Source organism: Polyodon spathula, chromosome 8 (assembly GCF_017654505.1).
Source record: "Polyodon spathula isolate WHYD16114869_AA chromosome 8, ASM1765450v1, whole genome shotgun sequence".
Classification (NCBI taxonomy): domain Eukaryota; kingdom Metazoa; phylum Chordata; class Actinopteri; order Acipenseriformes; family Polyodontidae; genus Polyodon; species Polyodon spathula.
In genome coordinates, this window is record NC_054541.1 from 47424080 (window position 1) to 47545163 (window position 121084).

The 121084-nt window shown below is 40.5% G+C and overlaps 3 protein-coding genes across 6 annotated transcripts in view; all 3 read left to right on the top strand.

Moving 5' to 3' along the window:
• Nucleotides 1-1296, top strand: part of LOC121320064 (tetraspanin-8-like) — a 9769-nt gene extending 8473 nt beyond the window's left edge. The window contains exons 8-9 of the mRNA XM_041258220.1: nt 71-154; nt 988-1296. Of these exons, the coding sequence (XP_041114154.1) occupies nt 71-154; nt 988-1107 (204 nt within the window). The 3' untranslated portion in view covers nt 1108-1296. The remainder of the gene's footprint in view (nt 1-70; nt 155-987) is intronic.
• Nucleotides 1297-13126: 11830 nt separating this feature from the next.
• On the top strand, nt 13127-63967 carry LOC121320066 (receptor-type tyrosine-protein phosphatase R-like). Of its 3 annotated transcripts, none has more exons than XM_041258225.1 (14): nt 13127-13504; nt 16370-16665; nt 26832-26945; nt 27142-27297; nt 30878-30988; nt 34416-34678; nt 47475-47661; nt 48576-48660; nt 53408-53487; nt 56668-56805; nt 57878-57988; nt 58517-58671; nt 59268-59381; nt 61141-63967. In XM_041258225.1, exons 1-14 carry the CDS (start codon nt 13444-13446, stop codon nt 61232-61234), a joined length of 1965 nt encoding a protein of 654 aa, XP_041114159.1. In that variant the 5' UTR covers nt 13127-13443; the 3' UTR covers nt 61235-63967. The 3 variants fall into 3 exon arrangements, with proteins under 3 accessions (XP_041114159.1, XP_041114158.1, XP_041114160.1); XM_041258224.1 differs by having other exon boundaries at nt 13142-13504; nt 58514-58671; XM_041258226.1 differs by lacking the exons at nt 13127-13504; nt 16370-16665; nt 26832-26945; nt 27142-27297 and adding an exon at nt 30619-30755 and having other exon boundaries at nt 58514-58671.
• A 231-nt stretch (nt 63968-64198) lies between these two features.
• LOC121320065 (receptor-type tyrosine-protein phosphatase beta-like) lies at nt 64199-113209 on the top strand. Of its 2 annotated transcripts, XM_041258221.1 has the most exons (34): nt 64199-64679; nt 65579-65980; nt 68597-71112; nt 73871-74147; nt 78898-79173; nt 80063-80320; nt 81966-82229; nt 82491-82763; nt 83354-83614; nt 84241-84507; nt 85031-85294; nt 85937-86200; nt 86669-86932; nt 87312-87575; nt 88213-88482; nt 89276-89539; nt 90131-90397; nt 90720-91004; nt 91564-91842; nt 96762-96911; nt 97478-97721; nt 98251-98357; nt 103351-103456; nt 103925-104002; nt 105132-105149; nt 105254-105335; nt 105456-105546; nt 106479-106555; nt 106660-106794; nt 106981-107103; nt 107408-107571; nt 108104-108239; nt 109151-109271; nt 111848-113209. In XM_041258221.1, the coding sequence occupies exons 1-34, from the start codon at nt 64625-64627 to the stop codon at nt 111868-111870; spliced, it is 8925 nt and encodes a 2974-aa protein (XP_041114155.1). In that variant the 5' UTR covers nt 64199-64624; the 3' UTR covers nt 111871-113209. The 2 variants fall into 2 exon arrangements, with proteins under 2 accessions (XP_041114155.1, XP_041114156.1); XM_041258222.1 differs by lacking the exons at nt 64199-64679; nt 65579-65980; nt 68597-71112 and adding an exon at nt 73186-73422.
• The last annotated feature ends 7875 nt before the right edge of the window (nt 113210-121084 follow it).

Sequence of the window (121084 nt, forward strand, 5' to 3'; positions counted from 1 at the left end):
ATTTTAGTAAAATAAATAATACGACTATTTAATTTGTTTTGTGTTTTTTTTTTTTATTTTATTTCTGCAGCCTTGTATGTACGTGGTGTTTGAAATATTGGAGCTTGCTTTTAAATTGTTTCTTGGATTCACCTTTGGATTCGCAGTCATTGCGGTAAGAATGAATACTGGTTTAGAACCGTACACCATGTTTTATATAACTCCCTTCACGCCATGGCACCCAGAGACAAAAACAAAACAGAAGCACATTCACAGCATTATGTTTTCAATTGAGGTGAGCTAACCTTACCACACATGTGATTAGATCATTCTGAATTACCACGTCCGTTTCCGTTACAATAAAGACACATCTCCGTAAACAAGAATGAAACACACAGACTTTAACATCATGCTGTGTGCTGTATAGTGTATGGCTGAATTTCACAGGAGAACAGTACAATTTGACAGGGCCATTTGCAATTTTGTTTTATATTCAATTGCAGCATTAAGATGTTAGAGTTTTCGATAAATCATTTAAAAATAAGCATGGGCGGCCTGACAGAATGCACAACACCTACAGCAAATGCAATATGGGAGAGCCATGCAAATGTAAGAGATTAATCTGTAAAAAGCAATTTGGTGTAAAAGCAAATATTGATCTGCTATTGAATTCTGTTTGGAATGGAATGAGGAATCAGAAGACAAAGGGGCGAGTGGGGTTTAAAGCTCCTTGTGAGTGACAGTCGAATTCAGATAATTACGCTCTTGGGATAGTAAGATTCTGTCGCTGGATTTGAATTTAACACGTGTTTTGAATATTGTATTTGAAGGTAGGCCTACTGCTAATATGGGAAATGACTTGGGAAGTCAAAGCTGTAGTACAGATCTCCCTGGCCTTTCGCCATTTTGGCTTGAATAGGAAGGGTCATACTGAAATACATGTTCATTTTCATGACTGTCGTCTAAGTTACTGTGTTTTCATTAACTATTGCTTTGTCTCTTTTTCAGTTGATTGGTATGATCCTGTCAATGACAATGTACTGCCAGGTGAGAAAGAAAAGCAACTACAGTAATGGAAATCTACCACCACAATACTCTGAGATTATTAAAAATGCAGGATACTACTAGCGTCGCCTATTGCTTTATTGATGGATCATTATTCAAGTGGAATTTTAATAATGTGCTGTTTCGTGCTTTAATAACTTTGCTTCATGCTTTCTCGTTAGCTTCTTTGGTAATGGTTTAAACGTCACATTGCTATGTGCTTTGTCTGTTAGAGGAAGACTTCAGTCAGTAAATATTAAAGAGCTACTAGTGTACCTGAAAGCTGTTGTGCTGTTTTTGTTTTTTCTTGATTTCTTGTGTCTGAGAGGCCCTGTCTCTATATCAGGACCATCTGAACTGTCACTTTGTGAATACTATCAGGTGCAAATATAGTGTTGCCTATAAATACCTTTATTATTAGTATTATTAGGGTTATTTCTTAGCACACACTAAGAGGGAGTGAGCAGAGGACAGGGTATGGAATGGGAAGGAGGCGAGGTAGGGAAGAGTTTACCTTTATACACATAGGTAAAACAACAAGCACATGTGCCCTGCTTTTCCATTCCAATAACATCTCCCTGCATTAGCCTATGAAGTGTGTTCTCTTAGCCTAGAGTTTAAGCTATTTTATATCTTATCTGCAATCTGGTCTGCAGAAGCTGTGCATGTACAGGTCCAGACTCCATGCTATTACAGAATAAAAAAACAAAACAATAGTTATTGAATGCTGTATAAAAGATAAAAGAAAGCTACACAAGGCTGTTGCACTTGGCTTGGTTTTAATGACATAAATAAGCCCTTAGGTGAAGAAATGCACACTGAAGCCTGAGTACTGATATTCTTCAAATCTACATTGAAGAGTCTTGATAGTCCTGAACTAGTTAATAAGCATTGTATATAATGGGCTAATAGAGCATAATACAGAACACAGATACATAAAGTATTACACCAGGTAGCACATTAAACACGGTGTGACAGAAGAGACCTGTGCTGGCTATTGGGCTCATGCATGATCCTGCAGAGGGGGCAGCAAAAAGGAATATCCACTAGAAAGTGTCCTAAGGGCATCAGATGAATCGAGGGCATTTGCCATTTACTCCCACCTTTCACTTCCAGAGCTCACAGCTCTACAAAATCAATCCACGTGACCCTAACCCAACCTCAACTCTAACCTTAAGCAACCCCAGCCCTGAAAAACCTAACCCTAACCCAATACCTGACCCTAAACCTAACCAGTAAGAATCATCTGATGCATTGAAGACAGTTTCTAGTGGATATTCCTTTGTGATGCCAGCGGGGCACCCGTCTGTCAATCATGGCTGAGCACGGGTGTGTTGCTCGGACCTCTTTGACTGGTTAGGGGCGGGTCTTGGAGGGACGGTCGTTCCCATAAAATTGACACTTGCATATTCCTCTGGTAGTCCTGACTGGATACAATCTGGCAGAAGCCCTGGCCAGAGAATCAGAATAGAACAGAGAACAAGGGTATACAGGAGTACAAATTAAGTGTGTCTGTGCTTGGGACAGCAACAGGTGGAATTGGAAGGCAGCTGTAGAATGTAGAATGTAGACGACCGCTGAATTTACTTTTATACCTGTCCTGGGATGTTGTGTAAGTTCATCAGGGCAACCCCATAGTCCATAGTGAGGAATAGGGGACGTCATTAACAAATCACACCCCGCAGACATGCAGGGTATCGAGACCCTGCGTAAAGCAGTATTTGTTTTGTACTTTCACCTTTGTTTTTCTCACTTTGGTGTTTATTTAACTGGCACCTGCATGTGCTGAAAGGACTGTGACAAAAGCACAACAAAACACAGAAATAAAATAGCTGGTAACCAAAATAAAAGCGGCATCTCAAATAAACATCTCTGGCTCCAGGTGCATCAGTGACTCCCCCAAACACCCCCTATCACACACGGATATTTTATATTTTCCACAATTTCAATGTTTGTGTTTTTTTTTGGTTTGTTTTGGTTCTGAATGCTGCAAGTCCAGTCTTTCTAGCACTAGAAATTGCATTAACACCAAATGCACTGTGATTCTGGTGTGTATTAGTGAATCCAGATCAGTGTTTTTAAATGAGCTAGAAATGCATTAAACTAAAGTGTTGTAATGGCCGGGGTCGCAATATCTGAACTTTTTTTTTTAAGAATGATAGACAGACAAGTGGTGCAGGTGCAACGCTCCGTGAAGCTTTTTATTGCCCTTCGTGACACGTTAAGGGTCCCTGTTCAGGCCAGAACCACACCACCAAAACAATAAAGCCCACGATAAACCCTCGATCCTGTATCCTTCTCTCTGTTCTTGTCAGTAACCTAACCCTTTTTCATACCTTACCCACAGGCAGTCCCACAGCTACCCGATAGGTCTCACACGATTCTCAGTAAATCAGCACCAGTCTTTCTCTATCACTCTCGTACAGCACACACCCCCCAATCACTCCCTCCTCCCAATACAGACCTCTGCTCCTGCCCCACTAGCTCCCTCCCACCAATCACTGTGCTTCGCTGGACCTCCAGACCTTCCCACCCCAAGCACCCACTGACACCCACGCTCACACAACCCCCTCTGCGGCTCTCACACCTCGTTACTCACCCTGAATCTCCCCATAGCTAACTACCACCCCACACCCCCTAGAACAGGGGTCTCCAACCCTGGTCCTGGAGAGCTACTGTGGCTGCTGCTTTTCGTTTCAATCAATCTCTCAGTTACTTAATTGAACCAGTTATTGGCTTAAATAGTCAGGATGAGCAGGTGTTCCAGATCTTTAGCCACTGCTGATGTAAAGACACCTAGAAAACCTGCTGGAGAGGGGCTCTCCAGGACCAGGCTTGTAGAGTCCTTGCCTGATGTACCCTGTGCACCTTACAATAACAGCAATGCAACAGCAATAACAAAGTCCCTCTGGAGCGCGAGTGCACTGTGCCGAGACCTCCAGATGGGTCGTTACAGAATTAAAAGCTCTTAAAAGTGTTTTAAAACAGGATTGCAAGTAACCCAGGAGAAATCTTGGGGTGGCTGTAAATGATTTCAGTACTGCATTAGTACAATATATTATTATTATTATTATTATTATTATTATTATTATTATTATTATTATTATTATTATTAATAATAAAACACTTTTTACCTGTGTCAAATCAAATTCTTTCACAGATATTAAAGACTTGTGCGCCATCTAGCCCTGGCCCTGTGTAATGTTTCAATCACTATTTCCCTAAAGATGTATAGGGCTTTATAACGTAACAATGTGCAGAATATTACCACCTTGGTTCAAGATACAGTGAAAACAGAAGACTCCCTAATAGTGATAAGAATAAACGTGGCACAGCTGGATATTTAATATTAGAACGACCACAAATACTCTCAATAGGCAGAAAGCGAGACCTGTGCATTTGTAATGACTTTGTTGTTGTGGTTTCCTTGATGCTTGGTTAATGTTTCTATGGTTAAATCCTTGGTAACTAAAGAGCCAGCAAACTTGTACCAGGTATATATTCAACTAATAAAGACCCCAAGCTGCGTGACATCATTTCATATGAAAGCAGATTCTATATAAATAGTACCATTTGGATGCACAGCACTAAGTGATGTTCAAACATGTGATGTAATCAGCTCATTAAACTAAAAGACTATAGAGCACTAATAGATCAGAATTTGATAAATGGGCTTTAGTCTGTCCTAGGGGGCTTGTATAATAAACTTATCTGAATTATTTTAGAAGCAAACAGCACAGACATAAACCCAGGTGGCGTTTGGGTCACACTTTACAGTATCAAGGTATTTTTTCCAGTATTGATTCTATTTACCCAAGGAAATGTAGTGCATTAAGGGAAGAGATGCAATGTCATCACAATCATGAGGTTTAAATGGATCATTCATTTTTTATCTAGTGCAGAGTAATTTAATGTGGGCTATAAGTTGCTGCACTCTTAAACGCCTAGGCTCAGAAAAGGCAAGCTTGGAAAAAAATGAGAGTTTATTTTAAATGAGGATTTGGTGTTAAAATATTTCAAATAGCAAAGAAGCTAATTCATGTGGCTGTATTATTCCTTATACAAGTTTCCTATAGCAATGCAAAGTGTAACAAAGTATAGTGAAGGCATGGTAAAGCATTGTAAAGCCCAGAGAGGTATGGTAAAGGAGGGACTGGCATGCAATGGCAACACTTAAGAACATAAGAACATAAGAAAATTTACAAATGAGAGGAGGCCATTCGGCCCATCTTGCTCGTTTGGTTGTTAGTAGCTTATTGATCCCAGAATCTCATCAAGCAGCTTCTTGAAGGATCCCAGGGTGTCAGCTTCAACAACATTACTGGGGAGTTGATTCCAGACCCTCACAATTCTCTGTGTAAAAAAGTGCCTCCTATTTTCTGTTCTGAATGCCCCTTTGTCTAATCTCCATTTGTGACCCCTGGTCCTTGTTTCTTTTTTCAGGCTGCAAAAGTCCCTTGGGTCGACACTGTCAATACCTTTTAGAATTTTGAATGCTTGAATTAGGTCGCCACGTAGTCTTCTTTGTTCAAGACTGAACAGATTCAATTCTTTTAGCCTGTCTGCATATGACATGCCTTTTAAGCCCGGAATAATTCTGGTTGCTCTTCTTTGCACTCTTTCTAGAGCAGCAATATTTTTTTTATAGCGAGGTGACCAGAACTGCACACAATATTCAAGATGAGGTCTTACTAGTGCATTGTACAGTTTTAATATTACTTCCCTTGATTTAAATTCAACACTTTTCACAATGTATCCGAGCATCTTGTTAGCCTTTTTTATAGCTTCCCCACATTGTCTAGATGAAGACATTTCTGAGTCAACAAAAACTCCTAGGTCTTTTTCATAGATTCCTTCTCCAATTTCAGTATCTCCCATATGATATTTATAATGTACATTTTTATTTCCTGCGTGCAGTACCTTACACTTTTCTCTATTAAATGTCATTTGCCATGTGTCTGCCCAGTTCTGAATCTTGTCTAGATCATTTTGAATGACCTTTGCTGCTGCAACAGTGTTTGCCACTCCTCCTACTTTTGTGTCGTCTGCAAATTTAACAAGTTTGCTTACTATACCAGAATCTAAATCATTAATGTAGATTAGGAATACCAGAGGACCTAATACTGATCCCTGTGGTACACCACTGGTTACCACACTCCATTCTGAGGTTTTTCCTCTAATCAGTACTTTCTGTTTTCTACATGTTAACCACTCCCTAATCCATGTACATGTGTTTCCTTGAATCCCAACTGCGTTCAGTTTGAGAATTAATCTTTTGTGCAGGACTTTGTCAAAAGCTTTCTGGAAATCTAAATAAACCATGTCATATGCTTTGCAATTATCCATTATCGATGTTGCATCCTCAAAAAAATCAAGCAAGTTAGTTAGACACGATCTCCCTTTCCTAAAACCATGTTGACTGTCTCCCAGGACCCTGTTACCATATAGGTAATTTTCCATTTTGGATCTTATTATAGTTTCCATAAGTTTGCATATAATAGAAGTCAGGCTTACTGGTCTGTAGTTACCTGGTTCAGTTTTGTTTCCCTTTTTGTGGATCGGTATTACGTTTGCAATTTTCCAGTCTGTCGGTACCACCCCTGTGTCAAGAGACTGCTGCATGATCTTGGTTAGCGGTTTGTAAATTACTTCTTTCATTTCTTTGAGTACTACTGGGAGGATCTCATCTGGCCCAGGGGATTTGTTTATTTTAAGAGCTCCTAGTCCCTTTAACACTTCTGCCTCAGTTATGCTAAAGTTATTTAAAACTGGATAGGAACTGGATGACATGTAAAAACTTGTGAAAAGTAATCATTTAATATATTTGCTATTTTTTTTTCTTCATCTACGATTTTGCCATTTGTATCTCTTAAACATTTAATCTCCTCTTTGAATGTTCGCTTGCTGTTGTAATATTGGAAAAACATTTTGGAATTGGTTTTAGCTCCCTTAGCAATGTTCATTTCTACTTCTCTCTCGGCCTTTCTAACTTCCTTTTTGACTTGCGTTTGCAGTTCTGTGTACTCTTTCTGCGTACTTTCTTTTTGGTCCTTTTTTAATGCTCTGTAAAGTGCCTTTTTTCGCTGAATATTTTTTTTAATTGATCTATTAAACCATTTTGGCAATTTAGTTTTACATTTAGATTTGTTTACTTTAGGGATGTAATTGTTTTGCGCCTCTAGTACTACATTTTTGAAGAACAACCATCCTTCTTCTGTGGGTGTTTTCTCTATTTTACTCCAATCTACTTCTGTTAGTCTCTGTTTCATACCTTCATAGTTTGCTTTTCTAAAATTGTAAACCTTAGCTTTAGTCATTACTTTTGGGGTTTTAAAAAACACTTCAAATGAGACCATGTTGTGGTCTGAGTTTGCCAGTGGTTCTCTGACCTCTGTTTTAGTTATTCTATCTTCGTTATTTGAAAAGACTAAATCAAGGCATGCCTCCCCTCTAGTCGGTGCCTTGACAAATTGTGTTAGGAAGCAGTCATTTGTCATTTCCACCATTTCTATTTCATCCTTCATGCTACCCATCGGGTTTTCCCATTTTATTTGGGGGAAGTTGAAATCCCCCATTAGTATGGCTTCTCCTTTGCTACACGCATTTCTAATGTCATTGTATAACAGATTATTTTGCTCACCGTCTAAATCTGGCGGTCTATAGCATGCTCCTATTATTATGCCCTTTGAATTTTTGTCCGTTATTCTGACCCATATTGATTCTGTTTTATTTTCTTTGTCCAGGTTTAATACCTGGGCTTCAAGACTGTTTCTTATGTATAGCGCTACCCCTCCTCCTCTTCTGTCCTGCCTGTCTTTCCTATACAGTGTATACCCACAAATATTATATTCGTCCTCATCACTCTCAGACAACCACGTTTCTGTAACACCTATCACATCATAGTTACCTGTTAGTGCAGTAGCTTCAAGTTCTAGAATTTTGTTTCTGATACTTCTAGCATTTAGATAAATACATTTAATGGTTGTCCTACCTGAGTTGTTGTTCTTGTTTTGATGCGGTCTCCCTTTGTTTTTTTGTTGATTTCTCTTCACTTCATGCTATGTGAGAGCTGCAGCTGAAAGTAGGTCAAAAACATCTTGCCTAGCAGCCAGGAAAGAGTGGAATGCCTGTGAAATCCATTAGTTATTTTTCTATCGGTTCTATTTATGCTTCTAAACCTTTACAAATCCATTCATTGCATTTTAAAGGTTCTGAGTGCAGCTGTTTCTGGGACCACACGAAAGCTGGGCTTATCCACTTGTTAAGTGGGATGAGTCTTACTCATTTGTCTGTTTATTTCAAGCTGTACTGCCCCACTGTTACAGCAGGTTTGCATTGTCAATGGAGTGCATTATATTCCTTATCTTTTTTAAATATTTTTGTCAACCAGAGTACAGTGCCATTTACATTTAGTCCTCCAACTTTATTTAACAATCAAATATATGGTTTTCATACTTACTTGATAAACCTTCATAACTTAATCCATTCATTTATATCAATGCAAACAGGCCAAGCAATGAAGTGATTTCTGATGCTTTGCAGTGGCGTAAGGTTTATGAATTACAGTAAACATAGAATTAACTACTTTGTTGCACTGTAAGGATGACAGCAGACCATGTTTCAAATCTTAACAATGTTTACTACTTGTTAGTTCCAAATACCAAACATTACATTCTACACTGAATGTTGTTTAGATACAATATGTGGCACTTGTATTAAAAGAAATCGGCAATTGATCGGATTACCTCCATGTCTGGAGAGAGCCCTCAGACGATACACCGGTGGTTCACGATGATCCTGGAGGCACTGGGAGTTTCTCTGTCTGTGTCGCCTCTATGCCTGATATTTATAGGCTCAGAGGCTACGTGACTACAGTTTGCTTCTGTTATCTTACTAAATATAATAAACATTAGTTATTCAGATGTTACCCCACTCAGGTGCAACTAACCACTATGTCATGAATGAACCTAAAACCTTTCTTCCCTTGTATGTGCGATCACCTTTTTTGAGTGAAAGGTGTATATGGCAGAGATACATGTCTCTTTGATAGAAACAGTTTAATTTATTTGAAATTTGCCCAGTGATGATGGGAATGAGAATGTGTCTTAGGAACCCTGCTAACAAGATTGAAGTTTTTTGCAGGTATCAGGATTTTAAAGACACACCTGTGGTGGCTTTGACAGACTCACTGAGAGCAGAAACTGACCCAACACTGTCACAGCTATTGGAAACAGGCTGATCTTTGGGATGCAAATTGAACATTTGTGAAACTGCATGTGTGTTAAAATGTTGCAAAAACTGTACTGTGTTTTAAAGAATATAAAACCAACAGAAATACTAAACAAATTGTTAAAACACACTGTCCATACAAAAAGTTATAATATGCTCTGTATTAACCTATAGTTATGTTAGAGTATTCTATATTCTTATTTATTCTGTTACAACAGTAAAAAATATTATTGGATCTTTGCAAGTCTGAGTAAAAAGAGAGCTGGGTTGGGGTCACGCTGACCAAAAAACACCTGTGAAATGAGCTAAGCTTGTCTTAGTTTGAGCTACTGGTGCCAAGGCTTATGACCTTGAGGAGAAAGGCAGACACGAGCATCAAGTTTTTTATTTAGAGAAGTAAGCTTGATCTGAAAATAGTCTTTAAGCTAAACACAGGTATTCTAGAATAATTCAAACAGAATATAAGTGTAAATGTTTTATTATAACAAGAACTGTTAAGTTGGAAAATAATAGAATATAGTGCAGAAATTAGCTTAAAGTAAAAACTTCAATCAAAGCATAATGGTGCCAGTCTGTGTAAGGAATGTAGTAGGATCTGTCAAAGAGAATGTAATTAGTTTGTTAACCTTGTCTTTGCTTGAAATGGAACAGTACCAGATGGGGGCTAACTGGAGATAATAACTCTTGGCAATTGAATCTAGACTTACTGGTCAGCAGTTTAAAATCAAAGGTTTCTATGGTGATTGATCTTTTTTTAAAAATACCTTCTGGTACATGAAGGGGAGTATATGGCGAACTGTCTACGGCTTCATTAAATCATAGAAATTAATGAAGACCTAGTATAACAAATGAGAGGGAGTCATAGCATAGGCCCATATTATGCCATACATCTGAGAAAATGCTTACAGAAGAGTCTTCTATTAGTGATGGATGACCTCGACAGAGAAGCAGGTGGTTCGGAACTTGTCTGAACAGGATTTTTATAAAAACAGAGGGAGGTCAAGTTTAGTTGAAAGCATCAAATAGCTAAAATTGGACTGTTATATTTTGACTATGTTCTTGATAGACTGGATTTAAGTGAAAATAATTGGCTCTATAATTGCAGGCTTAGGAGTTTGCTATGAACCTTCTAGCAGCCTCTATCCAATATGTTTCAGTTAATTGTTAAACCACATCTATACATATAGTAAAACGAACTTACTAAGGAGGGTGTCTTTTGATGTTAAAAGGGAAATATAGTTTTCACCCAATACTAATACTATTCTGATTCATTAAAACTTTGAATCGAATGAGTCTGTGTGAGCTTCTTGATTATTCTTGATTATTCTTGAAAGTCATCTTGAAACATTGCAAGCCCAGTGCACGAACGATCCACTTACAGGAGTCTGAAACATCTCTGTGCCCTCCTGAATGTCTCCACTGAGTTTAAGAGTATATATATATATATATATATATATATATATATATATATATATATATATATATATATATATATATATATATATATATATATATATATATATATATATATATATATATATATATATATATATATATATATATATATATATATATATATATATATATATTATATATATATATATATATATATATATATATATATATATATATATATATATTCAGAGTATGTGCGAATCTGACAACTAACTACTCTCTTATTCAAGGTTACTGTGGTTAATGGTTTACCACAGATCTCCTTGCACATACATTCCTGTGCATGCCTTTTTATTCAATCATTCTAAGCCTAAGGCCAAGTGGTGTTGCCTTAAAAACTTTACTTATGGCAATGTCACCTCCAGTAAACGGGCTTAACATTAACACATTTTCTTTCATATGATTACCAACACATATTCACTCTGCAGTGGTGTGTTTAGGCAGGAGGGATCCTCACTAGTCTGAAAGTTTGATTGAGAGGTTTAATGATTGAATGTGCCCTCTAAGTCTCTTCATGAACTGAAAAAAGGGTTGCACCTGTTGCAGTAGAAGCTTGCATTGGGAACAAAACAGAAATATGGTATTTTAACAAAAAAATGAACTGCTCAAAAGAGGTCAGTACTTCTACATTAATATTTAGCTGCATAAAGTAACCAGTATAAGGCAATTATTTGTGGCTATTGTATCTACCAGCACCACAGGAAGATGCGTGAACCTTTGCTAATAGCTACTCTGAGCTGCAACCTTTCAGACACTCCTTTTAGAGGCTGCACCATAAATGACAGCAGGAATTGGATGGGATGATAACACAGGGAAATACATATACAACAACAGATTCCAATGAAATTCAAACATTTTTTTAATGGCAGGTAATCATTGCGCAGAAGCTCACAGTAATATATTCAATGAAAGTGTGACGTGACTAACAGCGTCACAGGTAGTACTTTGCAAATACAGATTGTGTGTGTATATGGGAAGTTGTGTAAAGTGGAGACGCAACTTCATAGGGGCGATTTTAATTCCATAAATCATACTTCTCGTGCAGCTCCATTCATTCATTTGTTCACTCTGAGGTACAGTATATATTTGTTTTGTTTAAATATGATTAGTTAATTGTTAAGTTAGTTAATCCTTGTAATGCTTTCTTTCGTTCTTTCTTTCTTTCTTTCTTTCTTTCTTTCTTTCTTTCTTTCTTTCTTTCTTTCTGGTCAGAACAATGAGCAGTGCTAGGAAAGCCCTTGATTAAAGTGAATGAATGTGTGACCTTATGGTTATATCCTCTGGCCCCTGTGCTGTGGTCCTGCCTCTCTTGCTGTAAAAGTGCATCACACCGCTGCTTATCCTCTCCCAGGGAAGTCACAAAGCAGGCAAGGTTCATCATCAGCTGTTCCACTCAAATTCCGGATTTGTAAGTAACAATGGATGTCAAGACAGTATTGCACAAACCAGTCACTCCCTGTCAAAACTATCTACTTGCTCCTTTCAGATAGTCATGTTACTGTACATGGTGCCCCATTGGAAATAGAACATTATAATTAATATTATACAGGGAAGTCAATACGGTTCCTGTTGCATAGCAGTTTGATCCTGTCCAGGTTTTATTACGAGATTGCACAAAGAAAGAAAATCCACCACTTCAGCACTATCACTTTGTTCATAGGGGTAGTTTATTTCCTACATCTCTTAATCAATTAATTGCACTCTATTAAACCTGCGAAGGAACAAAACACCAGTTAGGGACCCAAGCCAAAGACCGCCGTTCCTTTCACACAGTTTGAGCCGCGCTGTGGAGAGGCTTCACTGCTGTTACGTGAGACGTTGTCCCACAGCAGCAACAGTGCAAAGCGAGGCCAAGTAACGGGACCCACGCTCTGTTAATTACAGCACTTAACTTATAGGTGTTTAATCGATCTATTTTAATTGCTGTGTTCTGCATCAGAATCCCATAATAACTTTAATATCTAGTCGCGTTCCTGAGTTCAAATCAAACAATTATGTTCAGCCCAACTCGTGAGCTGTAAATTAGGCAGGGGTCGACACTATTCAGTCAGCCGTGACTTATCGGGGCAATTAATGGGTTACATGGATTTTTGTAATCAAGTAACCTAATGAAAAGCATTAACATAACCATATAGTTCAAACCTTAAGCCAACCGTTATGCCATACAACGAATTAAAGTGTGTGTGTGTGTGTGTGTGTGTGTGTGTGTGTGTGTGTGTGTGTGTGTGTGTGTGTGTGTGTATGTATATATATATATATATATATATATATATATATATATATATATATATATATATATATATATATATATATACACACACACACACACCATGTTACCAGTGCAGGACGGGGATCAATGTGAGCAGTTTTATTTATTGAAAAAAAAAAAAAAAAAAAACATCCTACATGCGATTTGAGTTGTGTGTGTATCTTTCAATAGTAGCGCTATCCCATATTAATTATGCACCAGCACTGCCTATCCTCGGTGACTCTCAGTTATATACGAGCTGCGCCAGCATCACCCAGACACAGTAAATTGGTATGATTGATGCAAGGCAGAATCGCCATTGCAAAAACAACATCGCTGGATTCTCTGTAGGGTGTCTGGGATTATAATCGCATCGGCAGCTGCACAAATAAAAGAATAAAAAGAAGAAGAAAACGCGAGCCGTTCAGAAATCCGCTCTTAATGCGAATGTTTAAGGACGCATCATCCACACACTGACCGTCGGCATCATGCAAGGGGGACGCGGCTTCATGGTGGTTGTGGGTGTGTTGTTCCGATTGAAGATTGTAGGTAAGGGTTGCATTTATTTGGGGAAGGTGAAAACGACTTTGCATTTTGTGACTGATGGCGACCTTAAAACGATTTCTGGGTGTTTTTGTTTCGATCTCGGGGAATGGTTTACTCTCTATAAAAATAAAAATAAAAAACATATCACGGAAAAAGTGCTCGTCCGATATTATTAATGTTATAAAATGGCAGATACTTCCAATTTAAAATCAATTACCTCAGTTGGTGAAACCTGATAGCATTCGGCAAATTGCTACATGTTCTATTTCTAGCATGTTTTTATGACACAAGTCATTGCCCACCCAGGTTTAACATATATTTCAGATGTATCTTCTTGGTGAGTGTATATTCGTCTAGGAGTTTCTGTTAGGTAAGGATAATTCGTGCATCAAGTGTTTTATGTACGTTCTTGTTTTTAAATATCTATTCGTTAAGTAATAATGCATTGTTTAAAAAAAAGAGAGAAAGAAAAAAGCAGGACATTGGTAGCAATAAAAAGTCCAACCCAACAGCCACTGTCAGGTAACTTTTTAGCTATTTTTATGATCAGGAATGGTCATTCCGTTGCCAATCAAAGCCTCTCTCCAATCGGTGGGGGTCTGGCTGCTGGAAGCAGGCGTTTCAGAACCACGGACAGCAGCTTACTCGTACTCTCCATTGGCATTTCCATGGCTTTGCTAGAATGAAATTTTGACACTGTCCTCAACATGTCTGGTGAGCAATTGGGCAATTTGTAGGAAAAGCAACTACGCTGCTAAGTAATAATAATAATAATAATAATAATAATAATAATAATAATAATAATAATCAATAGAACAAAAGCCATAAACATATATTTTTTGTTTAATCATCATGTTTAAAACAAGTCAACATTGAGATAATCACTCACCACAATATTGTAGTGATCTTATGAACAGGGTACCAGGCTCCAGGATACATTCCAATAGATTTGTAGTTGAAAATCCTGGCATCTGTGGAATTTCTCACCTCCAGGACTACCCCAATTACAAGAAACAAATCATACTTATTCTTCATTTCTATGATTGCCCATCATACACTTATGTTGCGGTTACATTCAAACAAAAGCCAGTAACTCAATGGTAGTTTGAACCATACATGTTGAAGCATCATATTCTAAATGATGCATCTTGTAGAACCATATACAAGGTGGCTGACAGTAGGTGTTCGGTTGGCAGGTGTTTACATACCCAAGAGTACACAATGCCCTGTTGCTGCAAAGCTTTGATGGCATGGGTCTTCAGAAGAATAGATGCTTATTTCTATCCTTCAACATTCCTGCATGAATTACATATACATATGCATAGGTTGAAACACTATGCAGACAAGCCACATTAAGTTAGCACAGTCCTAGTTACCCATGGTGTTCCTACACCCTATTGATCGCATGAGGCTGGCCTCCTCTATGCTGCACAGGCTGTGCTTCTTTATGGAGTGCTGCATGCAACAATGTTTGTGCCCAGCTTAATACTTGTAAGTATGCAGTGAGAGTCTTGTTTCTAAGAATCAATCCTACTCTTTGAAGCATTTGGGAATGTTTGTCTCTTTATACAATCAGAGCTCACTTTCCACATTTGTCATTGCATTTTAGTATTCAGTCTTTGACTTGCAGGCTGTGGAAAGTGAAAATTGTCTCCCCTTTGCTTTGATCTTGCTTTTGAAGCCATATGATGCTGGGTAAAAGACCATGGATGTGACTGGTGGGGCTTATGTAGGTCAGGAAACTATCTGTTCATTGGCTCAGGTGCTGCAAGCCTGGTCCTGCATACTGAATAGAGTGAACAGTGGCACATACTGCACGTTGTAAAGGAACGCTATCACTAGATTCTACAGTGGCATTGGCTCAGCTGATGCCCTGGCTTCTTCACTAGGTGTTCAGGTTTGTTGTTCATGTTGTATAACCTTTGAAAGTGCGCTTATGAAACAGGTTTTAGGAAAATCCTGTGTAATTATGCTGAGACCTGGGTTAATGCCTTTCATTTTACAAAGCACGCCTTTAAAAGGATGTCAGGTCATTTCATTATACAGACGCTGACACTGGTTAATGAAAAAAAATATCATGACAAATAACAAGCTCTTAGATGCAGTATCTTGTTTACAGAAACATACTGATGCTAACAGCAGCAGGCTGCAGAGATTGCTTACAGATAATGCTGGCTTAGAGCACAGTATTAAAACACTGTTCAGTAACACAGAGACAGCATAACAAGGTATTCTGACCTCAAGTAAAACTCAGCGATCCAGACTTATTTAGCTTTCTCCACACTGTAAACCCTGAATAAATACTGTATGGAATGACAGCTGATTGTCTCCTTTCCTGGTGTATGCTGATGTCGTACTTTAGCAACTAAATCTACAATGCAATCAAATTTTAAGAAGGAAGAAATAAAAAAGGAATCTTTTACCCAAGTACTTTCTAATGCTGATTATATTGCTATTAACATAACACCTCAATAGAGCTCATTCAATGAAAATCGTTTTGACTTGAAGTCTTTTTCAATGTCTTCAATGTTAAAATGAGGTTTGGTTCACATACTTATATCACTGATTGATGTGGTCTCCACCCCTATGTGATAAAGTTTGAAGGATTTCTTAATGGTGGCAGATCCTTCAAAACTGAACACATGATGGGAGTGAGTGCACATCACACCAGAATGTAAAGCACAACTGATTCCAACACTGAGGACATTGAGAAACAGTTCAAAGTTCAGAAAAAGTCAAAACGCTTTTCAATATTTTTTTTGTTTTTTGTAAAATTGTTAAAAGGAAACCAATCCCAATAATTTCTATTCAATATTTTGATAAAGAAGATAATGAAGAGTGTGTTTAAATTTTGTTCATGCATTTCAGGCTGCTTTTCTGGAGACCAGGACGACTTCTTCATGATACACCAACAAAGGTCAGAAAGGCCTCTTGTCTTCTATCCGCCCGCAGAGGAGGGGATTGAGAAGAGTGTGGAGCTGGATGGTCAGAGAAACCTTTTCCATTCCCTTTCACACGCCAGGATCAGCAAACTGCGACCTGCAATGATCGTCAAATCCACCTTTCCGCAAGCATCCCACGACCAGAGCATCAGTCTGCTCGCCACAATTGATCAAGACCTGGAGATTGAAAACAAACCTGGATCTGATGAACACTTGATTGTGGTGAGTGTCTCTTTGTTTTAAACTATTTGTTTTTCACCTACTTGCGATTTTATGATGTTTATCGTTTCTCTTTTCTAACTGCCGAATGCAGAACAGATTTCCTTATTGCATTCAAATTTTGCGACTAAACTGTCTTTGAACTTGGCTGATCTCTGCTTGGAAGTTACAGTTCTCCAGAGAAGCGTTAATCAAGTTCAAAGCAAGGTAAAAACAGATATCAAGACACATTCTGACAATATCCCACATTCTCAGGGATCAAAATAATTGCATAGCAGTTTGACCTATTCCAGGTTTTACTACAAGCTTGATTAGTGTGTATCTTACTAAACTCATAGTAAAGCCATGAATGGATCAAATCTCTACGCAATGCAAGTCTTATCTCCATCCCTGTAACTGAATATTGGGCTATCGGGTCCCAAAACACTATATGAACATTAAAAAAAGACAAGGCTGGGAAATGTGTAAATAGAATGACATTTCAAGCTGCTCTTTAAAATAAGATAGCTGTGTGCACTAATGTTGCATTTTCTTGTATGGGATGCTTGTTTGTTTTAGAATACATGGATTAATTTGAAAATGTGTATACAACTTCATAATGGTGGGGGGACAAAACTTGCACAATTTCAAATTGTTATAATGAAGCATTCCCCCAAAACAACCACCCACTGGTTTTAAACCCCTCTGTGAGCACAATCCTCGGGTAAAAAAAAGAGATTTTGATAATCTGTTTCAGTATCAATGTTTGTCACACATATATCTTTACATGTAACTAGAGAACTGCTTATTATCAGGATTTGGCCATATGTGAAAGGGCCTGTGAATCTGTATGTATGAGTGTCATGCTTGTACTTAAACTCAAGCTGTCTAACAAACAGTGTTGTTTAAATCTGCCTTCCACATGAAGCTGAGAAGTGTACAGCATTGGAATCAGACACAAATGATCTATTTATCCTTACCTTTTCCCATTCCAACAGCTTTTATGGATTTCCTAAGCCCTTTTTGATCACTAGCCTACTTTTAAACACACTAAACTACGAGTGGAGCAAACAACATTTAGCAGTCACAACTACAGATTTCAGCAGTGCTAATTTCTGATATATTTTGGGTAATTACTGCCTTCAAGCATTTGTACCGGTGTGGGTGTGAAGTGTAAGAGCTGATAATCTTGGCTATAAGACCGGGCTGCTCAGGTGTATTGTGCACTTCAGCTGTCTAGTGCAAAGGGTTCATCCGAGGATCTTCAGTTCCCAGAGTAGAGATTTCCTCTGCAGTGCGACGATTATAAACACTGCCTTTAAGAAAACTCTCTGAGTCATAATAAATCATCTCCATGAAAATGCAGCCTCTGTTTGTTATGAGACAGACCAATCCTCCTCACTGTCCCCTAAGGGAGCCCTGCTCAGCTGCATATTGACTAATGGAAGCTGAGTGCATTGCAAATTGAAGGTGGATTTGCTTAAGAAGCACATGGAAACTGGCACAAGCCCCAGTATTTACTTTGCATTCTTTAATGTTTATCACTTAGCTGCAGTCCTTTGAGAGGATAGTAGAATGAACCCATGTGTTTGTGGAGTTTGGGGTGTATTTGGAAACACTGAAAGACACTTCCAAAGACAAACGCTTCGACTAGACAGTAAAAAGTCTTCTCAATGTTTGTTATTCAAAGCTTCTTTTAGTATTGTTTGCTTTATTGAGTGCTTTACAGTTTTGGTTGGTGTTGCGATGCTTAATTCTGAAGTATATACCCAACAGTAAAGGTAAGAACCACCTGTGCTTACCTTTAATGTGGGGCACACTAAAACAAAAAAACAATCAAACTCAATCATACCCGTTTTTTAATAACTTCCTGTATAGGTCACATGACCAGCTTGTAGATGGACCAATAGAATAAAACTGAGCTACAGAACCAGAAGTGAGTCCCTTCCAGGAAGCAGGAGACACTTTTAAATTAGTAGAGTTGTCTTTGAATTCTGTGGATGCAAAAATAAATGGGGGAGGTGGTGGGTTGCAAATGAACAAAGGTTGGCAGAATCCCGGTGCTCCCAGCAGCCCGCTGCTGATGCCATGCCCTGCTTCCTCCTGTTCGATCCAGTTGGTGTTGCGATAATTGCTGTTGCCGCAGCCAGCCACTAGATGTCTCACTTGTCAAACTTTAATCAGGAACAATCCTTTTTCCAGGAAAAACCCTGTACAAAACTGCTGACACTGAACCAGGAATACCTGTTAGATTGACATATATAAATGGAAAACATAGAGGGCTGGAAAGGGCTAGATGTGTTTCCATCATTCCTTTATTACAGCTCGAAGAGACTTTAGGAACTCTATTTCAACTCACACTCTATGAATAGCCAAATAGCCTACCTGCCGTTTGTCTGTGATAAGCTCATATCAAAGTTATGATGGACGTGTTTGGCAGTGCAAGCCCCGACTATGTAGATAATCTGAATAAACAGGGCAGCCTCTTTACTGGTTAAAGGATGCTTCATGCTCATTTCCCTGGCTGTTTGCAATTGCTTCTTGTAAATATTTATATGTATTAAGTGTTCCCTTTTATGTGCTATAAAAAGCTTAAGCAAATGTCATGGATTGGGAATACATTTTTAATATGTTTTTCTACATTATAAAGCACTGCATCAAAGCAATAAATCTCCCTTGATGGTTTCCTACAGCCTATTTAGCTGCTCAGAATAAAGAAGTTTAAATAAGATGAAAGTGATTGATCGCTGCTCTCTGATTAGTCAAACTGTGTGGGATGCCTTTTTCTAAATTAATTGTCATGCTAATTGGCTTTCTGTAAATTGTGTGTTTCCTGGGTTCATTGGAGAACATTGTTCTGTGCCCAAAATAGACTTTTTTAATATGAAAAGCCTTTATACCTTTTGTAGGTGGTATAGTTCCCCAGGATTAAAAATCAATTTCCTCATCATTTCCATTTTCAAGTTCCGCTCGTCACTTCTGAGTCAGCCTTTTCACTGCAGATACATTTTATTCCAAGTGTCAGTTTAGTTTACTCTTAATTTCTATGCTTTTGCATACTTTTCATTTCTAGCGGCCTGTGTGAAAAGCATTACTCTGGAGCATATTTTAATATGATTACAGAACTTTAGGAGTACTGTCTGTTGCTGTTGAAAACCAGCAGGAGTTTTTGGGGGAAAATGTTGGGACATCAGGAAAAGGGGATGGTCCTGGACAAACCAGGAGGTCTGGTCACCTTATAGCTGGGATCAGTCAGAACCAAAGAAAGCGATTCGACCCATCAGTGCTCGTCTGAGTCCTTATACCATATTGATTTTTGTTGGGTTAAAAATGCTGTTCAAAGATTACTCATGGCACTGCTCGACGTGGTATTCATGTGGGTTATTTTTAGTGAAACATGGTAGAAGGTTACATAAATAATAAATGACAGGAAATAAGGACCCAAGGGTGCAAGTTGTTTTGAAATTTGGTTTTTAGTGATAAACGGCATTAGACACAATCGTGTGCTGTATATTTATATGTATAATCGCTTATATATAATACATAAATTGCAATATTAAGAAATCAAAGACAGCAGGCCTGAGTAGCCCAAACGTTCAACATATTAACGAAACAAGAGCTCATGAATTCAGCTACACTCGATAGTCAGAAGGAAAGCTGGGCACATTGTTGATGAATTGTATTGTTGGATTAGATTTACAATTAGCTGCAACAACTGATCTGGTTTTAACATAAATCCGTGATTATATGCATCTATTCAAACCATGGAAATATGTTTAACTTCTGCGGTAAAATGAAGAGGCCTGTGAATATGAAACATGATTTGTTAAAGTTTGAAAACAGTAAAATGCATTTATCGTTACCTGTTCAGTCACTATTGCCCACAAACCCTTGCTGATTTAATTGATATCTGGGTAAAAGTGCACTGTGAAGACATGTTTGCGACCAATTTCTGCAGTTAATCTTCCCACACGACACAAACCTTCTCTCCTGTGTATGATGATGAGTCTGGGGGCTCATGTGAGTAGTTCAGAACCAGTGAGAAGCTATCAGTATCTATGGTTGCTAAGGAGTTAAAAAAAAAAGTCTGCTGGTGCCAGAATTTAATGTTGTTGGCATTATATGCGGTACCCTGGCGCTAGAATCTAGTGCCCTAGCTCAATGTTGCACCCCTGGAAGGACCCTCTCCTGTTAATCCTGGAAGCTGAACACACAACGCACTACCTGAATAGCTTCTCTTTTACCAAAACACAAGTGTGTTATTTCAGAGAGAAACAGCTTTGTATGTAAACATAATACCGCACTGATATTGCTGGAAATGAAAACGAACAGGGTTCCGCTGTCATGCCAAGTACTGTCTCTGCCAAATAGTCTCCTGGCCTTGTCCCTCCAGCACAATTTTAATAATAAATTAATAATGTGCAATATATTGTGTAACTGTACTGAGTAGACAGGCAAATGAATTTGCATGCGCGCTGAATGCAAATGAGACTATTTTCTTCCAAAGACAGTATTTGGCATAACACCGGACACTTTTACAGTATCAAAAGGCCAGGCTTTGCCAAATAAAATTAACTTTTTATGGTTTGGACAGATAATTACTGATTTGTGATGCATATGGCGCCTACTATACTGAATCATGGAGTTTTTAAAGGATACTGCTAGCAGGTTTTGGTTTGCTTTCTGGTTGCTATGCAAGGAGGCAGTTCACCGGTTCAAATCCCACCTCTACCATTGACTGACTCACTGCGTGACCCTGAGCAAGTCACTTAACCTCCTTGTGCTCCATCCTGCAGATGAGATGTTAAATCAATGTCTTATTATAAGTGACTCTGCATATAATGCACAGTTCACAGCGCTTTGTGATGGTGGTCCATTATGAAAGGCACTATATAAAAATAAACATTATTATTATTATTATTATTATTATTATTATTATTATTATTATTATTATTATTATTATTATTATTATTGTGTTATACATTATAGCTCTGAACACTTTTTGAACTGATTCCAAATGTAATAAAACCTTGCCTATTTTTATCGTGGCACATTTGCAGTTTGCCCTGTTTTTCTATAGTCTAATATGCATTCACCTGTTACAACTAAAAATGTGTTCTTGACCAGCTTGTCTTATAATTACATTTTAGAAAGAACTAGTACATTTCCAGGAACCTGTTTCTGTTGATCCTATTTTTCAATAACCTCTTAATAATTTAACACTAAAACAACTATGTTTTTCCACTCTTTATATAATGAAATCTAAAACACAATGCCCCTGGAACAAACTGGTCTGTGATTGCATAGTGACTTGTAATTGACAGCTCAGCCTTGAATTGAACGAGAAGGCAAAGGCTGGACGGGAATTATACAGTTCAAAGACGAGTGACTTGCCATTCAACTAAACAGCAAGCTCTGCTGTCCAGAGGTGAGCACATGTCTTATGTTGCTGTCAAACTCATCAGCCGCTAGGAGGAGATTCATTACAAACTGATGAGGCTGTTTTGAGGTTCTGGTAAGTCTCAGCCTGAACAGGTATGAAGTTTGAAAATTGAACTACTAAAAAAAACAATTATAAAAAAATGGTATCAGACTGGAGAACAGGGTGGGTTTTAATATTGAAAAATAGCACTGCGATATTCAAATTGCTGAATATAGCAAAAACTTGTTAGAGTATCCAACAGCTAAAGTCAAATATTAAACCCTCCATTGGAATGACTCAGCAATTCATCAAGAAACCTTTTCTTTCTTTCTTTTACATCATTCTTAAGCACATTTCAGGAATTAAGTACATATACCTAAATATATCTAACAGCAGGTTTGCAACATGTATAAAACAGTATTAACTCCATTAAATCAATCACTGTTGCAGCCACTATCGCTTTGTGCTTAACATAACATGTGTATTTATTTGCTCATTTATTATCTTCACAGCAAATTACAGGTTTTAAAATGTGATGAATTAAACTACTGCTCCTATTATCACACCTAGACTAAAACCTGAAGCGAGGTTACATTAACCTGCCAACAAACATTCCACGCGTCTGTGCGTTTCGATATACTGTACAAAGGGATGCTGAGTCTTTGAGTATGGACTGTTTTCCAATCCTAAGGGGCAGAGCCAGTGCCTGATCTGTTTGTTTACAGCCAGGTGGTGTTACAGTGATGGACGTCCATGGCTTGACACCCCCCCTCCTCCCCCATTCATAATTGCTTTCATAGAGCATGCTCTTTGGTGTTTTGCTGTTCCTTTTTGCCCAGGGAGAGTAATTGAACTAAATCAGATTCTCTTTAATGTTAACATCACCAGCAGAGAAGTAACAGCCACACTGTGATTCAATTAGGTTGAATTTCTTCTCTAAAAGGTTCTTAAAAGCTAATTGAGGCAGAGCGCTTTTTGGCTTGCTATTTCAATGGTTGAGCATTAATCAGAAGGGGGACAGGCATCAGTGCTGTGCAAAAAGGAAATGCATTTAATTACAGCCCCGGATTTATCTGAAGGACTTTGTCTCAAAGACAACACATGCTGCCTTCACTGTGGAATTGGGCTATGTCTGTACAGTGTCCACCCAGGGAGGGCTCAACTGAGACCAGCACATGCCTTTCACTTGTGATCAAAGTTGGATGTGAATCGAGGTCTGTAGAGGTAAAAGGTTGCGCCTTCACATATGTGCCACCTTGTCTTCTCTCCACCAGTGGTGGTGGACCCTGAGAGGATCAAAGGAAATAATTTTCTAAACAGGACGCTGATGTGAAATTTGCACTCCGAATGAATTCGCCTCCACCTGGAAGTGTGTGTACTCTTCAGCCTGGCAGCAGGACTTTAGCCTGTTGCTGTTGCAAGCAGAAATGTTAGATACTGTGGAATCTTTCAAGTGACCTTCCCCCATTTCTGGGTCAAATAATCATTTACAATCGCATGGGTTTGAAAACATCTCACTACATGTAGGTGGTGCACCATTAATCTGTCTTACTTATATATTTCTTCCCTGCACCAAGGGAAGAGTGTTGCAGGGGGACAGGTTAATGGGTACACTCTGGTATACCAGCTGTACTTATGGAGAAGACATGTTTGAGCGCTGGATTGAGCCATAGAGGAATCATATATTTTTAGCATGCATTCTGAAAATCAGTTAACATATTGATTAATCTTGTGCAAAGATAGAAAGATTCATGCACATTAGTTTGTATCTGCTGAAAAGAGATAGATGATGTTGCACTCATGAGCTAATTTGGTAGACCCTACATCCTTTGGAAACCCAGCAGGTAAAAGTTGCTAGGCAGCGGGCATATCCCTGATCAGATTTGCTTTAATAACCTCCCTCCCTCCCCATGCTCTCTCACACAATCAGAATTTATTATGGAACAAACATATATGTTTTATATATGGTAGAAAAGTATGATCCTTATATTTTTCATATATCGAAATTGGCCCCTTTTTTTATATATTTAGAATATATGGGAAATATTTAAAATATATATTTAGTCTGTAATCCATATATTTATTTTATATGGATTATATACTTATGAAAATATATGATGCACCATATATTTTCAACATATAAAATAAATAGATGGATTACAGACTAAAATATATTTTAAATATATCCCGTATATTTTAAATATATAAAAGAAGGGCCAATTTTTATATATGAAAAATGTAAGGATCATACTTTTCTACTCTATCGTTGTGTGGGCGCTTGAAACTAGATACTGCATGTCACACTGAAAATGTCTGCAAATATCAGGAACAGGACAGAATGTTATGTTTTGTAAATTAAGCTTCTCAGCGCAGACCGTAATGCAGCTCTGTATATGGCATGAAGCTTTAGTCCTGTGTGTTAAGCCCAGGTGCAGCGGTGGGTTGGTCAGGTCAGAGTTGCTCAAGCAGTTCTTCATTGCAGCCCATTATGCAGTTCCATATTGTATAAGGGTTTTTTTTTTTTTTTTTTCAGAAAGGAGAAACGCACTCAATAAAGTTACCAGAAATAAACAACTCAACATATTTTCATGAATTATGTTTGCATGAATTCTGAATGATTCTAATAGCTTTTCTTTTTTTAATATATACTTTTTAATAAACTAGTACCTTATCAGCTCACGCTGAGACATCGTTTCCTCTCAATCTGCTTTCAATTAGCGGCTTTTAATATGTTAATGGAATACAGTGTCTTTTTAAAAATGAGCTTGCTAATGAAATGATAAATACCTGGTCTTTGCCAATCACTGTCGGTCCGCGCTTTCATTCACTGCGGGAGCTGGACAGACCTGCCTCATTAACCCAGTTAAGAGCTGCTGCGTGCTGATTTACTGCCTCCTGATCACTCTGAGTCTGAGGGAAGGGTGATTAGCACCCGGACTGGGGTCCATGTCCTGCAGTGTCTCAGAATGTCAATCCCTGTATGCCTCATGCAGGCCATTCCAGTGGGACCATATATATCACCATCCTTTAAAGGGATATGCTATTGTTTAGTTGGTAAATCTGCAACAAAAAAAAAAACACAAATTAGGCCACAAGATATGTTGATTTATTTAAATTTTCTTTGAGGATTTCAGGGTTCATTCTAGCCCTTTCCTCAAAATCCTAAACAGATCTGCCTTGCGTTGTGTTTGCATCTTTTTAAAACCGTGCTTGCTTTTCCTAGGCCTACTCCATACAGTAGATTAGTCTGCACTTGAAACGCTTCCTTATTCGAGGTGCAACGACTGTAGTATGCTCGTGAGGTTTTGTCTTGGACTCTCTCGCATGCCTTGCTGCTTTACTGAATGTTATTTTCTCTCTGCTTGTTATTCCCCATGCAATGTGCTTGCTTTCTCTCCCATCCGATGGGAAGGCACAGGTACTGAGTGTGTCTCCCAGAGGAGCCTCTCACAGAATACAGGGACCAGCTCTATCTAAAACAAGCAGGCTCTTTCCAGAAGAGCAACTTACTAGACCTTTCTAGCACTGTGAAAGCAGACCCAGGAGCAGTGAGTCTGGAATGGGTTGCTTATCAATCTGAGCTAACAAATTTTATCCTAGATGCTTTACCTTAAATCTGTTCTATTTTGGACTATTTCACAACTTTTTAAGAGACATGTAAAACATTATGGTAACACTTTACACAGTGTGTCTCTAATAACTGTGTGTTTACATAGTAGTTACTTAGTAAATGCATGTGTAGTTACACATAATTACAATGGTATTCATAGTTACAATGCACTTAATGTGTAAATCTTTTTGCACGGTATATGTTAGTGCACAATTGTATCTGAAAAGAGTTTAGAGTTAGGGACAGGGTTTGGGTTCTATCATGCAACAAACTGTACACATTAAGTGCATTGTCACTGTGCATAATAACATTGTAATTATGTATAAGTACACATGTAACTGCTATGTAAATACACAGTAATTAGAGACACTTACTGTAAACTGTTACTTTAATTGTACACCCTTTGACTTTGATCATACAGTTTTGTGGTAATGAAGTAATTTGTTCAGCATCCAGGACTGTCCTGAAGGGTACAACACTAGGGAGGAGCCCTCTCCCCTGTGAAAGTATTGAACCACTCTTTTGAGTGATGAAGACGTGGCCCTGCTCTTAAACATTTACTTGCTGCAGGTGTGGAACATTGCAGTTGATATTGCATCTTAATGATTAGGTTCACTGTGTTCTCTTTCCATTAGCACATCCTTTATAAGCACCACTGTGACCTCAATATATATTCTCCAAGTACAGCTGGTACACCAAAGTGTAACATTGAACCTATCCCCCTGCAACAATCATTAAATACCATTTTACATCCACTGGGGAAAGAATGTTGCAGTGGGACCGGTGTATCTGTTGTTAGAATGGACCTAATGACACTGACATTATAAACTGAACTGACTATTTTGCAGTTACATATGATGTATGTGCATATTAGGAGATATACTGTAATATAGTAAGTATAGTAAAGTAATGAGCTGAAGTGATTTATGAGGACACTGCATTCGTATAGCTCTTAGCTAAAAAGATCAATTTCCGTGAAGTCATTGGCTCTGCACAGAGGAATCAGTTTAATAAATAAAATAAAAGAAATCATTAATAATTCAGAAACCTTTGTTTTGAAGGTCATGAATCATGGAAGTAAGATCTCTTCTGAGACTTTGGCTAATGGGTTTAGTTTACAGGAGCAAAAACTCACTTTTTTTTTCCCTCTTGTTGTAGACGCTGCAAATGGACATACACAAACTGAACAATACTCTGCTGCAGACTTTCCGGAGAGGGGTGGCTGCAGCCTTGGACATCTCTCCTCAGCAAGTGCATATCAACCGTCTTAATGTAAGATCCTGCAGTCTTTTCACAAAACTAGATGGGTTTACTGTTATGCACTGGGAAATTGAAGGTGTACAAAGTTTAGGATTAGTTTAGAAAAGTTGCCTTTTCTCAATGGTAACCTTGTACTCTGTGATGTTTACTGATGTTTATGTGGCAAAAAAAATAATCTTTGGGAAAACATCTGTGTTCTTTCTCACAGGAAAAGGAGAACTGTATAGAGCTGAGAGTGTCTCCTCCTCCTGTCAAACCGGGCACCATGGAGAAACTGTCCTCTGAGGAAGTGGTACATTCCCTCAGCATGAACATCCTTCACAAGAGCCTGTCTCAGTTTGGCATTACAGAGATCACCCCAGAGGTACGTCCCGATGAACTGAGAATAGGAGGCAAGCTACAGCAAAACTGATTTTAAATCAGGAAGGAGTCTCTAATCTAGCAGCTTTTGAAAGTCTCTGGTTGGGATATAGGACCAGGGGAACTAAATCCGACCTGGAATAGACTTTTGTTATTCAACCTGCAGTCCGATCTATGCAAGCAAGATAGTTCAGTTTTTTCTTAAAAATATTTCCCAACGTAAAACCAATGTCAATTTACAATAATTGATTTTGAGTTTAAGTGTTTTAAAATACAATATCAAACAGAACGAAATTTCAATGTATCATTTGTAATACAGTAATATGAAAATTGTGGTCAGGGGTCTGAATACTTTTGCAAGGCACTGTATATATATATATATATATACTCTACTCTGATGCATTATGAGCATCAACAATTTACTCAAAGCCTCCACTAGTGTTTCTACTATTATAACAACCTTGACTTGCATAAAGAAGGAAACACATTGAGTGAAATAGCTTGCATCACTCAATTTTCAAGGTGTGGTATCCAAAGCATAATCAACAAGTACAGAGAAACATCATCTGTAATTGACAAACCCAGGACTGGAAGACCCAAAAAGCTGTTTAACAAGGATGAGCAATACTTGCTTAAGGAATAGAAAGAAGACAAGCACTGAGTTGACAACAGAACTGGCAGAAGACACAGGTGTCATTGTCCATCAAATCAACAGTACGAAGGTCACTCTTGAAATCAGGACTTAAAGGATGTGTTGCAGTAAGAATACCTCTGTTAAGAAAGGAGAACAAGACTAAAAAGCTAAAATATGCACAAGAACACAGAAATTGGACTATGGAACAAAGGTCAAAGGTGCTTTGGACTGTTGATGGATGTTCTTTATGCAAGTCAAGGTTGTTATAATAGTAGAAAACACTAGTGGAGTCTTTGAGTGAATAGTTGATGCTCATAATGCATCAGAGTAGAAAAATGCAACATATCTAAGACTTTTGCACAGCAGTGTGTGTGTGTGTGTGTGTTATGTTGTTCAGTGAGTCACCCAGTGCAGAAGAAAAAGATATTCAGAGTTGCCTCTGGCCTATTTGCGGGTCACCTGAATTGAAAAGCTAAAGGAAGTGCAGGCAGCTGAACTAAAGCTCTTCTATTTGTTTTGACTGAGTGCACAGTTTAAATGGATCTTCTTGCGGATGCTGTGCGGTGGGTTTTAAGTAAAGCAGGTGTGCTGTCCGCAGGGCGTTTCTGTGGTGGAGAGGGTTTGTTTGTGTTATAAAAGTATTGTTTCTGACAACTGGGATTTCCAAGCTGGGAGTTGTATTGTTGTAGTGGTTTAACAAAAGTATTAAATGCTGGCTACACATCTTATTACTCATTTATAGAAGAGGGGGCACAAAAGCAGTGCTTGTCTGATAAGTGAATCAGCACAACAGAGTGTATCAACTGTAACACAGCACGACACTGGCATTGCACAGTTTTTACTAGAACCCTTGTAAAGGGAGCATGTATGTTTTTGTAAATATGCTGGCGACGCTTCTTCAGTTACTCAAATCTCTCAAACTGTTTGAGATGCTGGCTTCATGTTTTAAATATTCTGGAAACTGCTCATGCAAAATGTACCATAATAGCATATTCGGCACCTGATACCTAATATGGCTGCCATTCTGAGGTCATTCTGTTAGAGAGATGGCACACTTTGAAATATTGTCTTTATATACAGTACAGCTGCACTCTTGGATTTCTCTGTGAATGTTTTCTAATAACTGTTGTTTTAACGTCTGGCCATATCAGCAATACGCACTGCATGCTTTGAGACAGGGTCTTGGTACACAAAGCATTTGAGCTTGCAGGAAAGACAATGTAAAAGCTGGGGGTAGCTGCTATAGAAGGACTTTCTACTTTCATATAGTGAATGGATAAAGCGCAGCACAAGTATAGTCTCGATTACAGTCTCTCGTGAAATCTTCTGAAGTTCAATAGGGAGCCATGTTCTCGAGATCACAAACAGGCATCTTATTTATTTAGTAATAAAGTGTACAGCATTTACTGTTGCTATGTCAATACTGATCTAATCGGAAAGCAAATGTTTCAGGTGCATGAATGATTCGGTAGGTCTGGTAATTGGACTAGAAGTTATCACTGCACGCAATCAGTATATGGCATGTATTCCTTAAAATGAATAAACATTGAGCAGAAAGGCAAACAGTTATGACTCATTACCAGCAGAGAGTGGAACTGTCATGTTCCTTATTCCGGTATCAGGCTAGGGCAGTCTCAACCTGCCCAGTGTACTGAATGACACTGATACTGTTTGACTGAACAGCAGCTGCAGGCTTGTGTGAGCCTGCAGCAATATTGTAGATTGTGTACAATACGCGTGTGATGCAAGTGGCCTCGGTCAGTATTTATGACATCTACCTTGGTCTACACATTTCTTGTCAGTACTAGAAGTTGTTGCAAAACATTTTGACCACAACTATAATTGTGAGGCGATGGGTGAAAAACGGTGGTTTGATTTAAGGTAGTACAGGATTTGGTAGTAAGGATATTTCCTTAAGTTTATTGCCATTTTTTACTCACCAATTGTCATTAGACAGCGATGCTATTGTGTTTGAAAAAGCGGACACGAGCCGGAAAGCAACCCAACTTAATCTGCTTGAGCTTCATTACGTTTCTGTTTGCAAGGCAAAACTAATGTCTGATTTAATATGTGAGGTTGCAAACCTTTTACCAGAATATTGAAAGAATCTGCTAATAGGTTTGCAGCCGTGCGTTTAAAATCCCCTTTTCCTGCCTCAAATTTTGTGCCTTAAAAATATCTTGTATGGTTTTTACAGTACTGTATACTTTAACTCGGTTCTTTGAAACTAACCAGGTTGGGTTGCACTCTTGAGCTGTAATGATATAAAATGAACTGAGCCTATCTACTGAACACTGAGATAGAGGAGGTGTGCAAAGACAGTCGACAGGGAATTCCCTGTTCTGAGTGCCTTTCGTAAGCAGATCAAACCAGCACGGCGGGCTGCTGCGCTATATATGGCGACAGCTAAATAACAATTGATTGCTGCCTTCATGCGTAGATGAGGGCTCTATTCCTGGCCAGAAATGAAAGAGCTTTCTCAGATAAGAGGCACATGCCCTTTTCATGGATTGCCTTCACCTTTTGTGACACCCAGTGCTGCAGGGAGGGGGAGAGAGTGGAGAGAGTGGCGTGTGTCTGTGTGGGAGGGCACAGGGACAGCTAGAGCACAAGCAATCTTGAAGAGGTGTATCCCTCCTTGGCACATGCAGTGCACAGAGCCTCCCCACACTACCTAACATGCTCTGTTTACACAGCTCCAGGCTAGGCCATTAAGAATATTGTTTTTTAAAGAAAAAATGTAATTGCCAGTTGCCTGAGAATAGGGAGTGCACGGCAGTTGTCGGACTGGTTTGCTTGGTTTGGGATTAGCAGTTACAGATGGGTAGGTAGGTAGGCAGGAATGAATCGGTCACAATGTGTGCTTGTTTTCTGCACTTTTTTTTTTTGTAAGGTTACTGTTGTTTACCAATGTGTCATTCTCTCTTGTTGTTTTCTTTCTTTCTTTTAGAAAAATGTGCTGCAAGGACAACATGAGAGAGATAAAGTGTGGACCAAAGAGGGATTTTATGCTGTGGCTATTTTTCTCACTATCTTTGTAATTATTATCACATGTTTAATGGTAAGTTTGTACTTATTTAATCGTGGATGGATTTTTCGGATTGCTTCGCTAGTCTCCAAGGCTTGTAATCTGTTTCCGTTACTTCAGGTGCCTCATTGGCGCTTCACTGAGAATTGTAATCTTAGATTAAGAGCCTGTACTGCAGGCAGGGAAAGCTGTCACTTAAGGACACAAGGTACATGTTCTGATTGAACTTTTTCATTCAATGTGGGGTTTTATTTTATAATTTTAAAATAAATTGTATTTAGCAAATTTTCATTGAGGCACTGCTATGCTTTTAATGATATCTTTAACTATGATTAATATAATTGATGGGGCCCCTTGCCATGTGTGTGTGTGTGTGTGTATATATATATAAAAAATACAAACAAAACTATGATTAATATAATTGATGCCCTTGCCATGTGTGTGTGTGTGTGTGTGTGTGTGTGTGTGTGTGTGTGTGTGTGTGTGTGTGTGTGTGTGTGTGTGTGTGTCTGCTTACAAACACCTTCATGGCCTCATTGGCTTTCACTGAGAAATGGCTCAGTGAGCATGCTAGCAGCGATCGTGATTATGGGTCTGCTATACCGTAACACGGTGCATATATTTAGATTGCTATTATCATTTTTGACTAATTAGAAAAAGGGATTGTATGTATTCTTTCTAACAATAGGAAGATGGAATCCTTGTATGACACTACACTGCATATTATTATTATTATTATTATTATTATTATTATTATTATTATTATTCATTACTCATTATTATCACAACATCCATACAACCAAGATACTTATTATTGATTTCCTCTCCGGCTTACAAACATAATGGCTCAGTGAAGCATGCAGCAGCAGCGGCGCAGTCTAACACTGAACAGCACTAATGTTATTGGCTGTACAGTCATAAGCAAAGAGCCACTGGCAGGCAAATGCAACTTTTTGCTATGGGAATTGTAAACAGGGAGACAAACAGAAAGGCATGGGGCTGCTCATTGGGACTCAGTGGAGTGGAGGAGGTGGTGGAGTGCTGCTGGTGTTTATCACACTCATTGGGACTCAGTGGAGGGAGGAGGAGGTGGAGTGCTGCTGGTGTTTATCACACTCATTGGGACTCAGTGGAGGGAGGAGGAGGTGGAGTGCTGCTGGTGTTTATCACACTCATTGGGACTCAGTGGAGGGAGGAGGAGGTGGAGTGCTGCTGGTGTTTATCACACTCATTGGGACTCAGTGGAGGGAGGAGGAGGTGGAGTGCTGCTGGTGTTTATCACACTCATTAGGACTCAGTGGAGGGAGGAGGAGGTGGAGTGCTGCTGGTGTTTATCACACTCATTGGGACTCAGTGGAGGGAGGAGGAGGTGGAGTGCTGCTGGTGTTTATCACACTCATTGGGACTCAGTGGAGGGAGGAGGAGGTGGAGTGCTGCTGGTGTTTATCACACTCATTGGGACTCAGTGGAGGGGAGGGAGGTGGAGTGCTGCTGGTGTTTATCACACTCATTAGGACTCAGTGGATGGAGGAGGAGGTGGAGTGCTGCTGGTGTTTATCACACTCATTAGGACTCAGTGGAGTGGAGGAGGAGGTGGAGTGCTGCTGGTGTTTATCACACTCATTGGGACTCAGTGGAGGGAGGAGGAGGTGGAGTGCTGCTGGTGTTTATCACACTCATTGGGACTCAGTGGAGGGAGGAGGAGGTGGAGTGCTGCTGGTGTTTATCACACTCATTGGGACTCAGTGGAGGGAGGAGGAGGTGGAGTGCTGCTGGTGTTTATCACACTCATTGGGACTCAGTGGAGGGAGGAGGAGGTGGAGTGCTGCTGGTGTTTATCACACTCATTGGGACTCAGTGGAGGGAGGAGGAGGTGGAGTGCTGCTGGTGTTTATCACACTCATTGGGACTCAGTGGAGCTGGAGGAGGAGGTGGAGTGCTGCTGGTGTTTATCACACTCATTGGGACTCAGTGGAGGGAGGAGGAGGTGGAGTGCTGCTGGTGTTTATCACACTCATTGGGACTCAGTGGAGGGGAGGAGGAGGTGGAGTGCTGCTGGTGTTTATCACACTCATTGGGGCTCAGTGGAGGGGAGGATGAGGTGGAGTGCTGCTGGTGTTTATCACACTCATTGGGACTCAGTGGAGGGAGGAGGAGGTGGAGTGCTGCTGGTGTTTATCACACTCATTGGGACTCAGTGGAGGGAGGAGGAGGTGGAGTGCTGCTGGTGTTTATCACACTCATTGGGACTCAGTGGAGGGGAGGAGGAGGTGGAGTGCTGCTGGTGTTTATCACACTCATTGGGACTCAGTGGAGGGAGGAGGAGGTGGAGTGCTGCTGGTGTTTATCACACTCATTGGGACTCAATAGTTGTGGATGGAGGAGGAGGTGGAGTGCTGCTGGTGTTTATCACACTCATTGGGACTCAGTGGATGGAGGAGGAGGTGGAGTGCTGCTGGTGTTTATCACACTCATTGGGACTCAGTGGAGGGGAGGAGGAGGTGGAGTGCTGCTGGTGTTTATCACACTTATTGGGAATCAGTGGAGTGAAGGAGGAGGTGGAGTGCTGCTGGTGTTTATCACACTCATTGGGACTCAGTGGAGGGAGGAGGAGGTGGAGTGCTGCTGGTGTTTATCACACTCATTGGGACTCAATAGTTGTGGAGTGGAGGAGGAGGTGGAGTGCTGCTGGTGTTTATCACACTCATTGGGACTCAGTGGAGGGGAGGAGGAGGTGGAGTGCTGCTGGTGTTTATCACACTCATTGGGACTCAGTGGAGGGAGGAGGAGGTGGAGTGCTGCTGGTGTTTATCACACTCATTGGGACTCAGTGGAGTGCTGCTGGTGGGAGGAGGAGGTGGAGTGCTGCTGGTGTTTATCACACTCATTGGGACTCAGTGGAGGGGAGGAGGAGGTGGAGTGCTGCTGGTGTTTATCACACTCATTGCTCTCTGGCGCTCTTGCTGAAGGTTAATGAAAGGCTTTGAAGTGCCCTGATAAGTCCCGGATGTCCGACTCGTGACAAGCCCAGGATTAATGTGATGATGGGTCTATCCTGATGTACACAGGTTTGATCATCTTACCAGTAGCCTGATATGGATTATGACAATCATTGCATGTGGATGGACTGGCCCACGTGCATACCAGTGTGCTTATTTGTAGAGGTCAGAAGTTGAGCAGGGCTAGTAGTTTGGACTAAACTACTAGCTATTCCTATAAAGTTGAAAACCCCCTCTGGTCACACTGTTCTGGACAATACAGCTTCACCGCCTGCATTTTGTGTTAAGGTTATTGTCAGTACTGATTTGCACCTTTTCAGATGTCGCCATGGTCGCCTTCTTGAAGCCTCTCTCTCTCTCTCTCTCTCTCTCTCTCTCTCTCTCTCTCTCTCTCTCTCTCTCTCTCTCTCTCTCTCTCTCTCTCTCTCTCTCTCTCTCTCTCTCTCTCTCTCTGCATGTAGGTCCTGTACCGGCTGAAGGAGAAAACTGAGTTCCCTGATCAGCAATACAAGGAGCAGAGCCGGGAGATCCACCTGGCCCCCATCCCCCTGCCCACGAAGAAACCCGAGGTGCAGATCTTCAACAGCATGGTGCAGCCCGAGCCGGTGCCCAGAGCTGAGAGCATCGGTGCCAGCCCCCAGAGCCAGTCTGCGCCTGAGATGAAACCCTGCCTGTCCTCCAGCCCCTCGCCCTTCAGAATGAAATCTGCCGGCCTCCAGGAGAGGTAAAGGCAAACCATTAAACATGCTCTTTATGCAGCCAGGAGAGGAGGGACAGATCAATGCTCATATCATTTTTGATAAATCTGCCCCCAGGGTGTTTAGATGTCTATTTTTCTGTGTTTTGTTCCAATCTGTCTTTTGAAACCCCAAATGAAGAATGAGTGGATACAGGTCAGCATACAAGTACATGGCCTACACTGTACTACACTGTATCCATACTGTATCTACACTATACTACATATACACACTATATATATATATATATATATATATATATATATATATATATATATATATACTGTACTACACTGTACTACACTATATCTACACTGTACTACACTGTATCTATACTGTATCTACACTGTATCTACTCTGTGCTACACTGTATCTACTCTGTGCTACACTGTATCCATACCGTGTCTACACTGTATCTACACTGTACTCATGGGCGGATCCAAGGGATGGTCCTGTGTGTCCGGGACACCCTCTTCATTAAAAATGTCAAAGTATTGTTTACTTTGTATCAGGTATCTCCCCTTCATGACAGTCTTGCCCCCCCCCCCCCCCCCCCCCCCCCCCCCCCCCCCCCTTCATGAAAGTCTGGATCCGCCCCTATGTACTACACTGTACTACACTGTATCTACACTATCTACACTGTATCTACACTATCTACTCTTTTTCTACTCTGTATCTACTCTGTATCTACACTATCTACACTTTATCTGCTCTATAACTACACTGTATCTACTCTGTATCTACACTATCTACTCTTTATCTACACTGTATCTACTCTGTATCTACACTATCTACTCTTTATCTACTCTGTATCTACACTGTATCTACACTATCTGTTCTTTATCTACTCTGTATCTACACTAGCTATTCTTTATCTACACTGTATCTACACTATCTACTCTTTATCTACTCTGTATCTACACTATCTACTATTTATCTACTCTGTATCTACTCTGTATCTACACTATCTACTCTTTATCTACTCTGTATCTACACTGTATCTACACTATCTACTATTTATCTACTCTGTATCTACACTATCTACTCTGTACTACACTGTACCTACACTGTATCTACATTATCTAGTCTTTACTCTGTATCTACACTACTCTGTACTACACTGTATCTACTCTGTATCTAAACTGTATCTACACTATCTATTCTGTACCACACTGTATCTACACTATCTACTCTGTATCTACACTGTACTACACTGTACTAAATTGTATCTACACTGTATCCACACTGTACTACACTATCTACACTGTATCTACACTGTACTACACTATCTACACTGTATCTACACTGTACTACACGGCGTCTACACTTTACTACGCTGTATCTACACTGTATCGACTCCGTACTACACTGTATCTACACTGTATCTACTCTGTACTACACTGTATCTACTCTGTACTACAGATTGTGTTGCATTAGTTAGTTGCATTAACAACAAAGTAATATGCTTTCCTGAAGATAATATCTGGAGTGAATCACTGGGTACAGTACAGCAAATCGGCAGCCTCTTTCAAACTGCAGTTTATATGGCTAATCCAGCCTCTCAAAGGTAAACAGCTTGAGCAATAGGCTTGTTATCTCTCTGTACTGTGCATGTCTGTTAAACCTGCCAGGCATGAAGCTGTTTGCTTTGCTAGAGGGAAAGACTCTCCTAGGATCATGTTGAGTTGTTTTGTAAAGAGCTGTACAAGGAGTTCAAGTTGCTCCAGGGGATTGAAGGGTAAACTGTGAACTAGAATTGAAAAATGCAGCTATCCTGAGGCCAGGCCCCTGCTCTGAGTGCTGACCGACTCTAACAGACTCAAAGCAACAAACAGAAAGCTTGCACTGCAGTGCTTTCCAGGGTGTACATATTGCCTGATCATATTGTAGTGCTGTGGGTTTCTAATATTCTGTGAACAGGTTTACTGAATGTAGTCCTCAGAAGGGTTCAGTGGTTCAATAAACTGTTGGGCTGATTGTCAGTCCTGTCCTTTTTATAAGTTCCAGTGTCTAAAAAATTGTGAAGCTGCCCTTTGCTGTGCCCCAGGCATCTTTATTATGTATTTATTTATTTGACTTGCAATAGGGAATCTTATTGTTCTCAATCTTGTTTAGTCTAATTACTATAATATTGTACCTGTGTTGTAGGTTCAACAATGACCCCGAAGCATCAGTTCAATGTCTGGACCCTATAATATGTCAGACCGCTGAACAAACGTGCAGCCTTGTTGCACAGCCTTTTTGCATAGCTTTGTTGCTCAATACATGGATGCTCTAGGGACAATCCCGACTGCAATTGAACTTCTAACAGACCATGGTTACAGAGCCCCAACCCATCCTTTTTAGGATACAGTACTAGCATGCTTCCAAATCTCTATGGACTTAAGGGAGTGCACTGCCACCTTCTGTTTGCACAACAAACTGCACGCCTTATCACAATTTGGTTAGCTGGGCCAATCAATATTTAATCTGTAAAACAAAAATAGAAAAGAACAAGATATTATGGATGATTGTTATACTGAACAGTGCTCAGTAAAGGGTTAATGTAATGTTCTTGCCCTGATGCCTTCAATTGGTTTCTGCTGTGCATCCACACTAGCTGTTCCTATACACTTTAGAAGAGCTTGGTCTGTGGTTTGAAGCTGCTGTTCCTCTAAGGGTTGTATTGTTGTAATGTATTCCATCTGATGGAAGAGAAAGAAACAGTGACATCTAGATGAGAGTTGAAGCAGTTACATTTATTTAGTTATGTATTTATTTTATTTTAAAAAATGCTTATGTTAGAATTAAACAGATTCCATTGAAATCCACCCTTTTTTAAATTAACATTCTCACATTAGTTTTTAAAAGTGGTGGGAGTGTACAATATGCCCGCGCGAAATGAAATCTAAAACCTTGCAGACAGCCGCAGATAGCAGGTTTCTTCATATTATTTTGAGATTTCCTTTCGAGTCCTTTTTGATGATGGTGATATGAATGGATTACCCATTGTAAGTCCTCTTAATATTTACTTTTGTTCAAAAGTCAATACCTGCGTTGCAAGACCATTGAAGTCAAACAGGGACGAGAGCAGCGACAGGTTCAGTATTTCTATTCAGAGGATGTGTCTGCTGAATGGATGTAATGTTACATTTAACCCAGACTGAATGGCAACCAGACCCAGACACACATACCTTTACTGCTCGTCAGGTAACACTATAGCAGTTGTAGTTTGGCAGGTTTATCCCTGCTTCTGTCTCACAAGGTTTTCTACCAGCAACATAACCAGTGTGGCGGATGGCATTAATTTACAATAAGATGTGCTCATTAGCTGTAGTTTGTCTGATTACTTTGTCATGGTGTAATAGATATGTGATTATTTTTTTAATGTACATATAATTTTAATTAAAGCAAGTATAGTTAATTGTCATAGACAACAACAAGGTACAGTTGGACTGCAGTTTAAATCAATGACTGTGTTTTTACTTATAATACTGTAAAACAAGGAAATTTCGCAAGCAAGAAATGTTTGCTAATTTTGCGTTTATTAAAAATCCGCAAAATTAATGTGCTGTGAAATTCATACATGTCCTGTACATTAAAAGAAAAAGAAGAGCTAATGTTTATTGCAGTGAAAATGTACCTTGAAGGCCATTAGCAAAATTAAGTTGCTGTAAAAATATCCTGTTTTCCAGTACCCCAAAAGGAATGCGCATATCAATAGAACAATTTATCCAATGGGATCATTTTCTATTTTAGTTATCACTCCTGCTGTCTTTTTTTATATATAACAGGAATTTTAAACTCCCCTGTGACATCAATAGAGCTCTTAGAATCATATCTGGCCACCAAGAACATCTGGTGCACCACAGTGTAACCATAAACCAGTCCCCCTGCAACACTGCTTCTCGTAGAAATGCATCAGTAACAAATATTGCATAGAATACATGTAATATTTATTATGTCCACAGAGTATTGCAGGGGGACAGGTTAATGGTTACACTCTGGTGTACCTAGTGTACTTGGAGGTCTATTGAAGCCACATGGGTGCTTTAAACTGTTTTTTATTTACTTGGGTATGATGACTTAAACAGAAAATAATACAAGGTGAATCTAAACAACTATTAGAATACATTAGTTAAGATCATTTATTATGTTAAGATAATATATTATATTAATATAAACATGGGCTGGATTTCCAGCCTGGCTGTCTGCTTCTTCTTGAGGGTTGTTGTCCGTGTTACCCAAGCTGGACCCGATCCGCTCCAGTGACAAGTCAGATTGTACCTCACAGAGGAACCTGATTATTGTTGTGTGGGAATGGAAAAGCCTTGAAGACCCCCTTAATGATGCTGTGATGCTGTCATAAAAGCTGTGCTTGAATAGTGCATGACTGGGATGGAAATAAGACTCCCATTGCATAGCAGTTTGATCCACATCTGAGCTTGTTACCTGTACACTGGGGCTAATCAACCTCATAGTAAAACCTGGAATGGGTTATTTCCATCCCTGTATGATGACATTCATTTCTTTGGAGTAGAACCTCAAAGGTACGAACACATTGAGAATGGAGAGCATTCATTGGACTAAGTTTCAGTTCATGGATCAACTCTGAAATCAGCTACATGCTGTAACTGCATTCGAGTTTGTTGACTTGTCCTTTTAAAACATTTATAAATTACTTCGATAAATGTTTCTCCTACTGGTAAAGAAGCTCTGGTTTAACCACGATAGTACCAAGAGGAACAGACTGTGCCTTATAAAAGCTGCATGGATAAGCATTGTGCTTCCTGAAAGTGTAAGTCCAGTGTCCATCTTCTTTTTCCTTTAGGTTGATTTGATGGATGTCAGAGCCTTCATTAAAGACTCGTTGTCCTGTCACATTAAACAGCAGTGGTGAGAAGGCAGGAAAGGGATAGGTGAACTCTCATTAAGAGGGCCCTTCTGGAGCGCACGCCAGAGAATAAAACAGAAAAGCCGTCCATCGCCAATGGCAACCCTCTCCTTCATTCCTGCTCTGCTGATTCGAACCGCCAAGGTCACTGCCAGTTTTAGCTTCCCAGGAAATTGCAATTGTCAATCAGGCCGGTTCCCATGGTGACAGGAAGCCCTGGTTGCTGGGCTGTTGATTGTGCTTGTCTCCTCCGCCCCTTCCCATCACACGCTCTTCCGTTTTGGCTGAACATGAGAAGAAGTGATTTGAGCACTCTTACAGCGTGTCTACTCCATGTGTCATTGTGTAACCAGATAGCAGTGCTCTGGCTCTGGCCATTCTTTTTAGGCACACCTATTTCTGTAACGTCAGATACCATATTGTTTCTTTTACCCCCTGGGGTTCAATGTTTTATGATGTTTCCAAATTTAGAAAAGATGCCTATAGCATGTTGGTATTCAGTGTTTGGCAGTGGCACCCTGTCCTAATGTTTTAATTGACACAGACATTACTGCTTATTATAAACATACAAAAACAAATGTGTACAGTGTATCATTCCATTTTTATATGAGTTTTCACTGAATGGGTTTTTGAGATTCTCAAAATCTGACTGGGATCTATGGTAGAATAATTAAGTTTGGGTACAGGGTGGGGTAATGTATGTGTTTCACTTGATAGGAATGTACTCCTTCCTTTCCTATCTTCCAGTCTACTGGCAGTAGCTGCTTCACTACTTTGACTGAATCTGAGTCTCTAAACATTTATTCTAGTTCAACCATGTTTGCTGTAAAGTGAAAACCCTGCTGAGAAGGCTCTTAAAGGAACATACTTGGTTGTTTGTTGAAGGTTTTGTAACACTGGCATTGTGTTTTTATTTTTATAAAACTACAGATTTTAACATTGCTATGCAGCATGTGAATCATCTCATTGTTTCCTGTTTCGCTGCTTGCAAAGTCGAAACCCAGACCATACCGAATTTGGTGTTTTATCCTCCAAAGAGAGGATGGAGCAAACAGTGGTTTGCATGAGTTATTAGCTTATAATTTTTGGAAATATGGGTGTGCTTTAGTAACACCCAAATCAAATGTTATGTTAACTGCTTTGCAAATGAATTGCAAATAGTATTTCTGTGTGCCTGTGTGAGTGTGTATGCTTGAATGTGTGTTGTTTTTTAAATCTGAAATTTCAAAAGTCAAATAGTAATCTTTTGTTAGATTTGGGATTTAAAAAAAAAGCATTGTCTTGTTTACTCTGTACGTTGTAGGCATTGCTGACTATTGAAATCCTTTATTAGGAGTTACGTGTTACCCAGAGTCTGCAACCTTATTGCGTGCAGAACGATGAGTGCACAAGAACGATCCCATTCTTGGACAGGAAAAGTGAGAAAGAAGTTTATTAGGAATGTGCTGAAAAGACATGGCGACACTGTTAAGGAAATCATAATTCACTGGACATGCCAAGTGAGGAAATAAACATCGCTTCCATAAAAAAATAATGATTTAACCACATCAGCTTTCATAGTATAGCTTGTCCCGAACTGCACTGTACATTTAAAGAGCAGTTTCAGATCATTTGAATTTCCTTCATTACTTTATGGTGGTTGCAATCATTTTGAGCGGCTCTGGGTTTTATGTGTGTATGTGTATAGAGAGATACATAGATAGATAGAAAGATGGGTGGATGGATGCAGGTATAGATATATGTAGTATGGGGGGCAGAGCAGAGCACCAGGGCCTTCGTTGTTGCTATGAAACCAGTATCACCCAGAGCTCTTCACTGCAGATATATTTATTCTGTTTGTTTGTGATGGATGTTGTTATTAAGACCACAGTGTTGAGCAAACTCGGTTTAGCCAATGGCTAGTTTACATTGTTGACTGAGGAAACCAATGCTGCATGCAGAACTCGATAACATAAACAGGTTGCTAACTTGTAAAACTTTGTTATTACTGGATCCAATGATGTGTCTATTACAGTTTGTCTCCCATACGTGTTTCCATTACCAGTAATACATTAAAAATAGGTGGTGGTTTCCTTGAATTCCTGCAACCTGACTCCTGTTTATCTTTGGGAACAGTATTTCTTTTTTTTACCATATAGGGAAATCATGCCGTATTCCCAGCTTGCTTGCTGTTGCACAATCACATGTCAACAAGAAATGAGCCACCTCAGTAGGGTGGGGCAGGAATGAGTTATATGGGACTTGGACTATTTGAAAAAAACAGCAGTCTGCACAGCAGCTGCAGTGTGAAAAAAAAGCCGTATTTTTACGGTAAATTTACCTTAATGTTGACACGTTTTTTCTTTTTTTTTTTTATTTAGATAAAAGTTGTTCAGTATTAGTGTAAAATACTTTTAAAAAACGATGTGCCTTTAATACAAATACAATGTTATGAAGTCAATATTAAGGTAAATGTATGTTAAGAATACAGTATTTATTTAGAGTGTGCAGTTGTAATCCAGCTGTAGTTCTCAAACATAAGAACATTGAATGAAAGAAGACCTTTGATCCTGAAACGTCCTCCAGTCATTTCTTAAAGGATCCCCAGATTCAGCAGCAACAATGGCAGACCATTCCACACACTCACCGATATCTGTGTAAAAAAACAAACTGTCTCCTATCTGGCCTAAGTCTTTCTCAACTCTACTTCTAACTGTGTCCTTCAGTCTCTTGTCAAACCTATTGGCTAGGTTTAACTTTTCTTTCTTCTTGGCTAAATACTGTAGCTTCAGTTCCCTCAGCCTGTCTCTTATGGGTTCTTCAAAATTTACATTTACTTCTGGGATGAGTCTGGTTGCTTTTTGCTGGACTCTGTCCAGATCCATGAAGTCCTTTCTGTGGTGCAGGGACTGGAATTAAGTGCATTATACAACCTGATCATAACCTTTTTCTTGTTTTTATAATTCAAAATATATCTTTAGCATAACCTGTGAATGCATTGTTTGCCACAACCATTAATCGTTTGTGTGTGTGTGTGTGTTCTTGTGGGTTTGTGTGTTCTTGTGTGTGTGTGTGTGTGTGTGTGTGTGTGTGTGTGTGTGTGTGTGTGTGTGTGTGTGTGTGTTCTTGTTTGTGTGTGTGATTGTGTGTGTTCTTGTGGGTTTGTGTGTTCTTGTGTGTGTGTCTTCTTGTTTTTGTGTGTGTATGTGTGTGTGTCATTTTTCATCCAAAACCGCACCATGGCGTGCTAAAAATGAGTTTGAGCGGGGGAATAATCGACAGGTTGGGTTTGTGCTTTCTTTCAGATGTACTGTACTGGCTTATCACGGGCACTGCAGAGCCATTGGCAGTACATTAGAAAGCGTGATTAAAAGGGAAAAGCTGAAATGTCTCTTATGTCAGCTGGTTTCCTCCACAGGATACTGGGTGGTTCCTGTCCCCACTAGATACTTATTGCTTAAAGGCTAATGCAGAAGTGCTTGTCAAAGCGACTTCCTCAGCCCAGTCTGACCTGCTGAGGTTGGAATGCCTTTGTTATTCTTTACACCAAGAGCTGGGCTCCATATTGCTGCTTGTTATTACTATATCGTGTGCTGATTTTAGATGAGATTGTTGTTTTTTTAAAACAGCGTGTTGTTGTGTCACACAAAGTTTAGGTTTGTTAACGGACAGCGCTGACGGTGTGATTTACTGTATGAAGGTGTTAGCAGTGTGTTTGACCTGAGTTTAACAGAGGAATTAATTTTGTAGCTTATTTTTTATAGACATGGTACTACTTGTTTGAGAAGCTCACAAAATTTATTTTTTAAGTACTTAAAGTGATTTTTTTCTTTTTTGTAGTAGTTTTTGTTTTTCCATTTTTAAATTATCAATCTTGAATTGAACAAACAGATTTAGGGTTAGGTAATCCGGTACATAATTACCCATACTGCCCAGCAAACATGCCCTTTATATTTAAAGTTCTAATATGTTTTTCTTTTTCTTTTTATAACAAAATAAACAATTTTAGGGATTATGTGGAGTGCGCAGTTATTTGTGTTTAACTTAGCCCTGCTTGGACTGGGCTTGGCTCGGCTCATTGTCTTTTGGCAATGGCAGAGTTGATTAGCTGTTTGTAGTGTGGATTTGATCTTGGAGATGAGACATGGCTCCCAAGCCCGTTGTCCCAGCCAGCACTGTTCTCTTCCAGTTAATGAATGTCTTCCTTTCACCTGCGAGGGTCGGTCAGAGCTTGCAGCTCTGCAGATAGCCCAGAGCAGCCTGCAGACCCAGGCTGGGGGAGCAGGGATGAAGTGCACAGAAGGAAACAACTCCCTCATCCGTGCTGCCAAGGGGAAAGGGCAACGACTCTCCAGCTTTAGTGAAATCCCAGCCCATTAAATTAAAAAAGACAGAGGATCAGGGATCTGGGCGTTCCGCTCTGAATAAACATTGGCGAGAGTATTTAAAGAACTGATTGCGATTTAAGTAAACAATTGGAAAATCTCTTGGTTTTTTTTTTCAGCACGACGAGCCCAAGAGTAATTTTAGGACAAACTCAGTCCTGGAACGAAGCCAGCTAATGCTGGTGTCCTGTAATGGACAGGCGAAATTTCCTTTTGAAGGATGATAAACCTTTTATGTGTTGCTCTTATGCAACACCCCCTCCCGACAAATTTTACAAGAACTTTTTCACATACTTTTAATATTGAGCTTGTCAATTCAGACACATCATAAACAACCCACCATATGACAACATTACAGAACATCAAACTGTGCTCCTCCATTGGCTTGGTACATGGTGGTTCTTTGAATCCAGTTAGCTAAGCCAAGAGTGTCGGGTGTGATTTTAGTTAATTTTTGTTGCATATTCTGTTCAGGTTTTTCCTTGTAATTCATCAATGTTCCTGGGTTTTTAAATGTACTTACTTCAGGGTATGTGGCCCTGCAAGACATAATCCCCGGGTGTCTTGTTCTGTGAGCAGGGAGGCCACTCCACAGGGCCATTCAAAAGCCTGGGCCTCTGCTTTCTAATGTCATTGTTCAAACAGACCAAAAAAAATCCCCATTGTATGCAAAAAAAGATCCACTCAGAACGCACTGCAGACTCTAACTCTCTGTGCTAGATTAATGAGTTTAATAGTATATTGAAGAGTCTGACCGCATTGTTGATGGAACCTGGCTTTTTTTAGCGCAACAGGCAGAGAGCTGGTTTCAGAACCTGGAGACTGGTCAGCCTCTGCCTCTACCATTTATAATGCGTAAAGGTACCATTTATAATGCATAAACCAGTAAAGGTATTACAAATGAGTCTTCTTGATTTAATAAGCATTACAAATTAGCACATCATATGACAGTGGTGCAAAGGAGTGGTGAGACCAAGATGCTGTCCAGAAGACCTAGAAGCTGTTTATTTGTTGGCTATAAAATATTTAGTTTGAGTCTGAATAGAGGCATTCATCCATAATTGTAAACGGTCACTCAGGATATTCAGTGATACAAACAAATAACTTGGTTATAAAAATATGACACATTTTTGGTCGTTTGCCACTGTGCTGCTACTGTCTTTAAGGACAAGTACAGAAAGACCAGTACAGATCAGTTGTTTTAATGTGTCTATTGGCACATTCTTATTTTTCCCCCCATGTTTATAAAATTCTATGTAGGTCTTGTTATGCAATTATATTAATTTAAAGGGGATTTTTCCTACTTTCCATAGGTTTTTTAAAGTTTCACAAGTGTACCTACATAGGATTCCATCCGCATGGGATATACAGTGGCTTGCGAAAGTATTGACCCCCCCCCCTTGGCATTTTTCCTATTTTGTTGCCTTACAACCTGGAATTAAAATGGATTTTTTGGGGGTTTGTATCATTTGATTTACATAACATGCCTACCACTTTGAAGATGCAAAATATTTTTTATTGTGAAACAAACAAGAAACAAGACAAAAAAACAGAAAACTTGAGCGTGCATAAGTATTCACCCCCCCAAAGTCAATACTTTGTAGAGCCACCTTTTGCAGCAATTACAGCTGCAAGTCTCTTGGGGTATGTATCTATAAGCTTGGCACATCTAGCCACTGGGATTTTTGCCCATTCTTCAAGGCAAAACTGCTCCAGCTCCTTCAAGTTGGATGGGTTCCGCTGGTGTACAGCAATCTTTAAGTCATACCACAGATTCTCAATTGGATTGAGGTCTGGGCTTTGACTAGGCCATTCCAAGACATTTAAATGTTTCCCCTTAAACCACTCAAGTGTTGCTTTAGCAGAATGCTTAGGGTCATTGTCCTTCTGGAAGGCGAACCTCTGTCCCAGTCTCAAATCTCTGGAAGACTGAAACAGGTTTCCCTCAAGAATTTCCCTGTATTTAGCGCCATCCATCATTCCTTCAATTCTGACCAGTTTCCCAGTCCCTGCCGATGAAAAACATCCCCACAACATGATGCTGCCACCACCATGCTTCACTGTGGGGACAGTGTTCTCGGGGTGATGAGAGGTGTTGGGTTTGCGCCAGACATAACGTTTTCCTTGATGGCCAAAAAGGTCAATTTTAGTCTCATCTGACCAGAGTATCTTCTTCCATATGTTTGGGGAGTCTCCCACATGCCTTTTGGCGAACACCAAATGTGTTTGCTTATTTTTTTCTTTAAGCAATGGCTTTTTTTCTGGCCACTCTTCTGTAAAGCCCAGCTCTGTGGAGTGTACGTCTTAAAGTGGTCCTATGGACAGATACTCCAATCTCTGCTATGGAGCTTTGCAGCTCCTTCAGGGTTATCTTTGGTCTCTTTGTTGCCTCTCTGATTAATGCCCTCCTTGCCTGGTCCGTGAGTTTTGGTGGGCGGCCCTCTCTTGTCAGGTTTGTTGTGGTGCCATATTCTTTCCATTTTTTAATAATGGCTTTAATGGTGCTCCGTGGGATGTTCAAAGCTTCGGATATTTTTTTATAACCCAACCCTGATCTGTACTTCTCCACAACTTTGTCCCTAACCTGTTTGGAGAGCTCCTTGGTCTTCATGGTGCTGCTTGCTTGGTGGTGCCCCTTGCTTAGTGGTGTTGCAGACTCTGGGGCCTTTCAGAACAGGTGTATATATACTGAGATCATGTGACACTTAGATTACACACAGGTGGACTTTATTGAACTAATTATGTGACTTCTGAAGGTAATTGGTTGCACCAGATCTTATTTAGAGGCTTAATAGCAAAGGGGGTGAATACATATGCACGCTCCACTTTTCGGTTATTTATTTTTTAGAATTTTTTGAAACAAGTTATTTTTTTTATTTCACTTCACTAATTTGGACTATTTTGTGTATGCCCATTACATGAAATCCAAATAAAAATCAATTTTAATTCCAGGTTGTAAGGCAACAAAATATGAAAAATGCCAAGGGGGGGGTCAATACTTTCGCAAGCCACTGTATTAAAAAGTGGCAATAGACAAGTTAATTACTGCAAATATACCATTAAAGGGGAATTTACTTCCATAGCAAATATTTAATTTTTAGCCTTTAGTTAAAGGTAAATTAGCAGTTTATCAGATTGTACCCACATGCAGTGCTAAAAGTCTCCAGAAAAGCCTTTACACGTTATTTCATTAACTCCTATTTTTTTTTAAAGAGAAAAAAATAAGGGTAATGTTAGAAAGTTAAAAACAAAATACATTGAAAGCACTTAAAGGTGACTTGAAATACTGTATATAACTTGATTATTTGGTTCTAGTTTTGTAAAATTAACAGGTGTTTTACCTCTTTAAAAAAAAAAAAATAGGAGTAAACTAAAGACTGGCCCTTTGAAAATGTGGCCCTAGGAGTCTGATAAAAGTATGGATAAAATTCAAGAGAGTTATAGTAAGAATACTAAGCCCTGTTTACATCTCAGATATGGGCTCCTGGATTGTGAGCAGCTGCTAATGAAAGGCGTATGTGTGCTAACCGTTGTTGCTTCCTGCAGGCGGGGCTCCAATGTATCTCTCAGCTTGGATATGAGTGTCTTGGGCAGCGTGGATCCCTTCAGCGCCGCGCCTGCCCCGCGGGAGAGGGTTGCCATGGAGTACCTGCAGTCTGCACACCGGGCCCTGAGCAGACAGCAGCTCCGCGAGGCTACGCTCCACACCCAGCAGCTGCATGCAGAGTTCGCGGTAATGCTCGTCACCCACTCACGTCATACATGGATATATATTTAGTGGGCCGCAGTTGTGATTGGAGATATCTTTCAACACAGTATTAAGGACTTGGAAAGAGCTGAGACTTCTGCACTTTACAGCTTTGGCCAAAGGTTTTGCATCACCATATAGAATTAACTAATTTTGTCGAATGAAAGTCAGATGAAACCTGATGAATAATATTACGCTGACATATTGAATTACATACCGCTTTGTGGTTTTCCATATACTTGACGAAAAACTGTTAAAAGTAAAAATGTGACACTTTGAAATCTAACATGAAATACTGTGCTACTGTTATGGCTTCAGGTAGACACTTGCAATATCATTTTGCTGTTTCTTTGATTACATAATATTAAATAAAAATCTAAATTATGTTCATATAGGTGTTTTCTTTATTTTTATTATGTCTCAATTCTAAAATTCTAGGTGATGCAAAACTTTTGGCCATAGCTGTATACACAACTTCAGGAGTCAGTCTCTCGTCTTGAGTGGAGATATCTTTCCTAGACTGCAGCAGTGGGGTGCTTTCTCTATTATATGGTTTTGAATCACACATGATCACATGTTCATGATGGTCAGACAAGTAAGTTGCCAGCTTTGGCAACAACCTCCCTTTATCCGCATGTTGTAATTCCAGGTGTGCTCTTCCTGTCCTGCCATGGATGCTTCTGCTGTTACAGCTTGCTGAACACCTTGTTTTTGGGTGTTTGAAAATGTGTTGGTATCTTTTATATCCTTACCAAGATACAGTGAAGTATTTATGTAGTATCATGCAGTGTCCTGATCATAGTAAGGCCATTGTGACTCTGTAATACAGTTTTACTGCAGTACATTGAACGACTGCTGTTTACCGAAGTTTCACGTAATATTTGCTTTTGTTCTTGTAGGAAATTCCAATGAATTTTGTGGACCCCAAAGAACTGGACATTCCCAGTCACGGAACCAAAAACCGATACAAGACCATTTTGCCAAGTAAGATGTGTAGAGATCCGTGTTGGGTCATTCTAGCTTGCTGTTGTTGAAAAGTTCTTGATACAAACTTTAAAATTATACTAACTTTATTTGTCTAGGTCATCTCCCATATTGAAAAACAAGTTAAAGAGACAATTCTCCCTGTTTCAATTTTCTTTACATATTCTCAGTCCAAGCACACACAATGACACACACACACACACACACACACACACACACACAGATATACAGTGCCTTGCAAAAGTATTCAGACCCCTGACCAATTCTCTCATATTACTGAATTACAAATGGTACATTGAAATTTCGTTCTGTTCGATATTTTATTTTAAAACACTTAAACTCAAAATCAATTATTGTAAGATGACATTGGTTTTATGTTGGGAAATATTTTTAAGAAAAATAAAAAACTGAAATATCTTGCTTGCATAAGTATTCAACCCCCACACATTAATATTTGGTAGAGCCACCTTTCGCTGCAATAACAGTTTTAAGTCTTTTGGGGTAAGTATGTACCAGCTTTGCACACAGTGTCAGAGTGATTTTGGCTCATTCTTCTTGGCAGATTTGCTCCAGGTTGTTCAGGTTGGTTGGACGATACTTGTGGACCGCAATTTTCAAATAGTGCCACAGATTCTCAATGGGATTGAGATCAGGACTTTGACTGGGCCACTGTAGGACATTCACCTTTTTGTTCTTGACCCAATCCAATGTTGCTTTGGCCTTGTGTTCAGGATCATTGTCCTGCTGAAAGGTGAATTTCCTCCCAAGCTTCAGTTTTTTAGCGGACTGAAGCAGATTCTCTTGCAGCATTTTCCTGTATTTTGCTCAATCCATTCTTCCTTCAATTGTAACAAGATGCCCAGTCCCTGCTGATGAGAAGCATCCCCACAGCATGATGCTGCCACCACCATACTTCACTGTAGGGATGGTGTGTCTTGAGGCATGGGCAGTGTTAGGTTTGCACCACACATAGCGCTTTGAGTTTTGGCCAAAAAGCTCTATTTTGGTCTCATCTGACCACAAAACCTTTTCCCACATCGCAGCTGGGTCACTCTCATGCTTTCTGGCAAACTCCAGACGTGCTTTCAGATGGTACTTTTTGAGTAACGGCTTCTTTCTTGCCACCCTCCCATACAGGCCAGTGTTATGCAGAGCTCTTGATATGGTTGACTGGTGCACCATTACTCCACTCCCAGCCACTGAACTCTGTAGCTCCTTCAAAGTGATTGTTGGCCTCTCTGTGGCTTCTCTCACAAGTCTCCTTCTTGTTTGAGCGCTGAGTTTTGAGGGACGGCCTTTTCTTGGCAGTGCCTGGGTGGTGTGATGCAGCTTCCACTTCCTGATTATTGATCCAACTGTGCTCACTGGGATATCCAAACACTTGGATATTATTTTGTACCCTTTCCCTAATCTATGCATTTGTATTACTTTATCTCTAACTTCTGTAGAATGCTCTTTGGTCTTCATTTTCCTTCAGATTCACAGCCTTACCAATGATCCTTCAACAGTGGGGTTTTTATCCAGAAAATGTGACAGCAACTTTAATGGTTCACAGGTGGAGGCCAATGGTAAGGTAATTGTGTCCTTGTTAGGGCAATTTCTTTCATCGGTGCAAACTGGGAGCTTCCACAGCACAGGGGTTGAATACTTATGCAAGCAAGATATTTCAGTTTTTTTTTTATTTTTCTTAAAAATATTTCCCAACATAAAACCAATGTCACCTTACAATAATTGATTTTGAGTTTCAGTGTTTAAAAATAAAATATCAAACAGAACGAAATTTCAATGTACCATTTGTAATTCAGTAATATGAGAGAATTGGTCAGGGGTCTGAATACTTTTGCAAGGCACTGTATATATATATATATATATATATATATATATTATATATATATATATATATATATATATATATATATATATATATATATAATTAAACTATCTTTCTGGGTGATGCATTTTAATATCATGATCTAGTATTAATATAGCGCTATCGATTTGATACAATGGGTCTGGTGCCGTAAACAGCCTACATAGCAAAGAAAACCAACTATGAGTGTGCTCCTGGAAATGTGCTCTGCTGCATGTGATTGAGAGACATTCACATCTCAAGCGCTGGCAAGGGCTTCCTATCTGCAGGCACGCTTCAACAGTGCGACTCGAGCTATTCTGGTAGACGGGTTCCCTTTTAAAAAGGGTTTGAGATTTACTAGGGCAGTGCTGTGGGCTAGCAGACTGTATACAGCTATCTGACTTACTCAGAAAGCCAATGTCAAGTGTGCGGTTTGCAGTTAGCTGCAGTTGCAGTTGCAATCCATGGCGTACAAATTACATTTTAGAATAAGAATAAGTGTTTGTTTTTTTTGTTTTTTTATTTCCAAGCAGATTTAAAATATAGTGCACATCAAAGTGTTACAAACTGTACGTACACAAATGGCATAACAGACATTATCAAATACATGTATATGTGTTTTTTTTAAGTGGCTACTAGTGAATTACCTTGACTATTAAACTCTGGCAAATGAGTAGTCATTCTGCCCCAATGTATATTAACAATTATACCTACTGCAAGTTGCATGGCTGTTCTGGGACGCCCTGTGTATATTCAAAGCTAGGGCTCTAGGAGAGAAAGCCAGTGTGCTGGTGACCAGCAGCTCTCGGTTTGCCTTTCTAAACCCTAACGATACCTTCACTCTAAAGGTCACTAAAAGAATGTATCTTGAAATTGACTTTGAAAAAGGTCATGGTGCTGGACAGGGTGTTTTTTTCAAGGTCGCTTGGCCTTGGCTGCCTGGGGAAACCGTTAATTATTGCTATGCATTGTGAAGGAAGGGGAGGTTTCCTGTCCTTTTACATTGCTAAGATTGTGAACTGTTCCAGATTGCAGGGGCCCCAAAGACAAGGAGGAACAGCTTTATTGTGCTCACCACAAGCCTCTAGTTCAAGGTTAATGTGTGTGAAATGAGCTGTTCTTTCCATTGGCTTTGACAAGCAGAAAGAATAATACAATTAGGTACTGTAGCTCTGCAATACTGGCTATCCTTGCTGTCTGATCCGTTTTTGAGCTGGACCCAGTTATTGAACTGTTATCGTCTTCCGCTTGGGCCCCAGCGTTTCCCGTACAGCGAAAGGGAAATTCAGTTATCAGTAGCTGCTCAGCGCTGTTCCTCCTTTTATTAAATTTACTGCGAGGAACACCAAGCCTCGACAGGAACCCTGCTCTTTCAGTAGCCAGGGCTAAAGCACTTTGTAACATAAACAAGAAGGACCAAGATAAGCAAAGTTGAACAGGCCTCCTTTTCATAAACAAGCATTCTGGCCCTATTGTTTACTGGGTGACACCATGACAACAATCTGGTGCATGCCTGTCTATCTGTGTGGAGTTTCTTGTTAAGGAATTGGTAGATCTTTAGAATATAGATGTTATGGATTGACATGTTAACACGTAAATGTACAAGATATGTTATAAAGTCTTGACATATTGCAGTATGCATTGAGTGTGCTTTCAACCACACAAGATAGAAGCACAGAGAGAGAAACCAGTGGTAAGAGAAGCGCTTCAGCAAACAGATTACAGTTTACCCTGGTGAAGGCACAGCTATCAAGCTGCATGTATTCCATCATTTTTTTTCTGACACAATTAATATAAGACATTTTAACTTCAAGTCCACAGAGGACCACACCTCCACACACAACATGGAGAAGCAGGGTGGCTATTTTCTTCTGTGGTGCAATGCTTTCATACTCATGGCAAGCCCAAGGTGTTTAGGGTGATGAGTCATGGTCCTTTCAGCAGTTTGTAGTTATGTTAAAAGATGCACACTGTTGCAGATTACTGTGCTTTGACCTTGGCAATGTGCAATGACAAATTGTCTAAAACGGTGTATTATCAAATCATTATAGACCTGTATACTTGAACGAGCAGTATTATCTACCTTTGTGCCAGCATCTTCAGCATCATGAACAGTGCCCAGGGTAATGGAGAGCAATAGTAGTTATTTTAGTCCTGGAAGCAATATCCACAAAGGGCGAAGCCCTATGGCTGTTACAATATATTGTTTGTAAAACCGATCAGGAAATGGAAGGAGACAGCAAGAGAACTACTGGCAAGAAAGAGGTCGTTTGAAGAACAGTATCCAAAATAGAAAAAAATATCTATTTATATTGCAGTTCAAGCAAATCTATGAAAATGTACTGTATCATAAAGCTATCCTTTTTGGAATTGCAGTGAACCTCATAAAAAGGGACCATAAACAATACTGTCAAGTTTTTCAAAAGAAAATTTAGTGCTTGCCCTTCCTCTCACTGTCACCTTGATACATGTAAAAGACTATACTGCTGTACTGTCCATAAACACTCTATTATGCTATAATATACTATAGTATATACTGCAATGTATTATAAGACACTGTCAGGGAGAGGGTTTTTTATATGTATTCAGAGCATAGTGGGCCCTATTCACAGTACCTTCAGGGCTATTTGAAGGAACATTTTGTTAAAAACCCATTTCTCTTAATTAACCCTTTCAGACCTGAATTATTTTTATGGAGCTGAAGAATGCAAAACTAAGTTATATAATTAAAAAAGGAACTCCTTTCAGGACTGAAAGGGTTAAATCCAGTTTTTCGCATATGAAACCTTATGCATCTGTTTAGGGAGGATTAGCAGTGTCGTATTTTGTGACTTGGATCCTAGATGTGGTTCAATTGTAGATAACACTTTATTTTATATTTTTCATATCATGAAGACCCACATTCCAGAGTGTGTCTAAAGACCAAGAGCATATATGATCCACTCAGCTCTTACATCAATGCTAACTACATCAGGGTAAGTAAAGTCATTTCTGTGTTGCAACATGCACTTCTGTTACGTGACCAAGCTTGCTGCTGTTAACTTAGTTGTGTTCAGTTTGTGATGCTGTTGGACTCTCACACACTCCCAGAGGTGCGTCTGCTAAAGCCCTGCTATGTGTTGTACAGGGTGAGTCATACAATCCAGAGAGCGCAGGTTTCCATCCTGGCAGTGCAAAGTTGACGGTCTTCACTGAGGATTCTACAGGGAGCTTTGCATTGACGCTTCTGTGGGTTGAGGAGGCAAAATCAGCTTGGATGTTTTTTTTGTAGTTTTTAATATCAACTAATATTATAAACTAACTAACACAATAAAAAACTTTTTGTTTTTTGTTTTATTCCGTAAACTCGCTTTTAACAGATTTTTTTTTTTTAAATTGCCTCTAAAGTGCCTCTATAAAGTGTGATCATGATTTCAGATTTTTTTTGTTTTTGTTTTATTAGTTTTGAGTGTTTTGATTAGAGTATGTTTAGAAACCAGTTTACATGTGATACTGGAATACAGTGGAAAACCATAATGGAAGTCATCAGAGCAAGTATACAGTATGTTTATCTCAATGTATATTGTCTTTTAAGAGACTTGAACCGGAGGATTGAAGCTGCATGTGTCAAAGTACCAGAACTTGAATAAGCATTGTTTTAATGAGATGACCTTGAATACAGGTTGACTAGTGAAGGGTTCAGTCCGATCCTGCTGTATTGTTTATCTGGCTTTCACTTGTTTTATAAAATGAGTTGTTTTAGTTACAATACCTGGGAGGAAAACGCACTTCCAGGATTAGGAAGCTCCGGGGCAGCTGCTTATTGTCTGCTGTAATCAGTCCATTACATAACAATAAGCATGTTCCCATCTATGAAAGCTTTGCTGGTTTTTATGTTCGGGTGCAGTGTGAAACCTGTGTGTAATTTGAACAGACTGCTCCTGTCATACACTGCCCAAGGGGAATAATCTGTGCTGTGTTTATTTGGCCTGCTTGAGAAAAATGACAATATCATTCCCGTAAGATGTTTAGATTTGTTTTGTTTTTTTGTGTGTTGTTATCGTGTGCATGGAAGGTGAGCACTGATACAGCAATGCTGTTCACTGTGCTTCCCCAGAAAGCATTGCTGATGCACCTCAATAATCCTGATCTGAATAACAAACAACCCCTGTCATTCTGTCCTGGGATGGCCCCAAGCTGAGAGGGACACTGTGTTTGCTGGTTTTGTTATGTTGATTACTGTCAACTGGGGACTGTTAATGAGGGATAACCACCTGTAGGATGGTGACCATTGTTCTCTACAAGCATTCCTTAATTGTGAATAATGCTGAATAAATAATGAACACCATTTCTTGTTACATAAGAACATAAGAACATAAGAAAGTTTACAAACGAGAGGAGGCCATTTGGCCCATCTTGCTCGTTTGGTTGTTAGTAGCTTATTGATCCCAAAATCTCATCAAGCAGCTTCTTGAAGGATCCCAGGGTGTCAGCTTCAACAACATTACTGGGGAGTTGATTCCAGACCCTCACAATTCTCTGTGTAAAAAAGTGCCTCCTGTTTTCTGTTCTGAATGCCCCTTTGTCTAAACTCCATTGGTGACCCCTGGTCCTCATTTCTTTTTTCAGGCTGAAAAAGTCCCTTGGGTTGACACTGTCAATACCTTTTAGAATTTCGAATGCTTGAATTAGGTAGCCACGTAGTCTTCTTTGTTCAAGACTGAAGAGATTCAATTATTTTAGCCTGTCTGCATATGACATGCCTTTTAAGCCCAGAATAATTCTGGTCGCTCTTCTTTGCACTCTTTCTAGAGCAGCAATATCTTTTTTATAGCGAGGTGACCAGAACTGCACACAATATTCAAGATGAGGTCTTACTAGTGCATTGTACAGTTTTAATATTACTTCCCTTGATTTAAATTCAACACTTTTCACAATGTATCTGAGCATCTTGTTAGCCTTTTTTATAGCTTCCCCACATTGTCTAGATGAAGACATTTCTGAGTCAACAAAAACTCCTAGGTCTTTTTCATAGATTCCTTCTCCAATTTCAGTATCTCCCATATGATATTTATAATGTACATTTTTATTTCCTGTGTGCAGTACCTTACACTTTTCTCTATTAAATGTCATTTGCCATGTGTCTGCCCAGTTCTGAATCTTGTCTAGATCATTTTGAATGACCTTTGCTGCTGCAACAGTGTTTGCCACTCCTCCTACTTTTGTGTCGTCTGCAAATTTAACAAGTTTGCTTACTATACCAGAATCTAAATCATTAATGTAGATTAGGAATAGCAGAGGACCTAATACTGATCCCTGTGGTACACCGCTGGTTACCACACTCCATTCTGAGGTTTTTCCTCTAATCAGTACTTTCTGTTTTCTACATGTTAACCACTCCCTAATCCATGTACATGTGTTTCCTTGAATCCCAACTGCGTTCAGTTTGAGAATTAATCTTTTGTGCGGGACTTTGTCAAAAGCTTTCTGGAAATCTAAATAAACCATGTCATATGCTTTGCAATTATCCATTATCGATGTTGCATCGTCAAAAAAATCAAGCAAGTTAGTTAGACACGATCTCCCTTTCCTAAAACCATGTTGACTGTCTCCCAGGACCCTGTTACCATATAGGTAATTTTCCATTTTGGATCTTATTATAGTTTCCATAAGTTTGCATATAATAGAAGTCAGGCTTACTGGTCTGTAGTTACCTGGTTCAGTTTCCCTTTTTGTGGATCGGTATTACGTTTGCAATTTTCCAGTCTGTCGGTACCACCCCTGTGTCAAGAGACTGCTGCATGATCTTGGTTAGCGGTTTGTAAATTACTTCTTTCATTTCTTTGAGTACTACTGGGAGGATCTCATCCAGCCCAGGGGATTTGTTTATTTTAAGAGCTCCTAGTCCCTTTAACACTTCTGCCTCAGTTATGCTAAAGTTATTTAAAACTGGATAGGAACTGGATGACATGTGGGGCATGTTGTCAGTATCTTCCTTTGTAAAAACTTGTGAAAAGTAATCATTTAATATATTTGCTATTTTTTTTTCTTCATCTACGATTTTGCCATTTGTATCTCTTAAACATTTAATCTCCTCTTTGAATGTTCGCTTGCTGTTGTAATATTGGAAAAACATTTTGGAATTGGTTTTAGCTCCTCTGTATTCCCATGTACAGGGCTACATGGGAGAAGAGAAGACCTACATTGCGACTCAGGGCCCCATGATTAACACGGTGAATGATTTCTGGCAGATGGTCTGGCAAGAGGACTCGCCAGTCATCGTCATGATCACAAAGCTGAAAGAGAAGAACGAGGTGAGTTTTGAGAGGAGCTTTGGGTAGCCTTCATAACCCTTTCCCCATGATGAAATGCTCCTGTTTGCATACAGGGTATTTCGTTCCAAAGGTGCCTCATCCTGGGATTAGGGTTGCTTCTGTGCTTACGTATCCTCCAGTTATATTGGGACTATAGAGGGGGGTGATCTAGTATTTCTCAATACATGATGGGTGCTATGTTGACGCCCATGGTATTGAGTTTACATTGAGAATAGTCTAGCAGTTTGGTTTTCAAACCAGACGGTTTAGGGTGTTGCAATGGGTAAAGGCCTGGGATACAATGCTGTGAAGAAAGGTTGTCTGGAAGATGCTCTTCTACTGACTTTCAAACTAAACTAAATAAATAAGCAAAACCACACACACACAGCAGTCATGAAGCCTTAAAGAAAGCGCTATTGTTGCATTGTTCCGTTGGCTCAAGTAGAGGTAAGTAGATTCCCAAAAGTATTGAAGAGTTTTAAAATAGACCATTATGAAATAAACTGGGAGGTTTGCGTTCCGCCGGCCCTGACTGTGTCTCCCACCCAGCCAGACTGGCAGGTCCGGAGTTGGGACGTTATCAAGAAAAACACCCAAGGGGCTGTGGGAGCTTTTGGACTCCGGCACTGCCCCCTTTATCTGGGTCTGTCAGAAGCAGGGTTGCAGTGCATCTCTGGATTAGCAGTTGACGTCTTTCTAACAAGTAAACAATGAAAATTAGATTTGCTAGGGAGGAGCCTGGGCCGCTGGGGCCTTTGATTGTACTGGCTGATAACACTGATTCATTACACTGCTGTCCCAAACATTTAAAGATGCATCAAAGACACCTTTAGATGTTTTTCTTTCCTTTCGCTTGCTGAGGCTCACACATAGCTGACCAGTCTGTTTCAGAGAGGTGAGTTAAGGGGGTGCTTAGAACTTTAAAACATAAACCGGTGACTTTTGACAGTGCGTTAGTTGTTTAAAATGAACAGTGTTAGTTTGCTTGGGTTGTATTTTTAGCCTCCTGCTCACAGCACCTTGGAAGAATGTTAGTAAAGTGGTTGTGCTTTCTTCTTTTTTCTGTTTGTAGAAATGCGTACTCTACTGGCCAGAAAGAAGAGGCATATATGGGAAGGTGGAGGTCCTTATAAACAGTGTCCGTGAATGTGACCACTACACCATTCGCAGCCTGACCTTAAAGGTAACTGCTGTGGAAAGCTGTGATGCTCTTCAAATGGCCTTTTACACCCTACATCAGTTGTACAAAATTAAGGCAGTAGAAGAAACAAAAATATTGAGGCTAAAGTATATTTACACAAATGTTTAGCCTTGTAATGGGAGTTTTTGGTGGTGATTTTAGGAGCTGGGTAAGTTTAACTGGCTCTCACTGAAGAAGCCGAGTGTTACGGCAACAGTTGTTTCAGATGAACACTTATTGTGGATTTTTTTATTTTTACTTTGCTGTAATGACCTGTAAAAGAGTAGCACTGCACTGTTCTATCCTGTCACTGTTAACATTGTTATTTTGACTTTTTTTGTTTACCACAATATAAATTCATATAGAGCAACTATTTTACTTTACAGTTCAGCTTTACTTTCTACACCAGACATTGCTGTATCTACGATGGATTAGGGAATATCTGAAAAGAAACTGAACATCTTATTACTTTAGTATTTTCTGTCAGGATCAGTCAGTCTCCCTCAATCATTGTATTCATTTCAACAGCAGGGAGGCCAGTGTTGCAGTGTGAAACACTACTGGTACACGTCCTGGCCTGACCACAAGACCCCCGACAGCGCTCAGCCCCTCCTGCAGCTCATCACAGAGGTGGAGGAGGACAGGAAAGCATCAGCCGGCAGGGGTCCTGTCATTGTGCATTGCAGGTAGGCATGACTGAGAACCGTACAAGGAGGAGGAGGAGGAGGAGGAGGAGGAAGAGAATCAGCAGTTCTGCAGCAAGTTAAGGAAACAGTCTGACTCTCCAAACCTGTGGTGTAGTTTCGTGGTCTGGTTTCATGAAGAAGCAAAAAAATCCCTATGATCCAATACTGAGGATGATAATGATAATAATAATAATAATAATAATAATGCCTGCACATTTATTTAACTATTTCAGTACCAGAAAGTTAAGTAACTTTACAGAAAGATAATCTTAGAATAAGTAATTAAGTTTAATTTTAAGTTAAGTTTATTTTTATTTTTTTATAAGCCAGTGTTAAGTTCAGGCAGTACACAGCAGTTCTCTAGCTGGTGCTGGAGTTGACTAATATAAAGAGATCCTGATCCATGTAGCCTTTATTCCATACATTACACACATAGGTCTACGAAGGCAACTAGACCCAAAGAGCAGCTCCTGAACTCTGTGTCAATATCTGTGTAACTGCAATAAGAAGCACTCAGAATGGTTCCTTGTATATCTTGTTAGTTTTATGCAATCGGTAGATGCTTGTTTTCTGAAGCCCTCTGTTTGTGTTTCCAGTGCTGGGATAGGAAGGACTGGCTGCTTCATTGCCACAACGACCGGCTGTCGTCAGCTGAAGCAGGAAGGGGTGGTGGACGTGCTTTCCATCGCCTGCCAGCTCCGGGTAGACAGGTAGGTCACCACTGTGTTCAAGAGCTGAGCTGATGAGAAAAACAACAGACCAACTGACAGTCAAAGACAATCAGTCTGGGTACAATTTACTTTATAATGCCCTGACGTTAATATAGCAACTACAATGTAGTATAACGACTTTCTCTGAGACACTACTGTATCCGACGGAGCCCTAGAAACAATTAAATCAGATCAGACAAGCTCTACTGCAGTTAGCAAATATTCCCTTTTAGTGGAAATACCCTGCCCCATACAGTAGCTGCAAGGGAACTGTGCTAGGTCCTTCCTAGCACTGCACATGCTTGTGGAGTTCTAGCTCTGTTTGTAGCTGCAGGGGAACAATGCAACGCAGCACATGCTGGTGGAGTTCTAGCTCTCTTTGTAGCTGCAGGGGAACGATACGGGGCAGCACATGCTAGTGGAGTTCTAGCTTTCTTATGGACTGGGGGGCTCTGATGGGTATAGCTCAGCATGCTGGAAAGAAGGCTGGCATCTGCACAATGATGAGGGGAGCAGTGCAAGTCTTACAGCAGTACGAGAGAAGGAGAAACCTTTCTAAGTACAGAACTTCACCTTTTAAAGAACTTGAAACAGCCTGTCTGAACAGATTGGAGGAAACAGAAGGGTGGAGGGGATTTCTGTAGTCACCGTGTCCATCGTTCAGGCAGGATGTGAGAGAGGCAGTTAAGCAGGGGGCAGGAAAGCGTGCTCAGCCTGTGTGTGTGATTTAGTGGTCAGCATCAGGGAGTGGCTACCGCTCGTCCATAAGAAGGTGAAAGGAGCTGAACCCTAGCAGGCTAAGAACTCCCGCAGATACTGTGTGTGCTGACAACTGCACAAATCCAGATTTATTCGAACGTTATGGAATTGTTTGGTAAACTTGACACGGGTGCAATAACAGGATTTGGATATCTAAATATTCAACCTGAACAAAACCTTAGCTCAGATGCACCTCTATTTATTGATATGTATTTGTGTATTTATTTATTTATCTATTTATTTATTTGTTTAATATCATTTATATGGGAAAAGCCCCATGTTTGGTGGTTTATTCATTTTGCATCTGTAGTTGTGCTGCTGCTGAAAAATTGCACCAAACCATCTCAGGATTTTGGAGGCTTTTAACAACACATTTTGAATACATGATTCCCATGACACCAGTGATAAAAAAAGAAGTTCTTTCTTAATTAGTTGGTGTAATGCATTCATTTACTGGGTAGCCAGTTCTATAGCCCCCAATGGATATTTGTCTAAAACGCACACCACAAGGCCATCAAATACTGGAATTGTGCTCAGTGAACTACTTTTTCATGCCAATCACTTGATGTGTAACGACACACTGATGTCACAAAGCGGTATGCATCACGATTTGTAGGTCAAGCTGAGATTCGAATTCCGATATATATTCTGCTCCTGAAGGGGCTACACTGTATGATGTGTAATAAGATCAAATCACCATTAGTAAAGGACTGTTTTGTTAAGACAAACATTAAATCACATTTAGTTACCAACAGTGAACCCTGTGGTGGACTACAAAGTAGCTACTCAGTGATTTTAGTCTTACAATACACATGATATACATCTCCATTACAATACAGTATATCATGAAAAGGAAATATCACGATTTCATCAACACACAGTGAACCAGTACACCCCTAGCGGAGACACCAGAAATAAATACGTGGCCCTTTAATAAAGCCATACCTACAGCGGCTGCTATTCCACTAACCTCCCTCTTTGCTGTATCTGTTGTTTGCAGGGGAGGCATGGTCCAGACAGGAGAGCAGTACGAGTTTATCCACCACACCCTGAGCCTGTATGAAAGCAGACTCTCAGCTGATGCCGGCCAATGAGAAGGCAGGGAGTGGTTTTCCTGACATGTGGTTTAATTGAAGAACAATCTGCAGGTAATCCTATTACTGCTGGCAGAGACTTATCCAAGGAGCACTAGCCTGCAGGGCAAACCCTCTGTGGTGAGCACGCGTGCAGCTATTGAAGGGTAGACAAGCCCAGAGGAAGTGTAACACTATCTGTAAATGAATGTAGTGTCTTTATCACATAAGCTGCTGAACTTGCTTATAAGAATCTTGTATATTCCTGTTTATATTTTGTTGCAGAAATTCAAACCGGAACATGTTCCAATCGCCAAGCCTCTACCAGTAAAATGATAAATTCTATCACGTGTAAAATTCTGTCACGTGTAAAATACTATTGCATTTCTAATGTACATGGAACTGAAAGGTAGTCTAAAAACTGAAGGTAGTTTTTAAAATCTTTTCTTGTTTATATATAAAAAAATATGAAATGTTTGATTTTGACTGATTCTTTGTCTTCTTTGTTGATCTGTATATGCAGAGTTTAGCATTCTCCTGGTAGAAGTTAAGAATTACAAAGACTGTTATATCAATACTTGAGCTGTTCTGATCAGAATAGCCCATGGGATACAGCTGTGGTCCTGGGTTAAGGACAGCATGTTGTCACTTTCTATTTGAATTAAGGAAAAGGCAACAGAGAAACACAGTATCTTGAGTGTTGAGAGGGAATGAAGCCACCAGCAATGATACAAATGTACAGAACAAACAGTAGATAAGTAAACTATTGAAGTTTTAAAGAAAATACTACAGTACCAGAAAAATAAATACATAGAATTAAGTTTCCCCAGTGATCTGCGAGCCCCAGAATTGGTGATGAACAGTGATGAAGATGGGAATCATTTCTGAAAAGACAGTGTGCTGATGAAGTGATACTGAAAAGAAATCAGACTAGCATTGTTATTGGGAGCTGGTGTTTTGCTTTTGGTTTCAGTGCTGCTTTTTAACATGTGGCATGCCAGCTCTTACACATCCAATATTCAGTCATTAAGGGGTAACACTTTACATGGTCTCTAATTACTGTGTATTTATGCATAGTTACAATGTACTTAACGTGTACATCTTTTTGCCCGACATATGTAAGGTACATAATTGTAACAGAAAAGGCTTAGGGTTAGATTAGTTATTGTTAGGTTTAGAGTTAGGGTTAGGGTTAGGGATAGGACTAGGGTTGTGTCATGCAAAACACTGTAGCTATGCATAATAACATTGTAATTATGTATAAATACGCATGTATTTACTAAATAACTACTATGTAAATACACAGTGATTAGAGACACTGTAAAGTGTTTATTTACCAATGAACTGATATGTAAATACAGAGTAATTAGAGACACTGTAAAATGTTTATTTACCAATGAACTGATATGTAAATACAGAGTAATTGGAGACACTGTGTAAAATGTTACCCGTTAAGGTTTAATCCTATTGCACCAGTGCACACAAGTCAACACAAAGGGTCTGGTACAGTGATCCAGACACTGTAAAATCGGGTAACGGATGCAGCCTGCTATAGCGTTTAAGTCCCTGCCTCTGACGTGTGAACAGCTCCACACAAACACGCATGCGGTTTGCAGATTATGGTCCGGAAACATTCTAATAGCTGACCAAAAAAACAAACATACTGCTTTGACGACCTCCACTAATACAAGTCTGTACTAAAAGAAGTCGAGACATTAGTGTTAAAAAAAAAAAAAAAAAAAAAAAAAAAACATTGATCTTTTATTTGGGAACACAAGCCTGTACAGATGATATTTTCCTTGAACATTGGTTTGACTTCCTTCTTTCCATGGTCCATTTTGATCAAAAGCATCTCTTCTTGGCATTTCTAATGGCAACATTTCACGAGATTTGAATTTCTGCCACGGCAAATGTATATGTGAAGAATCATTTGTAAGTGTAATATTTACCCATATTAACTCCTCATGCCTCAGTGGTTTACAATCAGTTTTATGTTCAGACTATGAGGATCTGTGTGTAAATGTTCCCCAGTTCTCTACCTTTTATATACATGTATTGTGAATGATAATGTACATGCAAAAGTGCTATTCATTTTGTGGCTCACATACGTCATGACCACATAAGAGTCTTGCTGCTAAAACTGCAAGTGTTTTAACTTTAGATTTTAAAAAAGGAAAGAAAAAGATTGTTTTGACTATGGAAACTTTTTAAATTACATTCTTTTTGTATATAACATTTTTCTTTTTTTATTTGTGATACAAGTTAAAAGATACATGGCTATTTATAGCTGATCTATGTAGCAGTTACAATGCACAATGCTGATTTTACTCAATGTTTCTCAATATACAATGTTGTCATGTATATTGTTTACTGTTTTTAGAGGTTTTATCTGTGGGCTTGATGGCTAAATATTTATATGTCATATAATGAGCTTTTCCCATATATTATTATCAAAGTGAATGTTGTGATATGTTGACTACCTATAATATATACATATTTATATATACATACATCTATACTATATACATATGGTACATTAAGAGAATACAGGGCAAAATAATACGGGCATCAGTGCTGCTAATGGTTTTATAGGTTCTGCAGGAAACGATTTCAAAATGACGTCTTGTAGAAGGGTTATATTTACATGGATACAGTTCTAAATTCTGCAGTGTAAGATGAGCGGGTATCCTGTACTGTCATTCCTCGCTGTTGAACTTTATATTATATACTATACTGCCAATAAACTTATACTATTTTAAAACGATATGTGTTGAACTTTGTAAAATACAGAGCTTTGCTATAAACGCGTGATGGATGTTCCTCTAACGAACGCTTTACCCGCAGGTATATCCCAATATTTCACAACAGGACTGCTTTTGTTTTAGTTTGTATTATTATCATTATTATTTAAAACCGTTCCCTTTCCAGCTAAAACAAAATCACTAAATAAACGTATGTTTCCTGGTTCATATTTCTCAAAACATGTTGTTCTTGCTTCAGTGATAGACTTGCTTACGAAATGTAATTCAGTCGATTTAGCAGAATCTAAATTACAGTATCTGTCGTCATGAACGTGGTACAGCACAAACATTTAATTAAAGAAAATTGCCCTTTCAAAAAACAACTCGCTGGGCGCCACATTTACAATGGAGTCACGCTGTGATTTGAATGTGTGCTGTGGCCTACCTTCAACTGTCATTTCTATAAAGCAATTTTAAAACAATCTGAATAGATAATAGCTCCATTTTAAAGAGCCACACTAAATGACAATCTCGCCTGAAACTCTAAAAACAATTGAATAGAAGGAAGTGCTCGTCATTGACTTTTCCCCTGAAGGCGCATTTCCTCTCTTTTTTCCTTAACTTGCTCATCTGAATGTAGTGGCAACATGAAACTGCGTTGCGTGTAAAAATGGATGCGTTATTCTTGGTTGGGATATTGACGTTTCTGCCTTTACCTTCTTCGGGTAAGTAGCGCTTCGTTATAATTGTATTTAATTATTTGTGTATGAGCACCCTATTGTTTTCGATCTGAGACTCAGTTCCAAAGAAACTTATCAGGTCTTGATTAGATAGTGTTAGCCAGAACCTAACGGAAATATATCCTGGACTCGCACTGTAGTCAGTAGTTCACATAATGGCAATAAATAGGACCAACAAGGGCAGTGATGTGTTCATTATTTCTTTTAAAGAAAACAAACAATAAACTGTTTATTTTATTTTTTTAAACAGCAGGTATGTTCGTCCCAAAAAAATAGTTTAAATTGAGTGCACAGCCTTTTTACTTTAAGGTAAATGCCTACAGATGTTGGACTTTACTTACTGTACAGTAGTTATTCGGAGTAGCAACTCACATATAAACAAAACAGCCTTCAGGACATTCCTCAATTTTGTTAATGGTTTATTTTAATTCTAGAGTAATAGTTACACCGCCAGTAATCTTAATTAGTGCTGGGCCCCCATTGTAAAGGAAATGCTGAGAGCTGTGTCGGTATTATCCCAGGAAGCAGTGTTCAACGAGACTTTATATCTACACAGGCTCTAGTCTATTTGCATACACGCGTATTAACTTTGCTGCAGTATTCGTTTGATAGTTCAAAACGACATATCAATAAATGATACATTTCGGGTTCACAAGGTTGCCCAATACATTTTTAGTAACATATATTATGTTTGTTTGTTTTTTTGATGCTGTTGTTGTTTTTGTTTTTTTTTTTTTTTTTTTTTTTAATATTATTCATATAAAATGTACATTTGTGTGTATCTGTACATTCACAATTGCCCATAAATACAGCTATGAAATAAGTACAATGTACATTATGAACGGTTTAAAGTTTTTAAATCATTTCATTAATTTCGTTTGTAGAGGGTTTCCTTATTGCTCACGTCCACAAAGGGCTGTGTCTGTTAAACAATATTGTGCTGGTGAAGTTGGGGACGTGCAATGCGACCAGTCCCAGTCAACAGTGGAAGTGGACACAGGAAGACAAGCTTCTCCACGTCCACTCGTCCAGGTGCTTGTGGGCAGACATCTCCAGCTCCCTGCCCAGCCACGCTCGCTTGGCCTCCCTTGGTAACTGTTCTGCCGCACCGAGCTGGAGCTCCTGCGAGGCGGCGGGTCTTCTCGGGGTAGCAGACAGCCCTCTCTACCTGAAGAAACAGGGACCGCGTGTCGTCGTGAAGACCGGAAAGAGGTATTCAAACTGGACCAAGTACGAGGTCGACCCCGGGGGAAAGGTGGTCACGGGCAGTCTGTGTGCAAAGAAAGGTGAGATACTGTGTGTGTGTTGTTGTTTTGGAAAATAGGATGTAATGCAACCTACACTCATCACCACCTCTTGTTTATTGTTTTTTTTTTTTTGTTTTTTTTTTACTTACTCAACACTTAATGGGGTTACCAAAAATGGTTTTCTTTAATTAAAAAATTGTTTAACAAAATAGGTTCAGTTATGAAATAAATACATAATTATGTAAAAACATTTGTAAATGTTTTCGTAAATATTTTTCATTTTATTAAAAAGTAACCATACAGAACGATACATGCACCTGTAAATATATATATATATATATATATATTAATGACAATATAATTTATATATATATATATAATATATATATATAATATATATATATATATATGTGTGTGTGTGTGTGTGTGTGTGTGTGTGTGTGTGTGTGTATATATATATATATGTGTGTGTGTGTGTGTGTGTGTGTGTGTGTGTGTGTATATATATATATATGGCCTAATCTTGGTGTGAAATTGTAGATTTTATCAGTTCACTTCTAAGACAATGGAAAGGGAAAATATGTGGCACAAAATATGCAATTTCAAAAGGTAGGAGTAAAAAACGTGTAAAATCTTATATATGCACTTTGAGATTTATCAAAATGAAAGCAAAGGATATTGCCTTTGATACCCATTTCCCTGCACATTGCGCTTCAGGATTTGACAGACTCAACACACAGGCACAGGAATTTCATAAGCAATTTCTCCTCTTCCTGGCAGATTTGGCAGTACTGGACTGCAAATGATAAGTTCGTGCAACCTTGTCTATGAAGTGGTTACGGCCACACAAACAGATTCAATAATTAACCTTGCTGGGCCTTCCGTCAGCGCAAACTTCTTATGATGCACTCTTCAGAAAGGATGGGCGTTCTAGAGTCCAAGTATGAAGCGTCGAATCATCTAATGGTTTTATCTGTCTAGATGAGTGATTTGTGTTTAACGATGGTTCTTTTACAATGCACGTTCTGGCACGCTATTTTTTTTAGGGCTTGAGATAGAACACCCAGGAACCCTCTGTAAAAAAAAGTTTAGTCATGACAAGTAGTATGTCAATTAACCTAAAAGTGTAACTGAAATTATGGATGTCCCGAGTTGACCACGAGTGGACACGCTGACGTCACATTAAGGATGCTGTTTTTTGGGGTTTTTTTAACGTATTTAGCTTATTTGTGGTGTTTTTGTTCTGTAACAGAAGATGCCACACTGTTTCATTTGTAATCACTCAAGAATCATGACACGCAAAACATTTTTCTCAAATCTTTTCTCTCAATTTGACTTTTCTAAAAGATAGTTATTATGACAAAAGTATGTAAAAGCATATACAAATTATTATTATTATTATTATTATTATTATTATTATTATTATTATTATTTGGAAAGGAACATACACTTATCAATAAACTAATGAGACTTACTAAACCGGTGTCCTTCAGAAGTATAGAAAGAGGTAGGTAGCCTTAGCCAGTATGGAATGGGTCTGATTCTCAATTTGTGCAACATCAACACACCAACTGTAGAAACCTTTTGAAGGATTAGTTAATATGTAGAAAAAAATACTGTAAGGAAAATACCAGCCCATCAACCGTTTTCGGAGAAGATATATCCTGGTAATCCATACAGTATTCTGTTACAACCTAGATAATACAATCAACCCACTATATTAGAAAAAATATCCTCAATACAATCTCGCTAATACTGGCGTATTCAGTTAAAATTAATGGATATTATCTGTTGTAAATACCGGTATAGATAAAACTAGTATACGTTTGTTTTGCTAACTTGTCCTCTAATACCATATTGACAATCGCTGTAAAAAAATCAAACGTAAGATGGGCCTGGGTGACATGCACATGTTTTGATTCATTGTCCCAAGACACAGAGGCCTATAGCAATTCACCCAGCATGGTCATTCTCCTGTGATAGGAGATTCACGGGTTTGGGTTCCTAATGGTAATTGGCAATAGTCTGTTTTTTTTTTTTTGCAAGTTTGAACATTCAAATCACTCACGCAATTCTCCTGCTTGTGTAGAATAAAGAAACATGATATATTGACTTTATTTAGTGTAAACTAACCTGCATACTTAAAGCTATACAGATGGACAGCTGGGTAACTACAGCCACTCAAAGACACCTTACCGATAACCAGGCAGAATAAGCAGAAATCTCGACACAGCAAATATGCCTCTTTTCCTATGAAATATAGTACAAGTAGTTGCCTTGATTACATAGGTTAGCAAAAAATATTTTGGTTTCTGACTACATAATTCAATTCAGTAGTTGCTTTACAAATCATTAATTTTATGTTGAATTGATAGGTTTGAGACTAAAACTGCATTAGACTAGCAATGGATAAAGAAACAAAAACAGTGTTTATGGAGTATAGGTCAAGCTTTGCAGTATTTGCCATTACTAGGTTACTGAAAACACATGGTCATGCTCAACTTAACATGTTTTGCCTGTTTGAACGTGAATGATTCAGTCTATATAACTATGAGGACGTGCTGGGGCAGTGCTGTTGGTCTGCAATATTCTGTAGCATGTATTCTATAGATGTTTTAGACCTCATTCCGATGGTATTTTTGTTATTTCTTACAGGTCCTGTCAAACTAGAAAGTATCACAGCATTTCTCCCAACAACTACAGCTAAAAGTTATATAAGAACTCTAGCAGCCACAAGCACTATTGCAGCTACAAGCACCATTGCAGCTGCAGCTACAACCACGAAAGTCCCAGTCACAAGTACTATTACAACCAAAAGAACAAGAGCAGCCACAAGTACAAGTGCAGCTGCAAGCACTATTGCAGCCACAAGCACTGTTGCAACCACAAGCACTGTTGCAGCTGCAGCTACAACCACGAAAGTCCCAGTCACAAGTGCAACTGCAAATACTACTGCAGCCACAAGAACAATTGCAGTCACAACCACAAGCACTAGTGCAGCCACAAGCACAAAAGCAGACACTAATACTAGTGCAGCTACAAGTTCAAGTTCAGCTTCAAATACTATTGCAGCCACAAGCTCTGATAGAGCGGCAAGCACTGACACAGCTGCAAGTACTAACACAGCTGCAAGCACCAACACAGCTGCAAGCACCGACACAGCTGCAAGCACTGACACAGCTGCAAGCACTGACACAGCTACAAGCACCGACACAGCTACAAGCACTGACACAGCTACAAGCACTATTATAGCTGCAAGCACTGCCACAGCTACAAGCACTGACACAGCTGCAAGCACTATTATAGCTGCAAGCACTGACATAGCTGCAAGCACCAACACAGCTGCAAGCACTGACACAGCTGCAAGCACCGACACAGCTACAAGCACCAACACAGCTACAAGCACCGACACAGCTACAAGCACTGACACAGCTACAAGCACTATTATAGCTGCAAGCACTGCCACAGCTACAAGCACTGACACAGCTGCAAGCACTGACACAGCTGCAAGCACTATTATAGCTGCAAGCACTGACACAGCTGCAAGCACCAACACAGCTGCAAGCACTGACACAGCTGCAAGCACCGACACAGCTACAAGCACCAACACAGCTACAAGCACTGACACAGCTACAAGCACTATTATAGCTGAAAGCACTGACACAGCTGCAAGCACTGTCACAGCTACAAGCACTGACACAGCTGCAAGCACTGACACAGCTACAAGTACCGACACAGCTACAAGCACTGACACAGCTACAAGCACCAACACAGCTACAAGCACTGACACAGCTGCAAGCACCAACACAGCTACAAGCACTGACACAGCTGCAAGCACTAGTATAGCTGCAAGCACCAACACAGCTGCAAGCACCGTCACAGCTGCAAGCATTATTATAGCTGCAAACACTGTCACAGCTGCAAGCACGGACACAGTTGCAAGCACCGTCACAGCTGCAAGCACTGACACAGCTGCAAGCACTGACACAGCTGCAAGCACTATTATATCTGCAAGCACTGACACAGCTGCAAGCACTGACACAGGTACAAGCACGGACACAGTTGCAAGCACTGACACAGCTGCAATCACTGACACAGGTACAAGCACTGACACAGTTGCAAGCACTAATATAGCTGCAAGCACTGACACAGCTGCAAGCACTGTTATAGCTGCAAGCACTGACACAGCTTCAAGCACTATTATATCTGCAAGCACTGACACAACTGCAAGCACCGTCAGAGGTGCAAGCACTGTCACAGGTGCAAGCACTATCATAGCTGCAAGCACTGACACAGCTACAAGCACCGTCACAGCTGCAAGCACTATTATAGCTGCAAGCACCGTCACAGCTGCAAGCACAAACACATCTGCAAGCACTGACACAGCTGCAAGCACTGACACAGCTACAAGCACTATTATAGCTGAAAGCACTGTCACAGGTGCAAGCACAAACACAGCTGCAAGCACTGACACAGCTGCAAGCACTGACACAGTTGCAAGCACTATTATAGCTGCAAGCACTGACACAGCTGCAAGCACTGTTATAGCTGCAAGCACTGACACAGCTTCAAGCACTATTATATCTGCAAGCACTGACACAACTGCAAGCACCGTCAGAGGTGCAAGCACTGTCACAGGTGCAAGCACTATCATAGCTGCAAGCACTGACACAGCTACAAGCACCGTCACAGCTGCAAGCACTATTATAGCTGAAAGCACTGTCACAGGTGCAAGCACAAACACATCTGCAAGCACCGACACAGCTGCAAGCACTGACACAGCTACAAGCACCGTCACAGCTGCAAGCACTATTATAGCTGGAAGCACTGTCACAGCTGCAAGCACTGACACAGCTGCAAGCACTATTATAGCTGGAAGCACTGTCACAGCTGCAAGCACTGTCACAAGTCCAAGCACTGTCACAGCTGTGGCAATGAGCACTAGTACAATTACAAACTCCAGTACAACTACAAGCACAAGTAAAATTATGAAGATCCTGAAATCCCTTTTTGCTTCTAACACTGAAACAGTCGCTCCCAGCACCCCTGAAAACCCCACAGTATTCAGCACTAAAACAGATCCTCTCCATGGGCTGACTTCGACCCAAACTACAGGAGCACCTTTGTCAACTACAGACTACACCTCAGACACCACCTACACAACTGAACAGGTGAGTCCTAACTTGAAGCAATCCTTTACTGTGTTTATTATTATTATTATTATTATTATTATTATTATTATTATTATTATTATTATTATTATTATTATTTTTATTATACTTTCTGTTAAACTGGAGTAAAGATGTTTGTAGGTCAGCACCATTGTGTTTTTCTATTTTCCTTTTTTTATTATTATTGTTATATATTGATGATATACACATATAATTCAATGTAAATGGAATTGGTAGTATACATAGAATCATTCTACATTATTTTACATTATTGACAAGTGTGTATGTATGTACTTAGGTCCGGTAGCGGCAAATGTAACTAGCAGTGTTGTGTGATACACTTCCGTTACAGATTCTGACCCTGTCGGTGAGATGAGATGAGGTTAAAAGGTCTAAAACCACAAAGCCAGAGGAGGCCAGTTCTTCCCTGTAGTGGTTAAGGTGTGCTGGGTCACTGCTTCGTGCCCAGTCCCCCACTTTTTATACAAATGCATGAACGTATTGATGCAACACCAACATATAAGCGCATATTTGATGGGTCTTGTTTTTGGCTTATATCCCTAATATGAACTAGTCTGAGTAATGTCCAATGTTATACCACCTATAATAATCTTCACTATACAAATACATAAAGAACAACGAAGATTATCGTTTTTTAAAATGTTAACTTGTCATATAGCTGTTAAAGCCAGTATAATCACAGAACATTTTCTGTTATGAGAATGTGATTGCAGTCACCAGAACCAGAGCCACGTATAATCTATCCAATACTCACTGAAGGAAAGGCCATGCATATTTGTGGCTTCACGGACGCTGTGAAGCATTGAACCTCGACTACCTAACTTGAAAACTACTGGAAGAAGAAGAAGAAGAAGAAAGTGAAGCTTTACAAATATTTACATTTGTCCTTAATGTGTTTTAAATACATATCACTATACCTGTTTACGCGGTGGTTAGTTTGAGGTGTGCAGCAGCGTCGCTTACATTTTAAAATCACGTTTTGATTTAACTGGAGCACTGTCTGGTCTAAATGATTTCTTCTTTGAAAATGCTTTATTCACAAGTGACGTTTTAGAACGTTTTAAATCAGACCTGAAACTGTCCGCAACTTTTCACAGAGTTGCCAAGTGAAAGCTGCAGTCTCCCACAGTCCTTTTTGTGAATTACAGCGTGATTCCTTGTGTCTGTCCTTCCGTAGTTCATATCGTACTGTGTCAGTGAGTTTGCACTTTCGATGTAAGCTCATTCATGATGGAAGTATTTTCTCAGAACTACTTTATTAAACTAGCTTTTAATTGATGCATATCTTTTTTTTTTTTTTTTTGGTAAATCTGGCCTTTTTTGATTAAAAAAAAGAAATGCAGCCTGTTGCATCGTGTTTATAATACCCCAAATTAAATTAAACGAAAAGCCAAACATGATAGAACAGATTTTTAAAAAATAACAAGTACAATACAGCGGATTTACGGTAGCTTTAAGAAACACATACCCCCAAAAAATGAACAAAAGAAAACAAAGGAACGAGTCCCGGGTGTGAGAGCCAGGAAGGAAGAGGGTGGGTGGTGTGCAAGAAAGTGGGAGTAAGAGGAGAAGCAGGGGGGTAACACAAGGTAAACCTTCGAACAAGTGAAAGTGTGAAGCGCTTTGAGGAAGGTCTGATAGGTAGAGAAAGGGACGCGTTTAAGATTTAAAGTGGACAAATATGAGGGGTTAAAAATAAGATCACACGCAAAAGGATCAAGTGCATGGTTCTTGGAATCTTGTAGAATCGAAGCTTTTCTGAGTATGGAAATTGCATTTCTTGTTTGAAGGCGTTGTCTTGGTGCGCTATACGTGGAGTCCCAGGTCTGGACTAGTAATTTGGAAAGAGCCGAGGAAATTCACTCTTGATTGAGGAAGTACATGGAAGCGGTTCAGTATTCTCAGTGGGTCAGGATGGCAGCGTGGGAACTGCAGGAGGCTGCGAGCTGCACAGTCTCGTCACATCTCCAAACAAATGCCCCCTTGAATGCCACCATTGCCGATTTCCAAGGATCTGAGAAGAATCCCAACGGAATATTGTGGTAAATTCGGCTGCAACGGGGAAATAAAAACTGGATTCGCTACTATGTTGGTCTTTTCGAATACATAGCCTTTTTAGATTTTTTTTAAAAAGATCACATTATTTGTGAATATATGCTATGTTTTTGAGGGATTTTCAGCTATTATTATATATTAGGTTGTTAAGGATTATTTAAAACCACTGCGTTCGCAATGCTGAGATGGGAAGTTGGATTTGTAATACTGCGGATAGCCTCGTGTGTAATTAAGGTAAACTGAGTGCTGTACTGTCGATTTATTTTCTTTTTTTCACCATGTGATACACCTTGGCCTGATATTTACATGTTTTCTTTCTTTTTATAGCATACAGACAAGACAAACTGTTCTCATTTTTTTTAACTGAATGTATACGTGTGTTGACAGATTTAGCACAATTCAGTTTGCTTTGTTCTTGTGAAAGTAAAATAAAACAACAAAACTAACAGCAATCAACCCAGAAGTTTAGTTTAAAGAGTCAACATTAACAACTTGATTTCCTTTTTCACTCAAATAAATAAATACATAAACCAGCGAATTTCATTTTGGTTCAAAAGAACCTCACCAGATCCAAATGCCTTTGTTTAGGTCGAATATACTTTTTTAAAATATCTAGTCTTCCATTGTTTTAAATTATTATTTGTGTGAAGAGTGTTTAGTTTATTTTTGTTTCCGTTTTCAGTATACCACTGCTGATCCTGTGAAATGCACCGTTAATCTGACTGAGACTAGAATCGCCACGGATTCCGTCTTCTTCCAGTGGACGAGTGCTGGAAGATCATGCAATTTCAGTGTCATACACACCTGTAACAATTCCAGAACTGCAAACTGTGCTCGACCCATAGGATACAATGATTCGTATGAATGCGAGGTTAGAAATCTGGAACCTGGAACCGCATATGACCTGGGGATATTGTCTTCGACGGATGGAGAGCTGACAAACATCTCAGTTCAGACAGGTAAGTTATGCATTCATTTATTAAATACCAGTGAATATGGTATTTTGTTGATGTATTATAATAATAATAATAATAATAATAATATATATATATATATATATATATATATATATATATATATATATATATATATATATATATATATATATGTGTGTGTGTGTGTGTGTGCGTGTGCGTGTGCGTGTGACTGTGCACACACACATTGTATATATAGATATATAATATATATATATAATATATATATATATATATCAAATAAATAAATTGTTTTTTTTAACATTGCGAACTTATTTCGTTAAACGATTATTTTTCAAACGTGTTTCCTGAAATGACAGCCTTTGTGTATATATTTTGAGGTGGCATCTGATCAAACGTGCACCATATTTTGTGTATAAATGTTTAATCTAACACCCGCAAATACATTCTCAACAGCGCTGAAGTCCAAATAACACGCATTTGTTCATTTCGTTATTAATAAGCGCTCCTGCCCATTACTATCTAGAGCTGCGCTGAAAGTGATTGAAAGAATGTGGTCATACCTTAACTGTAGTCAACTGGTCTTGAACTCTATTTTTTCTTTACCAATAAAATTAAATAAAATGATGCATTAGAATTCTATTAAATGTTTTAAAATGTATAGGTTTTTAACATTTTTAGTATACATGCTTTAACCGTGAAAACATAGTTCAACCTTAAATACAATGCAACTTAAACTACATATATTCGTTTGGTTTGAGTTTTACTTGGAATTAAGTAACTGAGCACCAATCTCCGAACCTTTTGTTAATTTATATCCTAAATAACGTAAACAATTTGGTCTTCAGGGGCCTTTTTTTGCGCGTAATCAGTGAATTTGTAAAGTAGCTAATATGTTTGATAGAATGTGTCAAAATACGTAACATTTTATATGTGTGTTTTTCCATTCTAGGTGACAAAAAAAGGTCTTAATGTAATTGAAGTTATGTTTATAGGCAAGAACAAATTCATGTTATACTAGATTACTTTTTATGTACTATGATCAAATGTAGCAGTGTTATCATAAACTGATGTTAAGGGGCTTTTCACAATGTATACTATTAGTAGTAGTAGGAGTAGGAGTAGGAGTAGGAGTAGGAGTAACCATAGTTGTAGTATTGCAAATTGCTTTTCACATGAACCCCAGTGCAATTTTGTGTTACTAACTTTGCAATGCTTTCACCCTCTTGGTAACTTAAAAAGATAATAATAATAATAATAATAATAATAATAATAATAATAATAATAAATAATAATAATAATAATAATAATAATAATAATAATTACATTGTTTATCATTTTTAAATATGTTTTAGCATTCCAGAAGTCTTACACTTTTACTATGTATTTCTAGCTAACGAGCAATTACTGTGAGATGTATGGACCTGTAAACATTTTGTTTACCATCACTGATCACTTAGTTTTACATGTTTACTCATGTTCAAAAGCTAAGTGCATTTTTACATTGTATGTGTGCCGAGGTTTGTAGCACACATTGCTAGCAATAGTAACTAATAATGATGACCTGCAATTGATTCTGCCCTAAATGAAGTCAAATATATTCATGTTTGTTTCATGCAAAAGTAATTACAAACTGCAGTAACATAATAAAGAAGAGAGCACAGCAGCAGTGTCCTTGTACAAAAAAAGGATCCCCTTCCTTTATTTTTTGTTCCCAGTCGAACTTGCCTATGCAAGAGGTTACAGGTTAAAGGAGCCCTTTGGACGGCTATACATGAACACCGCTGGCACGCTTGATCGCATGTACACTGTGAAATCAATTGCTTTATTAATCAGTCACTAATTAATCAATGATCATATTTGGCTTTATTTCCAATTTCAGCCAGTCATTTCTTAATTGCATCCTTCAAACCATTTAACAGCACCATGTGTGATTGCAGCCTATTTTATATATATATACTTACACACACACATACACATAGCGCTATTGATAAAGTCGCTCTTTTTAGAAAAGGTAATGCATTCCTGGACTGGGTCCAGGGGAGAAGTCTATAACAATGTAAGTGGCAATCTTAAGTGTTTGTTTCCAGCCAGTCCTGCCTCAGCCCAGCCATTTCCCAGTCTCATTGTTCCTTTGTTCTAACGGATGCAAAAAGGACTAACTGTTTTGTTTTGTGGGGCAGATAGATTAGATAAAGTCTGCACTTATGAACTTTACCTTCTAAGCACGCAACCTTAAGAAAGAAAAAAACCTTCAAGTTCAAAATCTCAGAACAGTTCCATTCTGTAATCTCAACTTTTAATTAGCATGCTATACTTTACCTTTGGTCAAAAGGTGATGTTATTCATTGCTGTAACCAGGCTGATTAATGTGCGGTGTACTAATTCACACTTAACAGCATTCTGTACCTCCTTGTTAAATAGGATGCAGAATTGGAAGAACTTACTTTTTCTTTTTTTTTTTTTTTTTTTTTTTTTTTACAAAAAGCAGAGCAGCAGTGTGATTTTTTAAAACTTTGTATTCGAATATTAGTTTATGTGAAACATTGCGGGACTAATCCACACAACCTAAATAAGGCATTTCAATCACAATTACAGTACATTTTTAAAATGAGATCATCAGACTTTATTTAGATAGAGTATTTAGATGTAATTTCACATTCAGAGTAGTGCTTGATGGTTAATAAAAACTAGCTACTAATAAATAAAAAGGGGGCCAATTATTCTGCATGTCATTTGATGCCTGTGAATGCTATTTGAGGTATTGACAGTGTCGACCCAAGGGACTTTTTCAGCCTGAAAAAAGAAACAAGGACCAGGGGTCACAAATGGAGTTTAGAAAAAGGGGCATTCAGAACAGAAAATAGGAGACACTTTTTTACACAGAGAATTGTGAGGGTCTGGAATCAACTCCCCAGTAATGTTGTTGAAGCTGACACCCTGGGATCCTTCAAGAAGCTGCTTGATGAGATTTTGGGATCAATAAGCTACTAACAACCAAACGAGCAAGATGGGCCGAATGGCCTCCTCTCGTTTGTAAACTTTCTTATGTTCTTATGTTCTTATGTTCTTATTTGTATGAGGTGCACTTTCAGCAGCTTTCTAAATAGCATTGTGCATTTGCTGAAAAACAGCCCCTGCCTTGTTTTTTTAGTATTGTTGCATGGAGATTGATGGTCTATTGAATGCTGAGGACTTTCAGAAGGCTGTCACAGTAGGGCACCTTTGGAGGAAGCTATAAAAAAAAAGCCTCAAGGATCTTTAAATTCCAGAAGTAGAGGTTGGCTCGGACGCACTCCAAAGACTAAAGTCTTGCTTTTCTGTACGGTTTCCTGCGCAACTCCTACTTATTCAGTGCACACACAAGCTTTTTCGCTCATTAGCCACAGATAAAATTATGTTGCCATCACAATCATATCACATCCTACATCTAAAGGGCAGGTAAGAAAGAAAGAAAGAAAGAAGAAAGGTAAAAAAGAAAGAAAAGAAAGAGAAGAAAGAAAAAAGAAAGAAAGAAAGAAAGAAAGAAAGAAACGATTTTGCTCAAGTCTGAATGGTTTTGAAAGTGCATTTCTTGCTGCTTTCTTTGCGAGTATGTCTTTGCTCAAGTCGAAAAAAAAAGCCTCGATCTTATTTTTTTTGTTGTTTCTCGGTTTCCTTTCCCCTTCCTGAAAGACCTAAAGTCTTGCTTTCTGTTCACGGTATTCCCACCTTTTTTGGCAACATAACTTATTCCATTGCACACACAAGCTTTTTTCCAGCTCCATTCCTTTCAGTCAGATAAAACATTAGTGTTGCCATCACAATCATATCCCATCTACATCTTCTTATCATTTCTGTTCAGAGAAACTCCTTCTTTCTTCCTGTCTTTTTTGTCCCTTGAAAAGAAAGAAGAAGGAAGGGAAAGAAGAAAGAAAGAAAGAAAGTATCAGCGTTTTTGTCAAAAGAAAGAAAGAAAGAAAGAAAGAAAGAAAGAAAGTGCAGTTTTTGCTCAAGTGCGAAGCGTGAGTTTTTGCTCAAGTGCGAAGGGTGCAGCTATTAATTGATATGTAGCAGGAAATTGTTTTGTTTAAATTGGTATTTCATTTATCTCATTGAATACATGTAGCTGCTGTAATTTGGCCAGTCCCCCCAATAGGACTTAGCCTTACAAAAGCTGACCATGGTAGAAGCATAGTAAAGTGAAGTCTTGGTGATGCATAGGAAAGCACAGGTACTGTAGGTATGGTAAAGTATATAAGAGTCTTGGCAAACTGTGCTAAACTGTGGTAATGTATATCAGAACATGGGAAAAGCGTAGCAAAACTGCCAAATTACAGTGCAAATCTGCTAGTACAATCAGCAACCAATTTCCTACTCAAATATAGCAAGAGCGTTCGTCTAGCATCATGCAAGGAAAACGTTTTTTTGCTGGGTATCGACTGTAGCTACAGTACAGGAGACTCCAAGATGATTTAACGGATGCTCGCAAAAAAACCCCAAAAACATGGAGAACAGTAATGGAATCATTTCTAAGTTTCTGTCCAAGAGATAGTTATCCTGTATAAACACACTGGGAAATGCTTGACATCTCATCACCATGCCACTGGGGATATGGTTAGCCAAGATAAAAATTAAAAAAAAACATGAACAAGTACGGTAAAGCCTGGATCAAGGAGCCTCATTTATGTAATTTAAACATTAAGTTAAGCATTATGAGGCTTTCTTTTGCTGAGTTAGTTCACAGTTAGCTAGATAATGGGTAACGGACTTGCTCTCTGATTTTGCTGCTTAGATCCCAAGGAGCCAGAAAACTTTAACATCAATCAGGTGACGCTCAGCAGTACTAGCCTGCAGGTGCAGTGGACAGCGTCTCCCGGCCATGTGGGCTGGTATAATGTCAGTCTGCTGGGCACAGACACAGGCCAGGAGCAGAGTGTACAGGTCCCTGGGAGCGGCTCCTCAGAGACCACGTTCACCAGCCTGGTGCCTGGCAGCCGCTACACTGCGAGCATAACTGCTGTGGCTGGACACAAGACCTCTGCTGCTCTCCGCACTGCCGGAGCTACAGGTAATGCACATGGGACTGCTTTATTCATCGACCTGTTCGTTAACTGATGGCCCTAAATACTGCACCTGATTTAACACTGTGATGAAGCGTCTTGTAGCCATCGGGAGCTGGCTGTCACTTAACAATGGTAAATAATATGGAGCAATGGGCCTTATCATTTGGGGTGATTATAGCCAAGAAATAAGTATTACGATTTTGAAAGGGCAATGCTTTCCCAACATTTGTGATCTGTGTCAAAGATTTGAGAAGTACATTGCATAGGGAGAGAATATGATTAGTATTTGTGCAAGACTTGTACTGTACCTGTAATGATGCCTGTGATACATATCTATCTGTGCATCTAGCCTTCACAATGTGTACAGTTTTTTTTTTCAGCCAGACTGAATGTTTGTTTTAGATATAACTAACACTGTAAGTGTGACATGCATACTGTGCATACAAACACTTCCACTATCATTCTGATTGCCAGCATGTTAAGCCCCTAATGTGAAGAACTGTTTAGGCAGAAATATCCAGGTTCATGGAGAATTATGAGATCCACATGCAGGTTTGCAGGCAATCCACAATACTTTTATTACTATTATCCTGAGATGTTAGGGATCATACCTTACAGATTAGTAGATTAGTCCATATACATATTGCACAGGTTTAAATAAAATAACAAACATTCAGACTACCTGTCTTAATAGTAGTCTGAATCTTAATGGTAGTCTGCATATTAATGGTAGTCTCTATCTCTATATCTGCCCATGACGTTCTGCTGTACTGGGCAGGTCAACTCAAGCTGTCTATGTTAAGAACATGCATGCCGGTCCTTCCCTCTTAATGGTTTAACTAATACAATATGGGCATCGTTACACCGTGATTAAAACTGTGTGTTTGTTCTCAGTTCCCTGTGCTGTGCAGAATCTCCAGCTCTCCAGAGTCCCAGGCGGCCTGTCTGCTTCTTGGCAGCATGGTTTAGGGAAGGTGGACAGATACAGAGTGCTGCTGAAGGATGACAAGAGTGTGGTTCTGAACCTGACTCTGGAGAGAAGTGTCACCACCTATACCTTCCCAAGACTGACCCCGGGACACCTCTATAATCTCACTGTAATCACAGAGGCCTCGGGACTGCACAATGAATCCTTCAAACTGGCCAGGACAGGTAACCCTTCAACCTCACTGTAAATGGGTTGTGTGGCAGAATTGGGCATACTGAACTATCAGTGGTAAAAGAAAGACATTATTGCAGCATTATGGGTTTCTGAGTCATGTTGCGGTAGGTCATTTGCAAAACATATTTTTAATGCGTGCCCCTTCTTCAGTGTATACCACTTTCCTGTTTAATTTGAGCAATGGTACACATTGGTAGTGCTCTGAACTACATGGGAATAATGCCGTTTTCAAAGCTGGCCACGCGATTTGATTTTTTATAAATAACTTTTTCCTCTTCCAGATTCCATCAGGGATAGATCAGGTGAATTCAGGGGGAATTTGTCTCACAATGTAATTATTTTCAAGCACTTTGTTTGGCTTCCATATTGTTTGGTGTTTGTAATTGTTTCCAAGATACTGTGGGTTTCTCCTCCACCCTTCCTCAGCCGCTGTGCTGGGATTTCTGGCTGCTCAATCCAGGGCCGCCCGCCCCCTGTTCACTTTGCATGGATTGTCTCTTAATTGGCAGCATGCTGGCTTTTTTTTAACCTTATTGTTTTCCATGGTTCTGATGCTGGGGTTGTTAACTCTATGTTGTGTTATTCAAGGTTAAAGTTTAGGTTTTCTTAGTGTTTTTCCTATGCTTTTAGATATTTTTTTTTTTATCTGCTGTGTTTGTATTTGTTTCAACTAGTGCTATCTTAATCATATTAAAATGGGAAACCAGGTGTCTGTGTGTATATATACACACACACACACACACACACACACACACACACACACTATATATATATATATATATATATATATATATATATATATATATATATATATATATATATATATATATATATGCAGTGCCTGGTTACCGTAGCAATATAAACACATGGCCTGCAAGTGATGCTGAGTGTAATTGTTCTCAAGGTTAGCAGGCGCTGCAGTGTAACTGCATGGCAATAATTACATGTTTATCAGTGTCACTACATGATTGAGGGTATATATACATTTGTGCTGTTGCTGCGTAAAACATGAATGGCTATCTGTGTTACGATTGGCTGAAATGAATTTGATTGCTGTATAAATTATAATAATAATAGTACTGTTTTTAAAGGATCTGAAGTGAACAACAGCTCCTTGCCCTGTCTGGTCGTTTGTTTTCAATCTGATCAGGAAAGAGTCAATTATTTTACTGATTTTGAGAGAAGTACGGCTGCTTGGCACCACAACTTACCCTGTACCAGCCTGTCCACCGCTGCACAGCTTTATGGAAAACCATCGGGAAGCTGCGTGCTTCACCTGAACACACTGAAAACAGAGTCTTCCAAGGACAACTGCAGTCAGACGAGCCACTAACAAAGCAAGGTGAATCTCACTGCAGTTATCCAGGAAATCAGCAGCAAGCTGCTCTCCAATTACTAGCAGCATTGCTTGCACAGGGAGCTGCACAGCCAGGGCAACTGCAGAGCTTGCAAAAGAGTTTCCCTTGAATCAATTTAGACAGAGTGTGCCTTTCCTGCATGTAAAACAAAGCCCACAGTGAGGACCAGGCCAGTAACACATCTAACAATAAAATCTATTATGAAATGTATTGCTTATCCAATTCCGAATGACAGGCAGGCAGGCATCTAATCTGAAGCTGTCTTTTCTCTCGTCAGCACCAGCTAAAGTGTCAGATCTGAAAGTCTCAAACAATGGCAGCCTGGATACCTTAACTGCTACCTGGAGCAGAGCAGCAGGAGATGTGGAGTCCTACACCGTGACGCTGTCAGACAACAGTGCAGCCCCTCAAGGGAGGAGTCTGCCTCCAGGCACCTCCCAAGCTGTGTTCAGTGGCTTAGTATCTGGGCGCCTTTATCAAGTCACTGTTAGCACCAGAAGCGGTGAATTACAGAGTGAGGCAGTGGCCACAAGCAGAACTGGTAGGTCAGGCTTGATACTGGCAGTTTTATTACACTAATCATCAAACTAATCAGTTTTATATTAAAGATACCAAAGACTTGCATATGAAATTCAGGCACATTACCTGTATGCACTTACCAGTATTATCACAAAGCATAATCCTTTAATATTGACTGTTACCACATCTAGAAATGCCAAAAGAGGGTAAAGGCTTTAAAACTAGAACTTGTTTGTTCAGTTCAGTTGCCCTTTTATTGTTAAGGGCTTTCCCTCTGCTCCAGTCCCTCAGAAAGTTTCCCAATTGGAGCTGCGGGCTCTTCAGGGGTGGCAGAACGCTATGAGAGTGACGTGGGCTCCCCCTGCTGGTGAATGGGAGCGCTACCGTATTCTGTTGCTCAACAACTCCGTTGCCATAGTGAACAGCTCAGTGGACAAGAACACAAGACAGTACGAGATGAGAAACTTGGGCCTCATCCCGGGGCGGCTCTACCAGGCAGCGGTTATTGTGGAGAGCGGAGACCTGAAGAGCATTGCTAAGTGTGAAGGCAGAACAGGTGCGAGACAGAATATACTGCATGTACTTTATTTTTAAATAACCACGTCCCCCCATTTGTTGCAAATATGGAAGGCATTCCATATATTTGGTTTGTAAGATTATATGGTATCAACAAAGCTGTCTCTTTTTATACTGTATGTAGAGTAAGGACTGTACAGTAGTTTCTCATGGGATTGCATAGATATAGAAAATTAAAGAAAATTAAAGAAAACAATCTGTTTAAGATTGCTCGCCCTTTACGTACAAAGTATTAATTTACAGTTTGATGAAGTTCCAGACAGAAGGTTTGAATGGCTCACACAGGTGTGTGTGATAGGTGGAGATACTGTAAGGTTCTGCATTGGTTTTGGAGTGAGTTCAGAGCGTTTCACACATTTTCACACAACAAGTAAGTGAGTAAAATTAACAGACAGCCTCAAATACCAGTTCTGTACTATACTATGTAGAGCAGATGGAACCAACAGTTGAAAGGTCACAGCCAGACATACTGGAATGAGGAGTCTAAAGACATTGCCTGGGTAAACTCTGAACAACCCCTTAAAGCTCAGTTCTGTGATTCTTTCCCCTCTTTCGTCTCTCCGATCCCAGCTCCCCACCCTGTCCTGCAGCTCATTGTCAAGCATGCTGACGAGACGTCTCTGAGCGTGACGTGGGCCACCCCCAGAGCAGAGTGGGACGGGTACCTGGTCACCCTGAAGCACAGGGACAGCACAGTGATAGAAACAAATCTACAGAAACACGTGAAGGAATACACCTTCAGTGATCTGGTACCAGGAAGGAAATACACAGTCCTTGTTACAACCAACAGCGGGGAACTGAGCAACTGGACATCAGTGGAGGGGAGAACAGGTACCTTGTGCCATTTCTGCATGACTGTGTTGATCTGCTCATCCACACAGTCATATACTTACAAGCATTCTTTTCTATTTTAATGAAACAGTGCCTGGTTTTAATAGTGACACCCTAAAACTCTTACATTTGTAGGACAGCACCTAGAATTAATAGAACTCATGTAGAATTAATAGGCAATGCTATTCTGCTTCACCACAGATTAGAGCAATACAAGTCCTTATTGTCATATGTGAATACTGTACAAAGATATAAAACAATCCAGTGAAATCAACTACCATTATAAAACTGAAAAGGCTTTCATAGCGGTATTCATTGTCAATTAATATTATGAATACGTATGTTTATATATTCACATTGAGCACACTTGCATGTGTGTACTTATTAATCATAATCATTTCAGAATGGAATATTACCATACGCATAAACAACATTATGTAATATTTTTTGTCCCAGAACTGATGAGTTTGGGATTTTAAAGAGAGAAGTGGGCATCTATATTAAAGAACTCCAGATCTCACAATATAAAGCTTGCTGGCTCGCACTTTTAACATTGCCTAGTTTGAGTTTGAGTTGACCGCACACCTTCATCTGCCTGCATGCTTGCGTTGTCTGGCCTCCTCCAGTTCCATCTCAAGTCACCAACCTGACCATCAGCAACCAGGGCATGACGGACAGCCTGCACGTCACATGGGCGCGGGCGCGGGGCGACGTCGAGTCCTACCGGGTCCTTCTCATCCACGAGAGCATCGTCATCAAGAACGAGAGTGTGTCGGCAGACACCGCCAGCTACCACTTCCACTCCCTCAAACCAGGCAGCCTCTACAGCGTGGTCGTCACTACTGTCAGCGGAGTCATCCCCTCTCGGCAGACTGTGGCAGAGGGGAGGACAGGTAAGGAGGCACTGAATGAGTCTTCTTAATAATAATACATCCCACTCCATAGGGGCTGGCTAACTCACCCATGGGTGTGCACCCGTTCAGATTACAGTAGCAGGTGTTGCCCTCTCTAGCAAAGCTAAGCATACAGTTATGGGAAGGGTAGTGGGAAGGTGTGTCACTATCTTAAACTGGGGCTGAGAAAATCTGTCTTCATATTTGTAGTTGAGAATCTTTGTCATAACGCCTTTGGTCACTGCATTTAAAACTGTTCCATGTAAAGTTTACTACTGCATCTGTCTATGCTGTACTTTATTGCTCATATATATAACAGGGCAACTTCTTCTACCCCATATAGTTGAAATAAACATTCTCAGTTGTAGAATTTTAGTGCCTTAATAGGTGTACTTTATGTAATCATGTTCAGGATTCTTCAATGTTAAATTATTTTTTCTTTTTATTGCTGTTTTGTTTTCCCCCACTAGAGAGCAGTCTCTCAGTGTGCCATTCCTCTCTCTCCCTCTCTCTCTCTGGACAGTTCCCTCTGCAGTGGGTGAAGTCACAGTGAGTAACAATGGGAGGACTGATTTCCTCAGTGTCTCGTGGCAGCCAGCCTCTGGGGATGTGGACAGTTACCTGGTGACCCTGAGCCACCGTGAGAGAGCAGTGCACGCCGTCACGGTGTCTAAAACCAACAGCAAGTGTGACTTCAGCTCCCTGATCCCAGGGCACCTCTACAACATCTCCATCACCACACGCAGCGGGATCTATGAGAACCACACCTTCGTGCAGGAGCGCACTCGTAAGTGACTGCTTCTCTTTTATCAAGGCGGCTGTCTCCAGGTAGAGTTCACTACAAAGGCATTTCCCTTTTTTCTGTTTTGCATTCTGAGCTACAGGCAGGGTGCAAACTTGTCATTGAAACAGTACAGCAGCATGTAGTTTACACTACGTTTAGAAGTAAACTGGGCTATTTAACATAAACAATTTCAAGTTAGGAAAAGTGGAAACTAAACAGCCTAATTATGCATCTAATGAAAAATAAAACAAGCTCTACAAACGCAACATATATTACAAAACAAAACAAAGTTAATTTGTGCCTGTATACAGTATGTGGGTCCTGACAAAATATACTTTGATGATGGATATATCGCAAGCTTAAATGCAGTGAAAAGCTTGTAAAGCAAACACAGCTGAATTCCATACCTTTGAACAGAAGGGTATTGCTCAGCGAATGCATGCACCGTGCACGTACCTTCAGAGTAAAACAACTGAAGCAAGTTCTGATCCGACATATCAAAGATAACCCCTCACACAGATACAGAGGCATTAAATGGAATTTGAATGGAATGTTATTAAGCTACAGTATGATCTTCACTGTCTTTACATTACATGCTGCTGGATTAGTGGATTAGCAACAGGTGTCTTTCTCCTGTGTTCTCAGGGCCTTCCAAGGTACAGTATTTGAGAGCCAGCAACTCTGCGAGAAGCGACTACCTCATAGTGTCCTGGCACAACGCTACAGGAGACTTCGACAATTACCAAGTGATCATTAAGAGCAGCAATGACTTCATTCAGACCACCACCATCCCCAAGTCTCAGAACGAGTGTGTGTTCCATTCCCTGGTCCCTGGGAGACTGTACATCATCACTGTCAGCAAGAGAAGCGGGAAGTACGAGGCGAGCGAAACAACCAACGCACGAACGTGTAAGCAGGTTTACATTATCATTGCGTGATCGCTGACCTGGCAGTCAAATATGATGTCTTAATTCAAAGAAGAGCTTCTTGTACTTGTAAGTGGTAGAAACACTGCCCACCTGAGTGCATACATATTAAAAATGTTATTGCGGCCAGTATTCAAACCAAGGTAAACGGAAAGGTGAACAGTAAGTTGGGTCTGTTTACAACTACATAACCAGTGGGCAAAACACATTCAATTGAAGAACATGGCAGTGGATCTAAATACTGCAGCAATTTAAGTCATTAAAGTCAGACCCTTTATGTGCCGAGATTGTGAGAGATAACAGCTATAACTGTACATGTGCATGTGTCTTTATCTGTAGACAGTGATTTAAAGCACACCACTTATGCCACTGAATGTCCTACGCAGTTCCACCAAGCTGCCCCATCCGTTAGTACAGTATCACGTCCTGTTGAAATGTTCTGTTCCACCAGTCCCAGCCGCAGTGAGGATGCTGACTCTGGCAGACAGGCACACTGAGGATCTGCGGGTCACCTGGTCCCCTGCTCCCGGAGACGTGGATCGATACGAGATCCAGCTCCTCTTCAACGACATGACGGTGTTCCCTTCGATAACGTTGAGCAACACCGCCAGGGAGTACCAGTTCACCTCGCTCGTGCCGGGGCGGCTCTACAAGATCGTGGTGCTGTCCTTCAGCGGGGATCAGCAGCGCTCAGAGTTTGTTGAAGGTCGCACAGGTGAGGAATTCCTCAGGGAAGCTCATATTCTGCATTGGTCGGTTTGAGTGCATTGAAAGGGCGTTGCATACGGCAGTGGATCAGTTGCTTGTCCGCAGTAAATTGTGGACAAGCGCTACTGCCCAGGGAGGGGTTTAATTCAATTTGCAGCATGAATGTGCATTCTGATGTATTACAAATAGATTTTAAATGAATTTATGTTATGAATCAAATATGAGTTCTTACTTTTAGAGAATGACGACAAAATGTCTGCTAACAGGTAACATTAAGTTTCATCTTATTTCATGACCTCTGCATGCCTGAGCTTGTGGCTTGAATCTTATTCCGTAAGTGCAGTACATTTTTCTTACTCAGTTCGATGCCTCTCTGTTTTCTGCAGTCCCCAGCGTGGTGAAGAACATCCTGGTCTCCAACAATGGGGAGATGAACAGTCTAAAGATCAACTGGACGCCCGGGGCAGGGGATGTAGACAGCTACACCGTGACCCTCTTCCAGCAGAGCCGGCTGATCTCCTCACACACTGTCCCCAAGCTGGTGCTTGAGCACAGCTTCCACCAGCTGCAGGCAGGCGAGCTATACAACATCATGGTCCAATCCAACAGCGGCCATCTGCACAACAACAACACGGCCCCCGGAAGGACTGGTGAGCACGCCCTCCTGCGCTCCTCTCTCATTCAAGGGCTGCTGGGTCCGTTTACAAGGCCTTTAAGGGTGTTTCAGTACAGTATAAAACTGCTTGGGAAGTTCCAGTTATCTAACTGGCTAGCAACGTTCCCTAGAATAAATATTTCCGTACAAATGTACATTAGTCTGCTGTCTTTTTGTGTGTTGTTAGAAGAAATAGTGGGAAACAAGTATTCTGCACACACCTATTGGTTTTACTACTAATAGTTCAAGATTAGTAAAGTGATTCATGCATTGTATTGCAATATGTTGTGTTTCTTCATTGCAACATATAACACTGTGATCAAGAGTGCCCAACCAAACACTACACAGATACAGGACTACAGCAGTCAGCAAGCGGCTCATGAATGATGAACGTGGTTTGTTGGTTGTATCATTCTTCTCCAATCATCCATCATTAGTTAAGGACCATGTTACTGTTCTACATATGTCACTTCTATTCAGACCTATGTAATGTGCCTTTACAGTATCTGTACAATTGTTGACTACTGACTTTTCAATTGTCATAGACCCCAGTTTTACCGAAACATGTATTCACATTAACTTGCTGCACCTCTTAACACCCTTCCTCCTCCCCTCTGTTGCTCTCTTTCCAGTTCCAGCCTCTGTGACGGGCCTGGTCGCCGATAACAAGCACACCAGTTGCAGCCTGGTTGTAAGCTGGCAGGCTGCTGCAGGGGTGGCGGAGGGATACAAACTGGAGCTGCTCAACGAAGACAAAAGCCTCATCTCCAACAGTTCCGTGCCTGCCTCTGCCCGGCAGCACAGGTTCAATGAGCTGACCCCTGGCAAGAAGTACCAGGTCCGAGTGATCACTGTCAGTGGCATGCTGTACAGCAAGGGGGCGCTCACCGAAGGAAGAACAGGTAACCAGCCCGGTGCTCCGTCTCCATCTGTCCAATGCTCTGCACGGCTCATTGAGGTCTGCCATGTGACTGATTGAGCTGTGCCATGTGACTCTTGATTTTTTAGGTGAAGCATCCCATCTAACTGAAGGCTATTGTATGGCTGCAAGGATAATTTGTAGTCTTTGTTTGTGAAATCACAGTTGATGTTGTGTTTTAACATTTTAAAAAGCACAATTCTGTAGTTTTAGTAAACTAAACAAATGTTATGTTAGTATTTATATGTTTGTGTTTTTATTATTGTTTGTTGGTTGGACAAGGTTGGACAGATCTGCACTAGTGTGCATGGTTTTGGTGGGTATGGTTAGGATTAGGGTCAAGGTTAGGGTTAGGGTACTGACCCACTCTGAACCCTTTGAGAGCTCTTCATGTGCCCTTCTCAGTGAGAATTAAACAAGCACACTTGCTTAGGGAGTGGAGTGTAATCAAAAGTGTGCTCTAGGAGACTGTTTCTGGGATGTAGTGGAAACATTCTGTAATGCTGGTGCTCTGTCATCTGTGATTGTAAGGATGAAGGAACAAGTATTTTACCGGTAACCCTTCTGTTAGCATGCAAGCACTGTTTCCACCACTCTAGAAGAATTTGGGATCACTTGAGTATTTCCAGTAGTCATACACCGGGGAACATCACGCTGTGCTTGCTTGATTAGCGGGTAGCTACGTTTCGAAATACAAACTTGGCTCACTGAAGTAAAATGAAGAAAACAATTTCCATTGTTGGTAACTCTTGTGCTATTTTGTTGTGTCTGTTTAGTTCCAGCAGCAGTCAGTGGGTTAATGATCTCCGGGAATAGCACAGAGAGCTTGTCTTTCGGCTGGGAGACCTCCGAGGGACAGTTCGATGCCTACGAAATATTCCTGTACAACCCCGACGACAGCCTTCACGACCGCAAATCTGGGACAGCCAGTCTGAGGCAGTGCTTGTTCCGTGGTCTGCTGCCAGGGAGGATGTACAAGATGGCGATCGTGACGCGCAGTGGGGATCTGACCAACGAGACCTCCATTCATGGAAGGACAGGTACGGACAGCCACCTCCTAGGAATGCTAGCTGTTATAGCTGGTCTGCTCGGGGAATGTGTACCTGCTTTGTAAATGTCATTGTGAAACTTTTTTATTTTCAATTCTCCTCTTCCCTAACCCCAATAAATACCAGTAGATAGACTGGAATTCGAAGTTTTTGCAGATCTTGCCATAAGAAACTAAGTTAATCCTGAGCATCTGAATGTTATTCACCTCCTAAAAGCCATCTTTGGGGAATGTTTTGTCAGAAAGTAGTTTCTTCCCAAGAAACACCAAGCATTGATTGATAAAAAAAAAAGTGAAATAAATAATATTTTCTTGTAAAACACTGTACCCTTTTTTTCAAATCATGCTTTTTTAAAATCTCGGTGCTGAGTAAGTACAATCAAAATACAGACCATCAAGAATAAAGTTATTAATTGTTGTTGTTATTGTTGTTGTTGTTGTTTTCAGAATAAAATAAATAAATTGCATAAATTAAAGGCTACAAAAATCTCAAATAATATGTTAGTTTATTTGAAATTACAGCGCAAGAAACTTTTTGTACAGTGTTTAAAAACAAACAAAAAAATTGTTTATGTGTGCTTAGTCCCTGCCCCAGTGACCGCACTGCACTCTCTGAACAAAAACCAGAGCGACAGCCTGTGGTTCACCTGGAACCAGGCTGCAGGAGACCTCTCTGGATACGAGATATCCCTGCACAACCCTAACAGAACACTGCAGGAGAAGCGCCATGGCGACAAAGCCCTGCGAGAGTGCCTGTTCCAGCACCTGATCCCGGGGAGGCTGTACACATTGGTCATAGCCACCAAGAGCGGCTATCTCACCAACAAAGCCACCGTAGAGGCAAGGACAGGTAGACGAAGGCTTCTTTTCTAATTTTTGATTTTTAAAATTTAATCCACATTATAGTGTTTTCTGTGTTAGTGTTTCAGTGACTGATTAGTTCTAGCTTGATAACGTGTGCGCAAATAACAATGAGTAAGGGTGGATTTTAATTATTTTATGTAGTAGAAAATTGGCCTTGACAAATGAAAAATACTGCAAAAGCAAATAATGCAAATGGATGAAAGAGAATATTCAGTTTGGAATGATGCATTTTTCTGCTTGTCAGCAGACATTTTTTTCTTCACGACATTGCTACTTTTTATCAGTTTTCTTTTTTTTTTATTGCAAAGCCCCACGGCCGCCCAAGTCCGTGTCGTTTGCAGACGTCACAAACACGTCGCTGGAGATCTCGTGGACAGCCCCAGAAGACACCGATTACGAAGACTTTGAGCTGCAGTGGTCTCCCCAGGATCCCCTCTCCGTGATCAATCCTTACCAGAACGGCAGTTCTGGGAGCCGCATCCTCCGAGGGCTCTACCCGGGGCGGCCCTACAACATCAGCGTGCGCACAGTCAGCGGGACCCCCCAGACAAACAGGGCCTACAGCCAGCCCATCTACGAAGCCATACGAACAAGTAAGTGGCCATTCTGAGCGTTAGACTGGGCAATGGGTTACTACTGAGTCCTGAGTTCAACTCAAGATTCTTGGACATCTAAATACCAAATAATGCCACTGTTAAAATAATGAAAATCAGACATACAACATGTTATTCTCTTTATTTTATTTCATTTCTACCTATAATATTTGAATTATTTAAATGATCTGCTGGTGTTAATATTTATGTAATAGACCCCAAATCTTATTTAATAGCTAATATCAAAATTATAAAAAAATTTTAGTCCTGAAAGGTCCCCAGATTGGAAAAGGTTGGGAACTACTGCTCTACTGCAAACCCCGATTTGATGGGTTACTCCCTTCTAACAGTTTACCATAGTAAAAGCGTAGCCAAGTGTAACAAAACATGGTTAAAGCATGGTAAAGAATAACAAGGTATGGCAAAGCATATTAATAAACATGTCAAGCCTGGGTTAATAATGGCAAATGCATAGTGTAACCATTGTTAAAACTGAAAAAAATGTACCATGCAAAAATACTGTTGTAAACTTTTATAAGAGACTCTTGTTTTTATCTAGAACCCGAGCGCATTCAGCACATCCACTGCCGGCCCCAGAACTCCACGGCCATCTCCTGCTCCTGGAGCCCCCCTCAGTCAGACTACGACGGCTACAGCATCGAGTGCTACCACCAGGGCTCCCGCGAGCTGGTGTACTCCCGACGTACCGGCAAGGACAGCTCGCCCTACAACATCGCCGGGCTGGAGCCGCACAAGCGCTACATCGTCTCCGTCAAGGTGCTGTCCGACAAGATGGTCAGCAGAGCGGTGGAAGACAGCGTAATAACCATGATTGACCGTGAGTACTGCCAGCTACACTACACACTGCCAGGGTTACTGTTAGCTGTTGTTAAAATGCACTTTTGTTTAGGTTATGTGTCATTTAAGAGTAAATGTGGAACAGATGAAATTACTGTGCAGAAGATAATAATATAAATGCTGCTGGTTTTCTTTGTCCAGGATGTGCTGATACTGGGCCAGTCCATGCTATTTTAAAGACTGCCCTACAGTGCATGTTCTTTCCCATTATAATAAGAACGCTATTTTTCAAGATAAATGGCATTACATGGGAGCTGCAACCACACTCCTGAATGCCTTGTACTGGAATGACATGACATTTTTAAACTGTCTGGCTTTAGGGATTACCTTGTTAATTAATAAAAGCAGCATGGATATTTTTCCCCACCATCCATATTTAATTGCTTTGTAACTACACAGGCATCTGTGATAACAGTGAAATTAAGTGCAATTTATACAAAATGTTTAATTGTAATGCATCTGGTTCTCTAAGGGCGGCAGGGCCGCTGATCTCTCTAGCGTCTCATTAATTTAAATACTCAGGTAATCCATGAATTGCTGGTTCCTATTAAACCAGTGACAGAGTCAATGGGATGAAAAGCACCTTAGAGAAATATAAAGGGCAGCATGCAGTACAACTACCTAGTAAGGGACTGTATTAGTTTTGTTTTGATTGAAAGCCCTCCCCTCTATGGATATAACTGAGGTCATAAGCAATCAATTGAATCTAATCAGGGAGCTCTTAAATCTTCCACATTAATACAGCTAATTGCTCCTCTTTCCTGTGTATTGAGGGAACTATGATAGTGCAGAAGTGTACTGTAAAACGATTGCTAGTATTATAATTTCTTTTTTTTTTTAGGCTGTTTGCCTATTTACCTTGTTCAAATTTGGCATAAACTCAGTGAATTCTGTCCTTTTAAAAGAGTGACATGTTATCTTTAATGTCACCAGAAGGGATTTGGTTTAATGCACATCAACAGCACAGTAACCCCCAAATAGTGCCCTCTGGCCCCCAACACCACTTCCTGTCCTCTCATCAGGGTGATTGATCTCAGAAGTTAAACACTCCCATCCAAGCTACCATCCGAGCATTCTGGCCTAGCCCAGTCCTATTTAACTTATGACCATTTTGACCTCCTCCCTGAGCTTCACTCTGCCACAGCTGTGTGCAAGAGGGAACCCATGAGGAACGAGGCACTGCCAGTCATCTTACCCATACTGGCATTAGAACAGGCTGAAGAGCACTAATTCTTATACAAGTACATATACAATCATGTATTAGATGGGGGGCAGTCATGGGAAATCCATACAGCAATGTCTCTCCCCCCGTACTCAATCAATAGTGGAGCGGTCCTGATGGATGAGACTGGTACTGCATCTCTCAAGTTCACTCGTTATGTAGCAGTGCTGCTGCCACTGCTGCCAAAAGGGTGTCCCTACCAGTGAAAAGCTGGGTCTCGCCGGACCTCTTCTGTATGAACATGTTTAAATAAAGAAACCTGAAAATAGCTGAGCAGCATTTAAAAAGATGAGCACAAAGCTGCAGCAGCACAGTCAGATTACAAACCTTCCCACACACACACGCTTTCTCTGTTGAATGGCTTTAAAAGACTTATTTATTCACCTGTCGGTTATATATTTTTGGGGGGTTGTTTTTTTTATTACTGATTTTGAGTTACTCACGTCTACTTTAACACCACAGATACTTTAGCAAATGACAACATCAACACATTTGTTTTTTCAAATTTTAGTGTTTATTTAGTAAAATTAAATACTTTTTTGTTTCCGAATTTATCTTCCTACTACTGCATATGCCACAGTCCATTCTTATTAGCTTAAAGGTCTAAAATGACTTCATTGTGAGTGGATGCTTGAAGGTGATGCTGTTGCTGATGTTGGGGTTGCCTTGCTTGGACGCATCAGTCAAACTCAGTCCATAGGACCGCTGCTGCATTGAGACGTGGTGATTGGGTGGGCCAGGGGATCAGTCTGGAAAGCCCCTGCTGTCCTCTGCAGGCCAGCGCCTGACCCCTATGGATAGCAACACTGTACATTCTCAGCTTGGTTGTGCTAATAACCTGTCAGGAAAGAAGTGATTCATATCAAACGGAAGCAAGTGTACCTGCTGTAACCTCGACCAACCCACAATCACTTTGGAAAAGAACTGACCATCTTCTCTAAGCAAGGGAAACTCAACCAACCCTACAGAATGGCTCACTGTCTTTAGAAATATAAGGGACCCGCGATACCTCAGGAGACCAACATCTTGTAGACTCCCTACTTAGTCTTTTTTTTATAGTCATCTCACGGCCCAACTTTCTATTAGTGGTGACAGCAAGGGAGTAAGTGTGTGCGGAGGGTAATTATTTTAGCAAGGCAGTGTATTTCGAAGTGTGACCTACTTTTAAAATGCAATATTAAATCCTAAAGGTGGGATTTATAACCATCGTCTCCACAGCGCTTAATTGAACAGGAGAGTGATATCAAGAACAGTGCGTTCTATTGCAGCTCTCCATTCTAACCAGCTCCTTATAATTGCATTGATCTGGTGGGAGCACAGTTCTATAAAGACTGGAAAAGCAGATGCTGCCTACCCCTGATAGAGACCCTACGTGGTGAAATAAATATAATGCACTGACAGGAAGCAGTCTGCTGCCATGGCTTTAGAGATCGACACCAGGCTGTGCAGAGCAGCAGAGGAGACGAGAGCGTCGGCATCTGCAGTGACTGGAGCTTTCTGTCTAGCTTCAGCAAACTGGAATCAGGAATTAGCTGTGCCCAATCATTAATCAGATTAACTTCCTTTATTAAATCACTTAAGCATTTCGTTTTCATTATCCCTTAATAAGGAAGAACACGGTTAGAAAAAAATATGTCTGGGAAGTACATCCTGTTGTATAATGTCAGAAGAGCAAGAGAGGGAGGGGGATGTATGATAAGCAGTTGCTGCATTGACAGTGCAGTATCATCTAACATGTAGATGATAAATGCAGCTGCTTTTTAGGTAATTAAAGTAGGACCTTCCCTGGTGTTTTACATATTTTTTACAGACAGAGATGCAGTAAAGAGCCTTGCCCTGGCAGATGTTTGATTTTCATAACCTTGAATCACAATGATGCCCATTCCAATCATCTAAACAGTTGCTGTGTTTAGTTCCAGTGCTGTTTAATTGAAGCTGTATTTATAACTTAAACAAACCTCTCCCTCTAGTTGACATACAAATTCTGCACTCAGGGTGATTGGAGATTTTCTCATGGATGATGTGGTTCTATAAATTAGCTGTCCACGCTGTGACTCCATTACTAATGTTAAACTGCAATTTAGTGAAGCAACAGATTCAAATTCAGTAAAACTGTTTTAGTAGCGCAACTTTCCACACATCATCAATGTACCACTTGGGGGCTCCCGAGTGGTGCATCCAGTAAAGGCGCTCCACATGGAGTGCAGGGTGTGCCCTATAGTCTGGGAATTGCAGGTTCAAGCCCAGGCTATGTCACAGCCAACCGTGACCAGGAGCTCCTAGGGGGTGGCGCACAATTGGACAAGCACTGCCTGGGTAGGAAGGCTTAGGTCAGCAGGGGAATCTACAGCTCACTGCGCATCAGCGACCCCTGCACCTGATAGGGCGCCTGTGGTTCTGCAATGGAGCTGCCAGATCTGTGTTGTCCTCCAGCACTTCCTAAAGATACAGGAGGCATCTCTGTGCTTGCCTTATTGCCTAAACCTAAACTTATTGCCTTGTAGGTCATTGCCAGCTGCTGTTGTGAACTTTGAGTTGATACTGTTGCATTCACCAGGCCATTGTGAAAATGAGATGTTCAATCTCTTTCAAACTTAAATGCTGTCTGCATAAAAAGCGCTCCTAATTGCTTTTGAACTGTCGACTGGGTTTGGGAAATTGCGGATATGCCACTGCATCTCCTGGATGCAGATTGGAATTGTACTTGCGAGTTTATAATTAAACAAACTATTCATTTGAATAATTGGATTGTGTGGTATTAATATTTAATCATTCTATTAAAAAGATTATTGTCTGTTTGACGCTGCTGCTGCTGACACGTGATTTTCCCCCAAGATATCTTTTAGACACCAGGGCCCTGATTCTCAATCTATTACCCAAATTCGCAACTTTTTTTCTGAAAAAAACCACCAAATACAGTACAAGCCTACCCACAAGCCCCTAAATTAAATGTATGAATTGTTTATTTCAGTTTTTTTTTCTTTTCTAATGACAAATTAGAGTAAAAATGTGTTCTTTTGTTTTTTTTTAGTCTAGCCTGAAGAAAACAAACAGTGAATGCTTATGGTTGGGAAGGGGTAAACCAATCTGGAAAGCAGTGAATAAATAACCCTTGCCTGGATCTTGTGCAGGTTTCATTAAAGGGAGTGCTTCCACAATAAATACATTCGCTCAAAGCTTTAAAAATGTGGCAGACATGAGCCAATGCAGCATTTTCTTTATAAAATATTTAGTAATTTTTTTTTTTTTCGGATGAAAGTTTGGCAGTAATTTGGAGGTTTGATATTAATCAGATTACGCAGCTGAACAAAAAAAGTGGAGCTAATCACTTTGCACGAGCTGTTTTATGTTCTCCACTTTAATTACCTCTTCGGCTAAGACAGAAAAGATGCCTGTAGCATATCACTGATACTGCAACCAATACTGAGCTCTGTTGTCTACAGTGTGTGCCAGGCTGCTTGTGTTAACAGCTTCACTCAAATTATAATTTCTGATTAACTCATTTAACACCCGGATATTTGATAACCTGACTTTTTCAGCTGAAAGTTTATGATGTTGTTGTTGTTTTTTAAAACCAGTTATACAACTTCCTTACGACGCGTTTCTAATCAACGTAATTTGAAAAGCACAGGATTAAGATAAGGGACAGGATTAATGGTTGCTTTTCCCTGGCACAGGTCCTCCCCTCCCACTGGACAGCATACGAGTGAATGAAAAGGCGGTGAAGATCACCAAGTCCACGATCTTCTTCAAGTTTAACTGCAGCTGGTTCAGCGACGTCAACGGGGCGGTGAAGTACTTCACTGTGATAGTGAGCGAGGCAGACGGTAAGACCACCCTGGGGGCCACCATGGGGGCCTATTTAAAGTGGGTTCTGATGAAGGGGGCCCAGCTTCTAGCAGACTCTGTGTCCACCTCAAGAAGGACCATCAGATTCAGCACTGAAGGGCAAATTTGTAGATAGTGAGTCCCAGGATTGGGTGGACACCGAGACTCAACCACACGGACGTTCAGCCAGGGCAGGGTTGGGGCACATCAGAGTGGAAGTGTGGAATATAACTGGAAGTGTCATGGATCACTAATGGTTTTTACCAAAGGGTAACGAGGTCAAGCCTAGTCCTGTGTGTGATTTCAATGCTTGGTCCCTAAGCGCTTGACTTTTTGAGCAATATTTACGGAAAAGGGGGAAGGTTTGCCTCCATTTCCGTGAAGGAAATTAAACGTAATAAAAAGACTAATATAGACGGGAGAAGTACGAGTATTGTTCTGAGCGTTTTCTTGCTGGTTTTATAATGTTAATATCCTATTTTGTTACCGAAAATAAAAAAGAGACACTGTTCCAGATTTCCTTGGACTTACCGTATGTATCTTTATTTCTTTGTCTACGGTCCAGGCATTGAACATGTACAGCTGGGTCAACACCACCCCTTGCCCTCGTACACAGACTACAAGCTCAACGCTTCCATTAAAGCCTACCAGACCAATTACTTTGCCAGCCGCTGCACTGAAAACCCTGACAACAGCATCCAGAGCTTCGAGATAGATGTGGGGACAGGGCTTGAGAGCCTCGGAGGGAAGTGCGAGCCACAGCAGCAGAGGTTCTGCGACGGGCCTCTCAAGCCCAGGACTGCCTACAGGTGCGATTTATTACAGCAGTTCCATTGCGAGGCACGCCCTGCAAGATCAGTGTGTCTGGACGCTTGTCTTTCCTTGTGATGATGAATAACCAAAAGCAAGCCAGGAGAAATACACTTGCACTAAATTACATACTCTTTTTTTTACTGTTATTATTATTATTATTAATAATAATAATAATAATAATAATAATAATAATAATAATAATGATAATTAGGTTGAGTTGCTCTGTTTGCATGAGAAGAACATAACAAACTTTCCAGTTCTATTTTATTGTTTTTATTTTTTTGGGAAGCCAGTTTCTTTATTTTGTGATTTTTTGTATTTATTTTATTTATTTTTTTAAGATGCCATCTGCTCATGTTCTTTCAGTAAACTCTTTTTGGACAATAGGAAAACTTATGTACACAAATTGAGTTCAGTTATGTAACTGTAGTCAGGTCCAATTGTTATCTCCAGGCTGGTTAGTATTCTAAGCTGGTCACTACAGTAATATATGGCTCTAATATTTACTTGTTTCTGTTTTGCCAGGATCAGCATTCGAGCATTCACACAACTTCTTGATGGGGAACAAAAGGAATTTGCCCAGCCCCTTTTTACAGACACCCATTTCTCTGAACCCATAACCACTGAGTCAGGTAAGCCTGCTTGTTTAGGCTTGTTTACTGCCGTCCTCGTAAGTGAAATAAGCACGGCACTCAGCCAGCGCTCATCTAGTATTCTTTTTTTTCTTATAACAAGTCCAGTATATGGAAGTAATGTTTACAGCTGGGGGCAGTTGAATTAGCTGAGGCATTTGTGAAAACAGCTAAGCGTCATGAACAGGACATGTACAAGTTACCCAAACTGACCAATCAAACACAGAACCTTGCTCTACTGCTTCTTCCAACTGTTTGCAAAGAGCTGCCTAAAGAATCATTCGCAATCCCGTGGGTGTGGAGCTGGCAGCAGAGTGGCGTAGAACTTCAGGTTTGTTTGTAACTCTATAAAGGAAAAGCTACTCCAAGAGCAGAAAGTTAGTGGAAATGGACGAGGGTTAAACAATCTGGTCCTAGTGAACAGGGAGCAGACTCTGGGAACAGGGAGCAGGCTCTGGGAAGAGGGAGCAGACTGTCAGAACAGGCAGCAGACTCTGAGAACAGGGAGCAGACTCCGGGAACAGGGAGCAGACTCTCAGAACAGGCAGCAGACTCTGAGAACAGGGAGCAGACTCTGACAACAGGGAGCAGACTCCGGGAACAGGGAGCAGACTCTGAGAACAGGGAGCAGACTCTGAGAACAGGGAGCAGACTCTGGGAACAGGGAGCAGACTCTGAGAACAGGGAGCAGACTCTGGGAACAGGGAGCAGACTCCGGGAACAGGGAGCAGACTCTGGGAACAGAGAGCAGACTCTGAGAACAGAGAGCAGACTCTGAGAACAGGGAGCGGACTCTGGGAACAGGGAGCGGACTCTGGGAACAGGCAGCAGACTCTCAGAACAGGGAGCAGACTCTGAGAACAGGGAGCAGACTCTCAGAACAGGCAGCAGACTCTGAGAACAGGGAGCAGACTCTGGGAACAGGGAGCAGACTCTCAGAACAGGCAGCAGACTCTGAGAACAGGCAGCAGACTCTGAGAACAGGGAGCAGACTGTCAGAACAGGCAGCAGACTCTGAGAACAGGGAGCAGACTCTGGGAACAGGGAGCAGACTCTGAGAACAGGGAGCAGACTGTCAGAACAGGCAGCAGACTCTGAGAACAGGGAGCAGACTCTGAGAACAGGGAGCAGACTCCGGGAACAGGGAGCAGACTCTGGGAACAGGGAGCAGACTCTCGGAACAGGCAGCAGACTCTGAGAACAGGGAGCAGACTCTGAGAACAGGGAGCAGACTCTCAGAACAGGGAGCAGACTCTGAGAACAGGGAGCAGACTCTCAGAACAGGCAGCAGACTCTGAGAACAGAGAGCAGACTCTGGGAACAGGGAGGAGACTTCGGGAACAGGGAGCAGACTCTGGGAACAGAGAGCAGACTCCGGGAACAGGGATCAGACTCTCTGAACAGGCAGCAGACTCTGAGAACAGGGAGCAGACTCTGAGAACAGGGAGCAGACTGTCAGAACAGGCAGCAGACTCTGAGAACAGGGAGCAGACTCTCAGAACAGGGAGCAGACTCTGAGAACAGGGAGCAGACTGTCAGAACAGGCAGCAGACTCTGAGAACAGGGAGCAGACTCCGGGAACAGGGAGCAGACTCTCAGAACAGGGAGCAGACTCTGAGAACAGGGAGCAGACTCTGACAACAGGGAGCAGACTCCGGGAACAGGGAGCAGACTCTGGGAACAGGGAGCAGACTTTCAGAACTGGGAGCAGACTCTGAGAACAGGCAGCAGACTCTGAGAACAGGCAGCAGACTCTGAGAACAGGCAGCAGACTATGGGAACAGGGAGCAGACTCTGAGATCAGGGAGCAGACTCTGGGAACAGGGAGCAGACTCTGGGAACAGGGAGCAGACTCTGAGAACAGGGAGCAGACTCTGAGAACAGGCAGCAGACTCTGAGAACAGGCAGCAGACTCTGGGAACAGGGAGCAGACTCTGAGATCAGGGAGCAGACTCTGGGAACAGGGAGCAGACTCCGGGAACAGGGAGCAGACTCTGGGAACAGGGAGCAGACTCTGAGAACAGGGAGCAGACTCTGGGAACAGGGAGCGGACTCTGGGAACAGGCAGCAGACTCTCAGAACAGGGAGCAGACTCTGAGAACAGGGAGCAGACTCTCAGAACAGGCAGCAGACTCTGAGAACAGGGAGCAGACTCTGGGAACAGGGAGCAGACTCCGGGAACAGGGAGCAGACTCTGGGAACAGAGAGCAGACTCTCAGAACAGGCAGCAGACTCTGAGAACAGGGAGCAGACTCTTAGAACAGGGAGCAGACTGTCAGAACAGGCAGCAGACTCTGAGAACAGGGAGCAGACTCTGGGAACAGGGAGCAGACTCTGAGAACAGGGAGCAGACTGTCAGAACAGGCAGCAGACTCTGAGAACAGGGAGCAGACTCTGGGAACAGGGAGCAGACTCCGGGAACAGGGAGCAGACTCTGAGAACAGGGAGCAGACTCTGGGAACAGGGAGCAGACTCCGGGAACAGGGAGCAGACTCTGAGAACAGGGAGCAGACTCTCGGAACAGGCAGCAGACTCTGAGAACAGGGAGCAGACTCTGAGAACAGGGAGCAGACTCTGGGAACAGAACAGGAGCAGACTCTGAGAACAGGCAGCAGACTCTGAGAACAGAGAGCAGACTCTGGGAACAGGGAGCAGACTTCGGGAACAGGCAACAGACTCTGGGAACAGAGAGCAGACTCTCAGAACTTGCAACAGACTCTGAGAACAGGGAGCAGACTCAGGGAACAGGGAGCAGACTCCGGGAATAGGGAGCAGACTCTGGGAATCATTCGCAATCCCGTGGGTGTGGAGCTGGCAGCAGAGTGGCGCAGAACTTCAGGTTTGTTTGTAACTCTATAAAGGAAAAGCTACTCCAAGAGCAGAAAGTTAGTGGAAATGGACGAGGGTTAAACAATCTGGTCCTAGTGAACAGGGAGCAGACTCTGGGAACAGGGAGCAGACTCTGAGAACAGGGAGCAGACTCCGGGAACAGGGAGCAGACTCTCAGAACAGGCAGCAGACTCTGAGAACAGGGAGCAGACTCTGAGAACAGGGAGCAGACTCTGGGAACAGGGAGCAGACTCCGGGAACAGGGAGCAGACTCTGGGAACAGAGAGCAGACTCTGAGAACAGGGAGCAGACTCTGAGAACAGGGAGCAGACTCTGGGAACAGGGAGCAGACTCTTAGAACAGGGAGCAGACTCTGAGAACAGGGAGCAGACTCTGAGAACAGGGAGCAGACTCTGAGAACAGGGAGCAGACTCTGGGAACAGGGAGCAGACTCTGGGAACAGGGAGCAGACTCCGGGAACAGGGAGCAGACTCTGGGAACAGGGAGCAGACTCTCGGAACAGGCAGCAGACTCTGAGAACAGGGAGCAGACTCCGGGAACAGGGAGCAGACTCTCAGAACAGGGAGCAGACTCTGAGAACAGGGAGCAGACTCTGGGAACAGGGAGCAGACTCCGGGAACAGGGAGCAGACTCTGGGAACAGGGAGCAGACTCTCAGAACAGGCAGCAGACTCTGAGAACAGAGAGCAGACTCTGAGAACAGGGAGCGGACTCTGGGAACAGGGAGCGGACTCTGGGAACAGGCAGCAGACTCTCAGAACAGGGAGCGGACTCTGAGAACAGGGAGCAGACTCTTAGAACAGGCAGCAGACTCTGAGAACAGGGAGCAGACTCTGGGAACAGGGAGCAGACTCCGGGAACAGGGAGCAGACTCTGGGAACAGGGAGCAGACTCTCAGAACAGGCAGCAGACTCTGAGAACAGAGAGCAGACTCTGAGAACAGGGAGCGGACTCTGGGAACAGGGAGCGGACTCTGGGAACAGGCAGCAGACTCTCAGAACAGGGAGCAGACTCTCAGAACAGACAGCAGACTCTGAGAATAGGGAGCAGACTCTGGGAACAGGGAGCAGACTCTGGGAACAGGGAGCAGACTCTGGGAACAGAGAGCAGACTCTCAGAACAGGCAGCAGACTCTGAGAACAGGGAGCAGACTCTGAGAACAGAGAGCAGACTCTGAGAACAGAGAGCAGACTCTGAGAACAGGGAGCAGACTCTGGGAACAGGGAGCAGACTCTGGGAACAGGGAGCAGACTCTGAGAACAGGGAGCAGACTCTGAGAACAGGGAGCAGACTCTGAGAACAGGGAGCAGACTCTGAGAACAGGGAGCAGACTCTGAGAACAGGGAGCAGACTCTCAGAACAGGGAGCAGACTCTGAGAACAGGGAGCAGACTCTTAGAACAGGGAGCAGACTCTGAGAACAGGGAGCAGACTCTGAGAACAGAGAGCAGACTCTGAGAACAGAGAGCAGACTCTGGGAACAGGGAGCAGACTCTGAGAACAGAGAGCAGACTCTCAGAACAGGCAACAGACTCTGAGAACAGGGAGCAGACTCAGGGAACAGGGAGCAGACTCCGGGAACAGGGAGCAGACTCCGGGAACAGAGAGCAGACTGTCAGAACAGGCAGCAGACTCTCAGAACAGGGAGCAGACTCTGGGAACAGGGAGCAGACTCCGGGAACAGGGAGCAGACTCTGGGAACAGGGAGCAGACTCTCAGAACAGGCAACAGACTCTGAGAACAGGGAGCACACTCCGGGAACAGGGAGCAGACTCTCAGAACAGGCAGCAGACTCTGAGAACAGGGAGCAGACTCTGGGAACAGGGAGCAGACTCCGGGAACAGAGAGCAGACTCCAGGAACAGGGAGCACACTCCGGGAACAGGGAGCAGACTCTCAGAACAGGCAGCAGACTCTGAGAACAGGGAGCACACTCCGGGAACAGGGAGTAGACTCTCAGAACAGGCAGCAGACTCTGAGAACAGGGAGCAGACTCTGAGAACAGGGAGCAGACTCTGGGAACAGGGAGCAGACTCTGAGCACACACACACACACTGTGAAAGGTTATATATTTTCAGGCCCCTTATCAATTGGAGAGCCTTACAGCATATTTCATAGCCTCTTCCTCTGTCTGTTTTTACTTTAGAGCCACTAATAGGCGTTGTAGAGGGGATCAGCGCTGGCTTGTTCCTGATTGTGATGATGATTGGTGTGTCTGTTCTACTGATTTGCCGTCAAAAAGCAAGGAAAATGTAAGTATGTGATGAAGTTGGGTACGTGAAGTGGTTTTAAATAAGTATTTTACTAATTGTCAGTTTAGCCTGACCCCTTACTGCACACGTATTTCAGGAATTATTTTTTAACCCCATCCCTGCCAAACTAACAAAACATATTTCTATTCTCATGTGTAGGGCATCTCAAACATTCATCAGTTTTCACACATTTGGGGACTTCTTTTAAGCACTGCAGGGTCTTCTGTAACACTTTTGCTGCAGTTTACATCTCATTAAACTGTTCTCTCACAGAGACAGTGCATTCATTATGAAATTTCATAGTTGCATCTGGGTGGTATGTGTTAAGTGCTATTTGGCCCTGATACAAAGGAGGGCTAGATATTATGGATACACAGCAGTTTAAATAAAAGTTAAGTGTAACAGTTTATTTTATTTGTTCTACTTGTTCGCATTGCAAATAATGTGTGTCTTTTTGTGGGGTTGCAGAAATATGCAAGAAAGGCCGAGAATGAGTGCCCGAAGAGAGAGACCAGCGTCAGTCAGTATGCACGTGGGAGTGAAAGGGTAAGAGAGAGAGAGTGTGTCTTCAGCCTCAGTCCTATCCGTCCTACATGACACAGTGAAAGATAAAATTGACAAATGTCTAAATTCCAAAAGAACTAACATCGGAACATGTTCATGTGTGAGCTTACAAATCAATCTGTTTAGATCTCCTCTGATCTGACAATACTGTTTATGAAGTTGCTTTGAGGTTTATATGAGATTTTTTTTTACATTTTTAATGATAATTCTGAGTGGTTCTTATAGCGATTACAGTACACAGGTGCTTTTAATTATAATTTTTAATTATTCATTCTGTGTTGAGGGTATGAATGGAGCTGCTCTTCAGTTGCCTGGTATAGACGTTTGTAATGTAGCCTAGATCAGCCAAAATGTCTTTATATTAGTAAGCGCCCGCACCATTCTTTGTGCTCAGCAACGTGTTGTCTGAAAAAAATAAGAAAACTTGACCCAAAGTGTCTGGTCTCAAGATGGCATCTATAAAGATGTTTTGGCTGGTTCTAGTCTATGATATATACAGTGTCCATGACAGCAACTAAAACTAAAGAGCAGCCTCTGAACTCGATCGAAAGCACCTTAACAGACCTGTCAACATCATCGGAATAATAATAATAATAATAATAACCACTCAGAATGATTGAAAATATTATAAAAAGGGGACAGTAAAAAAAAGAATAAAATGAAGTTTGACGCTGTTTGATCTATTTCAAGAGATTTGGAGGTTACAGCCATCATGTGTTGGCAGCAGTGGCTCCCTGAAAGTGATGCATGACTTTAATCAGAGCTGCTGTGCCCATGGCAGCTAAGGAAACCGTCCTCTCTGTTAACCAACAATTCGGCCCCAATTACGCTGTGTGTATAATTTTCACATCACTGCGTCTCTCAGTGCTGTTTTTGTAATTTATCCTTAAACCAGGATCCAGTGCTTATTTGATTGTTTTCAGTCAAATCGATGAAGTTCTGTCAAATTCTGGATGTAAATGAAAACGAATTTTACAATTACAAAAGAAGTAAAATGCAGTTACCAAGGAATTCAATGAGACAGCAAATAACAAAGGATATAATCATCTGTAATTAGATTTTAAGCATTGTATTTACAGTTCCCTTTCTTTCTTTCTTCTTTCTTTCTCAGTAATCGACGCATCTCAAGGTACATTTATTTCAGTAATTGTTCTGAAGCAGTATTATTTCATCTTTGTTTTTTAATGCCGTTCCTCTTCTGTAACATTCCTTTTATTTGTTGTATTCTTTCAGCCCCATCACAATCTCCCAGTTTGAAAGCCATTTCACCAAACTGCAGGCTGATTCCAACTACCTTCTCTCAGAGGAGTACGAGGTAAGACTTCAAGCAGCTTTCCCAGCTCAGGGTGAAAGATTAGCTCGCTCGCACACTCCCTAGCCACAGCCGAACCCTAGATCATTTTTAATCCATTACATTTCCCTTCTTTCCTCCTAGGAGCTAAAAGATGTTGGTCGAAACCAATCCCTTGACACAGCACTTTTACCTGAGAACAGAGGGAAAAATCGTTACAACAATATACTGCCCTGTAAGTTTTATGTTTATGTGCTGTATGTAATAACATCCTGAAGCAGCTGTTTTGTGAACATTTGAGAACAGAGTGACTGTACTGGGAAAAAAAGTGTATGATCACTGGATAAAATACTGCCACTAAGCCAGGCCAGGTACACTTAATTCATAGTATTAATACTTAGTATTAATTCAAGGCAACAGTGTCAGTAATGCTGACAAATAAAAAATGTATGTTAAAGTTGTGTTTAAAATTTTTTAAAAAGTGAACAGTAACCCTAAAGAGTAACTTAGTGAATGATTTGATCAACCTTTTCCATTCCAGAGTAAGCCACTGCTGGATTTTATTAGAGCATGTTACAGCACTGGGGAATCAACCTGTATTGCTTCAACCACCTATACTTGATTATCAAACAAATATTTTCTGTGAATTTGTACCCTCAGGGGAACCAATATTTGTTCCCACCAGCGAACATTTGTTTCCCTCCTACATGCATGTTTGTTGTTTACCCTATTTTTATGTAAATGATGCATTTATAATGCTAGTAATGGGAGCAGTGCTTGCAGGCTGTTATCATGTATTGTTGTAGGTGAGATTGGACCTGTCAGAGGGGACTGGAGGTTACAAGTTTAGGGTTAGGGTTTAAGTTTGGGTGTTAGGGTTAAGGAGAATGGTCTGTTAAATAAAGATTTTAGTTGAACGTGCACGGAAATAGACTTATATGCAAGATTTTTTACAAACAAAATATTGGAGGGGGGGAACGTGTATGCTAAGTGAATTTTGTGGTGCTGTGTAATGCTCCAAATAAATCTAGCTGTGGGTTATAAAGGTGGGGTATAGGCTGATCAGATACATTATGAGAAAGAAAGCATGTTTGAAATATCGTTGATAATGAAAACAAAGAACCATTGTTCTTTTGAAACCGTAATCTACAATGCACTGTGTTGCAGACGACACAACCCGGGTGAAACTTTCCTACGTGGACGACGATCCCTGCTCTGACTACATCAACGCCAGTTACATTCCTGTACGTGGGTTTTGAATTGGTTCCGCTCAGCCTGTTTGTACAGTAAGGTTTGAGTTCCCTGCTGTAATGTAAAACTAATCTGTACTCGTTGTGGGCAATTTCAGGGCTGCAACTCCCGAAGAGAATACATCGCCACACAGGGGCCTCTGCCCGGCACAAAAGATGACTTCTGGAAAATGGTGTGGGAACAAAACGTCCACAATATCGTCATGGTGACCCAGTGTTTAGAGAAGGGAAGGGTGAGTGCAGAGTCAGTGCTGTCTTTTTATTGCATTGTTGCTATTTCTTCACTTTCTCATACCTTATGCGGAAGACCAGTATCTTCTGCTGCACCCTTGATGGATGTGCTGTAACATGTTATAATATTTCATCAGGGATCCTGGAGAGAGATAGCTCTGCTCACCCCACTGTCTGCTTTTGTTCAGGTGAAGTGTGATCACTACTGGCCTTTCGATCAGGATCCCTTGTATTACGGAGATCTCATCGTCCAGATGTTGTCGGAGTCTGTCTTACCCGAGTGGACCATCCGCGAGTTCAAGATCTGCAGTGTAAGCCTGTTCTGGCGTTATTTTTCACAAGGGAGGAAGAATACACAAAGAACAGGGTGAAATCGGGTTCTAGTTTTTTGTACTTAATAAATTATATATTTACAGTTTAATATACTGCCGTGAAATACCTTTATTTTTAAAGCTCATTTGCTAAATCATTTATTTATAATAGCTACACAACGTCAAGGAATGGAATCAGGTTAATACTTAGTTATCACTATTAATTGGTGAAATAGGCTTTAATCCGAATAAGGGGCAGCAGTGTTTAATTGAATTGTATTAAGGTAACCCTTGGTTTAAGCAGGAGGACCAGGTGAACGTCAGCAGGGTGGTTCGTCATTTCCACTACACTGTGTGGCCGGATCACGGTGTCCCTGAAACTACACAGTCTCTGATCCAGTTTGTCCGGACCGTGAGGGATTACATCAACCGCAGCCCGGGCTCCGGAGCTACTGTGGTGCACTGCAGGTAGGAGAGAATGACCCAGCCTTCCAGCTATCGAATGAGGCATTCAGCAAGTGTGTGGCTATTTCCATTTCAGCAAACAAAATACACTACTTGCAGCTGAAGTCGCCCCAGGGTGGCAGAGAAGGAAAACTAGAATGCAAAATCCAGTTCATTCAGCATGGTGCAGTAAATTATTAAATGCATTACTGACACCCCTACAAGGTTTATCCATTTATCCATTGCTGTGTTTACAGGCAGTTACTGAAGTTTGGATTTCATTAAAAACAAAATGTTGCTTAAATCTTTGAATCTGCATTTATTCCAAGATACAATATCCAGTGTGACTGCCTCAGAAACTTGAATTACCTACATTATCTACAATGCACATTTAAAACAAAAATAGTTTGATGGACAGATCAATGCTAAAATTGAGAACGGTTGAGTTTAGCTTTTCGTTAATTTGTATGCTTTTTAAAGTGCAACTGCTCTTTGAGAAGGGTGTTAGCACTGTGCTGAGCTGGCTGAAGCGTGTGCTGTATTGTTTGTTCTGCAGTGCCGGTGTGGGAAGGACAGGCACGTTCGTCTCCTTGGACAGGGTCCTGCAGCAGCTCGACTCCAAGGACACCGTGGATATTTATGGTTCTGTCTTTGAACTGAGACTTCACAGAGCTCACATGGTGCAGACGGAGGTAATTTGTCCCTATTGTACTTTGGCTGCAGTCAGACTCCTGTCAGGTTATCATTTATATTTGTTGTTGATAAAATCTAATAACGACAACGTTTTGTTTTGTTCTGTTTTTTTTTGTTTTGTTCTGTTTTTTTTTAATAACATCAAAGTAATGAGATGAAGTATGCATGTGGTTTCTGGATGACGTCAGACCTCTTTTGCTTGTAAAAAGCCCTCTCGCATTAATGCAGAATAATGAGAGGTCTCAAGATGTTACTTTCAGCAGCAATCCCAACAGGGAGTACTGTGAACCGATGAGACTAAAGAAGGACAGCCATGTATAACTAACAAGATCCACCTTGTTCTTGAGTAGCCTTCAGAATTGCAGTGCTTTTAAAATGTGCTCTGTGATTTGTGAGCTCAGGGCAGGTGTTAAAAAGTACTGACATTAATGAATAAAAGTAATAAAGATTGCAGTTCCCATATGACTCATTGTAGACCACCTGTATCTGCAAAACCAATTAGACCAACACAGAAAGATTCTTGACAGTCCATCCACGTTTTTTAATCAGCTCAGGATGGCTTGTGTTTTCAGCTACTGAGAGGATATAACTGAGTTGCTTTCCTTCTCTTCCCCTCACCGAACAAGGGCAGTAAATTGCTGTTGCCCACCTTTTTATTTTCAAGCAACATTTATTAAAGTCCTCAGGTTTTCCCATCATACTTATGCCAGATTTGAGTGCATCACTGGTCCACAATAAATGTTTTATACATGTTTTCCACTTTATCTGATGGATAACAGGTGGGGAAAAAAAAAAAAGCAATTTGTCCCTCTGCTGTCCAACCGCTGAGGTTTGGTCATAAATTGGTTGACATGACTAATGACACCTTAAACTGTGACACAATTGAACAGAGTTGGTGTTCCCATTGCAGTGCCAGTATGCGTATTTACACCAGTGCGTCAGAGATGTCTTGAGAGCAAGGAAACTACGGAACGACCAGGAAAACCCGCTGTATCCCATCTATGAAAATGTCAGTCCTGAGTATCACAGAGGTAAGGCCGCATATCCACCTGCAACTGCAATCTGCAAATAGCCTTTCATGAAACCCAGGAAGGCAAACTTACCAAAGGGCTGTGACCTTGCAACTACCGGTGAGATGACTCCACACCACACATTTGTACAGCTACGACCAAAAGTGTTGCATCACCTAGAATTTTAGGATTGAGACATAATACAAAAAAAAACAACTATGTAACATAATTTAGATATTTTATTTAACATCATGCAATCAAAGAAACTGCAAAGTGATGTCGCAAAAGTCTACAGGAAACCATAATAGTAGTACTGCATGTCATGTCACATTCTTCAATTTGTGTCAGTTTTTCGTTAAGTACAGTATATGGAAAACTACAGTGCAATATGTAGTTCAATATGTTAACGTAACATTATTCAACAGGTTTCATTCAACTTTATGAAGCAAATTTAGTTAATTCTATAGGGTGATGCAAAACTGCTGGCCACAGCTGTAGAGGGGTAATGGTAGCTCCTAACCTGCACCGTACCTACATATTGTCTTTCATTTTATGTGATTTGTAACCGCTGGAGGATTGCTGTAATTCTAAGGGTGAGCCTTAGCTCCCCTTTGCTAAATCCTATCGGCCGACTAATCTTATAAAGATTAAGTCTGTTGTTCCCACAATGTCCTGAAACTCTTTCTTCCCTGCCTCCTTTGAAGTCCTCCATCCAGGATGATCTATTGCCAGACCAGGAGGTAGGATCCTGGGCCAAACTGTCTAATCTTTCTATGTAACGTTAATCTCTCAGTGTCTCGAGGTCTGATCATTACAGCAAAACAGAATCAACATGTATTTTATATTTCATATATATATACACAGTACAAGTCAAAAGTTTGAGTACACTTGCTGGAAACTAGGTTTTTTTCATAATCGTTTTACGTTGTATACGTTTCTGTAAATACTTGAAAATGAAAACACATGTTACAATGTACAAAACAAAACATAAGGAGTATCAAAGCAATGTTCAATAAAATGGAAAATTGTGTCTAAATCCTGGGTTCCTCAAAATAGCCACCCTTTGCCTTAATAACAGCCTCACAAATACAAGGCATTCGGTTAACAAGTTTCAGCAGGAAATCACCCGACATGTCTTTCCAGCTCTTCTGCAGCAATTCCCAGAGATGCAGGGCACTTGTGGGTAGCTTTGCTTTAACTCTTCTGTCTAGTTCGTCCCATACAAGTTCTATGGGATTGAGGTCTGGAGACTTGGTAGGCCAGGTCATTAGATTGAGTTGTCCTTCACTTTCCTTCGCCAGATAGTTCTTGCACAACTTTGAGGTGTATTTCGGGTCATTATCTTGCTGAAGAATGAAGGACTGCCCAACTAGCTGTAATCCTGATGGAATGGCTTGCCTCTGAAGTATGCTATGATAGCCATGCTGGTTGAGCTTGCCATGGACTTGGTAAAGATCACCAACTCTATCACCAGCAAAGCAACCCCAGACCATGACACTGCCTCCTCCATGCTTGACAGTGGGAACCACACATGCAGAACTCATGCACTCACCCTCTCTGTGTCTTACAATTCCTCGGCAGTCGGACCCAAATATTTCAAATTTTGACTCATCGGTCCACAAGACCGACTTCCACTCCTCAAACGTCCAGTTTCTGTGTTTTTTGGCCCAGGCAAGTATCTTCCTCTTATTCTGCACTCTTAACAATGGTTTCTTTGCAGCAATTCTTCCAGTTTCACGCAATCTCCTCTGAACAGTTGATGTTGAAACATCTGTACTTCTAGTAGCATTTAGCTGAGCTTGTATTTCAGGGGTAGTTAGTCGCCGGTTTTGCAGACTTGTGACTTGTTCTCTGATTCTGAGGTCAGCCTTGGCCTGCCTGACCTTGTTCGGTCCTCATGAGTGCCAGTTTCATCAAATCGTTTGATGGTCTTGGCCACAGCAGTTACAGACACTTGCAAACTTCTTGCGATTTGTCTTAAAGATTGACCTTCATTTCTTAAAGTAATTGCAGACTGTCTTTTTACTTTGCTTAACTGAGCGTATTTTGCCATTTTCTGCTCCCTTACATTCAGGAATGACAAACTTGTGCCTATGCTACCTATATTTATAGTAATCATGGACCCTCACCTGTTAACAATAATTGGTGACAAAAGGTTAATTAGGTAACATGCTAGTTAACTCCAAGAACATCTAACAAAGACACTTTTATACTTAGGCCAGTGTTCTAACACCGTGTTATACACATCTCAGACTTTTAACTGACTTGGGCTTCAGACTGAAATCCCCTTGCTTTGGGTGACCATTTCATTGAAATTGACAAGATTTATATTTTCATTTAAAAATTACATTTTTGAATGCAATTGACTTATGATTATCAGCTTATGTAAGTACACGTATCATATAATGAAATATTAAGTGTTTATAGACAAGTTTATACAGTTAAAAGCATAGATAATCATGAAAAACCTGGTTTCAAGCAGGTGAACTCAAACTTTTGACTGGTACTATATATATATATATATATATATATATATATATATATATATATATATATATATATATATATATATTCAGTATTATTGTTATTCTTTTCAGACATGGTGTATGCAAGACGTTAAGGAATGGACAGTCAGCCTCCCTTTTGAATGAAAGAAAGAAAAAACCCTTTTTGGTGTGTTTTTCCCACTCCACGCACTTCAGAGTTACAAGGCAATTGTTTTTTCGGGGGGGGGGGGGGGTTGTGTATAGATTATTATTTGCCTGGTGGTCTTTATAAAATAGTTCAGGTTATTTAAGTTTAATAGAGATTGTTGTATATACTTGCATAAATGGAATATAGATTTATGTAAATATGTATTTTTTCATATTGTTAATAGCCTTTGGATATTCCTTTCATACTGAAGTTGTGTTTACTGTACCAAATAAGCTATTATAATATTTTGTACATAATTGTTAGAGGGGGGGCCTCTCCTGTCGTCACAGCAGGTTCTGATAGTGGAAGTGATGAACCAACCATCATGAGTTTGATGTTTGTCTGTTAAAACATCTAAAAGGTCGAGGACGGTTATATTTTTGGTATTTCAATATATTTAGATCTGCCACTGCAGGTTCATTAAAAAACCCTAGCGTTTAAAATGTAGAATTGCACCAACTCATTTAGCATTTAGAATTGCAACAGCTCATTCAGCATTTAGAATTGCAACAACTCTGTGTTGTCTGTGTTCTTGCACTTTGACTTTAGTAGCAGCCCTTTTCACTGCAGAAGAATGCACCCATGGGAGGTTTTCAGCCCCACAGCTTCACACAGAAAAGCCTCTTATTTTGCTCGATTGGCTGAATAATCACGTTCGATTTCCCTATTTCAGATTTCATGGCAGACAGCCGATGGATTTAGCTATTAAATTACCCACGCGTTTCAAATGTGTGAAGAAAGCACTTTGTATTACCCCTGTTGAAATCATATTATTGAAAATAATGCGGCTAAGCCATTTACTGTTACTCTTATTACTGTTACCCTTCTCCAAAATGCATTTCAGATGAATTCACTGCGTATATAATCCCCCAGTGCTGAACCTGCAGGCAGAACAAGATTTATATATGACCTCACCTCAGAGGAGAGACTGGGATTACTCCCTGCTAGATTATCTAGGAAATAGATCATGGAACAGTACTTTTCCGTTATTTTCTTGGGGGGGGGGTGTTCATTTTGAAATGGAATTAGGCTGGACAATGTAAAGCTGTGCAGTAAATTCCTGAAACTTTTTACTTCTTTTTTTTTTTCATTAAGTGTGTCATCCACAGATCTTCGGCAGGATTGTAATGCTTTCTTTAATCTCAGTGAGATTCAGGATATCACACGAGCAAAGCATGAAGGTTAAACCCATGTAGAAGAGCAATTTAAGGGCCTGCATTCAAGTAAAAAATCTCAGGTGCTAGAAATGATTGCTTCCCTTTTTTTTTTATAAAGAAGATACAATGCATGAGCATAAAGGTTGGTAAGCAGCGATACACTAAATATCTAAACAGTCCTGATTCTCTTCAAGAAGATGTTCATACTGTAAATAAAACAGGAGACAACAGAGGCATTCAGGACTGAGTTCTAAACGTCACAAAACTTCTTCAGGATCACATTTACTGTATTGAGGGCTGTGATGTTTATGTTAGTGTCTAGTTATTTCTTTAACAGCTGTGAGCACTTAAAAAGATCATTATTGTTTATCTGTGTTGTTGTTTTAAAGCTCTAGCAATGATGCTACTTGTAAAGTGCAAGTGTAATATGCCCTTTTAATGTAATCAAGCATGCAGCCATATCTATCGACTGGTATCAGCTTTTAACAGAGTTATATACCTTATATGTTTTTAAACACAAAGTGATGTATTTTCAGTAAAGATATGATGAATTATATCATGCTTACAATCTCAGAAGTTACTGAATGCTGTAAAATGTTTCTCTCTCTCTCTGAAGAGTAATACTGTAAATATCTGTGGGTTTAGTATATACAGCAACACACGTGCACATGAAATGCACGGATATTTAAATGAAATGTAACACAGTTTGGGGTAAATGTAGCATATGAAGTGTACTACCAGTGTAATCTTAGCATATCTGTAGCATACAATTTTGGACATGGTGTACTTATAAGGGTATTTGCACAGACATAGATCAGTACTAATCTGGGACTACCTTAATCGAGGGCAGGGTTGAAAAGACCGTGTTTCATAAGATTGGATTTGACTGTTATTTCCAAACTTCAACCAGTTCCACTTTAACCAGTTCTATTTGGTGATTTCTTTTTCCACCCAGGAACTGAGAACATAAAGATTATTTTGCCTGTCTTCACTGCAAATAAAGTTACTGAAGGTAGCATTAGAATATAAAGCTGGAATGCTGTTTTGTGTTTGCCTTGAAATTATAATATGTTAAAATATTGCCTTTGCAGAGATACACTGTCTCTTCAAAACATACATTTCATGTCGTATTTAGGAGGCTCCCACATGGTTTCCTGTTAAAACAATCTATGTATGTTACATAATAAATAATATTAACTGTCCTTGATATGTTCTGTGAATGTATTCAAATAAAGCTCAGATAATAACATTTAAGGATTTTTTCTTTTAACAAAATATTTTTTCTTTTATATTTCACTTCATTGGCCTGATGCTAAGTAAAATTTAGATAAATCAGAAATTACCTTTTAATGTCAGTGAAAAGCTTTGTAATGATGATAGTACTGGGAGGGGTCACAGCTTTTCATGTAGAATATAGTTGTAATGTCCTTTTATCCAATTGTATTATTCAACACACACACACACACACACACACACACACACACACACACACACACACACAAACAGATAGACAGACAGGCTGTTTGCAACTTTTGCAAGGAGCTTTTAGTAATTGTCAACCAGAAGAAACACTCAAAGTAACCCTGTTTACCTTCCCTCTACAATGCAAAAAGGTATCGTATTACATATCCTCTAAAAATAATAATTCTTTCACCTGGGTCTTATCGTGTTTTAGCTGCTGCAGTGGGCGATTGTTCTTTCCCCTGCAATCTTTAGTCTCACGTCTTCATGGCTTTAAAAAGTGGCACAGAAATACAGAAGGAAAAATTTCAACTTTTACAAGGGACATTAGACCCTAGTCGTGTAACCTCCCTCTCTCTCTCTCTCTCTCTCTCTCTCTCTCTCTCTCTCTCTCTCTCTCTCTCTCTCTCTCTCTCTCTCTCTCTCTATATATATTTTAGGAGGCTGTGTGGTCCAGTGGAAACATGCTTGTTACCAGGAGGTCCCCAGTTTAAATCCCAGCTCAGCCACTAGCTCATTGTGTGACCCTGAGCAAATCACTTGATGCATTTAAATTGGATTTTTTTACCTTTGATTTACACAACCTACTCAACACTTTCAATGTGTGAAAAAAATGTGCAGAGGGGGGGTTCACACAATAAGTTAAATGGAGTCCATCTGTGTGCAATAAAAGTGGTTCACATGATTTCAGATTAAATACACCTGTCTCTGTAAGGTCCCAGAGTTGGGTAGTGCTTTCAAAGCAACGATACTACCATGAAGACCAAGGAGCTTTCAAAACACCTCCAGGATAAAGTGGAAAGGCGAAGATCAGGGAGGGGTATAAAAAGATTTCAAAGGCATTGAATATCCCTTGGAGCACAGTCAAGTCAATCATTAAGAAGTGGAAGCTACACTGCACCACCCCGAATCTACTTAGAGCAGGCCATCTTCCCAAACTGAGCAAGAAGAAGGGCATTGGTTAGAGAAGCCACCAAGAGGCCAATGACAACTCTAAAAGACCTACAGTGTTCCATGGCTGAGATGGGAGAAGCTGTCTGGTGTCAACAACAGCTGAGGTACTCCACAAATCTGGCCTGTATGGAAGTGAAGAAGGAAGCCATTTCTGAAAAAAAAAAACATGTAAAATCCTGATTTGAATTTGCAAAAAGGTATGTGGGAGACTCTGAAAAGATGCGGCAAAAGATTCTGTGGTCTGATGAAACAAAAATTGAACTATTTGGCCTAAATGCAAAGCATTATGTCTGGCGCAAACTCAACACAGCTCATCACCCAGGTAACACCCTCCCTACTGTGAAGCATGGTGGTGGCAGCATCATGCTATGGGGATGCTTTTCATCGGCAGGGACTGGGAAGCTTGTCAGGGTAGAGGGCAAAATGGATGGAGCTAAATACAGGCAAATCCTTGAGGAAAACCTGCTTCAGTCTGCAAAAGACCTAAGACTGGGACGGAGATTCACCATGTCCATGTCCTTTCAGCAGGACAATGACCCCAAGCACATAGCAAAAGTGACACTGGAGTGGCTAAAAACAAGAAAGTGAATGTTCTACAGTGGCCCAGTCAAAGCCCGGACTTGAATCCGATTGAGAATCTGTGGAAAGACTTGAAGATTGCTGTCCACCAACGATCCCCATCCAACGTGACAGAGCTTGAACAATTTTGCTAAGAAGAATGGGCAAATACCGCACGATCCAGATGTGCAAACCTGGTAGAGGCCTACCCCAAAAGACTCACATCTGTAATTGCTGCCAAAGGTGCTTCTACCAAGTATTGACTCAGGGGGTGAATACTTAATTTAACCAAGACATTTCAGATTTTTTTTTAAAATTATTTTTCATTAACTGTTGTTTCAAAGTGTTGCGTAGGTTGTGTAAATCAAAGAAAAAAGAAAACATTTAAATGTGGTTGAGCTGGGATTTAAACTGGGGAGCTCCTGGTTACAAGCCCGTTTCTTTAACTACTGGACCACACAGCCTCCTAAATATATATGTACACACACACACACACACACACACACACGCACGCACGCACGCACGCACGCACACACACACACCACACACACACACACACACACACACACACACACACACACACACACACAGTGGCTTGCAAAAGTATTCAGACCCCTGACCAATTCTCTCATATTACTGAATTACAAATGGCACATTGAAATTTCGTTCTGTTTGATATTTTATTTTTAAACACTGAAACTCAGAATCAATTATTGTAAGGTGACATTGGTTTTATGTTGGGAAATATTTTTAAGAAAAATAAAAAACTGAAATATCTTGCTTGCATAAGTATTCAACCCCTGTGCTGTGGAAGCTCCCAGTTTGCACCGATGAAAGAAATTGCCCTAACGAGGACACAATTACCTTACCATTGGCCTCCACCTGTGAACCATTAAAGTTGCTGTCACATTTTCTGGATAAAAACCCCACTGTTGAAGGATCATTGGTAAGGCTGTGAATCTGGAGGAAAATGAAGACCAAAGAGCATTCTACAGAAGTTAGAGATAAAGTAATACAAATGCATAGATTAGGGAAAGGGTATAAAATAATATCCAAGTGTTTGGATATCCCAGTGAGCACAGTTGGATCAATAATCAGGAAGTGGAAGCTGCATCACACCACCCAGGCACTGCCAAGAAAAGGCCGTCCCTCAAAATTCAGTGCTCAAACAAGAAGGAGACTTGTGAGAGAAGCCACAGAGAGGCCAACAATCACTTGAAGGAGCTACAGAGTTCAGTGGCTGGGAGTGGAGTAATGGTGCACCAGTCAACCATATCAAGAGCTCTGCATAACACTGGACTGTATGGGAGGGTGGCAAGAAAGAAGCTGTTACTCAAAAAGTACCATCTGAAAGCACGTCTGGAGTTTGCCAGAAAGCATGAGAGTGACCCAGCTGCGATGTGGGAAAAGGTTTTGTGGTCAGATGAGACCAAAATAGAGCTTTTTGGCCAAAACTCAAAGCGCTATGTGTGGCGCAAACCTAACACTGCCCATGCCTCAAGACACACCATCCCTACAGTGAAGTATGGTGGTGGCAGCATCATGCTGTGGGGATGCTTCTCATCAGCAGGGACTGGGCATCTTGTTACAATTGAAGGAAGAATGGATGGAGCAAAATACAGGAAAATACTGCAAGAGAATCTGCTTCAGTCCGCTAAAAAACTGAAGCTTGGGAGGAAATTCACCTTTCAGCAGGACAATGATCCCAAGCACAAGGCCAAAGCAACATTGGAGTGGCTCAAGAACAAAAAGGTGAATGTCCTACAGTGGCCCAGTCAAAGTCCTGATCTCAATCCCATTGAGAATCTGTGGCACTATTTGAAAATTGCGGTCCACAAGCGTCGTCCAACCAACCTGAACAACCTGGAGCAAATCTGCCAAGAAGAATGGGCCAAAATCACTCCGACACTGTGTGCAAAGCTGGTACATACTTACCCCAAAAGACTTAAAGCTGTTATTGCAGCAAAAGGTGGCTCTACCAAATATTAATGTGTGGGGGTTGAATACTTATGCAAGCAAGATATTTCAGTTTTTTATTTTTCTTAAAAATATTTCCCAACATAAAACCAATGTCACCTTACAATAATTGATTTCGAGTTTAAGTGTTTTAAAATAAAATATCGAACAGAACGAAATTTCAATGTGCCATTTGTAATTCAGTAATATGAGAGAATTGGTCAGGGGTATGAATACTTTTGCAAGGCACTGTACATATATATATATATATATATATATATATATATATATATATATATATATATATATGTAGCACTGGATGAAATTGCTATTGGAAAAAAAAAACAGTCTTGACATCAGTTCAGTAGCCGGTAGGCTCTTTATTTGCAGTAGCAGGTTCACAACAAGTGACACAGCTCACAGCACACGATTCTCCACTCTTTAAATCCACATACACTCACACACCTGATACACCCTCTTTTATCCCCCTCAGACACAGAAAACACAAAATTACAAGTATGTGAGGCTTTGACCAATCAGTGCCCACTGACCTTTAACTAACAACAATGTAATAGATTACCATGTTCCTCACCCAATCAGAGTCCTGTACAGCCACATGGGGTTCATGTGGACAGCACTTGGTGACCGCCATGTAGACCGCCTGATCCAGTGCTAAGGTCCAGCACCCTGCCACATGGTGCAAGCAATCAATAGCAATCAAGTCCCGCAAGTTAGCAGTTCCAGAATGCAATACAGCCACAGACAGAACTTCAAAAAACAGGCCTGATGAACCACATAGGACATGAGGCCCGATACTGCCTCTCTGTATTTCAATTTGACAGAGATACAAGGGGAGCTATTTAATTCATCTCTCTGTATCTCCTCCTCACAATGACAGAGATACAAGGGGGTCTATTCAATTCATCTCTCTGTATCTCCTGCTCACAACGACAGAGATACAAGGGGGGCTATTCAATTCATCTCTCTATCTCCTGCTCACAACGACAGAGATACAATGGGGGCTATTCAATTCATCTCTCTGTATGTCCTGCTCACAATGACAGAGATACAAGGGGGGCTATTCAATTCATCTCTCTGTATCTCCTGCTCACAATGACAGAGATACAAGGGGGGCTATTCAATTCATCTCTCTGTATCTCCTGCTCACAATGACAGAGATACAAGGGGGGCTATTCAATTCATCTCTCTGTATCTCCTGCTCACAATGACAGAGATACAAGGGGGGCTATTCAATTCATCTCTCTGTATCTACTGCTCACAATGACAGAGATTCAAGGGGGGCTATTCAATTCATCTCTCTGTATCTCCTGCTCACAATGACAGAGATACAAGGGGGGCTATTCAATTCATCTCTCTGTATCTCCTGCTCACAATGACAGAGATACAAGGGGGGCTATTCAATTCATCTCTCTATCTCCTGCTCACAACGACAGAGATACAATGGGGGCTATTCAATTCATCTCTCTGTATCTCCTGCTCACAATGACAGAGATACAAGGGGGGCTATTCAATTCATCTCTCTGTATCTCCTGCTCACAATGACAGAGATACAATGGGGGCTATTCAATTCATCTCTCTGTATCTCCTGCTCACAATGACAGAGATACAAGGGGGGCTATTCAATTCATCTCTCTGTATCTCCTGCTCACAATGACAGAGATACAAGGGGGGCTATTCAATTCATCTTGGTACCCCCATGAAGATGGTTACAGACATTGGTTTGGTGTTACAGACATTGGTTTGGTGTACCAGACGCTTCCCTTGCTTCCTCAAGGTAGTGGCCCATCACAGGGATATGAAGATTGAACAGTGCTAATGCGGTTCTTGTCTGTTCTGTATGGTTCTTATTGATGATGCTTACTGTAGATCTGCCACTGTTCAGATCAATTGAATTGTCCCCAAGGACGGATGACAATGCATGTTTAAATTTGATTTTGCAGGGGTCCCTGAGTGACTCATCTGGCACGACTGTAAGAAAAATATAATTTTGCACAACTAAATTACAGGCGCCAGAACAGGAATGTATATAAAGGAAAATTAAATTGTATTTATTTATAACCATTTGGGTTGATAAGTTAGCATTTGTATTGCATTATTTACTTAAACACAAATCAAAACAGCAACATTTTACACAGATTAAATCAAAAAGTGAAATGAAAAAGAAAACAACAATAATGCAAGATGTTATTGAAGGAGCCAAAATGCTAAATAAAAATGTGCTTTTGAAAGCTGTTCAGAATGGAAGAGAATGTACCTGGAGACCGAATAACGTGAGACTTGCTGTCTAATGCCCTTGCTGTTGTTTAACCTTGACAATAAACTCTTAGTAGAAAGTAATACAGTTGTGTGTGGGGAGGGAGGAGGGATGTGTAATAAAAGGTGCCCTTCAGAACTGGGTCCACTTCATGAAAACCCCATCAGTCTCATTTATCTGTCAATAAACCATTGGATTGCTTTTACAGTATTTGCCTTAAGAGTATCCACATGTAATTGTTTTACTGTTTCTTTTTATCTGCTTTGGTCTAAAAGTCTAATTTCTCGGTACAGTTCTTGTATGGCATTGTAAAGCTAAGAAATGTTCCTATCAGGAAGTTCTATAAATAAACCAGCACATTTGATCAGTTAAGCAGAGTCCCACATTCATATTATTTGTGCATTAATGTCTGTCTGAGTCTCTTCTACATTCTAAAATTTTTAAATGTCCAATTTCAAACAATAGCTAGGCGGGGCCGTGGGTTATCACACTAGGCCTTCACCTCTTGAGTCTCTGGTTCAAACAAACAGCCGGTCACTCTGTGGTAAGTCAGCCCTCACCTCTGGAAACACATGGCTCCTTCCCATTAAAGAGCTTCCTGAGAGATTGTGGGGGAACGTAAAACCTAGAAGAAACTACAGGCCTTATTTTCAAAGCGTTTCCTGCAGTCTTTAATTAACTCTTTTTTAAAAGGAAAAAAGTCAAGGTCATGTTACATGAGAAACAAACGCCTGAGAGTGCTTAAGAGATCTTGGATTATATTACTTGGTTGTTTTGGT

Excerpts from the sequence above, each read along its gene's own strand:
- LOC121320066 (XM_041258224.1), top strand. The coding sequence starts at position 13,444 with ATGCAAGGGGGACGCGGCTTCATGGTGGTTGTGGGTGTGTTGTTCCGA. Across the intron at positions 56,806-57,877 it reads AGCTGAAAGAGAAGAACGAG|AAATGCGTACTCTACTGGCC; the intron begins GTGAGTTTTGAG and ends TTCTGTTTGTAG. Across the intron at positions 58,672-59,267 it reads CCTGTCATTGTGCATTGCAG|TGCTGGGATAGGAAGGACTG; the intron begins GTAGGCATGACT and ends TTGTGTTTCCAG.
- LOC121320065 (XM_041258221.1), top strand. The coding sequence starts at position 64,625 with ATGGATGCGTTATTCTTGGTTGGGATATTGACGTTTCTGCCTTTACCT. Across the intron at positions 82,764-83,353 it reads TAAGTGTGAAGGCAGAACAG|CTCCCCACCCTGTCCTGCAG; the intron begins GTGCGAGACAGA and ends CTCCGATCCCAG. Across the intron at positions 85,295-85,936 it reads CTTCGTGCAGGAGCGCACTC|GGCCTTCCAAGGTACAGTAT; the intron begins GTAAGTGACTGC and ends CTGTGTTCTCAG.